Source organism: Tetrao urogallus (assembly GCF_951394365.1).
Source record: "Tetrao urogallus genome assembly, chromosome: 1".
NCBI lineage: Eukaryota > Metazoa > Chordata > Aves > Galliformes > Phasianidae > Tetrao > Tetrao urogallus.
This window is the reverse complement of record NC_136813.1, coordinates 16484748-16628926: the sequence shown is the minus strand read 5'-3', so window position 1 is coordinate 16628926 and position 144179 is coordinate 16484748. Positions and strand designations below refer to the sequence as shown.

General features: G+C 43.7%; 2 protein-coding genes across 2 annotated transcripts; one reads left to right on the top strand and one right to left on the bottom strand.

Moving 5' to 3' along the window:
• Nucleotides 1-34116: 34116 nt before the first annotated feature.
• Nucleotides 34117-62176, top strand: RDX (radixin; the record flags this gene model as incomplete). The annotated part of the gene is made up of 13 exons (XM_079534621.1): nt 34117-34128; nt 42224-42307; nt 48429-48524; nt 49782-50056; nt 52385-52468; nt 52946-53092; nt 54585-54681; nt 55296-55459; nt 56131-56261; nt 59197-59357; nt 60048-60140; nt 60791-61033; nt 62012-62176. 13 exons carry the CDS (start codon nt 34117-34119, stop codon nt 62174-62176), a joined length of 1752 nt encoding a protein of 583 aa, XP_079390747.1.
• A 17363-nt stretch (nt 62177-79539) lies between these two features.
• On the bottom strand, nt 79540-115397 carry ZC3H12C (zinc finger CCCH-type containing 12C; the record flags this gene model as incomplete). Its single annotated transcript, XM_079548918.1, has 6 exons — nt 79540-80936; nt 82106-82212; nt 82824-83058; nt 85610-85749; nt 96190-96956; nt 115287-115397. The coding sequence occupies 6 exons, from the start codon at nt 115395-115397 to the stop codon at nt 79540-79542; spliced, it is 2757 nt and encodes a 918-aa protein (XP_079405044.1).
• Between the last annotated feature and the right edge of the window lie 28782 nt (nt 115398-144179).

Genomic DNA, 144179 nt, shown 5'->3' with positions numbered 1-144179 from the left:
TTCGATGTGGGACGTACATCCATACAGTGCTTTCATGAAGAAGGCCATTTCCATTAATCAGCTTTACCCCCATGTTCAGCATGTGCCCCAGCTCTGTCATTGCCCTCAGATGACCATGGTCCTGAGCACGTCACCCCTTTGTAAATGTTCAATTGGCAGTGTCCAAAGTCAGAACCTTCACTGATTACAGCTGTTGCAGCAAAAGCTAGAAGTGAGGTGCTGTCTCTCCGTCCTTCTGGAAGCCTCTTTGAAGCAGAGGCTTTATGCTGGCCCTTGCCTGCGGCACAGTGCAGCCATGTAGCAGCTGTATTTGCATTGTCTCAAGTCTCCATGGGCCTGTCTAGCCTTGACCCAGACTCACTGACTTGGTATCCTGATGTGGCCTTGGATGTGCCTTGTCACGGTGGCCTTGCTGAGTGAACAACTAACTGCTGCTGACCCTGACCACTATCTTGCAAACCAGTTTTGACCCTGGCTTGCTGCTCTGCTCCCTGGCTCCTTGGTGAGGTGACTGCTTTCCCCTGCCTGGTTGCTCCACTTGGCTCCCAGACACATTCCCTTGCAGAGCTACCATCTCTTGCTGTTCCCTGACATCTCCCACCCCCAAACACAGAGACCTCCTATGTAGTTTCTTTGCATTTTCTATATAATGTATGCTTTTGTGGGAGGCAAGTTTGAGTAAAAGGCAGAGCAATTCGATCAGGATACCTGGATGAAAACCAGCAGATTGAAATAAAAGAGACAAAAATACTTAATGCTGTGTGTATATCAAGCATCCTTCTAAACACATTGATTGTGTGAAAGCTTTGCTGCTTGTCTCCATGACATGTTCATTGTAATGATAAACATTTTGCTATACAGGCTTCATCTTTCCTATATTTGTATAGGTTCTAGTATACTGGGAAACATATATTTTTTACAATTATGTTCTCCAAATCGTTATTTTTAAGCTTCTATTTGCAGCAGGCCAACAAACCACTAGATGGCAAACAATTTCTACTAGATAATGCCCAGGTGTTCATACTATCTTCTGTCCTCAGCTTTATAACTGAGGTTTTGGGGTGTAGTGCAATGGAAGTTCATAGGAATCTGTGGTGAAGATGGTGCAGTCCTGCTCCTGCTTGCCTCACCCTCCCTTTTGCTTCTTGGTATTCATGCAGCCAGATGTGGAGAGTGTTCTTAGAGGTTATCTATGCAAAAAATAAGCTAGCAAAAAACAAAAAGAAGATGAAAGGGCTGTTTCCAGCCAGCTTACAAAACAAGATTTATTCTGAGAGCAGCTGTCTCATCCTGGGTTGTTTTATGCAGCTTAGCAATGGTATCAAATTTCTCCTATCTGGCATAAAATTCCAGGGTTCAAGAGGACAACAACATTCTGCATGTATACAAATGATCATCGGATAACCTCCATGAGTTACTGAAGATGACATCTGTGACTCCTGTTTTTCATCTGCAAGAGACGTGGTATGAAGACACGTTTGTGACGTGGTTGTTTTTATTTTGAGAATTAAAGTGGTTTGTAAGCCTTTCTGTAAGGGCAGGTTATCTGAGTACCATCAAAGTCCGTGTGGGGCTGCCAAAAAGTTCTGCAGATAAAGAGTGATCTGGATTTGAGAACTTTGCCCCTTTGTTGGTGAGCATCTGATAACTGCAGTACAACGGGGCAGGAGAGTGTTTTGTTTTCAGTTGCTTTGTCTTTGCTTGTTTCACTACAGCACCTGACGTACAGTGGGGAACAGATAGAAATGTTTGGGGTTTGTCATTCAAAGAGGTGGAGCTCTGGGAATGAGGCAGAGCTCGCTATTACCCACTCAGGACAGCTGAGGAGGTGGGTCTGTCTCATGACAGAAATGTGAATTAACTGCGGCAGAATTCTGCTCAAGTGCCAGTAATTCTTTATTCTAAAGCCATAGTTCTATCAGACATACTGCAAAATCTGTGTGAGAATTTTCATCTGAGTAAAGGATATTCAGGGTAGTTGTCTGACACTTGGTGCTTCTCAATAGAAAAATGTATGAGTTTTAAACAGAAACGCTTTTCTCACTCTTTTGAATTTATGAAATTCTTTTACTTTGTGTTATCCTTTCATTTCATAGCATCCCCTCTTTTCTATGACAAGTTGAAGAGTGAGGCACAGCCAGCTCAATGTGAAATTTTCAAAACAAAGCAGAATTTGCCATCGCAGAATTATGGGCAGGTTTATGGCCAATACAGGATCTCAAAGCATGGTCAAAATACAGCTGTACAAGTTCAGGAAAGGGAAATCCACCACTTGCTGTTAGGTATGAAAGCACTGTGCCCAGCGCCTGCCTGAAATCCTTCATGGCAAGTTGTTGGAAGCTGGAAAAGAACATGGGGGAAGTCAATGCTTGCTCCACTCTCACATTCTTTCCCTGGTGCTGATTTTGACAGCTGCTGAAGACAAGATAGTGGGCTTGAGGGGCCTTTGGTCAGTCACTGAGTGGACATTTCTTTGGTCTGACTCCTTCCTAATTTTCTTACATATAGTAGCACTCTGAAGCTGAAGCTGCTGAGTTTGCAGTGGAGGACAGAATGTGAGGATCAAAATCCACCAGACCTCTCCTACTGAATTTCAGCCTTGGCAATATTTCCATTGCTACCAGTGCTGCATTCTAGACTGTAGTTAGACAGTAATTAGAGGCTTCAATTAGACAAGAAAGCAATTTTCTGACTGCACAAAATTTGAGTTGAAAATGAATTAAAGCCTGATACTCACTCTTGTTGACTGTTGGTGCCCACCTCTCTTCTCTGCATTGTGCTGTTATGAACTATCTGTAATACATTTTACTCTCTTCCCAGAAGTCTTTACAGCTGTTTTGTAAAAACACATGCAACTAAGAGTAAGGCAAATGTCTCCATTAAGCGAGGATATTGATTGCTGTCCTGTCATTTCCAGGTGCAGAGAGTGATATATGAGTATGCATGTTGGTCTTTATTATCTCTGAAGAATACATCCTCGAGGAGCCTGCTAGAAAGGAACGCGCTTACTTCAAAAGACAGCCTGTTAGTTTGTACTGAGAAGCACAAGAAAGCACTTGGTGTGAGGTTGTTAGGGAAAGGGAAGTACAAAGGTAGCATAGGAAGGCTTGCAGGAGGTCTGTGTGCCCGCCAGGGGGCACGGCAAGCTTGGGCTGCAGCTTGCTCGTAGTGCTGAGCAGAGCAGTAATGAAGGGAGGCAAAAGTTTCCATCTTGTTTTTGCATCCAGAAGAAGGAAATTGAGAGATTTCGAATGAATATATAGAATAAAAATGGGAGTGTGGAGTGTATGTAAAAGATTAAAAAAACAAAACCCACAAAGCAGGCATGGACTTACCAAAAGGCACTGCACATTTGGGACTGTGCAGAAGTCTGGTTTGGAATAAGCTTATCAGTTTTGTTTTGTCTCCAGTGGTGTAACTGAATTAGAAAAAATGAACCCTTTCTCTGCCAGCCTAGGAGCATGCAGATCACATCTGGAACCTGAACAGTGGTGTACTCAAAGCTGCCACATTATAATTTCTATAATATTTTAATCAAAGCCCTCTTTCCATCATTTCAAAATCGGATGGTAAGAGAGGAATTGAGAATCAGAAAAGAAGCAAGCAAAAAGTTCTTTTCCCAGGCTTGAAAAGAAAGAAAATAAGAGCACAGAAAGGAAATAAAGAGAACCCCAAATTATTACTAAAGTCTCATGAGTGTATTTTTTTTTTTTTTTAATTGCCAGTCTCATGACTTTCTGGGAACTGATTTATTGAAAGCCTTGGTTTGGCAAATCTGCGCTTGGCTAGTTTGGCCTTTGCCCAAGTCCCCTTTTTTTCTTTGGCAGCACTTAAAACAGTTGAGCTGTGGCCCATGCTCCTTGGTAATCCAAGATTGCCGTGTGCAATGCAGAGCCCTTCGGCAGAGGAAATGAGCACGGTGGCCCCCGCCCAGCTGGCTGCATGTGCTGTGAGGGGCTCATCCACAGCACTGCCCCCTCGGTGGGCTCAGCGCATCTGGCACTCTGCAACTGGTACAGAAACTCGTGTTTACTTTAAATCCCGCTGGTTCAGCTGGCAGTAACCCAACCGCTGGAAACTCAGTTGTTTAGAGAGAGCTCATCTGATCTTTCCAATTATTTTGCATTTGCATGAGCTGCTGTACGGCAGACAGACGCAGCGTGCAGCCGTCTCCTGCGGCAGCTCGAGTCCCGCTGGAGCAGCGCCGCAGCAGTGCCGGCCATTTGTGGTCGCTCAGCGAGCCCAGCAGGAAAGCAGCAATAACACAATGCTTCCAATGTGCTTCACGGGCTTTGCCAGTCCTCTCTCATTTCAAGGCATAGCATTGCAGGTGTATAGGGAGTATAGAAGGTTTGTTTCTCTTGCACTGCTTTTAGGGCTTTCAGCCGAGCTCTTGGAACACGTTGGGGTTAGCAGCCCATACCAGTACCACTGCTGTTACAAGCTGCTGAGGTAGCACTCTGCCCTGTTACCTTTTAACACACTTAGCTTTTGTATATACAGAATCAAGCACTACTAAGGCTTTGTTTTAAACTGGCACTGTGAAGTCAGCATTGTCCATGCCAGGACAGCAGCACAGAGCCTGGCTGACCAGCACAGTACTGAAGCCCTGGGCATCGCCAAGTGGAGGAGTGTCCAGCTTTGGTTTTTATGCCCTGTGTGATTAAGAGTGATACTTTTAGTAATCCTTTTAAGAGCAAATGTCTCTTAAAGGCTTGCTGTAAGTTCCTGGTCTCACTGGCTGTCTGCAGCTGATATTCCAGCACTGGTGCTTGTTGTGCTTATGAGTTAGGACAGAGTTATGTGTAGGCTGGTGTCCTACTAAGATGGAGGAAGCTTGAAGCATTCACCTATATAATGAGAAAGCAAATGCTTTTCCAGAAATTACTGGCTATTAAGCAGGGGGAGGCATCTCCTGAGCTGAGATTGTTGTAGCCATTGCAGACCTGATTGTCTATAGAACTTCTGCTGTTTGTTAGCTGGGACAGGCATTTAGGTAATCTGAATGTTTCCTTTTGCACCTCTTCCCGCCCCTCTGCTCTGTGCTGCTGAGGCCTCCCCTGCAGTATTGCGTGCAGATGGGGAGTCCTCAGTATAGGACAGACATGGGCCTGTTGGAGTGTGTCCCAAGGAGGGCCACAAAAATGAATTGGGCTATGCCAAGGTGAAGAAGTGAACACTGAGTGCCCTCCATCTCAGCGCAGCTGGCAGCACAACTGCTACTTTTACTTTCAGTATTTGGATTAAAAGCCCCTGTGTAGGTGTTGGGCAAATCTTCATTTTGCTTGGAAAATCATTGTAACAGTACACTCTGTTTCTGTATTTTACTGTATGTGCAATGTCCAGCTGGACACAGTCTTTCAGTGTTATCATAAAACTACTAATGAAAAGGGCACTTATGTAAAAAAAAGTTATCTTCTGCCCTGCCACAGTAGCAGGAATAGTGTGACTTGGCTGCTATTGAAAGATGAACTTACCCTAAAAGCTGGATTCTATTTTTCCATATATAGTAGTGGGAGTAGTGTCATCATAAGAAAAGAGAAAATATTAAAAACAGTCTTTGTAAATGCAAAGGACTGTAAAGAATTTGGGGTGGAATTGTGACAGAGCTTTCCATGAGGACTGGTCTCTCTAAAACCTTAACAGCTGCAGATTACATTTTAAGTTATAAAATGTAATCGCTAAGAAGAACTGTAAGCATGAATCTAATCCAACATTTGCATGGGCTGTTGCATTTGGGAACAAGGTTTTGAGCCCTATCAGTTGTACAGTAACACCTGAAATGGATCTCTGCATGTATGAAATTCCCAACAGCCTACGTTGTCTAGAACTGACCTCCTACAGAAATAGAGGACTTTCTCACGAGTTGTGTAACTTGTATTTCTTACACTCTCCTGAAGGGAACTAAGAACTGACCTTTCAGAAAGAAAGAGTTTGGAGCAATTATGTGCACTTCAGTAGTCTCTTTGAAACTTCGTTTTATAGAATTAAACCTTAGATATTCTTCCTCCTGTTTTTCCTCGAGGCAAGTATAGTTTGATCACTGACGTGCTCTCTCTGTGGGCTAAACCTAGTTTTATTTCGAAGGAAACGCTGAGCTCACTGGAGCATGTAACGTGCCATACTGCATTATGTTCATTTAGCCCAATTGTGCACATCTAACTTGCTGATTCCCCATGCTTCTGAGAAAAAAACAAAACAAAAAAACCCTGAACCCCTACATATTTTCAACAGAATTGGGGTGATGGAGAATTCATCCTAGCTTGTTTAAACCTTGTGTTTCGGCCTGTTTTTCAGTACTTTTTGAATTAATTGCATCAATATCCAGAAATAGTAATTGAGGACAGGAGGATTTTGCACTTTCTATGAGACCCTCACTGTGTGACCTCAGTAACATCCAGTCTTGCAGTCTATCTTGTTCTTTGATGAGAAGATAACACTTGGCTCCAAATAGACTAGTTTTCAACTTCATAGTCTCCCTCCTCTTGTACTACAAGACTAAGAAAACTCACAAACCATGTTTTCTATTCTATGCTTTACATCTGTGAGCTCTATGCTAGATCTTGACCCAGAATTTCAGAGCAGCCCTCAGAAAATGCATCATATAATAAGTAACAAAACTTACTTTCATTTTTTTTCTAATTTTTATTGTTTAATATAGAGATCAGACTTCAACAGCTCTGCATGTTCCATTCGAGAATGGACCAGTAATGTATTTATGTCAGTGAAAAATGGAGTCGCAAAGAAACAAAAAAGTTGATGAATTTTTGGCAGTCTTGAAACCTATTCTCTAATTCTCCCAGCCCCACAGCTTTTTTTGTGATCCAAACAGAACTGCATGGTAATGCCAGAGGGGAACGGCGGCAGGTGAGAACCCCACCATGATATGGAAGGCTTGCCACAGTGTTCTGCAGCACAGAATCCATGGACTGCTGTCTGGTCCCCAGGACCCGTCATTCTCTGTGAGGTGACACTCCGTGGTGACATGTCACAGTGGCTGTCCCTTGTGGCAGTGCTGGGAGCGGTGGCCCAGTCTGCTTGTGGGACCCGCAGGAAGTGGAGCCAGAGAGAGCGTTGTGTCTGTCTGGAGATATCCTGCTGCGATGGAGTGGCTGAGAGCCCTTCGAGGTGAGGTCCCTCCACCTCCCTGGACACCAGAGATGTCCATGTGTGCCTCCAGCGTCTGTTTAGGACGTGCCAGAAGCTCTGTTGTTGCTCTGATGAGTGCAGCTGCCCATGGTGGCTTCCCCAGTACCCCAGCAAGGGGAAAGCTCTCTCCCCTCTCCCCGTCAAGTACACATGTGCCAGCAGAGCTCACCCTGCGCTGTGGGGCTGGAGGCCGGCTGCTCAGCCCCAACTCCAAGCAACACCAGCAACAGCTGCTCTGCTCTTTCCTTCCAGGTCTCTTTGCTTGTGTGGGCTGCATGCCCAGATGTACGCAGCGCAGGGAGAGAGGCAGGGTGTCAAGCCCTGTCCCTGCCTGCACTGTGACTTTGCTGCTGCAGCACCTGCAAGACCAGGAGGTGAGCTGGGGACATCCAACCAGTCCTTGCCCTGGCCCAACGCCACGGTCCCGTGGGTGCCAGGCCCCGGCAGCACATCCCGTAGCGACGGGTGGCAGAGGGCAAAGCGAGCATGACTGATCCTTGTCCCCAGGGTGACCAAGCGCAGGCGTACCGTGAGCTGGAGAGCGCCCTGTGCCAAGACAGCAGCTGCCCGCCGTGTGGAGTGGTGAACCGGCTGCTGGGAGAGGTGTCCCAGGACCTGACAGCAGCCCGGCTGAGGGGTCACTCCCGAAGGCAAAGGGAGCAGCCTGCCCACGCTGGTATTGTGCTAGCGGACAGCGGTGGCTTAGCCCTTCCAAGGGCCTCAGGCAGTCTCCTGGACCGCGTGTCACCAGAGATTCTTTTTCAGGGTGTTACAGGCAACGTGAGGATGGCTGCCAGCAATGTCCTGGTGGCTCTGGCCCGGATGCACTTCAGCTTGGTGATGGCCGAGCTCCAGAGCTGCATGTCACAATATTGTGGCGGGGAGAGTGGGGATGAGGGTGTGGGGAAAACCTGCCTGCCCACAGAGAACGAGCCTATCTCCTTCTGGACATGGGGCTATGGGGAAGGGGAAAGGGGAAGGGGAAGGGGAAGGGGAAAGGGAAGGGGAAGGGGAAACGGAAGGGGAAGGGGGAGGGGAAGGGGAAGGGGAAGGGGAAGGGGAAGAGGAAAGTAAAGGGGAATGGGAAGGAGAAGGGGAAGGGGAAGGGGAAGGGGAAGGGGAAGAGGAAAGTAAAGGGGAATGGGAAGGAGAAGGGGAAGGGGAAGGGGTAGGGGAAGGGGAAAGGGAAGGGGAAGGGGAAGGGGTAGGGGAAGGGGAAGGGGAAGGGGAAGGGGAAGGGGAAGGGGAAGGGGAAGAGGAAAGTAAAGGGGAATGGGAAGGGGAAGAGGAAGGGGAAGGGGAAGGGGAAGGGGAAGGGGAAGGGGAAGAGAAAGCCCTCTCTGTAGGAAGGGCAGACCTTTAGTCTTTGGTGCCAGGCCTCTGCCATCCATCTCCAGGACAAACAGGCAGTCCTCGAGGTTGTGACTGCCATGATGGCTGTCCTCCTGCAAGAGGAGCTGCACCGAGAGCACATCTGGGAGCAGCTCCTCTGGCTCGTGCACCCACGTCAGGAGGTCCAAGACACCTGCAGGATGGCCAAGGTGAGATGTTGCACAGGGCTCAGTGTGGAACCTGTGCAAGTGCCATGAGGGATCAGGGGGATGCGGGAGGAGGCAGAGAGCAGTTGGAGAAAGAAGGAACGGGTGTTCAAGGGAGGTCTGAGGCTTTCTGAGTTCTTCAGTAAGGAAGGAAACGCATGGACAGAAGCCAGGAGGGAGCCAAGAGTCACTGGGCTCATCTCCTGGGGATGGGAGGCTTCACCAACACCACTGTGGGGCTCTGAGTGCCTGAGGAGGAGGAGCTCTGTGCTAACAACTGGGAGGACCACATCCAGTTGCATGTGGTGGGGGAGAAGAGGGCTGCTGGGTGAGAAATGCCTGCAAACAATGCCCAAGCACAGCTCAGTTGAGAGCATAGAGACTCTCTTGGTGCTGCTGGGAGGGGGCACAAACAAGAACACCTGTGCAGGAGCTTCTCCCAGCAGACAAACCACTGGGAAACAGTTTTCTGCTCCCAGGTGGCTAGATGTGGCTCTCCTGGTCTCTTGCAGAGCCTCACTATCTTCCTGGAGGCCTTAGAGGGAGTTGAGTCCGTCATCCCAAAGGACAAGTTTCTGGACATCACCACTGCTGTGTTCTACCAGGTAAGGGGAGCCTATCCTTGCACCTACAGCTGTTTCTCTCTTGGCTAAATCTCAGGAGGACTGTAAAACTCAGAGCCTCTGATGGCTGCCCAGCCTTAGCTCTTGCTTGCCCAAGGCTGCACCAGAGCCATGCGTGTGCCCCTAGGAATGCTGTGGGGCAGACTGGGTTTTGTGTGTGTGTCCTCTTCCCGAGAGTGCCAAGGGAGATGAGAGCTGGCAGCACAGTGTGTTTTCCATCCTTAGTTCTGATGTGATTTTCTTAAATGGACCTTGTTCCCACAGCTCTCTGATGACACCAAGCAGCACAGCGAGGCTGATAGCAGAGAGCTGACCCGCTGCGTGCTGCTGCAGGGTAAGGAGAGGAGCTTTGGCGATGCTTGCTGGAGCCCTGGCCAAAACCTCTCTCTCAAACCTCACAAGTGGACATGAGTTGCTCGCTAACATAGTGTGGGATTTCCTTCCTGCAGCCCGAATCTGCCCAGAGGAAACACTCCGGTTTCTGCAGTCACAGCTGGGCGATGAGTGGGAGGCTGGACGTGTGGCAGCCCTGGGTCTGCTCAGTGCTCTGGTTTGCTCTGATGGTCAGTACCACGGGTTGGTACTTCCAGGGATCCCTTTGCCATCTGGGTTGTGCCTCCACGCATGTTTCTGTGCATCTCTTGCAGAGCCTGTGATGACAGAGATGCTGCCCCAGGTTGCAGAGGCTGTGCAGCGTGTGTGCAATGACTGTAGGACCCAGGTGAGCTTTTGGGAAAGGAAAGTGCTTTTGGGGTGGTGATGCTCCTACTGACATGGGCAGGGCAGGGGTGACCAGGGAGGTTGCTGGGGCATTGACCACATGGTCACTATGGCTCCTGTGGGAAGAGCAGGCAGAGAGGAGAGGACGGGTCCCTGTGCTGTGCATGGACCTCTGCTCTTGCTGTCTCTGCTCATGCCCAAAGGGCTGCCCCGATGAGCAGGTGGCTTCCCTTTGCCTTCTGACCAGGAAAATCACACCCACAATTGACCCCTGCAGGTGAAGAGGGCTGTTCTGTATTTCATCAAGGATCTGCTCAGCTTGGGATCTGGTGGGGCACATCTTCAATGAGTTCAGCCGCGCAACTGGAAGAAGGGTAAGGACAGTAGGCAGCACCTTCTTTTGGAAGACCCCGTGCTGTCAGAGGCTGGCACAGAAGCTCCGGTGGGGCCACACCTGAGCCTCCTGAGAGGCTCCTGAGAACTGAGAGTAACCGGTGTTTCAACACCACTGTTGTGCAGGCAGCCAGAGACCTTTCTGCCCAGGAAGCCAAGGAAGAAGGAGCTCTCCAGGAGCTGTGCATGGGCATCCTGGAGTCACTGGATGTCTCTGTGAGAGGGATGTCCAAAGTAAGTCACATTTGGCCCTCGTGATGCTCCTTGCCTTCGCATCACATGTTCCTCATCCCATTCCAACACCCCAGGTCTCTCCTCTCCTCTGACATGCTCTGAAGCACACAAGACTCAGGGAAACTCACTGGGTCCTCTTCATCTTTGAGCAGAGGCAGGAATGCTGACATGCTCAACTGCCTCATTCCCTACAGCTCCTGTGGCCGCAGCTGTTGCAGTTTGTGGTGCCAGCCCAGTACACAGGCATGCTGATTCCAGTCTCCTATTGTGTCCAAGCCCTGGCTGAGAGAGAGGACCTGACAGGACGGCAGATAGCAGATCTGGATCCTCATTTTGTCAGCTCCATGTTTCAAGGTAGGAGCAGAAACTCTCCCATTGAACTCTGCTGACCTGTGTTAGCACCCAGAAGGGACAGAGGAGCTGATTGTGGCAGGGCATGGAGTGTCTTGGAGTCTTACTCAGCACTTCTTTCTCCTCGCAGGCCCACTGCGGACTCCCCAGACACTGCTGGCACGCCTGTTGGTGAGTAGATGCTCCAGAGGCCAGTGCCATGAGCCCCCCCCCCCCCCCAGGAGGAAGCAGCATGGCCATGGGCAAAGCTGTTGGCTGCTCCTTGCCTGCCAGGGCAGAGCCAAGCTGCTTCCCTCTGCTCTTGCTGCAGAAGTGACCCTGCTTCTCCTTGCTCTCGCCCAGGTGGTGGCAGGGAGCCCTGTTGCAGGCAGCGAACTCCAAGTCGCTGCCTTGCTGCTGATGCAAAACCTCCACAAGAGGTTCCACAGAGCTGTGGGGGCCATGTGGGCTGCTGAGATCCCCCTGCTGCTGCAGTGTCTCCAAGGTAAAAAGCACTGGTGGGGAGGGAGAGGCCAAGGTAGGGAAGGAGGGGGGAGTGAAAATGCAGCTCTATAGCATGGCAGAGGGGAAGCGTTTCCTGCAGCCCGGTGCTTGCTCTGCTGCTGTTCCCATTCCAGGGAGACAGCGCTGAGGCCCAGGGACCTTTCCCCCCAGGGATCTGCCCATTCCAGAACACGGATGGGCCCTTCATGTCCCTTCAGACAGCAGTCTGAGCAGTTAGTTCTGCGTTCCTGTGAGGACAGTGTTTGAGGACAGGGACACTGTGGAGAGAGTGTGGGTCCCAGCTTGGCAGCGTTGAGTGCCCTGGCCAAGCCAAGTTTGCAGCAGCTCTTTCTTTGTGATCTGATCCCAAGTAAAGGTCTTTTGCTTCCTATTGCTGTGCAGGGAAAGATGAGAGCTTCCCAGACCCTGCAGAGTGGGAGTGCCATCTGCTAAAGGTACAGCAGTGCTGGGAGGCGCGGTGCAGAGAAGTGCTTGCCTGCCTCAAGGAGCCCTGCTCCCATATGAGCCACTGCGGGACAGGAACAGCCTCTCAAATGCTGCAGCGGAGCAGCTGCATGCTTTGTGGTGCTGCCTGTTCCTCTCTGTCCCAAGCCCGGGGGGGGGCTTAGGAGAAGAGAGGCAGGCAGCTTTAATGGAGGGAATGCTGGGGCAGCCGGGAGAGAGACTGTTCTTGCAGACACTCTCCCCAGAAGTCTGCAGCAACTTGGGAGCGAGGGAAGAGGCAGAGGGCAAGGGAACATTGGCTTCTCCTGTTCTCCAACAGTTCCTGAGGGCGTCGCTGGACACCATCAATGATGAGGCCTGGATGGAGGCCCTGAGCTGCGAGCTGAGCTGGTGGCTGAGCAGTTCTCCCAGCAGCTCTGGAAAAAAGGTGGGTTCCCCCTGGCTCTACCCAGCAGTTCAGCTGCAGGTGCCCTACTGGGGCTGGAGCTGCAGCTGGTGCTCTGCCCACGCGGGCTGCTCATGCTGCTTCCCTGGTCCGTGCCCCCCAGAGGGCCTTTCCCTGCAGTCTGCCTGGAGGCTGCTAAAGCTCAGCCCTGCAGCTGCTCTCAGTGACTCCCAGGAAGTGGGTCCTTCCCACCTGGCCCTCTCCCAGCAGGTCAGGCTGCTGCCACATCTCAGCTTCTTCCTTCCCTTCCCTTCCCATCAGGCTTTCCTGTACAAGGCTCTGGGGACAGCACTGGGAGCTTGTAAGGGAGTCCTCCACGTCCAAGAGAAGCTGCTGCAGCACTTGGAAGAAGCAAATGCGGAGGAGCCATCGGAGGCCCAGGTGAGCTCTCCTCTCCTCCAGCTTCTGTGAGCATCCCTGCTCCATCCCTGGGGCAGAGGGCTTCTCCTGGCCCTGCTCCAGGCCTTTTGATCTCCTCACTGCTGCCATTTCCCTCAGGCAAGGACCGGCCCGGTCACTGTGGTTGGCCGCACCAGTAGGTTCGGGCCTGCGCCAACTGCTCCTTGTTCTTTTGTGCAGGGAATAATCTCTCTTCTCAGCCATGCTGCTGAGGGCAGCTTCCACCCAGTCCTGGACACACTCACCGTGTTTGCATCCAGGCTGTGCAAAGGCCGGAATGCGAGGATTTCCAGGCGCAAGAAGGTAAAGTGTTACGGGTTTCTATCTTGGCATTCTTCTGCCTTATTTTCACAGCAGCTCCTGCCTTGGGAGCACAGGTGCATTGCGGGGCACTGGGGGCCGTGGAGCAAGTGTCTCAAGGCATTTCTCCCCACACAGATGGAGCTGGACAGCACGAGAGCTCATGCCACACGCAGTGCTCTCATGCTCGCTCATGGCAGCTTGGCACTGCGTGCCTCCAAGGAACAGCTGCTTGTCCACCTGGAGGGAGACATTGTGGGCAACGTCCTGATGCTCTACAGCTGCAGCTGCCGGGTGAGAACTTGAAGCGTGCCAGGGTGTCTGACCACCTGATGCAGCCCCTCCAAATGGGGGGATGCTGAGATGGGCCTTCTCTTTTCAAAGGTCCCTTGGGGGACCATCTGTGCCCAGATGAAGATCCAAGCTTTCCCTTAGCATTGCCCACATGTGTCCCCCTTGCAGCCCTCGGCCCTTCCCGCAATTCAAAGAATGTTCTTCTCTCTTGGGCCTCAGGACTTGCAGAACAACCTTGCACTGGTGCAGAGCATCACCGACTTCAGCTCAGCCTTGCAAGCTGTGGATGACTCTGCCTGCTTTAACCTTTCCTTGAAGGGCAAGCTTCTGGAGATCCTGATGGTGAGTGCTAGAGACAGGGCTGTCTGCAGTAGAGTTCCGGGCTGTGCCACAGGGCTCGCTTCTCTGGAGGCATAAAGGTCTCCTTCAGCCACGTCTCCAGCTGGTGGGGACCTTGGGTGCTGGCAGGCAGCAGCTGGGCAGCAGGCGAGGTCCACCAGCCGTGGAGATGCTGCATCCTGCAGTGCCACCGTGGGAAATGTGGGAGTGATGGGGCTGGTGTGTGGCAGTTGTGTCTGTCTCTGGGCCAGACAGAACAGCTCTTGTGGGCCTCTTGCCCACTTTGACACTGTCTCTCTAGGACTTGCAGGACTTGCTGAAGAAGTACTACTCAGGCATCCCTGTCTCCCCAGTGCCCCTCAAGTTGGTTCTGGCCCTGGAGCAGTTGAGGTAAGGTCTGGGGTTGCAAGGCAGGATGGTGGTCCCCATTTTGGATAGCTGCCAAAGGCCTGGAGGGGGTGGGGGTGAGGAGCTGCATCTACAGGAGAGATAGCTGGGCTGTTGTGCCCAGAGAAGCTGAGATTCTGGGCAGGGAGAAAGGCCCTGGTGCTTCTGTTCCCTGGCAGGGAAGAGAAGCGAGACCTGGGGTCTCCTTCCCTTCAGAGCAGGAAGTAGTTCACTGCTTTCTCCTTTTTTCCTCCTGTCAGCAAGCTGAAGCCCTCTTTAGAAAGCAAGGATATGTGTGAAATATTGGTTCTGTGCTGCAAGAACATTGTGACACACCCTTCAGCGGAGATGATGCTGAAGATCAGAAAGTCACAGCAAGCAGCTCAGTACCTGCAGATAACCTATCATAGCTTCCTCGGCCACGTCTTGGTCAGAGCCCTATCTCAGCACACACAACCTATGCTCTGGCAGCAGCCATGATGCCACACCTCAATCACCTCTTCTGCTTTCAGCTTCAGCAAACATCATTGAAATCTTTGGGCCAGCTCATGGCAGTTCTGCTCAAGACAGAGCCCACCCGTGGCTTTTTCTAGAACATGTGAGTATGTGCGGGGTAAGGGAGAAAGCGTGGTAACTGTCAATAGCGGGGACAGAGATCTGGGGACTGAGAGGACAGTCAGAGGGGAAGAAATCTCCTGCTGACATGCAGCCCACTGCAAGCTCAAAAATGGGCAAGGAAATGGGCCCTGCACGGGGAAAGGCAGAAGCCCATGCCTGGGGCAAGCCACAGCCAAGGAAAAGCTCCTGGGTTAGGAGGCAGGAGTGTCTGCAGAGAGCGGGAGCACCAGTGGTGGTGCAGGGGGCCCTGAGGGAAAGTGTCAGGAAAGGAGGGATAGGGAGAGGGGAGGCAGGAAGGGAAAGAAAAGACGTCCTCAGTGAGACAGATGCTCTGCCACAGGTCCTGCAGAGATCTATGACATCAGACAACATGTGGGAGCACAAGAGGCCCTGCAGACCTGCTCCCAGCTGCTGCCTGTTTGTGAAGAGTTGCAAGTGAGTAAAGAGCCCCACCACATGCCCTCTGCTCCCTCCCCTGTGCCCCTGAGCTGGAAGGCGAGCTCAGCTCAGCTGTGCATGCTGTGTCACAGTGTGGGGAAGGCACAGGCAGGAGAAGCTGGAGCCACCTACAGCTTTATTCCTGCCTCTCACCCCTGCTGAGAGGAGATGTCTATGAGCACTTTGGCTCCTTGGTGGGATTGCTGGCACCTCTGACATGTGGCCCCATGCCCACATCCCACCAGTTGGCTGTCACCTGTCTCAGCTCCCTTCTCCAAATCCAAGGTGAGTAGAGCAGGTGTGCGCCAGCCCTCTGCCCTCCTCCGCAGCACTACCAGAGCCACACAAGCTGGGTCCTGTTTACAGGAGGGAGAGGTGCACAACCCTGCACTGATGACAGCAGAATGAGCTGTCACCCTGAGACTGCTTTTCTCAGCAAGTAGCAGAAGGCTCTGAGCTATGCCTGGCCTTCAGGTGCCCAGTGCAAGGAGCTGACTCCATGTGTGTTTGTGTGTGTGACTGTGGCTGCTGGGAGGTAGGCTTTGCGTGTAAGCAAACACCATGGGTGGAGAAGCTGAGAGAAGGCTCAACCGCCTTCTGTATAAACAGCGGGGTACAGACAGCAGGAGCATTGTGATTGCTGCTGAATGACTGGCAAGCTGCTGAATTAAGAATGCCCTCAAGACTGCTTTATGTTTTGAAGAGCTGCCGCAGAGCAGTGATGGGATCTCTCTTGCTTCTCATTTCTCTGCAGATCGTGTGCAGAAACTTCCCTCTTGAACGCACTGTTGATTTCATGATGGCGATCAAGGAGACCTTCAGGAGAGCCAAAGGAGTGCGTGTGCGTGCTGCTGGGAAGTGGATGACCACCTTTCTGCAGATGTGCAGAAAAGACATCTGTTGGGATGTAAGAGACTTTCTTCCACGTGTCTTGCACTTTTGCTAGCTGTTGCGCTATGCCTTGTGCTGCTTTCCTCTTGTGCTGAAGAAGCACAGCCTGAACGCAGAGCCAGGGCATGGACAGGGTGGCTGGCATGAAATTTAGGCTTAGGCCTTGGCAGCATGTCAAGGGAGCAGGCACCACTCATGCACTGAATGTCCATGGTTACTCCCTGCAGAGTGAAGGATGCAGCAAGTCATTCTTTCTCCCCTTCTTCTTTCAGGTGTCTCCAAACCTCTACATCCTGCACAGCTGCACATCATCTGTGCAGCAGAGCACATCCATGCCCTTCCTGTGCCAGGCAGTGCTCATCCTCACACACTGTCACACAGAGGTCATGATCGACAACTTCTCCCAGCTGCATGGGCCCACAGACAGGTACTGGCACTCCTGCTTTAGCTGAAGCTGCGGTCACAGCTGTAGCTTGCCTCTGCCAGAGAGATCCCGGGAGAAAGAAACATTTTTTTTCCCCCCCTCAAAGGCTGTTTGAGGTAAAAATTACTGAAATTGCAACTCTTGTTTTTCTAGGGAGACATGGAGGAGAATAAGAGAGTCTTCACTTCAACAACAGAGCTGGAGGCAAGGAGGGGAAAAGCAAGGCAAGGATCACTAGACTCCCTGAGGAGTCTATTCCTACAGTCCAGTCCTGAGAGCCATCCCATCATGTCTCAGTGATGCTAATGACATCATAGCCCTGTAGGTATATGCATGCCTGCAACTCCTCTTGCTTGTTCCCCTTGCTTCATGCATTAGTATGCAGACATTTGAGTTGAGCTCCCACTATGGCTGATTTACCAACTTGAATTCCCTTATCCTGTATGTTAGGTGCTGTCTAATGGCCTGTGTGACTTAGTATGTACAACTTAGAGTACTCAAACTACAAAAAATATTCTAATCCTAGTCATTGCTACAGTAAGCCTTTCAAAGGTGTGAGATGGAATAACACTTTTACATATCCATTGATAAATATATGTAAAGTTCTCTAGAAATCTATCCATCACCTTTTTTTTTTTTTTCATGTTGGCCTCTCTAATGTTTGCCCCTTGCAAGCATGAAGCAAGGCATTCAATAATATTTACCTAAGTACACTGTCATAAATTCTCTTTTGCTGGACTACCTGCTTTAAAGAACATAAAAGCCATCTGGAATCAAAGCTGTCTAATCAAGAATCAACCATGTTACTGGCTTAGGTGGAGTAATAGACACCATAGTGAAACTATGAGGGTTACTCTGAAAGTAATGCCTCCTATTTTGTCACATTGGCCTGAGATGTCAGAGGCAGATGTTGGCAGTATGGTAGTAGAGGTTGAACCTTACCAGAAATATTCTGTTACATTTTATTGCTGTGTGATAGGCGTTAGCAGTGGGACAGTCTGACAAATTGGCATCCGACATGGAAGTGCATGTGAAGTGCGTCATTGAGTTCCTCCATGCAGGAAAAGAAGGACACCCACTGACATTCATTGATGCTTGCTGAATGTTTATGGAGACCAAAAACAGTAGATGGGAGCATAGTGAAGCCATGGGTGGTGTGTTTCAGCAGTGGTGACAGCAGCAGCAGGTCACCTCTAATGGTGCAATTTTTATGAGCATGACATGCAGGCTGTTGTTCGTGAGTGGCAAAAATGCAGAGCTCATGATGGTGGCTATGTTGAAAAACAGTGTTTAAGGCAAGGAGGGGAAAAGCAAGGCAAGGAGGGGAGAGAAGTGAACAGAGAGAGGAAAGAAGAGAGAATGAGCTAAAAAAAATTGTATTATTTATTAAAAACTATCTAAATGCCAGAATCTTTTCTAAGATGTGAAGAGTGTTTTTTTTTTTAAATGAAGTGTTCATTTTAATAGCTGCTTTCTTTTCTCCATACCACTTACAGAATCACAGAGGGTGTATAATCGATCAATATTAAGATGTTATAATTACAAAATAAACAATAGAGTTTGGTAAATGAGATAACGATAACAAGAAGAGGATTGAAATCTTACCCACATCCTGGGCTCACTTACAAAACTCTAGCAGAGCAGACCTCCAGAAGAGATCCTTCCCTGCTTGTAGCCAGCTCTTCAATAGGTCTAGGAGGGTTGGAGACTGGCGCCACCCCTTCTGGCAGCACAGGTGAATTGCCTTCACCTGTGCTCCTCTGGCTGACTCATTGCTTGCCTCGGGTGATCAATCAGAGGTTCAGGCCGTAACTCAGCACTTCCCATACAGAAGGAACCTCTAAAACTCATCTAGTGCAATCCCCTCGCCTTAGCAGGAACACCTGGATTAGGTCATAGAGGAATGTGTCCAGGCAAATTTTGAGTGCCATCAGAGAAGGAGACCTCACAACCTCTCTGGGCAGCCTGCTCCAGTGTTCTGTTGCCCTCACCATGAAGAAGTTTTTTCTCATATTCGTGTGGAACTTCCTATGTTACTGCTTGTACCCATTGCCCTTGTCCTGTCACTGGATGTCACTGAGAAGACTCTGGCTCCATCCTCCTGACACACACCCTTTACATATTTATAAATGTTAATGAGGTCATCTCTCAATCTCCTCCAAGCTAAGGAGACCCAGGTCCCTCAGCCTTTCCTCATAAGGGAGATGCTCCAGTCCCTTCATCATCTTTGTGGCTCTGCGCTGGACTCTCAAGCTCTCTCAAGCAGTTCCCTGTCCTTCTTCAACAGAGGGGCCCAGAACTGGACTCAATACTCCAGATGCGGTCTCACCAGGGCAGAGTAGAAGAGGAGGAGAACCTCTTCCATCTACTAACCATGCCCCTTCTAGGATGCCCCAGGATGCCATTGGCCTTCTTGGCCACAAGGGCACAGTGCTGGCTCGTGGTCACCCTGCTGTTCACCAGGACTGCCAGGCCCCTTTCCCCTGTGCTGCCCTCCAACAGGTCAGTCTCCAATCTATACTGGTACCTGGGGTTGATACAAGTCTCTACACTTGCCCTTGTTATATTTCATTCAGTTTCTCCCCACCCAACTCTCCAGCCTGTTCAGGTCTCGCTGAGTGGCAGCACTCAGGCGTGTCAGCCACTCCTCCCAGTTTTGTGTCATCAGTAAGCTTGCTAACAGCGCGCTCTGCTCCCTCATCCAAGTCACTGATGAATATATTGAATAGCACTGGTCGGTGACTCCACCACCTCCCCGGGCAGCCCATTCCAGTGCCTGACCACTCTTTCAGAGAAGTAGCATTTCCTAACGTCCAGCCTGAATCTCCCCTGGCACAGCTTGAAGCCATTCCCTCTAGTCCTGTCACCAGTTACACGAGAGAAGAGGCCAACCCCCAGCCCTCCCTTCAGGTAGTTACAGAGAGCAGTGAGGTCTCCCCTGAGCCTCCTCTTCTCCAGACTGAACAATCCCAGCTCCTTCAGCCGCTCCTCATAAGCCCTGTGCTCCAGACCCCTCACCAGCTTTGTTGCCCTTCTTTGAACGCACTCCAGGGCCTCAGTGTCTCGGTAGTCTTTCTTGCCGGGCCCAAAACTGGACACAGTACTGGAAGCGCAGCCTCACCAGAGCTGAGTACAGGGGCACAATCACTGCCCTGCTCCTGCTGGCAACACTGTTTCTGATGCAAGCCAGGATGCCCTTCAGAAGACTACTTAGAAACAAGAAATCATGTGGTGTAACAAGACAGAACTTTGAAAGGAGGAAAGTAAAGGAAGGCCAACCAAACAGCAACTACTCTTTTCTTAAAGTAATAATTTAGAGCTGTCCCCTGGTTTCTTAGGGCAGGCGGCAGATCCTTACCTCCTTAAGTAATACTTTCTTTGCTAGTGCTTTCTGTCAAGTCCAGTGTATGACCAGCAGCAGTTTAAGCTGCTGTATGCTGAAATGTCACCACTTAATTTTAGTTAGTCACTTCCAACCACCGGCTGTCCTTTCTTACTGACTGGTTATTGCTATTCATTAATCACATATCATTGATGTGCTTTTCATAGGGAATCACGTATGAAGACACAAGTAATGCTTGCTGCCCAAGGAAGACATTTTACAGAAAGGACTGGTTTATTTATTTTCTTGTTTGTTCTTCCTCCAGAGCCTCAGGCTTGCATGTTTGAATCTCTTCTTATTTATTTCATGTCTTAGGTTAAAAGTTCTAATTCATTAGTTTCCTTTTTTTCTTTTTCTTTTTCTTTTTTTTTTTTTTTCTTTGTCCATGCCCTTCTTGTCTCTAAATGTTGCCTAATATTGCAGTCCTTTAGGCTCCTGTCCTGTTAAAGATGGAGAGTGAGAGTGGCTTGGTGGGCACTATCCTCAGTTAGCCCACCTCTGGTGATCAGGTCTGTGCACATTTTGGCTCAGGTTGTGTGATTTCTACGTATATCAGACAAACACCTTGTTGATCAGAGCCACACACTGTACTGCCTAAATTAATAGCTGTGTTTTTTTTACAGAACAGTTGAAGCTGGGAGGGACCTTGTGAGGCCATCTTGTACTATGCCCCACTCAGGCAGGGTGACCTAGAACCATTTTTCTGGAAGCAGTATTGTTACCACATCATGTGCAAGATGTGAGTCGTCTGTACTTCCTCTACCTTGTGTAAACTTCATTTGCCATTGTGCTGCCTCTTCAGGGCTGCTGAAATTTCTCCAGTCTTTTGCAGGGTGGCAATAGAAATGAGGCCTGCGTGAGGGCTCAGCTGGAACAATGAAGAACAAAATGCTCAACTATATTTAGGTGATAGGATATCATATAAAGAAAGAAAGGACACACCTTCAAATCAGTAAATGTGCAAGTTAGCAAACAGCCAGCTTTGTGCAAAGCTTTAGAGTTACAATGGTGACCAATCAGCAGTGCAATCAGCTTAACGTCCTGCTGATCCTTAGGTGGGAACAAGCAGAAACAAGCTTTGTTTAAAAGATTTAGATTCATGAAACAACTTATCTATTTTATACTTTTAACTTCAGCAGCGCCTGAACTACCAAATCTCATACAATCATAGAATCATAGAAATGTTTGAGTTGGAAGGGACTATTAAAGTACATGTAGTCCAACTCCCCTATGACAAACAGGGACATGTACAGCTCGATCAGGTTGATCAGAGCCCCATTCAGCTTGACCTTGGGCGTCTCCAGGAACGGGACAGCCACCACCTCTCTGGCCAAAATGTTCCAGCGCTTTTTTCTTATTTCCAGTTTAAATCTCCCCTCTTTGAGTTTGAAAGAATTTCTTCTTGTCCTATCACAACAGAACCTGCTAAGGTGTCTGTCCTCTTCTTTCTAATTGCCACCCTTTACATACTGAAAGGCCACCCTCAGGTCTCCCCAGAGCCTTCTCTTCTTCTGGCTAAACAGCCCCAGCTCTCCCAGCCTGTCCTTGTAGGAGAGGTGTTCCACCCCTTGGATCATTTTTGTGGCCCCTGTCGGGACACTTTTTAGCAGTTCCACATGAGTCTTGTACTGAGGACTCCACATCTGGACATGGTACAGCAGGTGAGGCCTCAGCAGCACAGAGCAGAGGGGCAGAATCACTCCCTCACCCTGCTGGCCACACTGCTTGGGATGCAGCTCAGGATACAGTTGGCTTCTGTATCTGTGCCTGTACTCTCTTTCACAGCCTTCACTCCTGAGCTTCATGAATGACTTATCATAGAAAGTCATTAACAGAATTCAGACCCTTAAGGAATCAAAATTAAGCTAATTACACATTTCAACTATATCATATTTCATTTCTTTAGTACTCACTATATTCTAACTCATTTGGTTCTTCAAGTGTCAGCATTCTTAAAGGACATCCAAAGATTATTATCTTTTAATAATTTTTCTAAAAGTAAATACTGCTAAATCTTTCAGCCTTCTTCACACGTAGTGAAATGAAAAGGAGCAGGTTTTAAAAATACTATTGCACTATTGCATATTTTTATAAATGTAAATGTAAATATAAATATAAATATTTATTTGTTTGTTTGTTATATTTTTATATATTTTATGCTGAAGTTCTTAGCAACATAGAATTGTCTTGTCTTTCTCCCTTTCCTTACTTATATTTCTCCTTGCTGAACTTTACTCAGGGCTGATTTGTTCTGATAACATTAAATTGCAACATAATACTTGTACAAGAACATTTGCCCTCATAATTCCAAATTACCTTCCAGACTCAAAATTGCATCTTTGTAGGTGTGCTGATGATAAAGAGTTGAGATATTCCAGCTTCTGCAAATGAAGTCTTAATATATTCCTCACTTGTGATAGGGAGTTGAAGAAAATAACTCCATAGGGTTATTCACTAAAGCAGTATTGCTATAGCTGCCTTTAATGACACATGCTTTTTCTTTGCATCAGCTCAGCCTTCTTGTTCTTCTGTTCCTTCAGAAGCCCAGAACATCTGCTGACTTGCTACTTCTACTCTGTGCTAGCAGACTAATTCTGAAATAAACCACTGATTCCAAAAGAGGCATAGCACTTAAAATAAGAAAGGAATTGTATTTTTTTCTACTTCTTTACCTGAAGTTCATGGTGTGACTTTTTTCTAACCAATTTTTTTTTGTTTGTTTGATTGTTTTTTTCAGCAGAACTTCATCATCAGGGGCAGCACACAATTTAGCTAAAAATAACATCGGCAAAAACAGCCTTCGATTTTCTTTCAACTAGAACACTTTCTTAGTAAGAGTGAGGTGGGGAGATTGTGTAGTTTCCCTTTGAACAGGTAATAGGGTTTTTCCTTTGGTTCCATGGGCACTTTTTCCATCTTATGTGACACTGGCAAATATTGAGAAATACTACCCTATAATTCAAGAACACAAAACTGAACAGTCCACTTCAGTTCTCACTTTTCTAAATATATGTAAACATTCACTGAAATGCTCATGTTAGAAAAGGAGCCTTAGCCACTCTGTTTGGAAAGGGTTGAGGGGAAAGGTAGACCTCCTTTTCAAAGTTTCAGCACATCTATTTTGGTAGAACAGGTTGATGACAGTCTTGAGACTGTGTTTGGAACTGAAAACTCTCAACTCTCACAGCCTTCGTTACTTCTGTTTCTTAATAAGGAAGGAAGTCGAGGATGTAAAATTAGAAGGGTACAGGACTTAAAAATATTTAATTCCTAGTAAAAACCTCTGTATTTTAATATCATATTGTTTATTCACAAAAATCGCATGGCTGCATCTCAGGAAAGCTTTAACATGTAATCTGGGTAGGGAGTGTGTTGAGGTGGAATCAAAAGCATTTGCTTTGGCTTTAACAGTTATATGTATTATACAAGCTTTCAAATGCTTGCATCCCATTCCCTGGTAATCATATTCTTTCTCCTTTTTTTTGCTCATAGAAGTAGTTCCATCAAAAACATTCTGTCTGAACCGCTGCTTTTAACTCTGCCTATTGCCTTACCTCACTCCTATTTTATTTCGTTACAAATTCTTAACATTATTTTGCTGAAATTAATATCTCCAGGGTTACCAATGGCTTTCATTTCCAATGCTATGGACCTGACCCAGACTTGACCATATTATAGCTATAATAAACACTGTCACTAAAAAAACAATGCTGTCACTGCAAAACAACTTGCATTTGTCATAGTAATTATAACTATGAATGAGATAAAAACATGAAGTGGCCAGCAGCAAGAACTGCAGCTAAGTGTCAGCTGTTAGATGACAACCTTATGTATCAGTGAAGGCATGTTTGGGTGACATGACACAAGAGCAGTGACATAAACAGATTCATCCCAGCTGGAGTACCACAAATCAGCCAGCTTGCTCCAACCTTAATTGCAAAGCAGTTTAATTTGTTAATGTGCCCTTTGTGCAGTTATCAGCAGTTACAAAACCATACAGTGATAACGGTAGTTAGAATAGTGGATTAAATATAATGAATGGGTGATCCATATTTTGTATGCAAAATTTAAGTTATTAGCAAATTGCTGCCTCAGAGATGCAAGTATTGATTCACTTAATATGAATTGTTCAGGACCATATTTGACACACTCAAATGAGCACACTCCTCTACAATGAATTTATTACATTCAATCTTGAGCAGAAAAAAAATATATATATATATATAATTTGGCCCTGAGATAGACTGACACCACTGCAGTATCTTCGCTGTTATATCAGAGACTACATACCTATGAGAAAAACAAAGATGTGCTACCAGTTATCATACATGAGGTGTTAGTAAAGCTTTCAGGCGATTTACTCACCCAGGCCCTAGACAGTACAGCATGTCTGCTTGCAGTAGCAACAATCATTAAGAGAAGCAGCACTTAAGTCTCTCACTGGCAGGAACTCACTGGACTGCTGCACAGACCTTTTGCCAACAACTCTGCAGATTTTCAACAGTAAAGGTGGCTGCTGGCCAGCAGAGTCTCACTGTGAATGTTAAAGGTTAAGCCTCTTCAGCTAGGCTGTTAAAACAAAAGGCAGAACTGCCTGACACCAAATTAGCTGCCAACACAGCAGTTCATTAGCAGATTATCCTGAATACTGTTTTACAGACATTTTGACTAGGCTCTGGAGTCCTGGCTTGTCCTTTCTGTTTTCTGTGCTCCTGAAGAGGAGGAAGAATCTCTCTTCCCTGCACTTTCTGCACACTGGGGCTGTCCTCCCTCATCATAACACTTGTTAAAGGGAATATCCAGCAGCAGAGCTCTGGATATAATTGCATCCTGGAGCTGAGGCAATCAGCAATAAATGTTTGCAGAGGTGCTGCAAACTGCAAGATCAGGGCACTGCAGGACTCCTAAATGTGCTTCACACAACTACAACAATGGGCAAAGGACAAATTCTTCCCATAACCATACCACAATTTGCCTTTTGAACTTCATCAAAGCTGAGACTACATCAATATACAATAAAAGGAATTTGGAATATTCAGCATCGTTACTGGAATCCTTACACATTTATTGAAATTTGGTGCTTTCTGGAATTAGATACATTTAACTTTAAATGACAGACAAACTTAACATCTCACCATTTACTGTAATATATCCAAATATTTTAAATATCTCTGAATTGGATTCATCTAATGACCACAAAATTCCTTCAGTTCCATTTCTTTCTAGCAGAAACTTTAAGGGGCAATAGTTGTTGAAAAATGAAACATTATCAATGTACATGAAAATAAAATATCCCGTTGTATTCAAATACTAACGAAGTATTAAACAATTTGGTTTTAGGCCATACAATTAGTAATAGTTGAGTTACCCTGCAATATTTTTTTATGATGTGAAGTCTGCTTCTGCAAACATATTAATAGATAAGTATGTGCGTACTGAGTCATAGGCACACATTTTCCCAGAAAGAGTGGCTGGGTTCCAGACTTGCAGACAAATCCATGTATAACTTCTCACGTTAGTGGCGAGATATGGGCAGAACCACACTTCTATGCAGCTGATGGCACAAATCTTGATTGAATTACAGGTAAAAGTGCACGGTGTAACATTTAACATGCAAAAAAAAAAAAAAAAAAAAATCCTCAGCTACCTTTTTTTTTTTTTTTTAGTTTTCCTTTCCAAAATTTGCTGTCCAGTAAACATCCCTTGGATTGCACATTTTGCATTAACAGAAGTGACATCTAACTCACAGTTGGGTCTTTACTGACCAACGCTTTCTGTTTTTGCAGATACACTAAAAATAAGATGCACTGACTTGGAAACCTTTCCTGTCAGAATCGATTGTAGCATTGATTCCTCAGATAGGGCACTGAAAGCTCAGAATATGTTTTTTAATGAAGAGCTGTATGTTGGCATTACTGCTGGAAGATAAACTTTTATATCTTGCAGTTACAGCACTCTTATCAGTAACTTTATAACCCACTTCTTAAAGATCTGTGTAATTTAAGTTGATATGGATATCTGAAAGCTCTCTTTATTGATCGTAGCTCCTTCTGTAGTTTCAGTTTCATGACTAAAGAGTACAAACACTAACTGCACTTTTGTTTTTACTGCCCTGCTTTATCAGGCAAACTGCAACTTTACACCTTGTTAAGGAAGCAAAGTGAGAAGAAAACCACATTATACTGTTAACAAGGTAGATAAGACTATTATTTACGGTGACATTTTTTTAGGAATATTATTCTTCGTGCAACGGGACCAGAGATAAAGCATATCCTAAAATGATAATGCACGCATTGAAAAGAGCTTTTTCACACTCGCTATCACCATGAAGCCATGACCTCAGAGCAATAATCCCATACCTGAGCCAGCTGACAAGGGACTGTTCTGGAGGAAAAGCCAGTCCCAAACTCAGTCAGCTAAAATAAACACGTTATCTGCTCTGCGCTGAATCACAGTTTCTGGTTCAAACCAAAGCTCCTGTCTTTAGGTACTAATTGGGATTGGGTCTGGTTTTCCACCGAAGAGCTTATTCCTTTCCACCGGCTCTCATGGGCCAGCCGAGAGGGAAGTGTGTGCTGTGGTACCTGTGGAGGATACGAGGCACTTCGAAGTTCAACGTGCAGCAAAGCACTCCGTTTTCAACCTGTCCGCTCATGAGAACAAGCACAAACAGCAGACAGAAGGGGCTACCCCAAGGAAATTTCAGCCCATGGGAGAAAATCGAACGCGTTTAATAAACCGAGACACTCGGGTCCTGCGGCGATGACTGCGGAACAGCCAAGACGCGTGAAACCATCCGAGAGCGACGTGTTAGTCGCGATGATCTCCCCCAGCACACGAGGGCAGGGCGGCACGCAGGGGCTCGGCGCTCCCCCTCCGCAGGGCCCCGCGCTCCCCGCCCGCCCATTCGTGCCACAGCACGCGGCTGCCCCGCTCCCGCCCGGGCACGCCTGTGCCATTCCCCTCAGGGCCGGCCGACGGCCGAACCCGCGCGCGAGCCGCCTCCCCTCATCGCTTCACTTAAGCGGGCCGACGCTTTTCGAGTTTTACTCCCGGACGCCTTCCGACCCCCCTCGCCAAGCGCATCCCCTCCACCGAGCCCCGAGGCGGCGGGACACTCCGCCCTCGGAGCCGAAGCACGGCGCGCGGCTCCCTCCGCGCCTCCGAAACCCCGCGCCTCTCCGCCGGGGCTCCGGGCAGCGGCTTCGTGCCGCCCAGCGCGCACGCGCGTTCCCCTCCACGCACGCGCGCCGCGTCCCGAGCTGCAAAATCTGATAGGGGGGAAAATCTGAACGGCGCCGCCGCCGCCATATTGCGGAGCTGTCAGCGGCCGCCGCGCTCGGCGCCTCGTCCCCGGCGGCGCCGCGAGCAGCGCGGGGCGGCCCCGCAGCGCCTCCTGCCCCGCTGCCAGGGGGGAGCCGCGCGGCGGGGCGGGGAAACGCCCGCCTCAGTCCTCTCGGTCGCCTTTCCGCGCCTCATCCCCTCCCCGACGCCGCGGGGGGAGCGCAGCCCCAGGTGAGCTCGGTGGCGCGGGGGCGGCGGGCCGGGTCGGGCAGCGGGCGGCTTGGCGGGCCGGGCGCTGCGGGCGGCGAGCGCTCCGTCCCGCCGTCCCCTCTGAGCGAGCCGTGGGCGTCCTGCGGGAGCTCCCGCTGCATTATTCATGGGTCCGCGGCCATGTGGCGGCTGCGTGCGGGAGCGATAAGGGCTCGCTTCGTGAAGGAGCGCCGCGAGCATCTGTTGCTGTCTATTGTTCCCGACAAACGGACACTCGGAGAGTCCTTGAGTGCCGGCCGGCGGCGTGGGCTCTGCGGCCCTCGACGAGCCTTTGTGCCCTGCGTGTGCCTGGCTCCGTGCACTGCGCGGGCTGTGCCGCCTGCGCTTCGCCTTTCGCGTAAAGGCGCGCAGCCCGCGGCTCTGTGCCTCCGGCCGTACCGGTTCTCTAAGTCTGCGCGTGGGAAACTACTCCGCCGACCTCTGTTGTGCCGGCAGAAAGAACCGAACCGGCCGCGGGCTGCGGCGGGGCCGTCTTTTCCCATCGGCCAAGTATTTCGCGTTCCCCTTCAGGGCACGGCCTTCCGCAAGCGTTTTCTTTCTGAGCTGTGAGAGTTGGGAGAACTCGGCTTCGTTCCGTGCGTGTGACGCTGAGTCAGGCTCCGGTGGTGTCCCCGCGCCCGGCCCCGTGCCGCGCGTCTTGGCTCGGCGCTGCCCACGCGCGGGTGCCGCAGCTGTCGGTGCGTGGGCTCCGCTCTGCGGCACCGCGCCGGGCGGGGCGTGGAGCCGCGCGCGGGGAATCGGCCCCGCTTCTGGCGCGGGTGCGGAGGAGCGAAAGCCGTCGGTCGGGTTGTAACTTTCTTCTGTATCGAGCTATCGATTTAGCAGAAGAGGGGTCGCGAGGAAAAATGAACGGCGGTGTGCCCAGATGAGCGGCCTCCCGCAGAGCGGCGGTCACAAGGCGGTGGCACGTTTCCAGCTTTGTGCCGAAGTGACACAGCTCTTCCCTCAGATTGGGAGGCTGGAGGGCTGAAGTACCCTACGCGACATCGAAAACCACGTGGAAAGGGACGCGGTGTGACACCTCAGGAGCTGTCCAGGGAGTTTTTCCTTGGGTACTGACTGAAAGAAACAATATGAAAAGCGTCTGGAGAGAGAACAGAAAGTGCTCTTGTCATTTGCTGCTGGTATCACAGCGGGGAGTGTTGCCGGCCTTGCTGATGTTCGGAGCTGCCAGATAAAGTTAGTTCACTGCCGGTGTGGTGAAGCTATAGAATGCAAAGTTGCTCACAGCGTATGTGGTGAGAATGTGGATTCGTCCACGCAGTGTGTGATCAGGGGTAAGGAATGAAAGAGGTGAACTTCTGGTGGAGGCAGTTTCTGCTAAATAGAGCAAATGAAGTCATTTCAGTCATTGTCAGGGTAGGTATGTGGCTTTATTCTTCAGGGATCTTCAATTGCTGCTCAGCTTTTAAGAAGGAGTACTTGTGTTGGCAGGGGTTAAAAGGGAAGTTGTTCAAGGCATTGCAGCTTTGTATTGGATGTGTTAAAAACATCAAAGCTTTCCTATCACTTTGTATTGCCTTAAAAGTGTGTGGGTGTAGAGGAAAGGGAGGATTTTCAAGTTTGTAAATGTAACCAAACTTTATACTGAGTTGTGAAGAAAGACCTGATTATCCAAAGATACTGCGCATTAAAGCAGCACCCGGTGCGTCTCACGAGCTTTTCCCAGAGTTGGAGGGACCTCAGAAAACTCTTTGCTTTCTGTGCACAGACCTTTTCTGAAGGGCTGCATCTCTGGGTAACTCTAGCAGCAGCTAATTCTTGGCTCTGCTGTGAATTAAATAACTTTCTCTTTCGGTTTTAGGTGCTTATTAATTACTCTGTGAAATGGAACCTTCAAGTCACGTAGTTCAGGGAGAAACAGAATTATAACACTGACTCAAACAGGGAGCACTTTTGATTTAAGGACTCTAGCTAGAGCGTATGGAAGCTGATGTGAGGGCTTTGCTGTGCTTTATGGAACTAGTCCTAAGAGACTTGCACCACATTATTTGAGAAACACAACCCCTGGTTCTGGAATGGGATGTACCCAGGGTTTCAGTTATGCCACAATTCTTTGCTAACGCTATTTTTAGACAAGTCTCTCACCTTAAAACAATAGAGTACTTGTGTCAATCACATGTCTTAATTTCCATTTTTACTTCTTTATCAGACCTACATGGGAAGACTGCATGTTGTTGTTGTAGAACTCATCCAGATCTTGGTTGGATGCCTTAAGCAAAATTCTGAAGTTAAGATGACAGTTTATATTTATTAAGCTTAGTATGCAAGTTGTTTAGCACATCTGTCTCTAACTGGTAAGACATCAAGTGTTGCATAAACATCATTTGTCTGTTCTGTGTTCCTTTCTATTTAACTACCATGCTGGCTGCTGCCCAGTTCTCATTAGTACTTCTGAAGTTCTTGGGATCTCCAGTCCAGAAGAAAGCAGCTCCATCTTCAAAATGGCTTTGGCTGTAAATATATTTGAAGCGTAACAATTGTCCCTGTTATATAGTAACTATTTTCAGAGAATCAGCAAGTCAGGTATGGCAGGTGTGGAGGGAAACGTTCTTTTAAGGAGGTGGAGGTATAATTCTCTAAGTGTTGCTATGTAAAATTCTGTAGTATCTGGCACTGGTCCCATCTCTTCTTTTTTAAAATTATTATGACGTTTTATTTACAGAATTTAGCTTTTTATTTTATCCCTCTTCCTGTAACATTGCTTGTCCTGGTTCCCTTGTGGTATGCCTGCATCTCAGACAATTGTGTAGGTATTTCCTTACCTGAGTGACAGATACACGTAGAGGTATAGCCTGTGTGAACGCACAGCTTTATTGGACCTTGCCAAGTGTGTCCTTAGGATCTGTTGAGCTTAGTGGAAGGGATGGTTGCCCCACAGGTGTGCGCAGGCTATGCTAGGACAAAGGTTTTGGCAGAAAGCTGAGGCCGAGTGGGTGAGTACAGTGGCCTGTAGGCTTTCTGTTGCTGCCTGTAAAACTGTTGGAGATCACAACAATTGCAATGCTACAAGACTGCAAAGAAAAAGTGTATTTATGTTAAACAAGTTCCTGTAAATGGCTGAGCTGGCGTTACGTGGCTGAAACTCTGTGGTCCTGCCATCTGTGTGCCGGCAGGCAGGTGCTGAGAGCTCACAGCCTGGGGAGACCCTGTGAAGAGAATTCTTCTGGAGGAAGGCCGTGTGCTGTCAGACAGGGCTCTGCTGATGCTGGGGCTCCGTTTTCCATCATCTCGGGCCTCCCGTCCCCTCCTCACCTGACCCCGGCCCCACGGCTGTGTGCATGAATGTTTCTTTTGAAAACAGCTGCTGCATAAATTATCTGTCAGAATTTTGGCATCGTGCGCTTTCTGCACCATCGCTTTCTGGATAAAGCTTTCTTTGTCATCTTTCAACAATTGCTTTATTTGTTGGCTTCTGTGGCATAACTGGGAACATGGATGATAATGATTTCAAACAAAAAAAATCGAACTGCTATGTTGTTAAATGAATTGAAATCTCAATTGTTCATTTTAAGAGAATTTCTGTTTGGTTTGTGATGCGTGGCATCTGACCTCGTGGTGACTCAGTGCAGACATGGATCACAGCAGCACGTGCCATGAGGGCGTCGAGGCCCGGGGAGCTGCAGCAGGAGCTCTGCACCCACAGCCCCATGGGGCTGGTATGGAATGGGGGTTAAGATAAAACTGAGCAAATGTAATTAACTGCGTCAGCAAAAAGCTTAGTGAGAGCCAAAATAACGCTGTCTGCTAAATATAAATTGGATACACGTAAATGGCAGAAGTGAGCTCCTACTGCAGTCGTCATAGTGGAGGTGACGGTATTTTGCCTGGTGGTGATATTTGGTTTCTTTCAGTCAGATATTTTTGTTATATTTGTTTTGTTTTAATGCTAATTGATGCTGATAACTGGGGAAGATAGGGTGTTTTTTCTATTTGCTGCTTGATTTTGATTTATTTATTTATTTATTTATTTATTTGCTCCATTTTGAGATCTGGAAAGAACTTGATTTTTCTGTAGTGATAATAATTAGTTGCAATGCTTTTATATGAATATATTGTTGTGAAATTGTATAATACTGAGCATTGAAAGCATGTAGACACAGGCTGTTCCTGCACCATGTGCACTTTTATTTCCATATTATAAATTTCCAATTAGCATCAGTGTTGGATTCATGTGACTTTTTTTCTTATAATACAACACATGGTTTGTATGATCTGCAGTAAGACCAGGCTTCAGCACAACTGGGGGAACTTATGATATTTTTCTGTTAAATAAATGGAGTTACAGCTTTAATCTAAGATACTACAGCAAATGCTTCAATGAAAATTGAGATACTGCTTGCTCTGTATAGATCTTTTCTGTTCTCTATGCTCCACAGTCACCTGTTGGGCCCATAGGATCTGTGGGGCTGGCAGAGACACTGTGTTCGGTTATGGACAAGAGGATTCTGAACTTTCAACTGGTAGCTTTGTTTTATTGCATGCAAACAGTATGTGTTAATTGTGTAAATTCAGTTAAATTATATATCTACTAGCTGTGGCTTGATGACTTAAAATTATCCTAGAATGAAATGTTGTAGTGACATTTCTGATTTAAACGATTGCCCTAAGGTTTTAGAGTCTGCTTTCAAATAGTAATTTAGGATTGGTTTATAGCAGTTGAATAAAATGTTTAGGTAAAACCAAAAGCAGAAAATGAATATCTTGGAAGCATTTGCAAAGGTATGATGGTGTGGCACAATCCTTTTGGAAAGTGGTAGGCACATTTCTTCTAGAAAGGCTTCAGAAAGCGATCAGCTGGTCGCAGCCCAGCCTTGTGCCATGTGCTCTCATTTGTTTTCTGGAGCCTGAACTTGAGTAATAACAGTAATCCTACCACACCTCTTCTTTTCAATGCAAATACGGGCACATAAAAGCAGCTGTGCCGCTTACTATTTGTTTGAGAACTGTTGAGTTGGTGCACTTCTAAAATGGTGGATGACTCGGCTTTGGAACGGTTAGTTTTCTGAGCTTAACTCCAGGGCTGAGCCTTTGCTGGCAAGAAGGTGAGCGTGGGGGTTGTTGCAGCTTGGAATCCTTCCTGCTGATAGCAGAAGTTACAGCTAAGCTGTTCTACTTCTTATTTTTTGGGGGCTGCTAGAGAAGGCAGGGAGGAGGGAGGGCAACCTCTTCTGTGAATTGAGTGTGTGCTGTTGCATTCTATCAAAGGGCAGCGCTGTACAGACCCAGGGAACTTTGTAGAAACATCATTTCTTATCTTACATCATTCCCACGCTCCTCCTCCCCACAAAGCTCTTTCAGTAAAAAATAAGAACAGAGGGAAGATGTAATTCTGTAGAAGTTTGCTCAAGTTTTTCAAAATTGTATCAAACTGTGCATTCAAATAGTAAAATAACATTACTGATATTGTTCAGTACTTCAGAATCTCCTTCTTTACAAACTATAAAGTAGGAAAAGAAAACCAGGGAATGCCAGTGCCCTTTAGCTTGCTCTGCAAAGCTTTGTTCTTATTTTCTGTATTTTTATAAGAAGCAAAGGAGACATAACTTATTTAAATATGTGTAACAATGTATTTGCTTTTTTTCCTTTGTGACTGTGAAATCCATTTTACAGAAGTTTACTTCTGATTAATAGATCGCTTTGGTTTTGTCTCTGAATTTCTTTAAGCGCTTCTGAGAATGTTACCTTTTTGGTGTAATAATGGAAATGTAATACTGGCATCTCAGATTATGCTGAATAGTGCATCATCTTCCTTTGCCTTAGCATGAATGATATTGCAGTTTTATTATTTTTGAAGGCAGTGCTACCTTTTTGGTCCTCTTTGCAGAGCAGCTGCAGGGCTGGTTCATAGAAGTCAGTACTTTAAAGCTGAGCAGAAAGATGACCACTACTTAGTCTTTCTAGGTTGGGATGAAAAGAATCATGGCAGAATGAGATCTCCCAGCCACATTACAAGCATTGTAGGTTTTTTTGCAAGACATAAAGACCATTCTGATCTTGTAGAACACAGCAGTAGATAATTTCATAACCATTTAGACATTACTTGTAGCCTTCCTCCTTACAAAATGAAGAAAATCTGCTTTGCTTAATTTTTATTTTTAATTTGTACTGTAATGGTCTACTTGTGTTTGTCTTCATTTGGGAAAAACGAGTGTGTCGTTTCTTCCGAGAGAAGTGGATGCTTTTATACACAAGAAACTGTTGTGATGCTTAAAGATTGTGTTAACTTTCTTTGTTTGCATGAAGTTTCAAATCTGTCTGGCATTGACAGTTTAAATTGCAGCTTTGGAATTTCTTGAACAAATTTTTCTTCTCATAATGCTCAAGGTTTTCAGTACTGAAAGATGTCTAATATCACTTTAATTTTATAGAACTTGTAGCACTTGGGGAGCTATCTTAATTCTTTCTTTAGTGGAGTATTATTTTGTAAGCACTGGAGAGGAGGCTACTTTCTAGAAACCTGTACATTCTGGAAGTGGGTAACTTAGCTGCTTGTTATTGTTACCTACTGAAAAGGACATTTTGTATGTGCAGAACACCTGTTTATCTGTGTTGGCATTTGTACTATTTGCTGATGTATGCAAGCTCTGTTATGATTAATTTTAAAACAGCCCTTTTTACATTTGTTTTTGACAGAAGGGAACAAAGAATTTACGGAAGACTGAAGTGGACAAGAGAAAGCCAGCAAAATGCCGAAACCAGTAAGTTGCTTTTCTCTTAGTCATCTAAAATTTAACAGAACTTTCAGTTTTTTGGAGTGGCAATTCTCTGTGTAGAAGGAGCTGAGTGTCCTGGTGAGCAGCAGGCTGACCGTGAGCCAGCAGTGTGGCCTTGTGGCCAAGAAGGCCAATGGTTTCCTGGGGCACATTAAAAAGAGCGTGGCCAGCAGGTTGAGGGAGGTCATCCTCCCCCTCCGCTCTGCCCTGGTGAGGCCACATCTCAAATACTCTGTTCAGTTTTGGACTCCTTGGTTCGTGACAGACAAAGAAGTTCTGGAGAGAGTTCAGTAGAGGACCATAAAGATGATAAAGAGCCTGAGGCATCTCCCTTACGAGGAAAGGTCGAGAGACCTGGGGCTGTTCAGTCTGGGGAAGAGAAGACGGGGTTTTATCAGTGCTTAAATATCTGATGGGTGGGGGTCAGGTGGGTAGGGCAGGGCTCTTTCTGGCAGTGACCAGTGGCAGATGAAGGAGTAATGGAATACTGGAATAGAGGAAGCTGCGTATGAACGTGAGGAAGAACTTGTTTACTTTGAGGATGGCACTGGACCAAGCTGCCCAGAGAGGTTGTGGAGTTTCCTTCTTTGGAGATACTCAAAACCTACCTGGACTCTTTCAGGTGCAACCTACTATAGGTAACCTACTTTATCAGGGGGTTGGTCTGAAGGATCTGCGGAGGTCCCTTCTACCATCTATGATGCAGTGATCTTAGAACAGCACTGGTTGTTTTGCCCATGTCCAGAATATGTTTCATAAGATGTTATAATACACAAGTGGAGTTCAGCTGGATAGTTCGGTATGAACATGTGAAACGTAGGGGAAGCTTGGTGCTTTGAGGAGTTGTGTGTCAGTTGTGCAGTTCAAGAGGAGAGTAGTGCTCACAGACTGCAGTGGACTTGAAGCCTGGTTGGCTGGCAGGGGGGAGTGATCTTTTAGGTACTGTTGACTTTGAGGTGAGATGGCGTATGCTGGGTGGTGGAGGCGCACTTTGTTCTTGACTCAAGGTCTGTTAGAATAAGTGGAAGGTTTTGCTGTAGGGTCTGTGACAAAAGACAAAACGTATGAAGTGTCAGTAATAGCAATGGGTCCATTAGGTGGTGTTTTTACTGTGGTGGGAGGTGAAATCTAGAAGGTAAACAGAGAAGGGAGAGCACGTCATTTCAGCTAAAATATGGTTCATCCACTTTGTGTCCAGAAAAAAAAAAACCTTTCATTTTTGTCTTGATACTGATTTTAGAATCCTTCAAGGATATACTCAGAAAATTGTTCTTGTGTTGTTGTTGTAATATTGTATGTTCAGTTCTTTGTCTACCATGTGTTAAATGTCTTTTGGTTCTCTTTTTTCCCTTGTGTTTAGTGAGCAAAACATTCAGAAAGGGAACTGAATTGTCAAGGATTTTCTCCTCTTCTTAATTGGGTTCTGTAAGAGTCTTCAGACTTCCTTTGTTTACTGATGTTTCATGAGGTAGTAGATGAGGAATGGGGTATATCTACCACTGAGTGCAGTTGTGTGTAAGTGTACATGTATCTTTTTGTAGAAGTTTTTTGCTCTTAATTTGAAATGCCAATAGTCAGTATTACGCGCCAGTATGTGGAAATGGTGCGGCATAATGAATAATGTGAGCATGTCTGTTCAAAGGCTAGAAATTGTGTCTAGAGCTTAATCTACTTGTTAATCCATGGGCAAACTGTCAGTGTCATTTTCTCCTTTCCGCCCCCCCAGTGATTTAGACCAATATCTTAACTCTTTATGAAAGGAGAATGAGTTATTTGTGTACTAACCCCTTCTTGCAGAAAGCCGCAACGTATTATTTTCTGACCTTTTCCAATCCTGGCTATGTTAATTGAGTTGTACTTTGAATAGAGCTTCCCAACTGGTAGAGTATTTTTAGAATAAGGGAAAAAAGTGATTGTGGGATCCTGAAACCCCCAACTCCATGCAGTAACAGCCCAGGGAATTCACAGGTGTGATTGATAGAGAACAGCTCTGCCTGAGTGAGGTTATCTTTTCTTAAGCTGTGGGATCAGAACCACAAAACTTAGCCTCTACCTCAAGGACTTGAGAGGAAATTGTAGGAAATGTGATTTTGGGAAGGTTTGAAGCAAAGGCGTATCCTTAGAATTGACATTATGGAGTTGTCAGAAGGGCTCACAATTCATCCTACAAATAGAAATTTGCTACCAGAGCTTTGAAAGAAAGCAGGAGTTGTGCCTCCTGCTAAAGGTGTGAGTATGCATACATATATTCTTCTATGATGGGCTTTATGTAAGACTTTTCAGATGTTGGCCTTTTCCTACTGATGTTGTAGGCGAGATATCACCAGGTGAAAAGAGCCGTGAAGAAGTGAAATGAAATTGGTAACTTTTCTGGAAAAATGTCATACAGATTTTTTCCTCTAAACCCTATCTTGCAGAAATTGTACCTCGTAATCAGTTAACATAGTAGTAGCACACATGGCACAGATGAGATAACTTTACCTGTAGAAGTCAAACCTCAGGTTTTGCTCTGGTAGCTTCTTAAATGATAGGCCACTGTGAAGCTTCCCCTGAAAGTTGACCTGTTGAGATTTTTTTCCCTCAGATCCTGCAGTGTTGATCCCAATGATAGTTGTTGAGAAATCCAGTGTGCTTGTAAGTGAATCTGTGCATAAAACTGAGCAAGTTCTGCGTTTTAGAATGAATTTTATTTTGATGTTACATGTAACAAATAATGAAGTTGAAGATCAGTGTAAATCACTGAACTCTTGATTACAGGAAGATCAATGGAAATAAATGCAGGTTTTTTCTTGCTTTTATGTGGAAAGTTTATGTAATATTCAAAACAGAATTAAACAAATGAAGACCAGTGAAGTGTTTCACCATGGAAAAATTTTGCTTTGAGACTCAGCTATTTTTCCTGGAAGTTTAGCCTCTGTCTGCAGTAAGGTTCATGGCACTGGGAATGATCTTCTTATATGTGGTAGTAAAGGTCATTGTTCTTATGTGAGTGGGATTTTCTCCCAGAGGCTACTAGGTTAAGTGGCTGGAGTGCAAAGTAGTGTTTTGAAAAGGGTATAAGGAACTTTAATGCATTGTTTTGAGATATTAAGGTAATATGTGTATGAAAAACATCCACTATTAAAACATTTTCTTGTTCTTGCTTCTGTAGAAAAGTCTGTTGATGTACTTGATGTGTGTTCGGAACAAAGCAGCTCTGCAGTTTTCAAGGAGCTTGCTCAGCATCTCTACTTTTAAAATAAGTACTTTGGAGACATGAATATTCTCAGTTCTGCCTGTCAGTGCACAATTAAATTGCATTTAGCTTTAGTGATCCTTCTGGAAAAAAAAAATATGCTGATTTGTCTTTAATTAGGTCTTTGTTACTGTAATCAAAATTGGGGCTGCTCTGCTTGATTTTGCAATGTGCTCACTTCTCTGCCCAGGGATGTACAGAGCATCTGTTGAATCTTACTTGCAATGTTTCATTCCAAAAAGAACAGATAGGAAATGTTTCTCAGCTGTATGCCATTCTCTCAGCTCTTCACCAAAAATAGGAATGTGGGGTCTAAAATTAGACACCATTAGTTACGTAAGTGTTAATCATTTCATAGGCTAAGAAGATTAGGTTTAATTGACTGAAATTTTAGTTGCATTTATAAGGTGTAAGAGGAGTTAAAAGTATCGGCTCTTGTTGTTGGTTTTTTTTTTTCCTGATAGTTTTCAACAGTTTTGTGCAAGGCACAAAGGAGCAAGATACCAGGTTGTCACAGGGCTACATGTCAGAAGATTAAAAGCAGCTCTTTGGGGCTGTGGCATTTTATGCTATTGCGTATCTAGGAGCAGTAGCTATCACACTGTGAAGTAATATGGATGTTTAAAATTGGAATCAGTATTTGCAGGATTAAGTTAATTCCTGCAAAATGGTTGAATTGAATGGTTTACATGGTAACAACATTCTGATAAAAAGTGGATTTGTTTTGCAGGGCAATCTTTAGATATTCAGAGCATTAGCTATGGTTTGGACATATGATTTATTTTGTGCAGCAGAAATAGACAATTGATGTCATTTTTGAGGACCTTTTTGATTTTTCTAACTTTGGGTTTTCTCAATTTTTGTGTTGCGTTATTCTGTAGCCTTTAGGCCTTTTGATCCTTACCGTTTAACTTCTCTCATTCTTTAATTTTTCTCATTCATCTTTTCATCATTTTTTTCACACGATTTTAAACAGTTTTCCTATTCTCTGTTACAGAATCACAGAATGGCCAGGGTTGGAAGGGACCTCAAGGATCATGAATCTCCAATCCCCTGCCACATGCAGGGCCGCCGACCTCCCCATTTAATACTAGACCAGGCTGCCCAGGGCCCCATCCAACCTGGCCTTGAACACCTCCAGGGACGGGGCATCCACAGCCTCTCTGGGCAGCCTATTAGTGCCAGCTCAGCTTTAGGCTTCTTAATGATAGCTGAAGCACTGCAACTCATCACAGCAAACAGTGGCTAAAGGACAGCAATGGCTTTTTTCCTTTCCCTGACCATTTGTTTCCTTTACTACCTGTGGACAAGGAGCCAAGCTAGTTACTGTAGAAGCTGTGAGATAAGTCTTGGTAGTCTAAACATCGATTTAATGCTCTTAGGTGGAACTTTCCAATAGAAATGTCCAGTGCATTTTATGGTATGATAATCTTAACTGTTTTTTATGCATTCCTATCGCATCTTTGTTTATAGAAGCAGCCAACCAAAGAAAGCACCATGCTATGAGCTCTTCCTCTTAGAAATTTTTAAAAATGCTTTCAAGTGACTCATTAACCTCCTCTTTTATCTTCTCCATTATGGCCTTTTGAATACAGACAGTGCTTGTCCAGATGCTCGGTTAATGTAAATTCACCTATAAATATGTAGAGGTAGTATATTCAGGATGATATTCCTCCAGAAAGAGGTAAACTCTAGTCACATTCTTATCTTGCCTGTGGGTTGCGGCATAGATTTAGGTATTTATCTTCAAATACTATTCTCTACAGCTCAGGAGTGCACTTCTTGCCCTGACCTCTCTGGATGGAGGTTGGCATACTCATATACCTGAACTGGGAGCAGAAAAGATGTCTTAAATCCTTTGTGTTAAAACTCTTCCTAGCTGCACGGATTGAGCATTGGCAGCATCGGAACTCTCTGTGCCCCGTGTAGTGCAGTCAGTGTTTTTTTGTGTCCACGTGCTGCATTGCCAGGTCTCAGTGCTGCAGGTCATTGCCCAGCTGTGTGTCAGCTGTGCTACAGCCTGGTTTACAAACAGGGAGCAGTCTCTCACCATGCAGACTTTGTGAATCCTCAGGCAAGGTCAAGGGCTACCCACTTGTGAAACCTCCATTGAAGTTTTTAAGTATTGCCCACCCATGACCACATGGATATTTCTAGGTCAGTAGTAAGTGGAATAAACTGTTAAATTGTGACACCAAATATATGTTCAGACACCACAAATTTTTAAACATTAAAAAAAGCTTCCTTGGGCAAACTTCTGTGGACTGCAGAAACCAGCAGGCAAGTTTCTAGGTTAGGCATAGAGTGACATCCTTACAAAGCATCTGCTCCCAGTGCCTTGTGGCATCTTCAGCTGCTTGAGGGAACGAGTGTAATCTTGGTGAGGGCCAGATGGAGAAGCTGGCATAAACTAATTCTTGTTTCTTTAGCAGTGGTAGTGTTAGAACTTCTGCAAGAGGCTCATCCTGTCTCCGTGCTTGTGTGGTAAAGTTGGCTCAGCAGTTATGTTCAGAGCAGTGTTTGTCTTCATAAATTGTGGTTCAGGTAATGTCCCCTGCCACCCCCTGTGGCAGTTTCCCTGAACGGCAGTCCATTGCCCAAGTCACTGGGCTGTCTCTCTCTATGTTCTCTCAGTCTTTCCTTATTGTCTTTCTTAACGCACCTTGTCTGCAAAATAAAGCTAACGGTGCAGCTGAGAGCAGAGGTTTGGTTTTGCTGAGAACGAGTAGTGTGATTGGAATTTGGGGGGGGATCAGCCTTCTGGATTTGTTGTCACCTTTTGCCAACAGTAACCTGGTTTTCCAGGATGGAAACAACTTTGTTTCAAAGCTTTTGCTATAAAAATGCAGAAGGTCAGTAGTTGCATGGCAAAATCTAAGTTAGCCCAAACATCTATAGGTGAAAAATATATTTAAAAAAAAAAAAAAAAAAAAAAAAAGTCAAGGGCAATATTACATTAGTGGGCTTTTTGTTAAAAATATCCCATGTCGTAAGAGGTAGTTTTAATATTACTGTCATCTAATTTGATACTTCTTAGTAGAACTTAAGTTCTCCAAGAGTATTAATATGACATCTGATACTTTACTGTTTATTTATTTCAGCTTTTGTGAGGGATGCAGACTTTCAGGCAGGAGCTCTTCCATTTCTAAAAGAACTTTTTTAAAATAAGGGTATTTATGTCAGAAGTCCCTATTGCAACTTCACAAAGTCTGCTGCAGTTAGTTTAACATTCTGAGTTTTCTTAAATCTTCTGTGGCACTTCTTGTTTTGGCAGTGCTGTTGTTACATAAGAGGTGCTTTGGCATTTAATAAAGTTATATTTTAGCCCCTTAACTTACTGCTAGCTGTGCTAAAGCAGGCTTCCTTTCTAAAGCTGAATAAAAATGCTTTTTTAAAAAGCTGCCTCTTTTTGAAAAGAGGATCAAAACATACAAAAAACACCTTCTTCTCTCCTCCTCTCACACACCTCCCTCTATTTTTTTCCAATAAAAATTTACTATCTTTTCTCCAAAGCCTTCAACTCTTGTTCTTTATCAGTATTTGCACACAAAAAGTTTGTAACCCCCGCTATCTTCCTTGTTTGTAGGTCTATAACCTAGAGGTCTTCTGACTCCTGCTGCTCATCTTGTGCTTTCAGCTCATGTCCAGAGCTGTTTATCTTGATGCTAGGGAAAGGGGTGAACAACCTCAAATTGTTATGTAGGGACAAATTATTGTCTGGTTTTCTTTTTCCCATCATAGATCTGTTTTTCTGTGTTCTGTCTGACTGAGACTTTTCCAAACTTGCTTCTCAGATTATTCCACCTGGTGGCAAAATTAGGGAGATAAGGAATAGAAATGGTTTACACAAAGATCAAGTAGTGTTGGAACCTGCAATACAAGTCCTAGTTTATTCCAGTTCCATATTTTATGGAAGATAGAAATGAGGATATATCTACGTGCCTTAAATAAGTCTTACATTTTTTTCCCTGCATCTGTGGCGATGTAAATTTGACCTTTAATGCTTTATACTTTTGTCAGAACATAAATACAATCTGATTGCCTAGCAGTAGGATGGAGGACTCTTCTAGCTGTGAGAAGACAGTACTGTGTATTGGTACTTATTTCTGTTTCATGAAAATTCTCCCTCCTGTGTGTACCATCTGAAGAGGTATTGGTAAGGTATGTAGGCTTCTGGATACCACCTGGAGCTTTTGACTACTTGCTTTGGAACAGACAGAAACAATATCTGTTGGGAGTCGTGTGGAAAATGGTTTTCTATTATAGGAGAGGGACAAAGCTCACGGAGTGCCAGTGGGCTTTCAGTCCTATAGTAGATTAAATGGGATCAATATAAAGAAAGTTGGCTTGTGTGATTCTTCTTTCCAATCACGAGAAAGTGTTTATTGGTCCATCTTGAGCTCTAGTCATATATCTGTATAATAACACTGTGTCTCTGAATCTGAGAAATAGCAGGACAGGATGCTGGTTGGCTTTTTGTCCTGTCAAGTATACATTGAAGTGATGATCTGTGACATGAACTTTTTCTGTAGCAGGTATCTGAGAATTCTACCAAAAGATAGTGCCCTATAGCTTAATGCCTGAGAGTTTAGTACTTATGTCAGCCTTCTCATTAAAATTGTACATGAACTTTGTTCCGTGGTTTGATATTCAGGCCTGGCATGGAATATTATGCAGAGTATGCTTCTATGTACAACAAAAGATTTTTGTCAACTCTTAGCTTTGTACAAGACCATTTAAATTGTTGAATTCACTTTTTGTAGGCTATTTCTTGCAAACTAATCAAAGTATATGGAAGTATTGCATTGCTACAGTGTGATTTAAAATTTTCACTGTTCCCTGTAGATCAACGTCAGAGTAACCACAATGGATGCAGAGCTGGAATTTGCCATCCAACCCAATACAACAGGCAAGCAGCTCTTTGATCAGGTAACTTATTTGTATTTATATGTGTGTATATATATGCCTGTGTATGTATACAGCCACGTCATATTGAGGTTATTAAAGCAGAGTTTGATAAAGCAGCACTGTTCTCCTGTATACAGTTGTGTATTTTAATGTAACTGATCTGTTTTAATGTAACTGATCTATGCTGTTGATTAAATTGAACTTCAGCATTAATCCAAATGGAATGTGCTAAATTCAAAGACAATTCTGCATAAGTGGGTGAACAATGAGAAGTCAGTTGAGTATTATGTATAGAACTGCTTCACAGAATGAATCGCAGAATGGCCAGGATTGGAAGAGACCTCAAGGATCATGAAGCTTCAACCCCCTGCCATGTGCAGGACCACCAACCTCCCCATTTAATGCTAGACCAGGCTGCTCAGGGCCCCATCCAACCTGGCCTTGAACACCTCCAGGGTCAGGGCATCCACAACCTCTCTGGGCAGCCTGTTCCAGCACCTCACCAATCTCCTCGTAAAGAATTTCCCCCTGATATCCAACCTAAATCTTCCCTTGTTATAGAATAACAGAAAGTGATTCTTTGTGAGTGCTTTAAAGTAACGTTATTATACAGTGATGATGACAAAAATGAGATGCCTGGTGCATCTCCCCTATGAAGAGAGGCTAAGTGAACTGGTTCTATTTAGCCTTGAGGAAAGATGACTGAGAGGGGACCTGATCCAGGTCTATAAATATCTGAGGTGTGGAGGACAGAGTGGTGAGGCCAGACTCTTTTCAGCAGTGAGTGGAGACAGGACAAGGGGAAACAGACACAAGCTGCAGCATAGGAAATTCTGCATGATTGTGCGCAAGAACTTCTTTACAGTGAGGTGACGGAGCACTGGAACAGGCTGCCCAGGGAGGTGGTGGAGTCTCCTTCTCTGGAGATGTTCAAGACCTGCCTGGATGCCTACCTGTGCGACCTGCTGTAGGGAACCTGCTTTGGCAGGGGGGTTGGACTCGATGATCTCTGGAGGTCCCTTCAACCCCTAGGATTCTGTGATTCTGTGAAAAATACTAATTGCTGTAGGATTGTTAGAATTTCTTCTAGGAGGAATTCTTATAACTTTCTTATAACTAAAATTGTTTAGAAGAGTGTAACACAAAAACTAAGGGAAGCTAGCATTTTTTCTTCAAGAATCTGTAGATGCTGTATTGACTATTGAATGTTTGAAAAGCAGTGCTATCCTGTAATCCAGTTTCCTTTCTTTTAAAACTTGAATTTCAGAGTGAAAACCTATGAATTACAGCTTTTAGTGTGCTCCTGGTTTCAGGCCCGTCAGAACTACACCTTTTCACTTGTCTGTATCTTGGAACCAGTTAAATGAGCTACACGAATGCTTTCTTTAAAAACATTGTTCTTACATTCATTCTTTCTGATATTAGCCATCAGAACCTTGAAATATGTATTTTTTGCTACCGGTTGTGGAGTGCTTTAGAAAATCTTAAAAGGTTGTCAATATGACATTTCTTTTTTCCTTGAGGAAATAAAAAGTACAGTATATAATCCAGGCTCAAGTTGTGTGCATTCATTTAAAAAATGAAGAAGTATTCCAAATTATTCTTCAAAAACAGTGCAACTGTATTGAAAAAATATATATTTTGTTTTAGTAGGACTGTCACTTCTGTCCCTGCAGTGTAGACGCTTTGATTGCATTTTGGAGAAAGTGACAGTTAGGGGTTTTCACCTCACCAATTAAATGTCTCAGGATGTAAATTGAGGGGATGAGAATTTCTTTGTTTCTAACACTAAGCCTTTTACTGTATAATCAAGTAAATTTGTCACTTCTGTAAGAAGCAGATGTGACACACTTAACCCCCTTCTCCTTTAACTGCTGTCAGTAGCAGTGCATCTTCAACCTCAACAGAGTAATACACTTCTTGACTCTCTGAAAGCCTTGAAGGGAGGGGAACAAATGCATGGCCAGCTGTTTTGCTTTTTGTTTAGCCAATACTACTATCAAATAAAAAGTATGATATCTGTGACACAAAAGCCCAAGGCTATTGCTTCTCAATTGCCAACCTTTGCTGTATCTTCTGCCATGCAGTGTTGGGTGCGGTAACATTCTGCTGTGTAATATCTTGTGCCCAGGTAATCAGTTTCTTCCAAATTGGGCTTTTGCAAGCAGGGAGCAAAGATACAGCTGCATATTCTTCTTCCTTTCTGACACATTGCATGTTCTCTACAACTTTGTTCCTTACCTCTCTGTGTGTCTTATGACATCTCGGTACTCTTATGATTGACTTGTGGAAATTTAAGTTGAAAAGCTTTAAGTTAGCTGAAATAGTTTTGTGATGAGAGAAATAGAATCATAGAATCACCAAGGTTGGAAAAGACCTAAAAGATCATCCAGTCCAACCGTTCACCTATCACCAATAGCTCCCACTAAACCATGTCCCTCAACACAACATCCAGCCTTTCCTTGAACACCCCCAGGCTCGGTGACTCCACCACCTCCCTGGGCAGTCCATTCCAGTGCCTGACCACCCTTTCTGAAAAGTAATACTTCCTAATGTCCAGCCTGAATCTCCCCTGCCGTAGCTTGAAGCCATTCCCTCTGGTCCTATCACTAATGACACGAGAGAAGAGGCCGACCCCCACCCTTCAGGAAGTTATAGAGAGCAATGAGGTCTCCCCTGAGCCTCCTCTTCTCCAGGCTGAACATTCCCAGCTCCTTCAGCCTCTCCTCATATGGCCTGTGTTCCAGACCCCTCACCAGCTTTGTTGCCCTCCTTTGAACACGTTCCAGGGCCTCAATATCTTTCTTGCAGTGAGGGGCCCAATACTTTCAGTCTGATCTTAAATTTATACATAGATTACACAGAGTAGTGTCATGAGCTGAACTGCATTGCCAAATCAGCATTAAATTTTCATGCTTTAATCGTGCTGTTTATAGAAAAATAATGGAGTAGCACTGCTATCGAGAGATTTGGTGTGCCGGGTTCATGCAGAGATGATGAACATGGCAATACACTTGTTAGCTAGTGCTTGCAGAAAATAACTTGTCCATGATTTTTGCTGTTGTCTATTGCTCTTTTTGTTTTAGTGAACAACTTGTCCTTCCTTCAGTCAATGGTTCTTTCAAATATGTAGATACTGTTTTCTGGAGTTGTTTCCCATTCTGTTTGCGTGTTTATCTTTGTCTGCTAGCAGAAAAGAAGTTGGTGTTCTGATGGCTTTTTCTTTTCTGTTTTGAAACACACTGAAGTTCTTGTTTATTGCACAAGCCTGTTTTATAATGACTCCCACTCTTTCAGAATGCTACTACATCCATAGTCCTTTCATTAGTCCTTTAGTCCATCGTGTCAGCGGTCAGTATGAGCAAGAGAAGGTCCATTTTCTGTTTCTCAACCAATTGTTCATCTATGACTCCTTCCTAGAAGAGAGGGAGTGCTATGGTAGGCGTGTTTCCACAGTCTGAGGGTTTGGTTTTTGTTCTTTTTCAATATGGAATTGGCACAGGCATCAGAACTGGTTTACTGTGGTTTCAGGTCAGGAAGAGTTGGGAGTATTGTCTCCTTCATCTCGGATTAAACCCCAGCTCTCCTTTTCAGGTATTTCAGAAGCCTCCCTTACAATCTTTCAAAAGTTGACTAACTGAATTTCCTGCTAGTTTATCCTCTTATGTATGTTTTGATTTGCCAAGGCACAGATCTGTCTCCAATGTTTTTATTACCTGTTAATTGCCAAGCCATAGGCTGTAATGGCAGATAAATCTGTTTTATGGATGTGATGAAAATTTGCCTGAGGCTGTCTAATAAATCTGTTGAGGCAGAACTGTAAATCAAATTCTGAAGTTTCCCATTGCGTACTTATTTTTCGTATCATTCTACTGCAGTGTGTAAGTGCCTGTGTTATCCTGGTATAAAGCTTCAGAAATGTTTTTTGGGGGCTGAGATGGTAGTTATAGACCATCTCAGTTATAGTATTTTTTTTTTTCCCTATTTGTTGCACGATGGAAAACAAACTCATATGTGAGCTGTGTTCAGTACTGACTTATGTGTAACCTTGTATTGTAGTGGAGAAACTGTATAGCTTTGAATAAGGTGCAGTGCCCTTCTCTATTGAAGGGCGGTACGCAGCAGGTGAGAGTGATGTGTTCTGATGAGAGCATATGTACTTGGCTCTTCATGCCTCTTGGGCAGTTAAGCTTCTGAGATTCTTGGTGACTTCTGCTGCAGCTCGCAGTGCTGATCGGCTACCAAGGCTTCACTCATATGGCTACAAAGCAAAGAGCATTTTCAGAGTTGTCTGCTACAGCCGTGATAGTTTGACAAGTATTGGACAGGCAGTCTGTGCCAAAGGAAGCAGCAGGTCTGTGATTTTCTGTGTTGGGACACCAGACATAATTCAAGACAGTAGCATTAAACTTGTCCTCATTTTCTCTGATGTTCCAAAGTAGGAAGATAAATTATAGGAATGTAGGGACTTTGGAGAAAATAACTGTACACTAAAAGAGTCATGTTGGATCCGTGAATACTGTCAATTCTGTGCTTTGGTGGAGCTTGAAGGTGGAAGGGTAGAGGAGGTGAATAAAAAGCTGCACTTATATTGATGTAAACAACAATACATACATGCAAGGGGTCAGAAAAAATTTTACACGGCAGTCTTGTGACACTTTTTGATTTTCCAAATTTCAGTTTAACAACCTGACAGTACTTTCTTTAAGGTGGAGAAGGATCTATGTGTAAAATTCTTTTTACTTCACATGATCTGAGTGCATGTTTTATGGAAATAAAACAGCCTTCGGTAAACCAGCTTGCCAGCTTGGTCCTACTTGAGCACGTAACATAATTACTGCCATACTGCTGCTTCTGGAGCCAGAGTTCACTTTATTTAATAATCATTGCTGGACCTTTCTGATTAATTGCTTATTGAATCCAGGCATACTCCTGCCATGCAAAGGACTTGTAAGATAGTTCTGTGTTTTCATTCTATTTCATAGAGTAGGAGTGCTTCTTTTTTGTTGGCTTTGAAACTCCTATGTAATGATTTCATCTGATTCTCTTAATTCGTATGTTATGAGAAACATTGATTGGTCATTTCCTATTCTCCTTGCCATGCACATTGTAAGAACCTGTATATTTTCCTCTTTCTTAGTTCTCCACGTCAGTGTTCCGATCTAGTTTATGCTGTGATATTTCATGTCCCTGATCCTTCATTTGAATGTTTCTGAAGGATTTCCGGTACTGCTGCATCCTTTTATAGGACAATGTATCCGGTTTGTATATAGTACTAGAGATCTGTGAATGCCATAGATTTGTATACAACAGCATTGTAGCTTTTTACCTCTACAGCAACTGCTTTGTTAACAAAATTTAAGTGTCCTCATTTGTGCACATTATTTTGTTTTTATTAAATTTCATCTTTTATTCAAGTTCATCTTTTTTTACTGTCTATTCAGAGATCATCTTGGGAGGTTTTCTACAGATTTTGTTACATCAGTTTCATTCTTTTTATTTTTTTTTTATCACATCTGCAGTCTGGTGGGACTTCTTGATGGTTGCACTGCAAGTAATCATTGTCTGTTGTGGGGACTGCTTATCTCTTATTTTTTCTATCTAGTTCATCTATAAAGGTGCTTTTCCTTTATTCAAGGACAGTTTTTGTTCTTTAATAGCCTTTGCCTAAATCAGAAGCTGTGTAGGCAATCCCTGTTTGGTTTATCAGCCAGATCTCTCTTACCTCTTTTATCATTACCTGTTAGAAGATCTCAGAAATATCTAATGGAGGTGATTCATACTCTTCACATCATACTTGTCCAGAGTTATTATTCAGTGATAGTTTGGATGAGGTAGACTTGCTTGTTGGTTGGTCTGCAGGTAGCTTCCCAGTCCTGATTTCAAAGATCAGGATCCTGTTTACAGCTTTGTATTCCTCAGGGGCTGAGTCTGATCCATGCAGGAAGTTGCACACTGGAGCTTTTCCTTTGGCTACACGGTGTTCATTTTGAATGTATTTTGCTCCTCTTGCCTATGTAAAAAAAAAAAATTAAAAAAAAAAAATAAATCTTGTTACATTTAAATTTGAGGTGGCTTCTACAAGGTAACCATAAAATTCCTGTTCACTAATTATTGATAACTGTGGATCATTTTTCTTTAGGTTGTAAAAACTGTTGGTCTTCGTGAAGTTTGGTTTTTTGGACTGCAGTACGTGGACAGCAAAGGCTACTCAACGTGGCTGAAGCTAAATAAAAAGGTAATAATTTCCTGGCACTTAAGCAAATATACAAATTTTGTATTTTTTAAATATACTTTTATAAGATTTGTTGCTTTGATGTTATAGGTGAGATTTATCAAATTAATCAAGTAGTAGCTTCTTGTTTGCTTTAAATTACGAAATACAGTGTTTAGAAGACTGTCTCACCCTGCTGTCCTTGCTGCTTTGAATGATGCCCAGGGTACAGATGACTTCCATATTTGTCCCTATACTCCCGTTCACTCTCTGTTTACCCACGAGCTTCATGAATTACTTGTTGTAGAAAGTCATTAAATCTTTGCAGCTCTCCTCTGGGCCAGCTCCAACAGCTGTGTCCTCCTTGTGTTGGAGGCCCAAAACACTACTCCATGTGGGATCTCACAAGAGCAGAGGGGCAGAATCACCTCCCTCAATCTGCTGGTCACACTTCTCTTGATGCAACCCAGGACACAGTTGGCCTTCTGGGCTGCAAGCTCATGTTTTTGGCTGAAGTTGAGTCTTTCAGCAATTGAAATCCTTTTTCTCAGGGCTGCTCTCAAGCCATTCTGTGCCCAACCTGTATCTGTGCTTGGGATTGCCCTGACCCATGTGCAGGGCCTTGCACTTGGCCTTGTTGAACTTCATGAGACATTCATGAGCATGGTTGCAGCGTAACTCGTTACCATTTTTGATACTTTCTACTAGTCAAGCAAACTGTGGGGTAAAGTTGTAAAAGGACTACTTGTGCACATGAAATTAAGTATGAAGTGAGGTGCACGTGGAATTGGGATGTATGAAATTTATTCTGAATTTACCTTTTAACAATCGCTTGTTTTACTTATTACTTGCTGTTAAAATGATCTTTTCTTGTCATTATCAGTGCGGAAAGCTGAGCTCCAATAAAACAGAAAAGTAACAGAAGATCTGTTTGTGTATAAATTATAGGCCAGACAGTTTAGACTAGACTTATAAGCTGATCACATCTGATCTCTTCAAGGAAATCATGATAAGGCTTGTCCATACGTTCTACAAAAAGGTGATGAATGGAACCATGATTTTTGCACAGAAACAAAGCACATATATTTAGCTCAATAGTACAAAGACTTCTTTTGAAAGAATAATTCAGCTTTACTCTTAAGTTAATATGCTGTAATACTTGCTACGGAATCCTTATTAAACATTTTGTTTCTTCCTGCAATTCATTGGTGTCAAGTTCATTGTATTTATTATAATATTTAGTGCTCTTCCTATGTTTTCTTTCTTTCTTTTCTTCCTTAGGTAACACAGCAAGATGTAAGGAAAGAAAATCCTTTGCAGTTTAAATTCAGGGCCAAGTTTTTTCCAGAGGATGTATCTGAAGAGTTAATCCAGGAAATAACACAAAGACTTTTCTTCCTGCAAGTCAAAGAAGCTATCTTAAATGATGAGATATATTGTCCACCAGAAACAGCCGTTCTTCTCGCTTCTTATGCTGTCCAGTCCAAGTATGGAGATTACAATAAGGAGATACATAAACTAGGCTACCTAGCCAATGACAGGCTTCTCCCTCAGCGGTGAGACAGACCATAAATACATCCTTTTGCATTGTTTGCTCTGTATAAACTTGATTGCAGCACACTCATAGTGAAAATACAAAGTTAAAAATGCAATTAATGGTAGCTTTTTTGAAAGAGTGCATGTTCTGCTGGTAGAACTTACAAGGAAGCAATATCCCAGTTTTGACTAAATATCAAAGCATCACAACTATGGGTTTCTGGAGGCCTATTTCTTGTCCCATCCTCAACCAGCTGCACAGATTTAACCAGTGAAGTTTTCAGATTGTGTGGAATATGTACTGATCTATCATTGCTGGAGGCTTGCCTCTGCTGAATTAAAATCATGTTAAGTTATTCAGGTTTATCCTTTTTCTTCACTTCATGGTGTTTTTATGCAAGAAGTTTTGGTAAATGATAGTAAATTCCTGAGAAATAGTTATAAAATACGTTTTCTGCTGTGTGTTTAACTTACAAATGCTGACCTGGACAGAAAATTTAGAAAATGAGTTCTTGTCATAATTGTCGTGTGAATGTTTTTCTGTCAGTTACTCATGTAAGTGCCTAGGAAAGGTAAGCACCAGGATTATAGTTCTGGGTTGCTTTTCTTTCCTCCTCGCAGCTGAAACAGTCCCTGCATTGGCAGTAAGGCAAGCATTGAACACAAATTTGCAAAGCTAGATAGTTTTGTTAGTGTAAATGAATTTGTGACTGTGTATTGTCAACAAATGTATGCTCACTAAATATGTAACTCTGGTGCATCTTCAAAGAGATGAGAGCTGTGGAATAATTTCAGTTTTCTTTGAGATTCACATAGTCTTTTTTTTTTTAATTCAAAAACAAAAAGTAGAGATTAGCTAAGAGTGAGAATCTCCTAGCTAGTAAAAAAGCATTTCAAGAGGTGATAAATGTTTAAATAAACATTTCTGTAAATGTTTCAGTCTTTTTAAAAACTTTGGGTAAGTGTTGGCTGCTTGCTTCCTTCTTATTACAGTGGATTCCTAAGGAAATACTCTTCTGGAGCAATGTAGAAGGCAAGGAGGCTAAGAATCAGCACAACTAATTACTGAATATAATAGTTTACAAATCTTTGTCTCTGCTAAGTTGATGACAGCCTTTGGAACACTGGAGTGCTTGTGTACAACACAGATTCAAATACTTAAGATGCTCCTCTTCAGTAGACATATGTTCAGATGATTTCCCAGAACATTTTCAATGAGTTGTGTCAGTTTGTGCTGGGTGGGCACATAGCTTTTGTGTTCATTCTAGCACAGTTACTCCTGATTTGCCTCCAGTCACCAGAGATCTGCTAGAAGACTTTCAAGTACTTAATAAATGTACTTCAAAACAATGTAATGTCAGAAATACTTGTTTCAGGAAGCAGGCTAGCTTTTCAACTTGTGGAAAAGCGTGAGAGGATTTGCAGTTCTCCTTCACTATAGAGTTACTTTCACTGGTCAGAATATTGTGGATTTCTTGGCTCAGAGTTACGAGCTGGGCAGCAGCAAGATGGCTAGTAAGTCTGTGTGAAACTGCTGGCTGCATTTCATCAGTAGCATGTGGAGGGAGAACCAGATGATGAGATGGCTGTGTACCTAGATGTGGGGCAGAGTAGCAAAATGAGCAAGTGTGAGACAGACATCCTCTACAGAGATAAACACTGCGTTAGTATCTTCTGCATCATGCTGTCTGTTTCTTATGTAGTTCCTAGAAACATAGGGAAAAGTGGTAAACTTACTGTCCTGATTAAATAAAAATGAAGAACAAAAAAACTGTTCTGACTTCTTTTAGTAAGATTATCTTGCAGTCCTCTTTTAGTTAATTGCCCTTTAAAGTAATTTCTCCAGGAATGCTTGAAAAGTTAGGTGCATAGAGTAAAAGCATAATTACATCCATAATTGCAGCCTGCTGTAGGTAAAGCTCAAATCAGCTTTCTTCACTATTCTGATTTTCCGTGACAACAGAATGAAAGCTTGAATTGAATGCATCTGTAAATACGTGAAGGTCAATTTGTGGCATTGTGTGTGAAGTCTTAGGAAGTCTGTGTGTTTTGGGGAGTTCCAGATGTTACATTTTATGGCATTAGTGAAAGTTGCTACATGCCACGGTGTGACTTGTATTATAATAAGGCTGTGTAGAACACCATGAAGAAAGTGAATCCATGCTATTTTCTAAATGTTTTTCTTTTTGAAATTCAGAACTTGTGCTTTTGGGTGAAAAGATAAGCAGTCTATAGGAAGTAATGTTTAAATTTCTTTAAGAGTATGTTGTGCCACAAGGTTTGAAAAAAACAAAGTTTAAGAGATGAAATGATAATCAGTGTAATTTAATAACAATTTCTATTCACAGTGTGTTAGAACAGCACAAACTGACAAAAGAACAGTGGGAAGAGAGAATACAGAACTGGCATGAAGAGCACAGGGGAATGTTAAGGTAATCACATAGAAAATGTTCCAAGGCCTGTAAGGGTATTTCTTATTATCAAGATATGTTTTGGGTGGTGTTGTTTTGCTTGGAAACTTCTGCTCTGGCTGGCACAAGCAGTTACCAAAAACTTCCATGGAAGTTTGAATGAGAGTTGAATTTCCAGTTGGATTATTGGCTACCTACGTGATTTCTGGTAGGACTGTCAACTGCCTTTGTTTGTAATTGCATGCTTCTAAAATACATTTATTTCTTTTCTCCTCAGGCTGAAAAGATGAAGTGCAGAGATCAAGCTGTATTTGAGTGTAGGGTGTAAAGTGCTGCAAATATTTAAATCAATGTGCATGTGAATTTCCAGGAGGTGTTTGATTCCTAACTAAATTTCTGACTAATAAGTTGCTCTGTAGCTCCCCTATTCTTACATTTTTATTTCTGACTTGTCTGTACGATGCATTTACACTTTTTTTTTTCTGTTCTTTTTATCAGGGAAGATTCTATGATGGAATACCTTAAGATAGCACAAGATTTGGAAATGTATGGAGTCAACTACTTTGAAATTAAGAATAAAAAAGGAACTGAGTTGTGGTTAGGAGTTGATGCATTGGGTCTGAATATTTATGAACACGATGATAAGTAAGTGGCAAATACTCATTTTTACAGTTCTGTCCTAGGAGAATCCTACCTGAGATTATACAAAAGCATATGTTTCAATAACACCTAGCAGAATGGGGTATCAAAGATCTTCTAATCTGTGTGAAAGGCAAAACATTCCAGGAGTTAATTTTATAAAAGGAACAGCAATTAGAAGAAGTGAATGGAGTTCTGTATAAACTTAAATTGATGTTGCGAAGTATGGATGTTTGTAGCAAGGCCATTTTGATACAGTGGTGTTTTTTTTCCCCCTGTACTTTTCACTCTGTTAAGACTCTTTTAAGTCAGGGTGAAAAGGACGTCGAGAAGCTGGACATTGATTGAGAAGTTTGCAAGAATTGCAATTAAGAATAGAGCTCTTAGAGCAGGAAAAACTTTGGTATCTAAAAAGGAAACGTTCTAGACATCTAGGAAAGCAGATGGATCTTCTGTTCTGATAGAGATCAGATTCTGCCTTACTTAGATATGGGTAGAGCTGAAATATACTGAACTTAGTCTTAATACTGAGGAGCAGACTCATTTTTTTGTTTCTTTTCAGGCACTTCTGTTAGTCGTATCTAGTCTTAGCAGTACTTCCACAGTGATTTAAAGTAAAACGTGTCCAACACCAGATCAGAGCTGTCATCTGAACTGAAATTACGTGCTTGGATGTATATCTCCTTAGCAAAATTCTGTGAGCCTTAATTGCCATTAGATGGCAACATAACTCCTGAAAGATGATGAAAATGTTCAGGAAATGGTCAAATGAGGTTGAACAATCAACCATTTTTTTTTGGTACTTTAATTCAGATGGATAACAATCAAATACTTAAACCTTTTTTAAAATACTTTAATTAACATAATATAAACTCAGAAAACTTTCTGTGCTGATGGAGTCAAATATATTTTATAACTTAAGAACTGTTTCTTTTCAGAATTAAAAGTTTGCAGTTGGTGCAAAGCATTGTAATGGCTTCTCAACTTAATTCTACTTAAAATGCAAGTGGATGAAATCCAGTGTGAACTTTGGAAATGTGATGGGATGTATCTTACAGCTGAGTTAAACTGAAGTACACCGTTACTGGAGGCTGATGTAATTTCAGTCTTTGCAACGTCCAGCTTTTCTAAAGTTATATCCCCATTGAAATAGTTGTCCATTTCTCTGACAAGAAAATTATCAGTGGCTGATAAAGAATCATGGTATTTGGCGTGTATTCAGCTTGTATTTAATGGTAGCAGAATATGTCAAAACTAAACTTTCTCAAGTTCTTCTGTTGCAGTGCTGTTAGAATGTGAAACTGACTCTTACAAACTCATCAAATGAGTATGTGAAATTGTCAACTAAAATATGCTTAAACTGTTGTCTTGGTAGGTTTTGTAAATGTAATTTAATTGTGGCAGTGAAAACAGGATGAAAATAAGGCTAATGTGTCAGTGGACATTAATGAAATGCCTGTCTTTTTCTTCTTTTAATGAGAACTTTTTCTCTTTGAAGGCTGACACCCAAGATTGGTTTTCCTTGGAGTGAAATAAGAAACATCTCTTTCAATGACAAGAAGTTTGTTATAAAGCCAATTGACAAAAAGGCCCCTGTAAGTTGTCTGTGGAATAGTATGCCTTTTTATGTGAAGGGTTTCAAGCCTGAAGGAGCCTGCTTTGGTACTATGGCATAAGAATATAATTTTATGCCTTTTTGTATCGGTAGAATATTCAGTAATCAAAAAGAAATTCAAGTTTTGAAATGTGGTACATTTATTTTCACTCTCTTCCTTCTTGTTGACACTTAGCTGGCGTATAGAAAGAAATCTTATGTTTTGTGATGAATTGAAAAGCTGCTCTGTAGCATGCTGAATTCCCTGCACTCCCACCTCTTCTTTTTTATTTTGGTTTTTTGCTTGGATTACAGTAGTACCTTCCATCAGACTGTGTGGGACAAAACATGAAGTTTTTTGCATTGAAACACAGAAAATAGTGCTGCTACTTAAAAATTAAAAAGGGTAATTTTGAGTGAAATAGCTAACCTTTACATAGAGGAGCACAGGTAGGCTTTTGAATTTACTTTATAGGCTCCTTATGGTAACTGGACTTTGGAGGAAGAGTATAAAAACATCAGTGAACTTAAATGTAACAAATGCACAAATACAGTAATACTTTGACTCTCATCACAGCTGAGTTTTTCAACTGATGGATGTGTGTATTTTTCTAGGATTTTGTTTTTTATGCACCTCGTCTGAGGATTAACAAGCGCATTTTGGCACTGTGTATGGGAAATCATGAATTGTACATGAGGAGGCGGAAACCTGATACAATTGAAGTGCAACAGATGAAGGCCCAGGCTAGAGAGGAGAAACATCAGAAACAATTGGAAAGGTAATTAACAAACTTCCATGAAACAGAAGGAAAATTCTTCTCTCCTTTTCAGAATACTGAGTCATAGAATATCAAACATCCTAGCATTCTGGAGAAGACATTTGCTTTTCTTTCTGTAACGTGTGGGCAGGTTTGCGTACTGGCATGGTTCACCTGTTCTAATAGAAAGCCGTATCCCTCTGGAGCTTTCAGCATAGTAATAGTAGCTCTATTGTTGTTTCTCATTAAGTTTTTTGTGAAGCATTTAAAGTTTCTGTTGCTTGATTCTTAGGGACTTTTATACTCATGTGAACTGTGAAAGCAAGCTTAGCAAAGAATGTAACAACTTACCTTTGGTGTATTCAAAAAATATAGTGACTATTTCTAGCCCAGATGGAGCATGCAACTTGTGTAAAATGCAACTATAATCTTGGCTTTACTTGGTTGTACCATAACCAAGGCTGCTAATTGGTTCTGTTCATAATTCTTTATGTACTATATTTTGAAATGAAGAGACTTAGTTATTATGTTTGAATATGAATTCAAAGCGTTGAAAATTAAGTGTTTCTTTATTATTTGAGTAAACTGAGAACAAATGCTTCCGGAATCCTCAGGGTAGAATTTAATTCATGTACTTAATATTAAAAAAAAAAAAAAAAAAAAAAAAAAAAAAAGCTTTTTATTATTTTCAGGGCACAACTTGAAAATGAGAAGAAGAAGAGAGAGATTGCAGAAAAGGAAAAGGAAAGAATAGAGCGTGAAAAGGAAGAATTAATGGAACGCTTAAGACAAATTGAAGAACAAACAATGAAAGCTCAGAAAGGTGAGCTCCCACTGCTCCTGGATTTGTTCTGTCTGATAACACTGTTCAGTTCACTTGGTGGGGCGGTTCCATGGTTTGTGTTTGTTTTTTTTTTTTGTGGTGTTCTGTTTGCTTTTTTTGAATTTATTTTAATAGCGAGACAAGATAGTGGTGTTTATGCTTTAATTTCAGAAGAGCTGTTCTTTTCAAAGTTGAAAGTTGAGGTAGGTGGGTATTTTCATAATATAAAACCGATTCCTAATATAGCAAGAGTCTTAATCTTCATTTATAAAAAGAAAATTAAGCAGCATACAGTTGAACTCAGATTTATGACATGCTTGAAGTGCTGAAAATCTGAGGCTGGGGGAGGTAGCAGGTCTGCAGTTATTCAGAGTAATTTCTACAGGATCTTGTTGAATTTAGCTTTTCATTTGGAAGTTCCTTATCCCTTTATTTTCCCACTCCCTTGCTGGTGCTGGAGAACTTTAAAAATTCAAGTCTGAATGGATTTTAGTGAATAAACCATGTGTGGTCAGTAAACAGTTTTTATATTGAGCTATTCTGTGCAGTCACTATCTTTACTGCTTTCCCTCTCCTCCTATAGAATCATAGAATGACCTGGGTTGAAAAGGACCCCAATGATCATCTAGTTTCAACCCCCTCTGTTATGTGCAGGTCCACCAGACCAGGCTGCCCAGAGCCACATCCAGCCTGGCCTTGAATGCCTCCAGGGATGGGGCATCCACAGCCTCCTTGGGCAACCTGTTCCACTGTGTCACTACCCTCTGAGTGAAAAACTTCCTCCTAATATCTGACCTAAATCTCTCCTGTTTCAGCTTAAAACCATTCCCCCTTGTCCTGTCACTATCTCTCTTTTTTTTTTTTTTTTTTTCTTCAGATTTGCTTTGTATTCAGATAAGTTTCATTCTTCTGTTCACAACTGTTGGCTTCAAGCACGATAAAGACAATCACTGTCTGTAGCTATGCAAATATGCCTACACTTTCTCTAGCTCTGCCTCCATAGCACCCAGTACTTTGGTGCAAAACAGGCTGGATGCATCCAGACAGACAACACAAAATCTGTGCACTGGAATTGTTGAAGGGAGATGTTAAATTTAGAATTTGGAATGCATCTAGTAGGGCAAAAAAGTCAGAGATGCATTTTCATTTCACAGCAGTGAGTTGCTATAAGTTTCACAAGTCTTTGAAAGGTATGTAGTTTGACTAAACACAGACATTTTTCACCAGGCACTGAAAAGGCACTTCTGTTGGTGTGAAGGGTACATATACTGGATGTGTATTCCGTCCCTTGCTTAAACCCCTCATGCCAAAGCTTCTCTGATAAAAGATTTAAAGCTTCTTTTTTTTTTGGTTGGCTTTGTGTTAGATTTTTTTTTTTTTATCTGGTGAAATAAGTTTCATGTTTGCTTTATTTAAAAAGTTTGGGTCTAAATTTCAAACAAACTAGCAAAAAAGTGATCTTGGGCAAAACATTCAGCAGGGAAAATGTCAACTGAAATATTTTTTGTGAAAGTAGATGTTAAGGAACCTGAAAAATGAGCAGTGTTTGCAAAGCCACTCTGACCTGGTGACCGTGTTCCAGTTGCTGCTTTTGCAAGAGCAGGACGTAAATGTCAAAACCATGAAATTTTGGAGAACTTAAACAGGAATCACATTGTAGCTTAGAGTTCTTGAGAGCTGTGTTTTCAAAGAAAACTCAGTAAGCACCTCTTGGTCTCTGTGTTCTGAGAATGTCATTCAGAATGGAATACAGTATCATTTGGAATTATTTCATTAAGTTAAACGGTGCGCTCAATCTTGATTGTAATAAAGAAAAAATAAGACTCTTGCTATGTTGAAGTTGTTAAGCACTTTATTTGGAAATACTTTCAGTAATAAGTTGCTATGACAGAAATCATTTGTTCTTTCTTTTAATTTAACAACATACTCTGAAGAAGATTGTTCTAAAGGAAAGAATGTAAACATGAAACTATCAAACATAAGTAAAAGGGGAAGGGGGAATAATTTCTCAATTCTGGTAACATTTATAGGCAGTACAGTCTATCTGATGTAGTACATCATACGTGTTACTAGCTTGTTTAGCGTTCTTTTTAGATAAGGACTCATGCTTATATAAATGGTGCCTTTGTTCTGTAGTTAATGTGGTAGCTTAGTGTTCTCCATCTTCACTGGGAGGATTTGTCTGTTCAAATAGCATTTTTAAACATTGGTGCATTTTGTTTAGTTTTATAGGTACTGCATTGTACAACTCACCATACCTGTAATGCAGTGCCCCTGATTTGGGCTTCAAATTTTGATTATTAAAAAAAAAATTCCCTGTTCAATTCTTCCCTTGAAATTACAGTACCTGTGGATTGTTTCCTCTTAACTCCCTTATGTCAGAGTTCTGCCCTTTAGCTTGCAGTATTTTCCTAACCAGGCAGCTAGACAACTGTTATCCATCCTTTCCTTGATTTCAGTTTTTCCTTGTTGCACTTTTTGGAAGTCTGTTCTCTGACCTCTCAAATGGATCTCAGTCATTTTGCTGGAAGTGCATGTATAGAATGTCAACTGCATTTAAGATAATCCTGTAAAGCATTTCAGTGGAGTAGAAGTCTTTGGTTTTTTTTTGTGGTAACAGGGTGATTTAATATAGGTAAAAACTCATCTGTAGTGATTGGTGTGTTCATATCTGTTTGTTTTTATCAGAAAGCTGATAACTTTCTGCAACTCTGAGCTATGAGGTGAAGTACATCCAAAGTGTGTGTTAAAGAGGGTAAAAAAGTGTATTTTTTCTAGACATGGAGTGTATCTTCAGGGGATGTGCTGGCAGTTCTTAGCTTAAGTCAGGCTCACTTGAGGCAGTCCTGTAAAGCTTTGTGGTAGCTGTTATCTGTGTTACATATGACTAAAAATGAAATAAAGATATGTTGCCTGCAAACTGTCCCTTTGGCAGAGCTAGAGGAACAGACCAGAAGAGCTCTAGAACTGGATCAGGAGCGAAAACGTGCGAAAGAAGAAGCAGAGCGCCTGGAAAAGGAGCGCCGAGCTGCTGAAGAAGCTAAAGCTGCTCTAGCCAAGCAGGCAGCTGATCAAATGAAGAACCAGGAGCAGCTAGTAAGAACCTTTAATCTTGCATTGAAGCAAATGGAAAAACATAATTGAAATTTGCATTGGAATTTTAGTTCACTTTACAAAATAAATGTAACAAATATGTGAAGTACCCTGTGCTTTGTTACAGACTGTTGTGGGACTTCAAAAAACAAAACAAAAAAAGCTCAAATGTCTTAGGTTTTACTCTGCTTAGAGCATTATCTTCTCGCATTCTGTGCTGGATGACTTCTTATTGAAGAATTATTGTGGTAAATGAGAAGGGAATGAAAATTTTATAGGAAAATATTTCTCAACTGTAGAAAAACTTTTGGTAGTCTTTAAACTCAGCACACTATGCTTGAGGCAAGATTTATCTTAACAGTACTGAGATTATCATCTAAAGTCATCAGCTTTTTGTTGAAACTGTTAGAGCTGTATTAAAGTGAAACAGTGCCAAATGGTAATTTGTAACTGCAGGTCTTTATTTCCCAGCAAGTTTGGAAGTGAAGAAGATAGATTATTCCCCATCCCAGACAGTCTCCTATCAGACAAAAATACTGATTCTCTTTGTCTGTCATACATGTTTAAAATTTCTATTTTTAATAAGAGGAGCAGTGATGAATGGTAAATGACTTTCTTCAAAGGCTCTGCTCTCTTCCACTGCAGAGCTGAAGTGGTACTGAACTAAAACTTCTGTCCTATTTTTTGTTTTAGGCAGCAGAACTTGCTGAATTCACTGCCAAGATTGCACTTCTGGAGGAGGCCAAGAAAAAAAAAGAGGAGGAAGCCTCAGAATGGCAGCACAAAGTAATGAGCTCATGCTGTGGGAAGTCAGACCTTAAGAGAAACTAAGGGAGATAACTGCAGAAATACCAGTGAAATTCCATGGGATTGGGTCTCATTCCCTTCAGGCCATAAAGAGGCTTTTTTTTTTTTTTTTTTTTTTTTTAAGAGTTTTGTTCTCCTTTTTTTTTTTTTTTATTTGAAGCCACTTTGTACTTATATTTAATTCACAGATAAACAGGAAAGGGGGGATTCTTATCACAAATATATGATCAGAGATTTAAAATGGCTTTCTTATGTGGGGTGATAGATTGAAGCTTTGTGCTGGAAAAGAAACACATTAAAAGGGAGGTGTAAATAAAGTAATAATAAAAAATCGTGAGTGGTGGTAAAAAGATGGATCAGAATTAGGACAAAGGCACATAAAATGTCACTAGGTTATAAAGCAAAATTCTCAGCTCTTCTGTGGCCACACTTGGGGCACTGTGCTTAGTTCTGGGCTCCTCAGTAGAGGAGAAACTTGGACGTACTTGAAACAGTCCAGAAAAGGGCCACCAAGCTGATGAAAGAACTGGGGCATCTCTCCTGGGAGGAGAGATTTCTCAATTATTTCTTGTGAATTTTTAACTAGTTTAAATCAACTTTAAAAATACTGTCTTGTTTACTGTGTTTAGGCTTTTGCAGCCCAGGAGGACTTAGAAAAGACCAAAGAAGAACTGAAATCTGTGATGTCTGCTCCTCCTCCGCCTCCTCCCCCACCAGTTATTCCTCCAACAGAGAACGAACACGATGAACATGATGAAAACAATGCTGAAGCCAGTGCAGAACTGTCTTCTGATGGTGTCATGAATCACAGGAGTGAGGAGGAACGGGTAACAGAAACACAGAAAAATGAACGTGTTAAGAAACAGCTCCAGGTAATGAAGGCATATGGTTGTATCAACATAATTCAGGCTTTGGGTTTTTGTTCTTTATTTTCAAAAGGTCTCATTGAAGTTTGGTGTGCCAAGGAAGCACCCTTCTTATCAGTTACTGGGTTTTATTACTAATTTAACAACCACTATCATTCATAGTGCTGCAGAGCAGAATAAATGGAAAGACCAGATGCAGGATTATGCTTTGTAGCTTAGAAGTGTTAGTGTGTTGTCACACTGGACAGTGAAGGTTAAAAGTAATTATATAATAGCTGGGATACTGAACATTGAAACTTAATGCTTTCCTTTTGTGCTCTGAAATCTATTGATTAGTATGAACAGATGCTTGCTTATAGTATTTGGGTTTATTTGCTGCTGCTCACGGACATCATGAAAGTAGAGACTGGAATATTCCCCTTGAGGATGAATCTTATTTCCCTGAAAGAGCATTTCCTTTTAGATCAGTCTTATCTCTCAAAATATAATAATCTAATGTTAGTGGTGACAGTTTGCCATGTTATGAAATATCTGTTTGGGATGGAAAGGAAAGAAGTGGAAAGTTGCTTCTTTTTCTGGCAGCAATATTTTAATAGCATGATTCCATAATGCATCTTTTCTACTTGCCCAGTCACTGACAGAATCAGGGAGATGAGCGTGCTGTCTTCAGTCAAGGAGAAATAGAAATAATGTAATTTTCCTGTTTTATCTTCTGGTCCCTCTTGGATGTTAGGTTATAAGGTCGTTTTTTTTGTTTGTCCGATGCTCACATACCTGTAAGGAAGGAATCTTGTGCTGTCGTCTTCTTTGTCCTACAGTCTTTTTGATAGACCTTAGAGTTTTAGTTACTGAAGAGTACAGACAGTATTTCATTGGTTGACATTCTGGAATCCCTGTCCAAGCTGCAGGATAGGTATTATCAGAAATTCCAGAATCATGAAAAGATTAGTTAAAGCACTTAAATTCAAATATTTTATTCAACAGGCTTTAAGTTCTGAGTTGGCCCAAGCCAGAGATGAAACCAAGAAAACACAAAATGATGTCCTTCATGCTGAGAATGTTAAAGCAGGCCGTGATAAGTACAAGACTCTTCGACAGATCCGACAAGGCAATACAAAGCAGCGTATTGATGAGTTTGAAGCAATGTGAGAGCTGTTATTTTGCATATATGTTCCTCGTAAAGCTGAACCACCAACAGAGAAAAAAGCAGGCCTTTGCAGATTTGATGGATTGCACCCCACTTTGCCAAAGCACTTAATACCAGTTTGACTACAGTGGTTAAAGACAAATTTAGGGGAAGCTATTCAACAGTAAGGCAGTCTGCCATCCCTAGCTTTGCAGGGGGAGGGTGTGGAGAATAATAGCGATTTTTTTTTTTCCCCATCATGTCTTCAGTTTTGTTGTTTTGTAGTTTTTTCTTTGAAAACTGATGTGAAGTGTACGACGATTGACAAGTGTACATACTGCTTAAACATGAAAGAATAAAGGAGCTGAACCAAAACTGGATAGGTACTATTTCAGGATGATGAAGTTTGACATTAAGTTTTTCAATATAGGTACACCACGAACAGTTTGATATCACTGACTTTCAGTTACTTTTTTTGCCTCCCAAATGAAATTCTTAGGTGTTTCATGTCCTGTCATCATTGATGGTTTTCTTTGCCTACCTGTTCACAAAGGTCTGGATGGCAGGTGGTAGTTCCAGATGTTTGTCTGAATGGAACACTACCTGTAGGCCGCACATGGCTGCCGATAGGCTGGAATTTGTATTGCTTTTCCCTAGGTGATTATTTTAGATACCCAAAGTGTTTAAATGCAACAAAATGCAACAACAACAACAAAAAAGCTTTGTATGCTATTTGCTTGTAATTATTTTATTTGCAGTAGGGAGACCCTGGACCTTTCTGGCAAGGGAGCATATGAAAACATCAGTCCCAGGGAGGGGACAGTATCCTACCTCACTACTACATACATGATGACTGGTCCTTCAAACACCATGAAAAAGCTCTGTTACTATGTAGTAATATCATAAATTCTAGGAGTCCTTGCTCCTAGGATTTTCTTTGACATTAAGATGGAATTATAGTGCTAAATGCTGTCTAACTGCCTTTTGTTGAGCTTAAATTGTAAAAGCATCTTGTATTTTTTTTAAAGGTGTAACCTGTCACTGGTATCCTATCTTCTGGGAGGGGTGTAGAAAGTGCGTATGAGTTAATTCGGTGTTGGACTTCAAAATACGAAATGAAAGTTCCCAGAATTGGAGTTAAAAGTATTTATAGCTTCAGTTTTGAGTGAAGCTAGTACTGTTACTGTCATATCTGATGTCAGATCATTAAGTCCTTTCCTTCTTGAAAAGGAGAATTGCTCCTTTTTTCCTTTTTTCTTTATCTGAGAAATCCTAGGAAACGAACTTCAGAAATACCTTCATTGTTAATGTGCAGTTGTTCCTTCTGTTAGAGTACCTTAGTAAATATCTACAATGGAAGAACCCTGCTTTCTCTGAGGATGGTTCAGCTCTTTTCTGTTTGATATTATGCACTCATAAATTTACACTTATCTATTAAAATTTGCCATTTTATTAAACGTTTTTTTTTTCATGCACAATAGGTTTAATTTTCTTATGAACAGTCCAACTAAGTTTTTTTTATTTTGCAGAGTTAAAGGTTGGCTACGTGGGGTGACATCACGAAATTAGAATGAAAATACGTTAATATATTTTTGGTTTGTGGGGCTAAACATATCTCATTAACCTTGAGGACTGATGTGCAAATGCTGTGCACGTGCTTCGGAATGCTGCTTGGTGGAAGCTGGCGTTTCTACTTGCAGTGCCCTGTAAGTGTAGTTGCTGTTTCACAGGCTTCATCCACTGAAACATGAGCCATTTCCTGAAGAATTTGGATAGTTTGCCATAGCAGGTGAAATACTGTGCTTCCACTGAGTCTTTGTTTTTCCCTGGGCAGTGTGCACTAACATTGATACATCAGTTTCAGCGTTGGGGAAAAGTAACAGGAAAGTTTGCTGTTCATAAACCTACAGTATATAGAGTAGGGCTGAATGGATTAGATCCATTTATAAAGCTGTGTGATTTTTTTTTTTTTTTTTCTAAAAACAACCAGGAACAACCATTTGTAATACAGATTTTCACAGTGAACAAAGTGGTAACAGCTGCTGTCAGCAGTGGCTGGGAGCGCTTACTGGTGCAGGAATACTAAGAGTACATTGAATGATTACTTGGTGACATAATTTTCCACGTGCTTTTTCCTTTAGCATCCTGTTTTGTGTTGTACAATTAAGCTACAATTACATCTACTATTTTGGATAACATTCATTGGTTAACAATAAAGAGATACAGTAAATTTCTCTGAGGTCTGTTGTTATTTAATGCACTTTTTTTTTCCCCAAACAGCTCTGCTGAATGTATTAAGCTTTTTCCAGAGCAGTGTAGAAGTGTTGGTAATCAGTCTTTTGTTTCACAGGTCAGTCCAATTGAAATGTAAAAATAAAATTTCTTAAATTGTATCCTTAGGGAATGACATTCCACTTACAAAGTCAACACATACAATTGGGAGGATGCACTGGTGGCTGTTGAGTCAGAGCAAGATTTGAATTATCGGAGCAAATGGGTTCTGTTGAAGAGTAATTTGGCCACATAAGAGCCAGATGAGTAATGTGAGAACTTTCAATCACTGCCTACACGTTGTTTAGCCCCAGGGTAAATTAAGTTTAATTATAAGTCAGTGTCTTGTCTTAAACATGAAGAAACTTTTTTTATGACTCTACACATCATAGTAGGCAATGCTGTCAAATATACACAGGGCCTGCATTCTTGTAATGGCAGATTTGTGCTTTCTCATCCCTCTGCTGCCCTCAGAGAAGGGCAGAAACAGTTCTGTATGAAGTGTGCAATTTACTCTGCTAAGCAGATCTCACCTAAATTAGACCTCCTTTCAGGTGATGTTTTATTCCATCTTGCATTTGCCCTTGCACTTAAATGCAAGCACATAACCCTTTTTAGTACTCTATGTAGTAGAATTGTTGTGATAAATTAAAGCACTTGATACATTTAATTGTGCTTGGTATTAGTTGTATACTTCCTCCTTGGAGCCCCCTTTTGCTGACTCCTTAGATTCAAGTTTCTCATCTGTTAGCTTCTGTGTGGGAATGTAACTGAAGGATGTTGTGCTTGGAAGGGGAGGTGTGTGCTCTGAGAGCGTGTCTTAAAGGTGTGTGCTTGAGGTGGAGAGGAAACAACATAGAACAGTGCTACTATTTACAAGCCACACTAATACAATCTTGCTTTTGAAAGTGAGCTTCCATACAAGCATGATTTTCTGTCTTTATGTGTGGAAAACACAGAAAACCTTCAGTTCTCCTTAGACACTGAATTTGTTTCAAGAACTGGAGGGTTTAATGGAGATGAGGGAGACCCGTGGAATCAGCTGGTTGATGACATTCGTAAGTGCTTTCTGGGTAGGAGAACCAACAGAAGAAACTAAATATCTTCCTTTTGAAAGAATCTGATACGGCGTTCACTTTATTTGTAGAAATTGTCCAATAGTGTGATGTATTTGGATAAAATGTTTCAGGAAAATGTGGTTAGTGTTAATAGATCAATATACAGACAGACTTTTTTAACGTTGAGCATATTTGCTAGCCGTGTTAGAGGTGCAGAGGATCTGCCTCCCACCTGCTGTGCTGTGCCAGCCTGGGTGAGGAGGTGGTTCTGGCTGCCCGCCCTGCTGGGTGCCTGCTGGGCAGTGTGTGCTCTGCCCAAGGGGCGCTGCAGCAGCTCCCTGCCCAACTCTTGGTTGGGTTTGGGAGCCAGTCAGCAGCAAGGAGCATCTCAGGGCTGGAGGGGGCAGTGTCATAGTGAAGGGTGGATGTGACCGAGAAAAGGATGGCTATTAAAACAGAGATAGCATGTGATGAATTAGGATTGTTAACCTGAAGGCTTGTTCATTTGTGTCAGGGACTCCTCAATGTATTCTTGCAGCATCTGTAAATTCACTGTGAGAGTTATTTAGCGAATTCAGCAACTGATTTGTTAGGGTTTGCATTTTCCATCTGATAGAGCTGAGCTCAGATCTGTAAGTGTAGGCCAGCTGACTGAGGTTTTTCATTTGCGGAGTCTGTCACTTTGTTCAGTTTACTGTCTGTAGGCTCTACGTTCTTTTGAAGTGAGATTAGAGAAACTTGGAGCTTTGGTTTTTTTTCCTTCCCTGGGAGTGCCGACATTATCAAATATAGAAGCTTCATTTAACATGAGTAGACTCACAAAAACAAAGTCCCCCAAAACAGTAACATCTGCTTCCTTCAAAGCTCCAAAGCACCACGTTTCTTGTCAGTAAGAGATCGCTGTGCTCGCAGCAGTGCCTGCAGTATTCCAGACGTTCAGGAGGAAGTAGCTTATGGCTACATGGCTCATAGCAAAGGGAGAGTTAGCGAAGGAATGGAATGTCTGGAACCTCTGGGATTCCATTAGGTGCTTCTGTTGGCTTTGGTAAGCAACGTGTCAGTTTCTGTTCACAGCAGTAGGCGTCAGGCAGCAGAAGAAACAAGGGGAGGTGGAAATGCACATCAAAAGAGATGGCCTGAGTGATGCAAAGGTTCCTAGCGCGTGTGTGCGTTTAAAGTTCTGTGTGCTCTGTGGAGAAGTGGATCAGGTGGAAAGGCATCAAGTTCAGAGGTGGGACAACTACATGGCTCTTGTTTGTTTAAAGCTATCCTGTTTACACCGGAGGGCTTGCTATTGTCTGAATAATTTCTGAAGGCCTGTAGGAAGCCTGCTGCCCAGCACTGAGAGATCTCAGGAGTTCTTTAAAACCTTGTGTACCCAGCCTGACTGCTGTATAGCTGGTTAAATTTCAGCAGAAGATGTGCTCTGCAGTCTGATAGTTTTGCCTTAGAGCACTTCTGATTTCACAGGATGTGCTGTGTGCGTGCACTGTTCTTGCTGCCCCACTGCTTGTCCCAGCAGCGTGAATCCCACGTGTCCCCATATGAAGCAGTGATCTCACGGCAGGCTCTGAGACTGCATATGACATCCCACAGAGTTCTGCTTATCAGGTCTGCAGCTCCTTGTGGCCTCAGCTTTCGTACTTCTTAATTACCCCCATTTCTTCACTAAATTTGATACGAGATTTAATATCTTATTATATAACATCAATAGTTTTCTGCTAAACTGAGCTTCCAGTAGAAGGCTGATTTCTGTCAAATGTTTCCTTAAAGTATGTTATCTTGATGAGTTGAAATAGTCTAGGTTTACTTTTATCTAAGCAACACTTCTAATTAATTAATCTCTATGAATATGGTAATTGCAGTCGTATTGCCAGAACAAGGTTCATTTGCATCAGGGCTGAAGCTGAAAGCTTTTCTGCCAAGTGCGCTTCGATCTTCGACGCAGTAAGTAACATGGTCAGGTGGTGGTTGGAATTGATGATCTTTAAGGTCTTTTCCAACCTGAGCAATTCTGTGATTCTAAGTCCAGAATGTGCAAGTAAAAATGTCCAGGGATCACGGACTGGTCTGTCCTGTCTTCGTTACTGGGAATAAATCAATTTGTGTTTGAATGGATTCTGTGTTCTATGGATTTGGGATGGGAAAGTAAGGTTCGCACATCAGAAAAGTTCTGAAGCAGAAATGATTATACTGTTAATCTGCACTTCTACTTTGCTTCCCGTAATTGATAGTTCAGTTTAATTCATGTTTTAACTTCCTGGATCTCTTCTCTTGTGAGCAGTGCTCCCAAGTGCCAGGTAAACTTCCCTGCATCATTTGAAAACACAACTCTTTCTTCTTTTGCCTTTGGGATCTTTTCTACAAAGCATGGTAACTCGTAGTTCTTAAATTCAGAACTACTTCTGCTGCTTCTTGGAATAATCTCTGGGTTAACTTTGGCTACATGTTCTTGTACCAGGCATGCATGGTGAATTGATATGTGCCACCTTATACAAGAAATAAACGTGTTGACTATATACTATTTCCTAGTAGCATTCTGGAGAGCAAAAAATGTCAGAAAAACAAGCGTAGTAATGCTTTCAGAAAATCAGAGAAGATACGAGTCACTGTTTCTACCCATGAGGCTCAACTGTGAGCCTAAACAGGTTGCCCAAGGAGGCTGTGGATGCCCCATCCCTGGAGGCATTCAAGGCCAGGCTGGATGTGGCTCTGGGCAGCCTGGTCTGGTGGTTGGCGACTGCACATAGCAGAGGGTTGAAACTCGATGATCATTGGGGTCCCTTTCAACCCAGACCATTCTATGATTCTGTGAGCACCTGGGAGAGGAAACTTAGATGTATTGTGTAGCTCATCTGTGTGGCTGGGCTATGCAAGGGAAAGGACTGGAATAGAATCATGGAGTATCCTGAGTTGGAAGGGACCTATAGAGATCATTGTGTCCAATCCCTTGGCTGCACATAGCAGCACTCAAAAATCAGACTGTATGTCTGAAAGTGCTGTACAAACACTCCCTGAGCTCCAGCAGTTCAGGACCTTGCCCCTGCCCATGTGGGCTGCCTGTCCCATGCCCATCACCTCTGGGGCAGACCTTTTCCCTGATATACAGCCTGGGTAAATGGGCATGAGTGCTCAAACAGCAGGGCAGCCAGGCATGGTTGTGTGATGCTGTAGTTGTAGTGTTCAACAGAGCAGTTGTTGTGGATGTAACGAACCTACAAGGAGGAAGCATGAACTCACAAAACTTTTCCTGCAGATTCTTGTTTGAAAGAGTCACGGCCGTGTTTTTGCCTGCCTTCAAACCTCTGCTGCAGGTCACTGATGGAAGCTGGCACATAAGCACTGATGCCTTTGAGGAGTCACCCAATGGCTTTTCAGCCCATGCATTTAGAATGTAATGGCAGGTGTGCAGGGGTTAAAAAATCTCTTTCCTGACCATTCACTTTAATAGTGGACTATCAAAAGGCAATTCTTCTTTCTAAGAGTGACTTCTGTATGATGCAGCTGATGTCATATACATTTCTTCCGGTTTCTGAACTGATTCCTGCTTCCCACCTTGTCTTACTCTCAGAGAAAAGAACACCACACGTTTCTTTCTACAGTAGTGTTTCCTGTCAGTAATTCTGCTGTCTCCTGGGTCATGGACTGAAGGGTGAAACGGCTGTGTTCTTCCCCACAAAGCTGTGCTGTGCCTGGGATGCTGCCCCTCGCTTTGCTATCAACTAATGGATGGAACTATTTTTGGTAGGAACAGTACTGTAGGGAATAGTACATGCACTAACTGAGCTTGGTAATTTATGTATTTGTATGTGTTTATATGTACATATAAAAAGATGAAACTGAAGATTTCTAATAGGGTACATCTCTATCTCTACAAGGCGTCGGGCCTTCTCATGGCTGCACTATGATGAAGTCTGCAAGTTCTGTATTTTTTGTATGAATTTTGATCTTGAGTAGGTTTTAACATGAAGCTTTTCAAAGCTAACAGCATTTAAAAACACGGCTTAAAGCATTACAGTGTGCAGAGGGAGTAGGGTTCAGTTTTGCCCTTGATATAAAACTGAGGTTTACCTCCCTGTTTGTTTTCATCCTCCTGCAAAGCCATTCACCACAGAGCTCACACAGCAAGCAGCACCTGTGAGGCGTGCAGAGGGCTGGCTGAAATAGTTGTGGCTGTGATTGAACGTTCTGCAGAGGTATGCTCTGCACTGGGTGTTTATGCACAGCACACCCTGTTTCAGCCACCCGTGGAAGCAGTTCTAACACGGACCCACCAGCTGTGATGTGCTGTCTGTGTTAGTGAGCCAATGCTGCGGAACCGCCCCCGGGGGGGTGCTGGGGTAATGGGAATGGGAACGTCTGGTACTAAGGCTCTACTGGTACGTATACAAAATTGGCTCTGACATGTGGCTGTTGAACGAAGTTGGACCTGGTTTCCGTGCTGAAATTTGGTGAAGTCAGGTTCTCCGTGTTCCTGCAGGGACTTGGCTACAGGAACAACGCCTTTCCTCGGTCTTTCTTTGCTGACGCTCCCTTTTTCTGCTCACATCTTCGAAACAAAATCCATTCAGACACGGAATGTGGGAATGTGCTAATTCACAGCAGTTACAGGGAGTGAACAGGGCTCTGTTGATGTTGCTACGTAATTCTATTTCTTGCTTTTGCTTCTATCTTTGCTAAATCTGCTTGATTTCTCTGTGTCTTTCTGTACAGGTTACAAAAGTACGATCTCTTGCAGCCCTTAGGATAGGAACGAGGTAGAGATCAACAGAAGACCTGGGGTCAGCCAAGGCCTGCTGTTGCGCCTCTAAATCTGGACAGTTTTCAGCACTTTACCTTAGGTGCTGCCTGGTCCACAAAGACTTTTTGGGACGGACCGGGAAGCACTGTTCCAACATCTCGTTAATGTTTGGTTCTCTCATGCTCTCTAGAAATCTTTCCTTTGTTGTCTTTTCCTGGGAGAAAATGAGCTCTTAGAAGTACTGAAGTTGTTTTCCCCCATAAAACAGGAGCCAATACCGATGTATTAATCTTTGACATGTGATGGAACGTGTTAGATGGGCGGTGATGTGACCCTGCCGAGCGCTGGGGAACTTGAAGGCTTTGACCACTGCGTCTGACCATATCCAGCCTGGGTAGAGCGAAATGAGGGTAGATACTTTCCAAGTTTTATTGGTTTTCTACGCCATTTCTAATAGCCTTGATGATGCAGGAATACTGTCAGGTATTTTTTAATGTAAAACTACCGATTTGCTATGTCTGTACATACGTTTCCAGTGTAAGAACCTGTTGCTATCTGCCTTTTGTATGCTATTAGAACGTGCATACTGTGTATACGTAACTGCAATGAATTGTGCACCCTGCACAAAAGCCTGAATAAATGGGTTTTAATGTTGATGTGAAGAATCACTATTCATTCGATGATCGGTCTTACTAATGGTCAGACGGCACCGATTTCATTTCTCAGAGAACTTTTGTTTGTGGTGCCCACCTGTAACCGAGTTGCTGTCCATGAACACTGTGATCAGGTATCGCTGAGAATAAATCATTCCTGAAGGAGAAGATGGGAACTGGTAAATAAGGGACTTGAGTGGATGGACACCTGAATTATTGGGAATACCAAACCCTGAAAACTTCTGTGTTGGTCACATTGCTGTCACACACGCTGGCTACTCAGGCTGAGATTTGTGTGGACAGATCATCACAGCACTTACACGTGAGCCCGTAGATGCCATATGCATCTGAAATCCTTGGCCAAACCTGCTGAAAGAGGGAGATGCTGTGGTGGTCCCCGAGGCTGCTGCCGAGCCTCGGTGCTGCCACGGTGCCTGGGCTGTGCCTGCTGTAGTGCTGCAGGGAGCCCTGCTGTCTGTGCGTTTTGCCACTCACCAGACTTGGAGTGCCTCTGCAGTGACTGCGCCTGGAAGCAGCCTTCTCGGAGAGCTTGTTTACTTTGTTTCTAACCATGAGAGGTAATGAGGAACTTTCATGTGCAAAATGCTCTTGAGGGCTTTATCTGCTGCTGCGTTTCCTTTTCTGATCTCTGCTGCCCACCATGTCTTATTGGTTTTGTTGTCAGTGTTCAGGTTCACTAGTGAATGTGCTACCATGCTGCAGAGAAGGAATTGCACAAGGCAGTGTGTTTTAGCAGCTTGAATTTGGGGGGGAAGGGGAAAGTGATTTTGTCATCATATATCTTTGGGGGCACGCTTACAGGGTAGAAACAGTGCCTCTGGTGAACACCACGGGAGTTTGACCATAGGGGTGAGCGGGGAAGATTTCACCTTGGAAAGGGCTTTGTTACTGCTGGGATAGCAGGCAGGAGGTTGCCATCAATACAGGTCTGCTGATATGTCTGTGCAATGGAGCTGTGTGTTGCCTGCTGGGTGTTGTACAATGAAGGGAGAGGAGGTGGGGGGTGCAGACCCACAGGCAGCCATCATGGGGAGCTCGGCCTGCTCCCCGGGGCAGGAAGCTCAGAGCAGCGCTTCCCTTCCTCGTGTTCTCCCAGCAGCGTCCAGGTTTCAGAGCTCAGCTCCTCACTGCTTGGATCAGGCAGGGCAATAACATAACTTTACGTACACACACGTGTTTCTTGGCTTCTCCATGTGTATGACTACATGTCTGCTGCTGCTTTGCTTTCCCTCATTCACATGCACTGGCAGGTACCAGGTGCTGTTATCCCACAGACTGGTTCTCAGTGGCAGAAGATGGGATGGGCGAGTTATGTTTCAATAAGATGGCAGTGAAGGCTTCTATTAGGGTAATGATCCTGCTTCCCTGCATGTTGTGCCATGCTTTCGCTTTCCATTTTTATCATGCTGATGTTTTCCTTTCCCTGAAGCAATTCCAAAAAGGCTCCAAGCACAGCACTGGACTGTGTCCTGTGTCTCCCAGCTTTGGGTGCTGACTAACTTCAGGTTGGGCGTGAGGGGAAATTTCTTCTCAGGAAGAGTGGTGAGGCAGTGGCACAGGCTGCCCAGGGAGGTGGAGGTGAGTCACCATCCCTGGGGGGTTCAAGAAATGTAAAGATGTGACACTGAGGAACGTGGTGAGTGGGCATGGTGGGGATGGGTTGGGGTTGGACTGGATGTTCTTAGTGGTCTTTTCCAACCTGAATGATTCTGAGATTCTGTTCTATCTAACTAACCCACCTCGCAGTGGGAGGACTCTGGTGGAGGGCTGAGAAGAGGCCTGGCCCCAGCAGGCGACTCTGCAAAATGGGGCAAGCCCAGGGCAAAGGGGAAAAAAGATTGCTTCTGAAATGAGCAAAATAGAGCCTAAATCCAGGTGTGCATTTAAGAAATATGAATTGAATCCCACGGCCTTTGTGTGGCACAGGAAGGCTGGGTGCCCCCCCCAGCCCTGGCCCCAGCCCAGCCCAGCTCTCCCTCCTGGGCATATCAGGTCACCAGAAGGCAGCAGCAGCCCCGGGTCAGCCCTGCAATCGGGGGATCTCTGTAATGTGAGCCTGGTCCACGTAAAAACCTGCTGCTCACGCTGATCACCATCTCCTTGTCTCCTGCTCCCGTTGCCCACGCTTCACTGGTTCATGTAAATTAATAGCGGCGTTTAATTTCCTTTGTACCCACCTGCTGCTCTTGGCACGCTCATCTGTGAGGGGAGGGGAAGAAGGGCCGATGGCGGCGCCGCCTGGCTCTGGCAGCCCTCAGCCCCTGGGGCAGCAACTCCACCTGGGGGTGGCTATGGGCCCGGGGCTGCCATAGGGATGGGGGTGATCCATCACTTGGTGCAGTCGTAGCCATTTCTGCCCCGTGGTGCTTCCCTGTCTTGGCATGGCCTTACAGGAGCACCTGTGTGTTACTACAAGAGCTACTGGGATGCTGCAGGCCGTCTGCTTCTGGGCCTTCAGCTCCAGCATGGCAGCCTTCAACTCCAGCATAACACCTCTGTGGCCACTGAGGGTTGCTGGGATCCCTGACAGGCTCTTTTTAAAGAGTCACAAGATATGTTTTTAGCCTGATAACGTGTTCTCTGTGGTAGGCTTCCCAAGCTTACCTTGAAGGATGCAAACAGGCAAATCCCTGTGGGAGTGAGCCCCTGCCATCCTGCCTGACCCATCTGCTGGGCCCTGACATTCCAGCTTCACTCCAGCATCTCCCATTGCCCAGAGGAGGCAAACCGACACAGCGTGCTCAGCCACAGTGCAGCCAATGTGCAGAGTGCTTGCACCAAGTGAATCGTCAGTGGGCACAGCTGCTTAAGGGCTGTAGGTTGCTTTTCAGGCCAACCACCCACCCTATTTGCACCACTCTCAGCCTCGCTCCTGGCTGCAGGGCTGACAGGGCACCCAAACCCAGCAGGTCAACCCCAGCCAGCAGTGCAATTCTGCACAACTTTCCGCAGCATCGTGTGTGCTCAACAGTCTGCTTCCACAGCTTCTGTTGTACCTTTGCATTCATCAAATAACTTTGCAAAATTCTGAGATAAACTGCTGGAATGATGCACTTAAAGATAAATAGGCGTGTAGCAATACTTGAAGGCAGAACAGCTCTGCTGGTGCGCAGTCTTCATCCAGATTCTGCTACCAATGACAGCCACGGCTGTGTGTCCAGAGCCCCAGCCCTCTCACCAAGAGAAAGGACTGGAAAGAGCCCATTAAATATGCTTTACTGCCTTAAAAATGAATTTACGCTCTGTAATCACTGCATGTGTTTGAACCTCTCAGTTGTGGCACTGCTGGGTGAACTGACTCAACGGGAGCCGTTGTGCTGTGCAGGTCAGGACACAAAGCTGCTCTATGCTCTGCTGCCATCGATGCTGCTCTCTAAATTTGTACGTATGAAACAAAACAGCCCACCAGTGAGGAAAACGAATCTTTATTTATTTTTTTCTCTAAACGCAGAATCCAGATACATGTTTTTGGAATGGTTTAGATGGTGGCTTTAGGATGGGAGTAGTCACATCACAGAAATGACACGGAACAACCAGTGAAGGAACGAAGAGCATTTGACAATTGCTTTACCAATTAGTCCCGACACTACTCTTAACTAATGGCTTTGCCAGAACAGCCTTTAGAATTGTAGAAAACTTCACCTACTCAATACAAGCACAGGGATAATGAGGGAAAAGGAACTACTGAATGCAATTATTGCTGCCGTAGCTGTGTTTCTATTTCCTTGCACAATGTTCCATAATGTGCTGGCACAACATTTCTTAAATACCAGAATGATTAAGAGTGTCGTTCACATAAATAAGAAACAACCAACCAGCCAACCTAACCTTTTAAATCAGACTTCACTGAAGAATAACAAAATAATTCATCCTACAAAAACAGAGGTTTGCCTTTAGAAGGTGTAGACTGTTATACCAGTGAAACAGTGAGGATGAATGTGCTGAGATGCCAAGGAATAGATTTGGTTTCTGCATGCTTCCAGCTCCTCATGTGGCTATTAGATCTGAGAGGGGAAGAGAACTATTGCTGTCATTTCCCCTTTAGAGGTGCAAGGACAGACAGAGTAACAATCAGTTCAAGCGTAAGTTACACCAAGCCTTTAAGACCTGGAAATGAGAGGTGGAGAATGATTTACAGCATGCTCCCAACTATGAACAACTCAACGTATCAACAATGCCTTTATCGACAGCTCCCATGTATCTCACTGCCTTGTACCAAAGCAAACCCCATCACACACAGACACCAGTATGATCCACGCATGTAGAGACACTGCACGTGGGATCAGGCTGCGAAACACCAGCTCCTGATGAAGCCTTAAGACACCTGTGACTATGGGCAGTGTGCTGTGGGACGTCCGCACACAGAATCTGAACGTCCCTCCCGTTCCCCACCACGAGGCCAGCTGGAACAACCACCTCACACTGATGATTTTCACACTGGTTACACGGTGAGTCTAAACAGTGTGCACATATATACTGAAGTTCAAAGAAAATTCTTAAATCCTACCCCCTTGATAATTCACAGAGTGTATAAAAGGCATGACTTGACGCTTATAAAACCTCAGCCCTTTTATAAAAACAAACAAACAATAAAAAACAACAAAACAAGGCCACAGGATTTCGTTTTAAGCTTTAATCTGTTGTTATCTTCATTTCAGCAGCTTAAGCTCCTACACTAAATCACAGATCCACTCCTCCGTGGCCTTTAAAGCAAGAAATAAATTAGCAAGAGTCACACTGTAAATCAAAATAAATAATTTCTACATTACTTTTTATTAAAAAAACGGTCTTTTTAATTGCACAGTATTTTAAATTTTCAGTAGCAATGCAAAGTCAGTTGGGTATTTTCTAAATGCTCCAGACAGCAGGAAAGCATCGTACCACGCTGCAGCCAGCAGCACCAGCCCGGCCCCGTCGCACACCCCTCGCCCTGCCGTGGTGCCCGGGCCATGTGAGGTGCTCTGTGTGCACACACAGGTTTGGTACTTTATGGCAGCTCCCATTCGCTGCCACTTTCCCAGCAGAAGATGGGACGATTCAACAAGAGTCCAAAGGCCACGGGTGTCACCAGGCTGGCTCTCCTTTCTGGGGCGTTGCATGCACGCAGCACGCTTCCGGCTCTCCCCACAGCAGTTTGCAGCAGAGGACCGAGTTATAGTTCAGACATAGCAGAGAAAACACGGCTCCTGCAGGGACGTGGTCTTACGTCCAGCCAATTAGCAGCAGTTGGCAAGCAAGGGCAAGGTATTGAAAAAAGAAACATTTAAAGGTGTTTGTAGAAAGACATCGTAGCGATTAATACCATCACATCCCGGGCAGCCCGAGCTCAAAGTCAGGTGCCCACAGGATGCATTTAAGAACTCTAAATACTGACAACAGCCCTTGTATAGAGAACAGCGGAGCGGACGCCTGACGTCGACGTGCACCCAAACACGGTGCATCTGCACACTGTTACAAGACAGCTCTCATGGCTCAGGTCCTGCTTGCACACACAGCTTCTGAGAAGCACCCCAACAGCTCTCGATGCCGAGGGAAGGGAAGTGGTGGGATGGGGCTAACCTGAAGGCTCTCCTCTGTAACTGCAGCGCTTGCAGTGAAGACAATATTGACAAGATACCCCTTACCATTTAAGCCCAGCTGTTTGCATCAGTGCAATTCCGTAGCCAGCAGTACCACCTGCCCAGTACCACTCCTCCCCACACACTGCTGGTACTGCTCCCTGTACAGATCGGTCTGCCCCTCTTCCTCCAATACTCACAACTACAACAAAGGAAGAACCAAGCCCTACCGTTTGTCCCCCACTCATTTTGTTCACGCAACGTAAGAGCGTCTAAAGGGAACCAGCACCTCATTGCACAACATCAACAATCACCACGTAACTCCTGTTCTTACACTTTCAAAGTGTTTTTAGTGCTTCGGCACCAAGCACAGAACGTACAATGGGAATTTTCTACCAACCAACACACTCGCAGGGGTTCAGTGCTGCATTAACATCTGTGGAGGCATCCGAGATCCAGGCACCACAGCGTGTCTCCTGTTGGCTTCAGCAGTACGATGTGAAGCCTGGAGGCCAGAGGGCCCCGGGCACACAGCACAGGGTGTTCTGATGTTCATGGGACAGGGGAGATGAAACGCTTCTACTACAAACACACGATCCTGTTCGCGTTCAAGGAATTCAGCTTTTGGCAGAAGCGAATCCCTACATAATAAATAAACGTAGAAACTCATTAAAAACACAGGTATAATAGCTGCATTGTTAAAACAGCTGCATCTACACTATGGTGTAGTACTGACGTGTAATTCCATTCAAAGAATCTTAGGTGTACAGCCCAGATGACACCCACCGACCTCTCCAAACCTCAGCATCAGCACTACGTCAGCCCCTACGCTCCAGCAACGCCTGCAGACAGCCACCAACCAAAGCGAGGGGAAGGCTACAGCCGGACAGACAGCTCCTGCGCCGTCCCACGGACAGGCAAACGCAGGTCCCACACCAAATCAGCAGTAAGAGCCGCCTGGAGCACTACTTCCTGAAATAGTTTGCTGAACACGGTTCAGATTATTGGATATGTCTATAAGCACAATGCTCTTCAGAAGCATTTACTGTATACCCAAATCCTACTCACTGCAACACACGGTGTCGCACGAGTAGTGAAAATGTCTTCGTATTCAAAGGTGCTTGGACATCATTTTCAGGCAGCATTTTACCTTTATTTTAGTGAGTTCACACTATGAAGATTTTAGGAGGAAGAAGATGCCAATAGTTTCTTTAGTTTCTTTTCTTTCTTTTTTTTTTTTAAATATGTGAAATCGAGACAGACACCTCAACAAATAACTATTTTTACTCGCCTAAATCTATTCTACATCTGAAATCTCTAATTTTTCAATAAGAGATAAAATGTTGCCCAAAAGCCTGTAGCCATACGTTTGTGTTTCTACTAAATCTACAAATCAAAATAGTTCTCAGTTAAAAAGATACAATTTGTATCAACAGTAAAAGGTACTTTCTGGTTCTTCAGGGCCTTTACATTCCAGCAAGTGTACCAAAATGATCAGCAGTAATTGTGTAAACCAGTGGTTTGTTAACACTGAAAAAATGTTACAATGGATGGAAACCTAAAACTGTAGGCAACTGACTATGTCATGTAAGTACAACCGACATCAATTGCAAAATCTATTTCTATTTTATATATATAGATGTATATATATATAAAAGCTTAGATGTGCTAGTAAAACCCATGACTTAAAACCAGAAATATCCCTTACTAGTACTAGAGCAGACTCACTCGGTCTGCTGCTAAGACTACGCTACCTGTGGCAAGCATTGGCCCCGTGATGCAGCAGGCCAGGAACCGACGCCAGGAACACACACAGCCCCTTCTTCCCCAGCCCTCCCTCCCATCTGCAACACAAAGACAAAAAGTTTCACTTGTTCTTTTGAGCTACAATATCGTCACCATAGTGCAGTTAATAAATGTTGCATATCCTCAACACACAAACCCTTCCAGGCCAGCCTTGATAAATAACAAGTAAAATCAAACAGTGTCTTAAATACAAAACTTGCACTGAGATAATTAAATTCATTTAAAAACGGGTAAATATTTTATGAAAAGCGTATTTTATCCGGTACACTTGTGCAGCAATACAAAGAAAGACACATGAAACATCTAAACAGAACCCTAGCAAGTCAGGCCCCTTTCTACTGACCAGGAACAGCACGTGGGGATGGAAGCAAGACGGCCTGTTTCTTGGAGGTACCGAGTGTTGGCAGTCACTCAAAGGGGGGGCTTGCTGGGCTCAAAGGGGGCTGCAAATTCTCAGCACCTTTGAAAACCAAGCAATAAGGCTTTCACCTTAGCCATAAATTAGTAAAAAAAAAAAAAAAAAAAAAAAAAAGAAAAAAGAAAAAGTATTTTTCCTCTGATTGCATTTGATCTTACCAATCAACTGCATCAACAGAACATGTAACTATTTAAACAAAACAAAGGAAGCAGTGAAAAGTGCCATGCTATAAATTACTAATATAAGGTTACCCATCTCACCGTTTGTGGTAACTCAATTATCTGTTTAAAAAATAAAGTCAGTGCTGTAGTAAATCTTTGTTTCCTATAAATAGATTATAGCACACACACAAAAAAGCCCACAAACAAACAAACACGGTGTTGTAAAAAGTTCAAAAACTTGGCTTGAAAATTGTCTGCTGGAAGTTGCAAAACCCTCTCTCTGCAGGTTGTTTTAACACCGTGCAGGACGAACATCCAGCAAGTTAAAAAACAAATCCCAAAATCGCAACAACATGTAACAAGGATAGAAAGTGCTGCATATAAACCCCTGATGCACCAAAGATTATAACCAGAGACCACAGATTTTTGTATATATATCTCTCTATATATTAATTTAAACTGGAGCTTTCTCCAGACATGAAAATAGCCTTTAAAAAATTTTCAAACTAGAACACAAAACGTATCAGGTACTCTGATGCATGGGGCTCTACATACAGACTCCGTATTACAGTATTTCACATAAATGGATTACTATATAACCTCCTTGCTGAGAAGGAGATCCCAAATGCTATTGTAGCAAACCTCCCTCAGCGTTAGAGCTGAGCTGAAAACTACTGGACACCACAAAGATGCATCATCTCAATAACCTAGCTGAGATTTCTCCACTAAGATGGCTGCGGCGAGCTGCTGAGCGTCTGTCACGTGAGGGTTCTTTTTCATGACAATCCTCACAAGGTCGGGGGGGAAGATGTTGCACAGGTTGATGTACACCTTCTCCCTGGTGTCTTGGTGCCTCGGGGGGTCTTGAGGGATTCCACAGTACGGTACACGCCACGTCTGGTCCTGCTGCTCCGGTAAGCTTTGGAAGGCAAACTGCTCGTAACACGGCTGCGAGGGGTTACTGGGCAGAGAGTAGGTCTGACGGTAGCCGTAGGCATCCATCCCATAGCCCTGCCTGTCCCAGCTTCCCAGCCCATCTTGGCCAGCAAAAGGCTTTCTGTGTCTCAACGGAGAATTATCGTACAAACGTGAGTCTGAAATGCTATCTATCCTCGTGGACACAAGGGCTCTCCCCATGTGCACGGTCTTTGAGTGCGACGAACTCTGAGATGCAGAGTAGTCATTTGGACAACTAGAACGAGCACCGATGGTTGGATGCTGGAAATGCACAGCCATATACGGAACTGGAGGTTTGTGGTGATGCTTTGGTTCTTCGTGACTGTAACTTTGCACTCGTGTTAGAGGCTCGTGGTAGCTCTGTAGGAATGGCTGAGAGTTAAGGCGGCCATGCGGGTGCATATGTTGGCACTTCAAGTTCTCCTCCAGCTGCGGGTCAGGAGAGCTCATGTACGAGCGGTCGCTGTAACCCACATAGGAATCACTGCTGCCACAGCTGACGCTCCCTTCACTACTGCAGTCAGAAGCTACAGAGCTAATCCTGTAATCTGTGTCCAAGGAGAAGCGCCTTTCAGGACTGCGTGGACCAGATATACTCAGACTTGAATATGCATTCAGCATAGAGTAATACCCTACATCCACCGGAGACTCGCATTTTGGATACTGGTCGTAAGGCATTGGTGTTCCGTGATTTTTGGTTGCCATCATCACTGTAGGATACTGTCCCTGTGGTCTTTGATCCTGAGGTGGAAAATGAACTCCAGATGGAAGGCCATTGGTTAAAGGTGCAGTACTTTGGGGTTTTGCAGCAGAGGAGCTTGGTATACTAACTAACGAAGGTACAGACCTGGTTTCTAATTTGTTTTTGGTGGGAAGCTTTTCCTCCAAGTCTTGATAGACTTGAGTCCTTATACTAGGATCCGACTGCCTCTTCGGAGTGGCACGCTTAAGCTCAGAAGTGCTGTCATTCTTAGTGCTACAGGGAACACTATTGCTTTTCACCAGTCCTCCTTCACTTGTAGTTTTGGCAGCTGTACTTCTAGACATGGCACGAAGTTCGTCAGCTACAGATCGCTGAGGCTGATTTCCCCTTTCTGGGTGATAGTATTTGCATTTGTGTCCATAGGTACATTTCTTCCCTGTCAAGACAAATATAATGAGATTTAAAAAAAAACATCAGCAAGAAGAAAACAAGAAACAAAAGATCTTAATCATGAAAGATTGGAAATCCTTCTCATTTAAAGTTTTACTCACAACTTGAAAGACTGATCAGAGGGCACCTTTCCTATGAAGACGTGTTGAGAGAGTTGGAGCTATTCAGCCTGGAGAAGACTCCAGTGAACCTTACAGCAGGCATCCAGTACCTAAAGGGGCCTACAAGAAGTTTGGGGAAGGACTTTCTACAAGGACATGCAGTGACAGGACAAGGGATAACAGCTTTAAATTGAAAGAGGGTAAATTTTGTTTAGATGTTAGGGAGACATGCTTCACTGTGCGAGCAGTGAGGCACTGGAGCAGGTTGCCCAGAGAAGCTGTCTATGCTCTATTCCCAGTGTTCAAGGCCAGGCTGGACAGGGCTTTCAGTAATGCATAGTGGGAGGTGTTCCCACCTATAGCAGGGGGCTGGAACCAAATGATCTTTAAGGTCCCTTCCAACCCAAACCATTCTCTGGTTCTATGATTCTATGAAGATCTTGCAAATGGTTTTGTGTGATGCAGAGTGAGAGTTAAGATCTCCTTTCATGTACTGTGGGTAAAAGAGGCAGTGGTAGTGCTCTGCAGCAACTGATTCAGAACACAGACCAACACTACCAGACACACTTTGAGCTGAACACATCATCAGTGAGTATGCACGCACTTGGTGTACTGTGCTAAGAAGATATACAAGTGGGAAACTTAATGTGAATGTTATGGAGCCATAAAAGCAGTAGACATTCAGCTCAGCTAAGATGGCCAGCAGCTAATCTTGAGGAAGCTCAATCCATTATCTGGCCAAAAGTCCATTACAAAGTAGCTTTCCAGAGCCTGAAGAATCCAGGTGTTGTTTTAGATCTCTCTCTACCAAAGACTGATGAAGTTGCTCCTTTAGTTCAACTGGTAGATAGAAATGTTCTTTAACCATCACATTAAAAAAATCCCTTCAGCCTGCAATAACTCCAGTGCTCATCATTTTAAACATTCTCAGGCTAAGACGATAATGTAAAAACCTCCATCTAAAAGTTTTAATTCTGGCAGCATTAGAATAAAGCAGGGGCTGAGTCACCAGTTCCAGCAGTACAGAAAGCTGATGAGCAGAAAATCAAATTACCATATGGACACGGCTGCTTCTTGTGTTCTGGCACAATAGGCTTCTTCCTAAGAAAATTATCCAGACTTGGGCCATGGCGGCCAAGAGGATCATCAGGAGGCATAAATCTATAAAGCAACAAAAAAAAGTATTACAGAAGCAAATGCCTTTTCACATTCCTCCTGCAATAAACAAGAACCTCCTGGCGCTATAGCCTGCCATGCTAACATCTTTATGTTTGGGTACCCTGAGAGCTGTTTTCTTGAAAACAGCTGCAGCTTTTGATGTCACTGTACCACAGCCGCACAAGATTGACTTTCTGCTGCAGCACTGCCTATGCCACAACAAAAAGCCACCAGTAGTAAGTGGGTCCATCCCAACCTGGGCTGCTCTATGATTTCATGGTTTTGGAGCCACAGGTTCTCAAAACTGCTGGCTCAGTACACCAGGAGAATTTCAGTGTGACACTGTAGCACACGTAAAATACAGAATACACATTGGTATACACTAGAAGAGGCAAACAATTTTACGGTGAAAAGATATAAAAATATTACTACGAAAAAGCAAAGAAGCAGAGTTCAAGTACTTTCACTCACAACACCAAAAACGTGACTAACTATTCCTTTTGTTTTCTTACATGTACTTAATGATTTTGGTGGAAGATAACAAATTCATACAAATCTTCAAAATGCCCTTTCCTCAGTTATGTAGTGGCACATATAAGGATAAAATGACTTACTTGTCATTAACAAACGAATACATTAGCAAGCGTTCATCTATGAACTTCTTCCACTCAGGCTTTTCATTTGCTAGATCCCTGTAGTTATCATTAGAAACAATGATGCCATCTGACTCAAAGGCCAGCTTCACTATAAATCGGTCATCGTAGCACACCACCCTTCTCCCTTGCACTCGGCGGGACGGTGTGAATACAAGAATCTTCTCTTTCTCCAATTTACGCAAGATTTCTTGATCTACAAAGAAAAAGAATCAAAAGTTGAAGAAGAAATAAAATGAAAATGTATTTGTTCGATCTCCAAGGACATGAGATTTTAGGAAGCGTTTATAACCATGTCTTAAAAGGTTATATTCCAGCAGAAGGTGTCTGATGTGTGATACTCAAAGCTAGAGTCAGCAGCCAACTGACAATACTCAAAAGAATACAAACACAACAAAACCCACAACAAATCGAAACACGGAGTGACTACTAACAGTACCACAAGGATCAGAAAACCTGCATTCTTTACAAACCTCAGGCTCTACCTAAATTTAGAACACCTCCTAAGAAGGCTTAAGATGTCATTTTGTTACCAAAATACATTCTGAGGAGCTCTGAAAGATGAGCTCAGGCTACCAAACAGGGTAACCTGGACTAAGACTCTGGCCATAGCACCACAGTGCTAAGCACTGGGGCATCCCCACCTTGGGTCACTTCTACTGGCTATCGCTCTGCTCACAGCAGACAAGCTACGGAAGAAAAATGCTATGAAAGAAAAATAAACAGAAAGCTAGGCAACTCCTGAAACTGCAGAAGACACACACGGTATATGAGTCATGGCTCTTAATGATTCAGATCTCAAATCACTATTGTGCAGTGAAAGAAACCTGACAGAGAAAATGTTCCATACAGAAAAAAAAAAAGTCTCCAACAGGAAGAAATACAGCATTAATATTACAAATAAGCAATATATTTCAGGCCAACATTATCTGCTCACTAGAAAAGCCACAAGATTAAAATGATGTCCAGCCTTTCTGCAGTCATTTTTCCCCCCATGCAGCAAATGATATGTAAGAGTCTGAAGGATGGCCATTTCTTTCCCCATTAAGAAAGAACAAAATATCTGTCATGTCTAGATAAATGGCAGGTAGTAATAAGAAAAATGCAGCTGTTGTTTGGTCCAAGAAGTTCCTCACAAATATGGACAGCGCAGAGCCATTCCCACATCAGTCATTTCAGACCTTGACAAAATTGCAGGTGGTCACATGTTTCAGTATCTCTGGAAATGGAGTGTCAGCACAATGTGCTTCTGCAGGCTGGCTACAAGCAGGCACCCTGCATCCTGCTAAGAAAGCTGAAGAACTGCTTCACAGCACAGACAAAGAAGAATACATGATTCTATGATTCTTCTTCGATTTGCCTCCCATTTACCAGCTCCCTGACAACGCACAGCAAATTCATCTTCCATTGGTAGAAAAATAGTCGACCCTAAGAATTTCTGCTTTCTCAAAACTCCTTTTTGGGATTCTAGTCCTAGCCACAGCTCTAGCAAGTGCTACATTTCAACTCTCAGTAGTCAAGTCCTTATTACTCAGCCAATGCTCTTCTCATACCTCAAACACTAACATAGTGAAATGACTTGACCAAGACCAGCTCCAGCCTTGAGACACGTTAATCCATCTTCTTTCTCAGGTTATGGTTTTCTTTATTTCCTTTGCAATAGGCTATATCAAATGTTTACCTACGTATACATTCTCTTTCAAGGGAAAGACCCCACACCACCTCTGATGAGGGCTAACAATACCTTTCCAAATCCATTTTTTGCCTTAACATGATATGTTCCAGTAGCCAGCAAGCAAATGAAATGAAGCACTGGAAAGATCTTTCTAGAAATTCAGAAATGCATGTGGAAATCAAAACATGCTTCCATATTCTTTTAGCAGCCATCACTACTATTCTCATAAGCTTCCCTTCCTTTAAAGGCAGCTTTAAAGGCATGTTTAAAAAGCTAAATAATAATAATAAAAAAATTCTGATTCTCCTCTGTTTCAACTTCTCAGCAGCAGGAAGACAACCCTCCAGCCTTCATAGGGAATCAAGAAGCTGGATAAAGAAACAACCGCATCTACATCGAACTGTTTGGAGAGTAAACACATTCAAAGTGAAAAAAATAAATAAATCAGCAGCCTTCTCACTCGTTAACAGTAATGTTCCAAATGGAACTGTTCCACACTGCCGGGATCATTCCCTTTGCTCCCAGCGCAGGGCAGTGACTCACTGCAGGTGACTGCAGACAGGGCAGGCTGGCAGACTCTGCTCACCACAAGAAAGATCATTCGTGAATCACAGCTTTCAAACCTCTTTGCTGCCAAGGCTACACAGGCGTAACAGATTTAAAAATGGCAATTACGTCCCTGAAGACATCAGGAGCAGCATTAAAGAAAAATTTAGAAGGCGAGCAGAGAAAGAAGATGTGGAGAGGGCACTACTTTGTCCTTTTCTTTTCTTTTCTTTTCTTTTCTTTTCTTTTCTTTTCTTTTCTTTTCTTTTCTTTTCTTTTCTTTTCTTTTCTTTTCTTTTCTTTTCTTTTCTTTTCTTTTCTTTTCTTTTCTTTTCTTTTCTTTTCTTTTCTTTTCTTTTCTTTTCTTTTCTTTTCTTTTCTTTTCTTTTCTTTCCTGAAGACTGTAATGAAGTTGGTGCACCAAAGATACCTTCTATTGCAGTCTTACATTTCTAACAATTTGCCCAGTAGCCACTCACATTGAACAAAGCACCCCACAAGCCAGTGAAGGCAGAGCAGAGCTTACCTGTGATAAGGGCATCAGGTCTCGACTGTTCTTTCCTCCACGCTGGCACGAACACGGTGACATCCTTGTGGCCTCTTTCCAAAAACCAATCTACTGCCAATTTGATTCCTCGACAAGAAAAGACTTCTTTGTTCCCATGGCTGAAACACACATTAAATTTCCTTATTATATGACTTTGCTTTTCTCTGAGTGCACACGGAACACAGTGAAGCACACATCTCCCACCCAATGTCATGTTATCCACGTGCTCCAGAGTTTCTAAAGGCAAGCAGGAGTCAGTCTGAGCTTTGACCAAACACTGCCATCAATTGTATGGCACGGGAGAGGGACTGTGAATCTGCAGAGTACTGTCAGCATCTCTTTGCAGACTGGAGAATAAGGAAAAACATAAGCAGAGTGTTAAAAATCCTCACACCCCAACCAAAAAGCTGGTATATAACAGCTGTAATGGAGATTTGATATGGGACAGCTGAAATGCTGACATGAAAAAGTGCAAATTTCTTAGGAAATGCTGGCAACAAATAGTGAGCCCTGAGGGCATGGTGGCAGAGCCCAGCAGGAGCTTCCCTCAAGCTCAGACAGAGGAGAAGGATTCCAACACCAAGCACTCTACTGACAGCTCAGGCAAACTGGAAACACTCTCTTAAAGCAACAAGAGAAAACTAAGAATTTGCTTAGTACTGCACTTAGGAAGGTGAAATTAGTTGTGTATTAAAAAACCATGGAGAGGCGCAAGTTCAGCAGAATATGATCAGACACAAGCAAAACAAAAGAAGTGCACCCATTGTGCAATAGCTGTCTGAGGTAAAGTGAGAATGCAATTATTTCATTTTCTGAAGGTAGGTGACGCCTCGTCTGACTTCCACATCCAATTTCAGGCACCACAGAACATGAAATACACAGGAAAACTGGAAAAAATCCAAAGGAAAGCAAAACGAGACCGATGGGGAAACGCTGGAAAAAGCACATTCAGTTAATCTAGGATAAACAAGCCTATGGAGGAACAAAACTGTCTTCAGCACATCGCATGTAATTAAAACAGAGCATGTCTATCAGCCATTGGGCCCCCATGGTCCTGGGGAGGCTGCAGAGGTGGCCTTTGGGAGGACGGGCTGAGGCTGTCCCATGCTGCACACAGCTGGTTCCAGCCTTTTTTGCCTGTAATTCTACTTGGTAAGCAATTTCCCTGTCCTTATTTTGAGTTTTCTTGCTCTCGTTCCTCCTGTTTTTCCCCAGTCCCGCTGTGGGGTGGTGGTGAGCAAACAGCTGGGTGGGTGCTTGGCTCCCGGCCCCGGTCAGCCCACAGCAGTCCCACTGAGCAGTGATGGCAAAGTCAGCACAAAATGCATGAGAAACAGTTAAGCAATATGCTAGAAAAGGCTTTCTAACTGACTGATGGGACAATCTGCCTAGAAATGATTTGGAATCTCCTCAGTGGACATTTGTAAGTACAAGTCAGATGGCTCTGGTCCAGGTTTTGTCCCCATGCACAAGAGGAGATCAGCAATTTCCACGAGGTCCCTCCCAAGCCCACAGCTCTGCACAGCAGAAGGGATACACAGGATGACAGCAAGCTGCTAATAGCAAAAGGGACACACAGGGTGACAGCAAGCCACTAACTTTTGCCTCACTGGCTTGCCATGTCCTGTATGAACATCTCCTCATCTGGCTTTTGAAAGGTAAGAGAATTCAACCACTAAGGAGTGATTTGTGAAAGATATGAACAGAGCTAGTCACCTAAAAGATCTTCCAGTAGTAAAGTTTATAGGGAAATACAAACCCTAGAAAAATATTTTAAAACTTGTGCTTCTCTTTGTTTGGCAGAACCATTCTGAAGTACCTGCTGCTTCCACCTCTCTAACATGCTGCACTGCCACATGTTCCTTGATAGTCTGAGGGAGCCTGAATAATGCTGCAATGGATGAGACAGCCCTGTAGTAGTGAGAAAAAAATAGAAGCTGTTCAGATTTGAAATGCCTGCAGAGGGTGTGGCGTGCACCTCTAGGGGCACACAAGGCCAGGCGGGATGGGGCCCTGGGCAACCTGATCTGGTGGGTGGCAGCCCTGCCCACAGCTGGGGGTTGGAAGTGGGTGAGCTTTAAGGACCATCTACCCAAGCCATGCTGTGATTCCACTGCTCTTATGAGTCTACGAGTTGAAAGACAAGGACTTGTGGCTGACACATCTCACAGAGCATCCTCAGCAGAGGCTGTGTTGGATGTCACAGACTCTGCACAAAATACCAAAAAAAAAAAAAAAAAAAAAAAAAAAAAAAGAGAAAAACAAAACCAAAAGACCACTACCAGAATGTGGGTTTAACCAAGAAATTGCATTATTTCCATTATTTCCTTTTCCAGCAGTTCCAGAGACAGGACCTGGAAACGTGAGCTCTGTACTAAGACACTGCAGTTGCTGCAGACTGTCAGTCCGTGGGTTTTAGCTGGCACAGGGACAGTTACTTCTGCTGGGTGATGTGAGGTTTCCCCTCTGCACGCCTCAGCCTCGCAGATGTAAGGCCTCCCCTGCAGAGCTGATACAAGAAGTTACTGCTCACGCTATCAGCAGGCCATGTACAACTGTACACACACTGCAATCCATTTTAAAACAGTTGGGAAGGGTTTGTTCCAGCTTCTAAATTCCAGTGAAATCATTGTACTGTTATTACTCTAAACAATCTCTCTGGTTTCCAATGGATAAGACCACACTTCACTCCTTACAGAGAACAAGTGTTTTGTAAGAGTTCGTTTTAGTAACAGTATGAACAGTACATTTTTTCCCATAAATGTGAGAAATTGTTTCTGGAATGAGATGCTGGCCTGAAAGAGATGAGAATTCTTTCCGGTTGCTTTCCATCCAGTTGGAATTCAAGCCACACTGCTCAAGGCACAGCAAGGGAAAGGCAGCTCAGCCTAACACAAAACATGAAAATCTTGCCACTCAGAACATCAATCTGGAATGTACTTAAACTCTCATGAAGTATGTTACAATGCATACAAACTTTCAGGCACTGCTGAGTGAGATTTAAAGTTCACATAAATCTTCACACTATTTCTGCCACTTTTCTGATCCGTGCCCATGCTAACATTGGAACTGATACAAAGTCCAATTTAAATTATTAGTGAGAAACTCTGAAAAGCACCTGGTTAAAATTTGTGCTTTTGGTTTTGTGGTGATGCAAATTTGATGCTCTCCTTCTCTGATCTTTGTGCTTCATCAGCTTTATGATACATCATATGATGAAAGGACTGAAATCACCCTTCTTCCCCTGCCTTCCTTCCTTCTGGTAAAGAACAGGAGAAATATTTGTACTTCTTTTTTTTTTTTCAATCTCTTCTCAAATATTACAAGAATATGGAGGCTCAGGGCAGGCAGGATGACAGTGGTAGCGAAATCATTGTGTTCTGCATTGGTTCTGCCTGCTGACTGATTGCATGTAAACCACTGCTTCAACTTAAAGGAACACAGAAATATTTCTTAAGCACCTATTACTATTTCATACCCTTCATGAGTGATTTTTTTTGTTATATTTGGTCTCTTGATAGATGTAGCTTCACTTTTAAAAGGATAAAAAGTAGCAGTACAACCCTGAATGCTTCCTGAACAAAAACAGTCAAGCATTTTCTAGGCTAGCAGTCAGTAGAACAGTGGTAAGATATCTGATGAAATCATTTTTATCTTCCCCGTTTCCTTATTTGTCCCCACATTCAATTTTCAAGTGGCTAAATCTTTGAAAAGAGTGAAGTATGCTCCTAAAACATTGATTGCTAACAACAGTTGCAAGACTTCTGGTGTGTTCTCATACAATATTCAAACCAAAATTTGGCTCTCAGATTGAAAGCTGCAGGATATGCACACACTAATGACATCAGAGCTGAAGGCAACGCTGATGAGTGTTGCAGTTCATCCACAGGCTTTTATCTAAGTGAAACCTGGACATGAGATACTTTGCAGGAAAAAGCATATTGACTAAAAACAGGAACAACAAAATGTAGATCAGTCCAGCAAACTCAGAGGACTACCAAACTATTTTCTTCCATCAGGTAACAACAGGAAAGCAGTCCACAACAGGGAGATGAGCATTTCCACCCTGGCTCAGTGCCTTGTTAGGCTGGCAGACTGGTTTTGTATCTAATCTCAACCCTTTTCTAAAAAAAACCTCTTTGAATTTCCATCAGATTCCTGCCCACAATAATCTGTCCCAAAGCACTTCTCACCCGAATCTTCTATCCTTTCTGCATTTGCTCCTTATTTGTACAATGTGGTGCAGGTGTGATGTGGATAGAACAGTTTCCAAATGTGTTTTTCTTTCCATTAGACCATGACAAATGACCCCCATGCTTTGAGGTCTTTGAAGGAGCTCTGGAGGCTGTAACACCACACAAAATGCCACTACAGGGGTATGAAGTGCTGCCACCAGCCCAACACACAGGTGTCTGACCAAAACAGAGTCACACACACTGCAGCCAGACTTCAAAATGGGCAAAGAGAAGTTGCACTCAGAGCTGCCAGTAACAAGCTGCCAGCCACATGATCATTACTTGTTGGAAAAATATTTTTATCTATTGCTTGGAGCGGTTTCTCAAAATAATCTCAGAAACAAGGCAGACTATGGAGAAAAAACACTGCTTTAGGCTACCGGTGAGATGGATGCCTGAATCCATCCACATTCTTGTGCCTACTGAGCTCAGTCTGAGAAGAGGCTAAGCTGTTAGTGCAATTATATTAATAAGTCTGCAGTTTAATTGCTAGATGGAAACTACATCTGGCATAAACTCAAATCGTCCTTTGGTTGACAGTGCGCAGAGTCATTTCCAGCTGCGGAAAAACTAAGTAGACTGGTATCAGCAAAACTTTTACCATGGTCAAATGACCTGCATCATGACTAATACACATGGACAAGGCTCAGATTCCTGAACGGAGATGCCTAATGCTTGATAGCTGCCTTTGGGTATCTCACAGATCCTTTCGAACAACACCAGCGCTGTCACAGTTGCCAGACACGGATGTGCATTTCTGCCCCTGCTGAGCACCCAAACCATCCAGTTGGATAGATGGCTGGGAGCGAAAGCTGTAAGAAAACTGCAAAATGCCTTTGATAGAATCATAGAATCATTTGATTTGCAAGGGACCCTTAAATGTCACCTAACCCAACCCCCCTTCCATGAGCAGGGACATCTACAGCTCCATCAGGTGCTCAGAGCCCCAGCCAGCCTAACCAGGAGTGTCACCAGGGACAGGGCATCCACCACCTCTCTGGGAAACCTGTTCCTTTCTTATGTGAAAGTCCCCTAAGTCAGTATCTTCCTCTCCCAAAGAAAAGTGCAATAGTTTTGTCAGGTTGCATTGTCCTTTAGCAAGGATATGCCTCCAATACAGGTCAAAGTTTTCCAAAAGGGCAAGCAGAAGTTCAGAGCCTATATAATCTTGGAATTCAAAGGGTGAATTTTTAAGACAAATCTCGTTATTCAGAACAAAATTCTGCATTTCCACTAGCAAACCCAGACAGCATATGATCAAGATTTCAGTTATTTTTCAGATGTAATTCTGAAATTGTTTGAAAAAAATCTAATACAGCAAGTACAATCTCCAATTAATTGCCATTCAACGTTGTTTTCATGTTGCTGTCATTGTGAGCACAGCAAAGTTCAGACTTTCTTGTCTCTGTTTTCATCACAAAATTTTATGTAGGTTTACTGAAAGTGTTGAACTTCTTCCCATTGGCAAAGAAAGTGAAGGTACCCACAACAGCCAAGCAAAGCTAACAAATACGGGACAGAAGCACATGAACACCACAGAGAAAAATTTCCAGTTGTTTTTCTAGCTAACAACTCTGTTCCTCATTCCTTACTTTTCTTAGCAAAAGCTTGACTTCGATTCCAGCAAAGAAAAGTACCACAGCAGCAACTAGTTTCAGGCAATTTTCAAAGTCCCAGACTTATTCTTGAAAAAGACAAGCATGGAAAAAGGACTGTGCTGCAGCATATTTCTCTCTTCAGAAGGAACCTTCTGAATCTCAGCAGTAAAGAAGTAAAGAAGTGGCAAAATAGAATCTCAAAGCCTTGTCTCTGTTGTCTCATGGAAGAACAGGACCTTCTCCCCTTCATTCTTGACTGCTGAGGCTCAGAAGAGGCAGCCTGGGATGCACAAAGAGCAGGTCTGGGAACACACTGAAGAACAGAGAGCAGACACAGGGGTGAAGAGCTGGTGATCGGTATTTGCTCCATGGGCAAAGATCACCCTTTGTCTTCACTTACATAAATGGAAAGTGTAGGTTTGCTTAAAGTTCAAATGGCGATACAGAACTACTATGGATGGAAATGTGTTACTTGTCTAGTAGCTCATACTAAATAAGGCACCAAGTGCATTTTTATGTCAACGGACAAATACTTTTCTCATCCTTGTGGACTAATACTTTAAACCACCATTTTTCATTACAACATCATCAACTACATGCAAAAAGAACACTTCTGCAGTAGGATTAGATATACCCAGTTTTCTACAATGACAGTGTATGTCACTGCTCAGGTACAGTATAAAAGAACCCAGGTTCCTACCACTCAGTCCAATCTCACCCCAGTTGTGCTAAATGTGTATCAAGAGTTCTACAGCTGCTGTAGGGGATTATCTCATCTACTGTTCAGTTCCAATTTTAGATTTAGATACATGTGCACACTAATCAGTCTCATCCCTTTAAGAGAAAATTAGCAGTTCTTTTTTCAAATAATAATTACAGCAAATGATATCAATTATTATGGTAAGGCAGCATCAAGAACTTATCTTACAACAACATGAGGTAAGAATATAGCTCAGAATACCCAGTCCAGCAAGAGCATACAAGAAAGCTCTCAGAAATCTCTCTTGAAAGATTAGCTATGGTCTTGCTTTTCCTGCTAGCAGCTCCAAATAGGGCTAGTTGGCAACACCCTGGAAAGGCAAAGAGGAAAGAAAAAGAAAAGATCGTGCCAAGTCATAGAACTAAGGTTCTTGTAACAGTATCCCAGACATTAAGGTATGAACATTTGAATAAGATTGTCTGAACTATGGGTGAATTCCTGTGTCTTCCTCACTGCTTCAAACATTGTTCTTTTGCATATGGAAGCTCAACTTATTTACTATTGCCTATTTTCTTGAAAGGAAGAAACTATCATGCAGGTAAACAACTGGTTGCACAGCTGACGTCAACAACAGGGATGCGCCTTTTATAAACAGAGGATTGAACCTCCTTTGTAACAAAGGACTGATCTCTAGCTAAAGATATAATCCACTTGACAAAGCACAGCAAACATATCTTGGTCATCTGGCAGAACAAAAACAGAGCAAAACTGTTTTTTATCATCTGGCTGGCCAACAATGGAACGCACAAACAGCCCAGGAAGTTACTAAAGTGCACTGATGACAACTTCTTGACTCTGGTGACTGAGGATCCAACATGACAACCTTGCTGTACCTAAAAATTACAAACAAGGAAGAACTGATCAGGAATGTGAAGGTCACGGGCAGCCTTGGCTGCAGTGATCTGAGTGATGGAGTTCAGGATTCTGAAAAGGAAGAGCAATGGAAAAAGCAGGATCACAACCTTGGACTTGAGGACAGCAGACTTTACATTGTATAGAAGAATCCCATGGGATATGGCCCTGGAGGAAAGAGACAGGGTACCTGGTCACAAAGGATATGTAAAAGCTGAAGGTACTCAATGCTTTCTTTGCCTCAGTTTTTATAGGTAAAATTTGCCTTCAGGAATCCCAAGACCAAAGGAACAGTCTGGAGCAAAGAAGACTTTTCCTCAGCAGAGGTTAAGGAGCACTTCAACTGAACATTCCTAAGCTACTCAGCCCCGACAAGATGCACTCAGGAGTGCTGAAGGAGCTTGCTGATTACAAGGCCATTCTTGGAAACCTCTGGAAGGTCATAGTGAATGTGGATGTTCCCGAGGTCTGGAAGAGAGCTTCTATCATCAAGGAGATCACTTCTATCATCAAGGACAGAAACAAGGACAGTTCAGGCAATCTCATGCTGGTCAGCCTCACCTCAATCCCTGTAAAGGTGATGGAGCAAATCGTCCTGAAAGCCTTTTCCAAACATATTTAGTACAAGAAGGTGATTGAGATAGTCAAATGGAGCTATGAAGAGCAAATAATGCTTGACCAATCTCACAGCTTTCTATGATGAGATGTTTGTCTCAGTGGATTAGGAGAGATGTGGATGCTGTTTATTTTGAGGTTTAAATAATAAACCTTTTGATACTGCCTCTGATAGCAGCCTCACCGACAAACTAATGGAATATGGGTGGCATAAGTTGACAGAGGCAGACTGAAACCTGGCTCAACGCTGCACCCAAAGGGTTGTGATTAGTGACATAAAGTCCACTTGGAGGCCAGTCACTAGCGGTGTACCCCAGGGGACTACTGATACTGGGGCCAGCATTGCTCAGTGTCTTCACTACTGCCCTGGATGATGGGACAGAATGCACTCTGAAACAAGTCCACAGAAGGCACAAAACTGGATGGAATGGCTGATATGCCACAATGATATACTGCCATTCAAAAGGACATTGGAAGGGTAGAGAAATGGGCCAACGGGAGCCTCAGCAAGTTTCAGTGTTTGAAACTCAACTGGACATGGCCTTGAATTGACACTGCTCTGTACAGGGTGACTGGACTACGAGACTCCTTCCTAACACAGTGATTCTATGATTTACAGCTGGTGACAGAAAAATAAAGACCTGTCAATTGGATTCCTGGATATAGATTAAAACAGTTACTTATCATTTTCTATACATTAAGGCCCTGTACTGTGCATATCATAAATTCACACTTGGCCCACTTTATGTAGGTGGTCAGGGAAGTAATTGAGAATAGAAAGTCATAACCTAATTACTTACACTAATAGTTGAATAAACGTTAAGGAAAAGCGGCTGAGCAGAAGCTACTTGGCCTCTCCTCAAATGCTGCATGCAATTCTGGAAACCACAATATAAGAAGGATATAAAACTATCAGAGTGCATCCAAAGGAAGGCTATGAAGATGGTGAAGGGTCCAGAGGGCAAGACAAGGAACGGCTGAGGTGCCTTGGTTAGTTCAGCCTAGAGGAAAGTGAGGGGAGGCCTTGTTGCAGCCTACAGCATTTTCATGAGGAGAGCAGAGGGACAGTGTGGATCACAGCTCTCCAGTGACAGTGACAAGATCCAAGGGGGGAAGGTTAAGCTGCGTGTTAGAAAAAGGCTCTTCACCAGAAAGTTGATGGACTTCAGTGAGCATTTGGACAACATTATCAGAAACGTGGTTTCAATGCTATGATTTTATGAATTTTGGGTGGTCCTGTGTGGATTCAGGAGTTGGACTTGACCCTTGTCAGTCCCTTCCAACTAGGGATATTCTATTATTCTGTGATTCTACTTCTGGAACCTGTTCGATGCAGTTAGTAGGAAATGTTGCACCAAAGTTCAGCCATCAGTTTGCACAAGAGTTTTGTATTTCTGTAAAATGCAATTCAAATCTATTTTAGCATCAAATAGTGTTCATCTGGATGTAACTCCCTCACAACTCAAGCTGAATGATACGTCAGGTAACAGAAACTCATTGGAACACCCAATTTAGAAAGAAGCATTACCTGTAGTTTATGGGCTAGCCACTTTTACTTAAATATATAAAAGCTACTGCACTGCTCTAAAGAGCTGTACTTAAATTTCATTTGAAAAAAACCTCATCCAAAGGTAATCCAGTTGAACAGAAAATAATGTTAATAAAAAAGTCTTCAGCCCCGAACAGTCTTGCATGAACTTTTATTACTATCCTGATAGTTCATTAGGAGACCAAAACACCCTTCTAACCTGTGGTGCTAGTACTTGGACAATCCTTACAAGTTAACCAATTTGTTACTCATCAGTTAGTCAACTGATCTTTTATACAGACAAAAAAACCCATCTCTGAGCACTCCTGCATTATCTCCTCTTTCATCACTGAGGAAGCATGAACCTACTGCCTCTCCCCAGACAAGTTTATTGCTATGCACCTATATTACTGGGGTCAGAATGGCTGAATGCTCTAGATAGCTGTGTCACTTGTAGGTATGTCAGTGAAAAGTCTAAAGGCACAATCACAGCTATTAGCGGCACTAAAACTTAGCTCCGAATCTGATAATCAACAGTCAAATTTTACAGATAAACCACTTACAGAACAACATGTCAAGGAAAAGTATCCCTCAAGCTACTTTCTTCTATGTCACTGTTTCATAATCCTCTGTAATCTTACATTTGCTTTGCCTTTCTGTATGTAACTGGATATAACAATTTCTCATAGCAGTGGTGCCTAATACAGGTTTGCTAAGTATACCAAAAGTTAATTAAGTATTAGACTGGCAATGGGAAGGAGAGATTTGATAGCTGGTTACACAGGGAGATTGACATGAATTCTTACAGACCACTAACCTGATTACAACATTGGCATGCTGTTTAGTTGAGGATGATGCTTGCGAGAGAACCTTCATACAGTTTTAGGCAATTAAATAGTACATCAGTGCTTGAACCAGAGTAATTCTGTTTCCATTGAAATACAAAAGCAAAAAGTGTCACGGTCACATACCTCATTGCAACATTGCTGCCATCAATAACTACTGGCCTCAGGTTGTCACCATCCTCTGTCACATCCTCCTGCAGTGGAGATTCTGACCTCTGAGACTCTATGGAAGACGTTTCACGCATTACACTAGTGTTAGCATTAGTTACAGACTGATCAGTCTCAGTTTTATTCCCAAGTTTGACAAGTTCTCCCAAAATATCATTTATTAAAGCATCAGTACCAAGTTTATTTAGTACAAGTTGAACCTGCTCTTCAGAGTAACCCAACTTAAGTGCAAACTCCAGTTTGGTTTGATATTCTTTCACCACATCAGGGGGCTTTTCGACTTCCTTCGGTACTGTCTGAGCCTCTTCTATCCGAAAGTCTTGCAAAATTTCATTTCTTTTTAGTATATGAGGCTCTAAACAAGGAGATCGGCACAGCTGTCGGTGAGTCTTAGGCAATAAATGTGATTCTGATGCAGAATTATTCAGTCTCTCTGAATCATTATCGGAATTTGTGCCTTCTTCAGAGTCACAGCTGGAGCTTCCCGAAGTCTCCTCAGATGCCTCCTTGTCTACATCCTCTTTCCTAGAATTAACCTTATCCATCGTCGGCTTCTCCGCCATTGACCAAGGTACAGTTGCATTTATTTGTGTGCCAGTGCTCGCCACATAAAGATGGCCTAAGTCATGCCCTAGATGATCCTTCAAGCCCATGAAGCTGCTGCATGTACTTGACTCCACTTTGCTGTTTTTCTTGTATTCCTGAATATAAAGCGCTCCGTATTCCTAAAGAGAGAACAAAAATGTTGCAACTGGTTACACATCTTATTTCTTTTGTATTTTACTGTTGCCTTCTCAGAATTGCACTTAATCTCTCACAGCAAAGACACAAAACTTGGTGCTTTTTTTTGAGCATGGACATTTTTTTCCAGGAAAAAACTTTCCAAAAGGAGCATACATAGCTAACCTGAGTATGACTGATCATTTGTTTTCTTCGTGTATGAAATGCTTTTACGGAGCCATTTCCAGAAATGGGTTTTTAATGAACAGGAAACTGAACAAAGTTCAGTTTGCTGTAAACTCAGAACTCTAACCAAGACCTAAAGGTAACCTGGTATTTTCTCTAACTTTAGACAATATTGCAACATTAAAACAAAAATGCAGCTATAAAATACATCTACCAAAAACCTTTCAAACTAAGCAGCTTAGACTCTCTGTTCAATAGAAATTAGCATAATACAAGATTAGCTGGCTTATTAGGCAAATAAAGGTGCAAAAATAAATAATTATAACAGAAAACATAATTCAGTAAAAACTTACTGGCCCTAAAAGACACTATCAGTTAAATTGAATACGCTCAACTTATTTCTGCATTTCCTTATAAAGTGATATTTAAGTGAAGAAAGACTAACTGCTCTCAACAGTGCTGTGTTACTAACACACACAAGATGCAGAGGCACAGATTGCTCTAGTGGTCAATAAAGACAAGGAAAGTCTTTTCATCCATTGCAACAGGCTTTTTGTTAAGCCAGTAAGTCAGCAAAAATAAATGCTAATTTCAACTCTTGGACTTGATTTGTGGAAGCCATTTGCTAGACCACATTAAACTTATAGGAAGAAGTCATGTAAAAAGAATGGAAGAAAAAAAATTGCAGTTTTTCTTGAGCAATTTTGCATAATGGCAGTTATACATAAATCCATTTCATCAAAGCATTATTTCCATAATGTACATTTCCAAAGGACAGCTTTCTGTCTTTCTCCCTTGTTTTGTTATTTTAGGTGGGAATTTTTTGCTAAATGCTTCAATCAGAAAAGTAGAAGATTATTTCTCACACATGAAAATGGACCACACAGGGCAATCGTACTGCAGGGGTACGATAAAAAAGGAAACTTTCCATGAAAGGAAGACTATAAAACAAAGAGCTCTTCCACACTTCCACCTTGCAGAGTAGAATATAAAAGTAATATACAGATGCAAAGGTTTTCACTGAACTTGTCAAATACAGATCAGGCACAGTCAGTTTACCCAAGTACTTTTAGCTCAAAAAAGACACAAAAGAAAACACAGAAGTGTTTTCTGTCTAACCCCATAATTTAGTTAAGAGTGACTTCTAGGAAAGAAAATATTCTACTTCAAGTTTTATTCAGTCTTGACCTCATAAGAATGGAGTAAGGCCATAACCCAACCTCAAACAGCGTGTCAAGGAATATTACATTCTCTTAACTGAAGGGAGTTCACACAACACCACATACTAAACACAAGAAGAATTTCGGAAACGAACCTTTTCACACAGTGATTTATTAACTAATGTAATGCACTTGATAGCACAGTGCTAGTAACAAATCACAACAACGTCCCAATAAAAGGATACAGTTAAAAAACCAACACTAAAGCCTTCACAGGACTGAAAAAAAAAAAAAAAAACAACAAATAAAAACCAACAAAAAAACTAGCCCTCAAACAAGAAAAATCTCTTGGAAGCAAGGCTGCTTAGCAACAAGCCTTAGTTGCTAGGATGCACTCCTTTAACATACCATCATGAATACTAGCACGGCAGAAGAATAATTTGGTATGAACAAAAGCCCATGAAAAAGAGTGGGACTTAAGTGCGTCTGGTTTCCCCTCCGAGAACAATGCAGCTGCCAAAGCAATCTGGAAGGCCCGACATCATTGTTCCCAAGCCTGCAATCTGCTGGGACTCGAGGAAGTCCTGTTAATGGGCAACACTCCTAAGCTGGCCTGAAAAGTTGAGCTGGCTCATGTACTGCTGGCGCTGAGCGCGCCCAGATAATGGGGCGCTGCCTAAATCCATGTACTGTGAAATGGTATTTCAGCACTGAGCTAAAAGCAGGGGGATTTTTTTTTTTTTTTGAAGTGGGAAGGATGAGGTTGGATATTAACATCATAGAATAAACACATCTCGAAGCGTCCAAGTGACAAGGACGTTTTGTTTGTCAAGCGTTAGTTGAAATAATACTTAAGTCATCTTCCAGTTGCTTCTTCGCTGAAGTTTAAGTGCCTCAAAGCAACTGCGATCACAAAACCCTTCAGTGTGATTAAAAACCTCATTGGCATATGAATGTATTCAAAGATCAGCCTTTATATGAAATATACTTCAGACGATTTGCACATCATCTGCATACAAAAGCGGCCAGGAGTTGAGCTTTGTGCCTTGTTGGAATGTCTATCATCACTCTCACATGTACCTCTTCTAAGTCTCTTCTCTTTCTCTCAAGGGCAGTTAAATGATTCACCTACTGTAAGCCCCAAATTAAAGATACCAGAAACATTTTGCATAAGCAGTACGCTACTCCTGGCATTTGGCCTAGGCCCTGCTCACAAACTTTTCAGAGAAACGCTTGCAATATCTGAACTTTCACACCATATCCATGGTTGGCAGCATCTCTTGAAATTCTATATGTGGGAGCTCGCAAGGCAATGCCCTACATGAGACCCATGGATTAGAACCACGAAGATCAGATGTTCTGTTAAACGCTGGAGTTGATTATTTTATCTTGATGTGGTTAGCAAAGAGGCAGTCTATTTGAGCCAACTTATAGTCCACATAAATGCCAGTGTATCTTCAGACAGGACAAAGAAGCTCACAAGAAAACAGAAAAGGTCACGTTTATTCAAGGAGGAACATCAGATAAGAAAAACTCCTTGCATTCTTTATTGACAAGAAACTCTCATTATGCATGTAGGTTTTAAAGCAGGCTTACTGGTACAATGCAAGACAGATGAGAAAAATACCCACTATGATTTCTGTCTCAACTGAGAGCCAAACAAGCAAATAAAGCCAGTGAAAAAAGTCTTGTCAAGGAAAGTCTGCAACTTTTGGTTGTGCTCACAGTGGAGTAACAGAATTTGTTTTATTTAAAGGAAAAAAAAAAAAAAAGAGTAACTTCCAATTTGAACATACTTACAGCAACAGAACTTTTAAGAACAAACTACAGCCTGATTGAAACTGCAGTATCTCACAGTGGGTTTGCTGATAAAGGCCTGAAATGCTGTATTACTGAGTCAAAGACATTTATCAGCACTGGGGATGAGCACTGCGCTACCATATTCTTTTTTCCATTTCTTAAGTTGCCACTACTTCTTGTAACCGCTAACAACAATCAACTCATTAATTCAATTCACACAAAATATTTCTGTTTCTCACAGGAATGAGGGAAAAGAACTCATCTAATCTTTTAATGCCTATTCTGAATATTTTCCACTTATGACTGAACATAAGAAAAGTATTTTAATGCAAATTTTGTTCATGGAGAAAAATAACAAGGAGGAAAAAAGTCTTGTGGCAAGGTAATAGAAATTGTGTATTCCCAAAAGACCTTCCACAAAGTTTCCGAAGATACATTCTACACTGAAACAGTTCCTCTTGTTTTCACACAGGAAGTCTTTTTCTAAGTCTTCTAAAAAGAGAATGGGAAATATTGAAATGGCAGTTTGTTGAAACGCTGTAATTACTTGTCACAAAAAGAAGTGCGGCGCTGATCAGGAAAGAAAAAAAATGAATGTATCTGTTACCCAAACCGTAACGCTACGGCAACAATGCAAATAAAATAATGAATATGTAATAAATACCTACTGCTGTAGTTTCTATGTATTTAATTACCATTGTATTTCAGCCAGTGCTGTTGTCTGCATCATTCTGCCCAACAAAGGAAGGATGTCCCATTGAACAGATTGGTTAATGCTCTGGGGCAACAGATGTCTACTGGAACTGCAGGAGACCAGCAACTGGTGGCCTGCCCATCTTCTGAAAACTTTCAATAGACTCATGCATATGTTCACACAATAGGGCATGTGGTAGAAATGCAAACCTCTTTTTAACCCCTTTATATACGCTCTTTCCCTCTCAACAGATATATGAAGGTCTTTGTTTTTAGGCTTTTTTTTTTTTTCTTTTTTTCTCCAGGATCCTTGGAACATAGCTCATGGAGTTACAGAGTTCTTCAGCTTAACATCTGAACTCAAAACATAAAACAAAACAGATTAGAAGCTTTATAAATTAACTGGACTAGATCTGACACTCTTATGAATCTCTTTCAAAGTACAAAAGCTTTCAGTAGAACATGTTCCCACCTGAGAATATCTCAATGGTCTGTATAGCACGACAGCACCTTCACGTGCCCCTCAAAAGAGCTCTTCCTATTTTCACACACAGAAAAATTTATTCATTGTATGGTATAACAAGGAAAATTGGTTTGCTTTTTAAAAAAGCTTTACTACCACTCAAAAATTGCAATAAACAGCAGCTTACTTGAAAAAAAAAAAAAAAAAAAAAAAAAAAAAGAAAGAAAAAAAGAATCATAACTCAAAGTCAAAACCTTCTTTTACTTCCAAAGGGGCTACAATAAAATTTGTTCTACTGATGGCTACTGCCTGCCATTTCCAAATTCTTGGAAACATACAATTTCTAATGCTTTTAGAAGTTCCTTCACAGACTGTACTGAGCTAGAAGACCACTCTTGAATACACTTTAAGATAAGTCTTCAGATACGTTTTCTCCTCTCTTTTTTTCCAGATGCCCAAAGCGTGCCAAACTCTGCTGACGCACACGCTCACGTTGTCAGAAGGCACACTGACCTGCTGGAACATCCGAAAGGAGAAATGTCCCATCTCTGCAGAGAGAAGCCCCTATACTTACGTTCGCTGGAAAGCACACAGGCATTGGTTTCTTGTAGCTGTTCCAGAAGCAACTCCTTAACACGATTTCAGCTGCAGACTCGATGCGAGCGAGCAGAACAATGAATGGACGAACAGATGGACCCGCAATGTCTTTGCTTAACCTATTACCGAGAGGAAGGGGAGCCAATCACAACCCGCGGTGCTCACAATTAGTTGGCTAGGCAGATGCAAGGCAACCTCCCCGCCCTGCATCAGGTTTGGGGTTTCTAAGATAAGCAAGTTGATGTCATTCACAGGGGCTGCCCCGGGCAGCATGTGTATTAACGAGGGGTGTGCAGCAACAATGGGCCATACAAAGGAGGCTAGCAGGCAGCTGCTGTATGAGAGCCAGAGTCATTAGGGAGCAGGCTGCCAACAAGAAACACCTGGCTTGGGCAGACTTTGGCTTCTCCTCATTGTTTCTAATTCATGAAACAAAGAAAAGAATTATTTTTAAGTGGTAAAAGTTGTGAGTTCTATCATAATAATGATAATATAAAAAAACGCTCCTAAGAAATATAAAGGCTATTCAGGAAACTTCCTTTGTATATTGAAGAGAAGCAAATCCATCACTAGCTATTTGCGTTCCCCTTTTCTCGTTAGCAAAATTAATCATATTGGTACAATGTGTGAGGAGCTATGAAAGGAGCTCACACCAAGCAATGAAAAGTATTCAGAAACTGCCTTCTGAATTTCCTGACACTTTTGTACATCGGTCAATAAGTGTAATATATGTGCACTAATGCAGAGCTATAGCAGGATTTCAGTGGGTGTATTTCAGTTTTGCTGGAAGGCAAAATTGATTAAAGCAACCCCAAATAATATTCATACATGGAACAAAGAGTATTTTTACGCAGCGGCACTGAAACATTAGGACACTTGATAGAAAGGCACTGAGAAGCACCCTTTGTCTGGGAGCCACTCATATTTGTTTGTAACAAAGCTTCTTTCCCTGTTATTTCATAGCCCTGCTCAGGATGTCAAGATTTTCCTGTTGCTTTGCAGTGATGCAATGCTTGCCGGGAAATCAGGAGCTTGACCACAGCCAGCACGTTGTATGTTCTGTTTTATTTTCATGGAGGTAAGCCCCAATGAAACCTAAACCCAAACTCAGCCTTGCCTACCCGTCCCAATCCAACAGGCCCCACAGCACACAGACTGTGCCATATAATAGCAGCAAGGCTCGAGGCTCAATTAAAAATACTGAAATCCCATGCCATCATGCTACTGCACTGATGGCTGCATCACACACTCAGCTAGCACACTGCCCAGCAGAAGCCCACGCTCTGCTTTCCCTGGGTTGCACTGCCCATGGCCAGAGAGCTGCTGCCTCACAGCCCTTCAGTTGGTTGCAGGAGCTCCTCACTGATTTCTGCCACTGTAGCACAAAGGCCAAGAGAAAGCTACCCATGAGCCCAGTGGGAAGCCTGATCTCCAGCACTGGATTAAGCCTCTTTGCGAACAGCAAATAAAAGCTGTGATCTGAAAAAGCTAATCAGACCCTGCTGCGGTATTTAGACTACCTCAGTTGCTGGTATTGGATAACGTTAAGCATATTAAAACTCCTACAGGCAAAATAAGAAGCCAGCCCGGCTCACCTATGCCCAAGAGCTGCACACAGCATCACTTGGCATCAGACATCAGTTCAGGATCTTCCTAACTGGAGCCAGGCACTTTTTGTGCTACCCTCAGCCAAAATAAGCATTTTTGGTACGTAAGATACCAGTTATGTCCATGTGTAACATGCTGAGAACTTCACAGTTCAGGCAAATTTGTGATCCAGTGTGAGAACCTGCCTTAAAAATAAGGGTATAAGCTTTGCTAGTTTACTTGCAAATAAGCCTTCTTTGCCTTAATGTGTTCTTCAGTAACAAGTAGAGTAATAAACAACAATGCACAAAACCAAACACTCCCACACCACCAAACAACTTCCCACACTCCAACCTCATGTCTTCACAGAATCAGTTCTGACTGTCAGCTGCTGATAAATCTTCACTCTTGCACTACGACTGAATTTAATTACTTGTGTTATATTCATTTATATCAAATATTCCAGCAGGCTGCAGTTGCATGAATTAAGAAAACATTTTCTAATTCGACTCCTTGCATGATGTCAGCTACTTAAAGCAGCCACCTGTACCTGAAGAATTTTCTCCGCTCATCCCTAAAAGTTATGCTGCCCAAGGCTTACAAGACATCACATCACCCTATTAAATCATGTCTGCAACGACAGCAAAGCTTTCCAACTGTGAATGAGGTGGTCAACAAAGAAACCTTAGTCAGAAACGATGTGGATCTCCCATCTCATCTGTGATAGGCTACAACAGCATCACTCGGAATACATGGTGCAAATGAACAAAGTAAGCTCTGCTTGGCTAAAACCTGCAAATCCAATAACTTGACTAGTTGTGCAACCTTTAGAACACAGTCAGTAAATTAAATCCAGTCACCAAAATAAAGCATTTGGCAGCTCTTTCAGGAAGCTCCAAACACCTATTTTTTGAGATTCCTAAAGATCAGACATTACAAACAGTGCTCATCAGGTCCCTAATACCATCTGATTGAAGAGTAAGGAAACACAAAGCTGCAAGCTGGCTGGCTGGACATGGCAGGACAATCAGGGACTGGGCTGAACTGCATGGCTGAGGGGTCCCATGGGCCAGAGGAGAGAGCTGCAGCACCTGGGAAATTCAGGTGGCGTAGGCTGAATTTACTGGGGAAATGCTACTATAAACAAAAATCAGAAAGAAAAAAAGATAGCTGCTACTTGCAGCCAACTCTTCTCATTTCAAACATGAAAACAAAGCCGCTTTTTAAGAAGAAATGATTTTATGCGAGCATACAAAATGGTCATTCTGTAACTCAAGTGGTATTGTTGCAGCAATCAGAAAGACAGCTTGTCCTATTACAGCATTTCATTATCTTTTATTGCAGAACTTTATGCTAAGCATCCAGTTATAAACGATGCATTTGCAAGAATAGATTGTACAAGTTAAATCAATCACATACCACTGCATGTATGAAATAGAGACAAAGGTTGTATACTGAGACAAAGCCCACTGCTGTGTCACAGCAAAATATCCTACGTTTACTATTGTCCTGGGGAGCTGCAAGGGAAGTGCTTATATTTCAGATCAGGAAGTGGAAGTAAAACAAAAATTCCTCTTTATCAGTTAGCAACTGGAGTGGTACCAACTATCTCAAGTATAACACTTGGAAAGAAGGCTGCTTAGTTTTGAGGAATGGCAAATGGTGCTCATGGCTGTACCCACATGGTCACTAAACCAAACAAAAACCCACCACCACTCCATGCAGAGGAATGAATTAAATGACCAGCAAAAACTCCCTGGAATTCAGAAAAACAACTGGTGTTATGATAAAGATGAGTAATGCTTTGCCTAGGGAAAATGACTAGCCTTTAAAAAAATAATTACAAGCATCAAACACATTTTAAAATGTAGTACAATTTCTCTATAGAATAACATATAAAACCATCTCCAAAAACAGTGAAACAAGTGGCAAGGAGTTATTTCACTTCCAGAAAGAAGGCTCAGCTGCCTGTAGTTACACTTAACATTTAACAAAGCAGAGAGGCATTCCTCTCCAGGCCATAACCTTCAAAGGGGTCCAGGTGGCCTGCAGGTTCTGATATAAGCCTGCCCAACGATCAGTATGGACTGAGCACAAAACTAGAGCAATGCTTCTCCATGGAACCACAGCACCATGAAATCGCTGAGGTTTGAAGGGACCGCTGGGTGTCTCTGACCCAAGTCCTGCTCCAGCAGGGACACCCAGAGCAGGGTGCCCAGGGCCATGTCCAGGTGGCTTTGGAAGACCTCCAAGAAGACCCCAGAGTCTCCGTGCAGCCTGCGCCAGTGCTCCATCACCTGCATAGCACAGCAGTGCTCCTGGTGGTCAGAGGGAATCTCCTGTGCTCCAGTTTGCACTTACTGCCTCTTATCCTGGCACTGGGCACCACTGAGCAGAGCCAGGCTCTGTTCTCACTGCACTGCCTTCAGGGATTTATAGACATTGATTGGATCCTCTTGAGCCTCCCCTTCTCAGCTGAGCAGTCCCAGCTCTCAGCCTCACAGGAGAGATGCTCTGGTCCCTGAACGATCTTGGTGCCCCTTTGTTGGACTCTCTTCAACATGTCCAATTCGCACAGGAGTAAAAGACTGTGAGGCCTATGCAATACTGTGAATCTTAAATTGCATGATGCCCTGATACAGATTCTGACAGAAAGAAAAAAAAAAAGTCTTTTTTTTCCTTTTAAAAATGCAAATATGGAAAAACACAACAGCCATCACTAGTGCTGAGTGCAAGTCTAATAGTTCTGTTCATTTTCTTTAGAACTGCACTGTAATGCAATATCTTATATTTTTGTCCACCTTTTCTGGTGGTGCAAGTGCCTAAAATATCTTAAGTTATTAAGAAAACCCAGATTAAAAAACCTTAAAAAAAGAAAAAAAGAGAAAAACCACCCACTAATAGTTACCAAATCCCAGATTGAAGAGTCTATCTTGTTTTTACCCGGCTTGCTAAAGAAAACCAAGAAAAGCCACTTTCACTCTAGGCCTTCCAGCTCTATCAGAAAGCCCTCCAGGTGGCTGCAGGACAGAAGATGCCCAAAGCCCCTGCGTGCCCCAAGATGGCAGCCGAGCCACTGACAGCAGGGCAACACAGCACATCTCTGCCACAAACCAGAGGACAATTAGTTTAAGATCACTGCCAAAGAGTACACCGTTAAAGTTCTAACTTTTTTTATTATTATTACTTATGAATTGGAGGAGAGACACCAAGCTACAAATCACTCTAGAGCCAAAAAGAAGTTTCCGGTGATACATGTTGGATTTGATCTCTTCCCACTTCCAAAATGAGTCACGCTGTCTGGGTGTTTTCTGAACATGAAAATCTGAACTGCCTAATTAACTTTCCTTGTGACAATATTGGGCGTCCAGACAATGCCTACAACTGTACAAAGTGTACGCCGTCATGCTTAGCAAAGTACTTCTATTCAAATTTGTTCTGTCAGAAGAAAATCCTTTAACAAAACTAACATGGTTAAGTGAAAAGAAGTATTCTCTTCATTTAAATACAAATTTAAGAGACTTCACTAGTCAACCTCCCATCTTTTATCTGTGCCACGCTATTATTAAGAGTTTGAAAGGAGTGTCAGAGGAAAATAGGCTTCTCAAACCATCTAGCAACACGGACAGGTTGTGTTCCAGGTCATGCTGCTGGCAACAGAGCTCCTTAATCTCCAGGGTTCCTGGATGGAGTTCAAGGTGTTGGTTGGATTTTGTGTAGCCCTAAATGGCTTCACAGGGTTATGTTTGAGAGACAATTCCTGTGCCTGTAGCATGCTGCTGCAGTTGTCATTTTGGACTGGAGCCTTCCCCGAGGGAGCTGCCAGCAGCAGATTTTCTGCATGACTTTCAACCTCATAATTTATTGGGATAAAAGATAGAGAAGTATGTTAAGGTCCAAATCTTCACCCAGATTTTAAAGTTAAGAAGGAAGAAAGACAGAGCTGGCAAATATGGTTTGCTGAGACACACTTAGTGTATAATTCTTTCTTACTTTCTGGAGAGGCTTTTAATAGAACTGACAAGCAGCAACAATAGGCAGACTCTATAGTAAGTAGGTTACTGTAGCAGCAAATGCAAGTTCAAAAATAAATTAAGAGAAAATAGCTGCACAGCAGCTATCAGACTACCTGTCACTTGGGTATGGGGTTTTCTTGAGGTTTGCTGTATTCCTGAAATCAGGAGAGCCCACCAGGAAGTTGGTAACTAAGCTACACACACCGTCTCTTTGAAATCCTAGTATTTTATATATTAACAAAACAGCTTGCCCACTTTCATTTAATTATCTAATATATCAAAAAGAGACAAACCATCTGTTAGTGATTTTACATAATCTTTGTAGGTCTTTGGAGTCTCAGGTTCACTTCATTCTAAGCTCAGAACATTGCAACTTTTAAATTAGAAATGAATACTGCAGACGAAATTTTCTCTACATTTAGTACACAGGTTGTGGTTTTATTTTTAAAGTTGGAAAGCAGACCAGATCTTTGTCCTGTGAATGAATACCTGGTACAGATTTCTTCATTAAAAATAATATACTGCAAGCCTTTTTGGCCCTGAGAGCTCTCATTCTGTGAGTTGCAACTACTGGCTGTTACTCCTCTAGTGCAAGCTTTTGATGTGATTATTTCTGTCTTCTTCACACCCTCTTGCTATATAGCTGAAGAGAGCAATAAGATCTTCCTCAACTGTCCCTTACCACGGCTGAACACATTTAAGTGTCCCAGCCTCTCTGCAGGCGAGTACCTCAGCCCTCACCCACCCTGGCAGCTGCTCTCAGCACTCCCTCCGGTAAGGCCATATCTTCTGCTGTCCTTCAGAGACCAGAACTGGACGTGGTGCTCCAAAGGCAAGCCCCAAAGTTAAAAAGATGCAAACAATCACTACATGATCTACTGACTGCATGCTTGCTAATGCAGCACACTTGGCCTTATTACCTCTTCTTGCAACGTCATCTTGCACTTAGCAGACAATGAGGCTTTCCTTTCCACAAAAGCATTGCGCATCAGCAGATGGACTAACCTCTACTTGCAATGCCCACTGGAGGCATCTGCTTTCAGCCCCTGCTACATTTTCTTCCCAGTGCTCCCAAAGGCACACTGATGAATCCAAGATGCAGATGAACAATTCAAACTGCTTTCTGTATATAGAGAACAGAAAGATCAGCATTGAAATGACAACACTTGTTCTCACAGTAGAGGGTTTCCTTGTCTAGGGTTCCATATATCATGTGTAAAAAGCTGCTGTCTAAAACTTAGCAAGTATTCTCATCAGCAGAGAAATAGCCAAAGTCACTTCTGTGTTCAGTTCCATCTTGATGGAATTCAAAGAACAATGGATTTTGGTGTTACACGCAGTTACATGTGAGCTACACTACTAGCTGGTCTCATGAAAGTTGCCCATTTTATGAAACAAATCAAATGGAGGACCACCACCAAACAAAACCTCATGGGGAAACCATGCATGGAACTAAGAGTTAAACTTCAATAAAGTTCAAGCACAGTTATTCTGAGTCTTGGAAAAATGCTGGCTGTGTCATTCCACAATGCAAGGACATACCAAACTTCTGGAAGGAACTGCAGTTTCTCTCATAACTCATCAGGCAAGGGGATGTCACCAAGTGCTGCTCATAACACAAGGGATGGTACATTCAGGGAAGAAAGCAGAGAGTTCAGAGGAAGCAATGTCTGAACTTTGAATGAAATCTGGTGATGAGGTCAAACTCCAGCCAGTGGGTACTACTAAATGTATTCACGAGACACACGACCTTTTTGCTGGAACCTGCTGAAGGCTTTGCCAATGTATGCGGGATATCAGATATTATCCTCCATGCAACAGCTATCACAAAAAGCTACCAACGGCCAGATGATTGAGTGTCTGGAGGAAACTAGAGTTAAAGCAGAAAACTCTGATTTCCATCCTTCAGCTGTAACTATGGGCTATAGCTCAGCAACAACTTCAGGAAGCCCAGACTGTAATCCAACTGCGACAGCTCTGAAACAGCAGAGTCCAACTCACAGCTCAGTTGGCAGCCAGCAAGGACAGCAGCAACAACCCCAGAGCAGCTGCTGAGCCTTGTTAGCCAGGTGCACTGCCCTGGGCATTTGCAATCACAGCCCTTCCCTGGCCAGGAGAAACCACTTCCAGAGGTGCGTTCAGCAAGATGAACAATAGGCACTGGTATTGATGGGAGAGATTATCTGAGGTTTTCCAAGGAGTTGAAAGTTTTAAGCTGGGAAGGCCTTAGGGGATGCTGCTACAATCTGTGAGGCTCTCAGAGCCTCCCTTTGATAGAATGGAGAGCTCCACACAAGAAAGCACTGATGGCACTCCATAGCGGAAGTGTCTCTCATCGAGGATGAGGATTTAATGCTTTGTGCAGGAAAGATGAGGTAACTGAGAGGCTCAAACTACAGCTTTACAGATGGTGGATTTGAGAGAACTATCCAAATCTGGGCACCAATTATAATGCAACTGCATAGCACAGTGACAAAAGATTGCAGATAGCAGCTATGACAGTAGCACCAGTTTGCAGAACAAAAGTAAATGGGGACAGTAGTTTCAGTAGTAACAGAATTGGAGCCTGCCCCCTCCAACCAGTCTCAGCCCAAGTGCCACATTTCATGAGCTCTCAGATAAAAGCTCTAAGTCACAGCAGAACAGAAATTTTCAACTCATCGCAAAATTTCAAAGTTTTATGGCAATCTTCTTCAAAAACTGACTCACTGATTTCTCAACACATCACTTTTTATAGCTCAGATGGGAGGATGGCTCACACAACTGGTCTTTTAGGAACTGTCATGATGGTTTTTGTCAATTACTGAAGCACTCAAGGGTTTCAGACTCTTTCCAGCCTCAGAGCCCTCGCTGCCCGCAGCGTGCAAACTGCTTGCCAGGTACTCACAGTAGCAGCAGAGGCATGCTTACTGCTCAGCTTCACTCACTTCCCCAGTCTTGGGCACTACTCTGTAACTTCCAACCTCCTCCTAAGACATTCCTTTCATACCAAAAGAAATTACTGTATTTCTTCCACTGGGAGGATTACTAATGACCTTTAAACTTTCCTTCACTCCCAACCACTTAGTGTTGTGCTGTCTCTTCCTCACTTCTCTCAAAATACCAACTTCCATTTAAGCAAAACCTCTCCTTCCAAACACGGCTTTTGTTTTCTCTCTACCCACCCTCAAGAAAACCACATTTTATAAGAATGTGTGTTAAACAGTTTGTACAATCTTGCAGAAGTTTTACACGTATTTATCCTAAAAGAACTCAGACCCCATTTCTGTTTTAGCCCCAGAATACTTTGGGCTCAAACAAAGGTATTGGGAGCGGCATTTCCTGAGTCTCATCACATAACCTTTCTACATTTAAAGGTCAAGAGACCCCTGTAGCATTTTTTTGTTCATCTGTGTGCACATACACACATAGGTACACATAAACAGACATCTCCCCTGGCAGGGAGGAGGCTGATGTATGTGAAACCCAGAGCACTACACTGGTGTCATAAATCAAGAGAAAACAGCCTTACAACAGCCAGGCAGAGTGTGAGGAGAGCCTGGCAAAACACAGTCAGCAGCCGCAGAAGGAGAGATGTTTTTCTTCTCCCTCAAGCTTCAGAATGGTCATCTACACCTTTCCAGATGGGACTGTAGCAGTCCAGGGCTGAAAACCCAACTACTCTTTCAGAACACTTGAATTCTGCAGCATTCCAGCATTCAAGAATGAAAGGAGCTAGGGTTTATCGAAACGTTTAAGTAATTCCTGAACTTGGGGGCAAAGCATCCTTGCGGAGTGGAAGTGTCAGGTGCAGAGTCGAGCACTTCAGTAAGCAAAATGCAATCTGAATTTTTGGTTGGATGAGCTCAGCCTTATACAAGAAATGTGATCTAGCCTGAAATAATCAATATGGAAACAGGTAAAGAGAGCAATGCCTTGTTCATCTAAGCACAAAGCCCCAAGGTTAGGAAAACCTTCAGCAACTTCTGCTCATCAATAAATACCACGGCATGGAACATGCTTTTTGACAGTCTCAAGCTGCTCCGCAGCAATATGTGAAAATGCAGAGCTTTACACAGAAAAACATCCATCCATACCTCCCCTCTCAAACTCCTATTCCACATGACATATAGAGGAAAAACAGCGAGGGGGGGAAAAATTAAAGCAGAAGGAAGGGGGAAAAGAGAAGTAAAATTCGAGAGAGAAATGTCTCATAATTCTACCAGGAAGGCAATTATGAGCAGATTACAATTGATTTTCTATCTGTGTGCTAACTGGAAATGACCAGGAGGTATGAAAAATGACTCCACTTCTTGTTTCACCATCCTATCTCTGCCATTGTCATACACTGCTTTTAACATGCAATTTAGTAACTGAAATGAAATAAGTGAGAATTCTGAGCATAAAATTGGGCTGGTTCAATTAATGGGTTACTCACTCCAAACATATGGCAGTGGTCGTACGCTCACTGTAAATATTTAGTGTGCTGGAAGACAGGAGGCATTTTAAACATAGCTATACAGCACATAACAAGCGATATAATGCATAACTACACAATAATCCAGTCCAAGGACAGAAACACTTCATTCTTTTCACAGAAACCACTCACTAAGGTTCAGTGTGCAACATCTGCTGCTTCTGGTACCTCCAGTGTAGTTTCCAGTACCACACAAACAAGAAGTGTAACCACCTCATGGCTAATAAGGCCACTGGCCAGCTGCCTTGGCAACAAACACGACGGAAATGAGTGAATGAGGAAATATCTTGAATAACTTTAAGAAAAAAACCCCGATCACAAAAACCCCTTTGCACTACTTCCTAGCTGCATGTGGGACACTGCTTCACAGAACAGCAAAAGCAGCAGAATAATATTTACAGAACAGGAAAAAGGTTCAGTTTTACATCATAACCTCACTTGTTTTCCAGCCATCACTTTAATTACTGTAAACCCCCCCCACCCCCCCCAACTCCTTCCCTCTGACTATTGTTGTTCTTTTTCAATTATTTCAGCTTTTAAGAATAAATTAAAGTACAGACTAAGAGGAGATCCGGGGCTGGAAGCTGAGGCTGGGAAAAAAAAATCAGATTAGGATCTGCTGTAATTAAAAAAGAAAGTGTAACCAGTGAAAAATCTCCACAGATGGGAAGCATGGGAGGGTAGATTTTTTTTTTTTTTCATTATTATTATTTCTTCATACTTGTTCAAGCCAGAAGCTAGGGATCTGATGCAGAAAATACTGAAGAAGACTCAATGATGACAGTAATGTAAGAAGCTGCCCTAAGCAGCACATACCCCTGCTCCTAAGCACGGAGCTGCTGGTGCACAGCCATTTCTGAGCACAAGAAATGACCTGGGTCAAGCGAGTTCCTCATTTCGGCTCAAGGTGACTTTTACTTGTCTTGCTCCAGTTCACTTCAAGAATATTTTCAGCTGCATGTAGGATATGCAAGATGACAGTAGACAAAACTTTGCAATGCTTTTGACCTACCTATTTAAAATTGAACAGCAGACAGTTTCATCAACTATTGAACTAAGTCTTCAATCTTTGCAAGTCTCATCCACTGCTAGCCTAGTTTCTTTCCAAGAAAAACAGCTCTGGAATACCAATAACATGTTTAAAAACTGGTATAACCCAGCAAAGCGAGCAGTGAAATCACTCAGCTCAACATTCAGCCTAACGTGCACAATCTACACAGATGAGTCAGGTCTGGATAATCCTTCATGCTCCGTCTGGTTGAGTGTATAGGTTTGTTTTGAAATTGCATACCTTAAATAAACTCCACTTCTCTTCGCATTTACATCCTAAGACTACATTTCTTCAAAGCTTATTGAGTTGGACGATGCCTAAAAGTAGCTTCTATGGATCTCTGCCTATCAGGACCTCATAAGAATTATCTAAAGGATTAGGAATGGGAATGTTTATTCTAAGACTGCCAAGTGACTGCTGCCCTATAGATGTTTTGTGAGGTGAGAGCAGAGCAGCTCCATTGGGCAGAAACCAGAGACATAGCAAGGTCTGTGGAGAGTTGGGATATCTGTGATTAGTTCAGCCATCTTCATTAGAAGAAAGTAATAGTTTTGGGTTTCTCAACACTGTTCTGGTAAATAAAAAAAGATAGAGAGGCAAGAGAGAGGAAATACAAAACCATGTACCTATGGAAGTAATGTAAGCATACTGAAACAGCAGCAAACTTTGTATTGAGAGAACAAACTGTCTTTAACATGACAGCATGCAAGAACTTCACTTTGTTTGCTACACTACACTTTGCTGGGTAGAAGCTCACCTCAGAGCATCACCACGCAAACCAAGACTATTCATCAAAATCTAAGGCTGTCCTGGATAGAGCGCACTCATTGGATTGCTCTATGCTGGGTGGCACAGAAACAGTGGCAGAGGGAGCGCCGTCCCACTTTGTGAACCCACACATACATGTATGGTTTATTCTCCCTCCCGCTGAGAAGACCGTGCCATGCACCCAGCGCCTTCTGAAGCACATTAACTACTAACTGCGTAACTCCAGAATCCCCCAGTTAGGAATGACACCTCCGCTCCTCGCAGACCAAGAGGACGGGACACGGCAACGGCACAACACACAGCAACACACCTCCCGTTAAAGCAACGCGCTGCTGAGCGGGCTGGGTTCGCCCGCCGCCTTTTGGCACCACCGCCCCACGCGTGCCGCCGGGCCCGCCCCAGCTGCCCAGCCACCAGCGCCAGCGTTCCTAGCGCCGCTTTGCTCCCCGGAGAGCAGCGCCGGGCGGTCAGCGCAACGCACGGCGCCGTCCGCGCCCGCTCCCAGCCCCACCTGTCCGCAGACCCGGACTCGGGCGGCGCTCTGAGGGCTCCCCGCCCGCCGCCCGCCTCGCGCTCGCACCCGCGGAGCAGAACCGCGCCGTCCCCGCAAACGACCGCGACACAACAGCAGCGGCTCCCGGCAGGACGGGCGCGGTACCTGAGCCAACTTTCCGATTCCCTCCCAAGTTCCTCGGCGGGGCGGAGTGGCGCCGGGCGGTCCGCGGGGCTGCCGGGCCGCCTCCTTGCACCGCCGAAGAGAAGGGATAAGTTTCCGCGGCGCGCGGACCCGGAGGGCGGCGCGGGCGGCCCCCGGGCGGAAGGCAGGGCCGGCTCGTACCTCCGCGCGAAGCACCGAGCGGCGCCGGCGTCTCGTCCTACCGCCGCACCGCGGCCTCCAGCGCCGGGGCGAGCTCCGCCGGGCGACCTCGGGGAGGCGCGGGGGGCGGGCAGGGCCGGCCCGGCCCCGCCGCGGGCCGTGTTTACCCGCGCGCCGGCCCGGCCCCGGCGATGGGCGTCACCGAGGCGGGCCGCCGCCGCCGTTCCCCCCCCTTCTCCCGAGGTCCTACCCCGACACCCACCTGCAGGCCGCCGGCGGAGGAGGGCGGCCCGCCCCCGCGTTACGGCCGGAGGAACGGCGGCAAGGTCGCCGTCACCTCGCCCGCCGCCCAAGGGCGCGGCTGCCTCCCGCTTCATGCCCGCGGCGCGGCGGCCCTGGGCTCGGCTCGCCCGGATCCTCCTCGTCCCCTCCTCCTCCGCTAGGAGGGCCGGGCCGCACCTGCCGCCGGGACGCCCCGAAGCGGCGACGGGCTCCGCGCGGTGCCCGCCCGGCCCGCCGCGCTGCGGCCTTCCCCGCCGCCCGCCCTCCGCCGCGGCGCGGGGACGCGGTGACGCTCGTGGAGAGCCGCGGCGTCCCCGGCTCCGCTGTGTGCTGGCGGGGCCGCGCCGTGCCGAAACGGGCCGGCTGCGGCCTGGGTGTGGGTCCTCCCAGCCCACCCTGCCGCCCTCAGAGGAAATCTCTGTGTGCTTACAAACGTTTGCTGTTGAAGTCTCCTCGTACCTTACTGTTCTTGTCTTTACAGATGGAGAAACGGAGACCGGAGAGCTCCTTGCCACAGATCACAACCCGACTCAGCCTCAGACTTAGTAGAAACCTTAATTTCCGTCCCATGCTCTAATTATGGGAGGTTTCCTCCCACCTCGCTGTTACTTTTGTGGAGATGAAGTAATCTCCCTCGCGCCATCCTACGGAGCCGCCCGTGTGCGTGCGGCCGTGGCTGAGTGCCAGGAGGTGGTTGGAGACATGAATGAAATCCGGGGCCGCGCTTGTGGTTTGCCGGCTGAGCGTAGCCGGGGTGTGACACAAAGCTGCTCTCGGGCTCCTCGTGTGTACGGCTCTGCTGGTCTCTGATGCTCTGCTACTGCAGTTCATAAAGATTTTTTCAGGTTCCCAGCAGAAAATGGGCTAAACTTCTGAATTTTGCATGTGATAAATCCTTTACAGAAATACAAGCCTGTACAGCTATTCTGCAAGTATTCTGATAAAATATAAAATATGATAAATTTACTTGCACAGAAGATTCTGGAGGAACAGACTGTGTCACTTTCCTGTATATGTTTCAGTAAACCCTCATGACATGACCTGTAAGTTTGTCTGGTCATCTCACTCGATTTGCCTGACCCGTCTGTCAGTTTTCTGTGATGGACTGATGGCACTGGTGGATGAAAGTGGTCCATGGACACAGAGGGGTTGTGGTCCAAGTCTCTGTGCCTAGTTGGAGGCCAGTCATGAGTGGTGTCCTCCAAGGGTCCATTTTGGGACTGGTACACTTCAGTGGTTTTATCAACAACGTCAGTGGTGGGATTGGGTGTACCCTCAACAAGTTTGATGGCACCATGCTGAGTGCTACAATTGACAGAATAGGAGGAAGTGATGCTATCCAGAGGGACCTGGACATTCTTGAAAAGTGGGCCTATGAGAACTGGATGATGTTGAGCAAGTAAATGCAAGGTATTACATATGGGTCAAGGCTATCCCTGATACAAGTACAGACTGGGAGAACTCATTGAGACCAGCCCTGCAGAGAAGGACTTAGGGGTGATGGACAGCAAGCTGGGCATGAATCAGCAGTGTGTGCTTGCAGCCCAGAACAGCAACAATCACAGAATCACAGAATGACCAGGGTTGAAAGGAACTTCGAGGATCATGAATCTCTAACCCCTCTGCCGCATGCAGGGCTACCAACCTCCCCATTTAATACTAGACCAGGCTGCCCAGGGCCCCATCCAGTCTGGCCTTGAACACGAGGGATGCCTCTCTGCATAGCCTCACCACTCTCATAGTAAAGAACTCCACTCTACCATCCTCTACTCTGCCCTCATGAGGGCCCACCTGGAGGACTGTGCCCAGGCCTGGGGCCCCCAGTAAAGGAAGAATGTGGAGCTGTTGGAGGTGGTCCAGGGGAGGGCCATGAAGATGAACACAGCCTGGAGCACCTCTGCTATGAAGAAAGTTTGACGGAGTTGAGCTTGTTTGGCTTGGAGAAGGTTCTAGGGAGACCTCATTGTGGCCTTCCAAGTACTTGAAGGGATCCTATAACCAGTGAGGAGACCAACTTTATACAGTCTAATAGTGATAGGACAAGGGGGAATGCCTTTAAACTAAAACAGGGGAAATGATATTAAGAAGAAATTCTTCACTCAGGAAACTGTGAAGTGCTAGGATAGGCTGCCCAGAGAAGTTGTAAGCTCCATCCCTGGGGTGTTCAAGGCCAGGTTGGATGTGGCCCTTGGCAGCCTAATCTTGTGAGTGGCCTCCAGTCCATGGTAGAGAGGCTGGAACCAAATGATCTTTGATGTCACTTCCGACACAAGCCATTCTATGATTCAATACAGGATCTGTTCAGTTTCTGAGTATGTTTCATGCTGAGTTTGCATAAGCATGATTTCACAGTGTTCAGTGCACAGTGATAGCTTTCTCTGCTTTGTTACTGTGCAGAAAGGTTTTAAGACCACTACTAACAAAATTGAAAGTGTTTGTACCCTTAGTCCCAGACATGTTGATGCTACTTCAGAAGTATCATAGTGTTGTCCAAATGTAACAAAGTATATTAATTTGGAAGAGGAAACCAGTGAAAGGAGGAGTAAAGAGTTAAGACACTTGCATTGCTACTTTGCTGCTGATTATGGGAGCCCTTGCCGGTGACTGAGGAGTGTATGAGTCAGTTGAAAGCACTGCGGTGCTGCAGAAAATAGTTTGCAATTACAAGAATAAGAGAGAGAGTGGAATTGATTTCTGCAGTACTTTCAGTCACAAGAGAGTTTCACATTAACTTTTTTTCCTATAAACTATAGCTCCCAGTGAGGTCCCAGTGAGATCCCAGTCTAAGGGATCTTTTGGACCCCATCTCCTGATTCGAGTTATGTAACCCATAGTACCTTTGTAATTGATTAAAATTTATTATAAGCATGGGTTGTTTGCTCAAATATGAGCTTAAATGAAATGAGCTGCTTGATGTCACTGCATTGCTCATTGGCAAAGCCCCATTTCCTCTCCATTGACTTTAGTAGCAAATTGCTTCCAAATTAAAATAGAAGCGTGGGAGTTAGAATCAAAGACTTTTCAGTCTTGTGATCACAAACCCTTAATGCAGCAGTGGTACCTTCAAGACAGAGTCGCAGGAGCTGCTGGTCTTCTCTCAATAGGACAGTCAGGTCAGGACATCTTCTACACCCAGAACTCCCCACACCTCTCTTTGCCGCGCCATTTTGTTCACCATTGCATGTTCACAGCTTTCCCACATCTCTGTTCTTCAGATTTTGCAGAAATTCAGGATTTTAGTGGCTTGTCTGGGACTTTCATGTGTTACACAACCCTTTCCTGGTAAAGAAATGGAGAAAAAAAATTGTAATTTATAACTGACAGTACAGTGTAATAATACAGAATCAGATAAGTTTGCAAGCAGTACTTTTTCTCTTACAACCATCCGTCCTCCCGTACATATGAACTTTGATTTCCCTTCAATCTTCTTTATTAAGCTGGTAAATCAGACTTGCTTTTGCAATTTGCATTTCAACTGCCTCTTCTGGTGGTTTTTTGTTGTTGTTGTTGTTGTTTTAAGTTAAAGAAATGCACATTTCAAACTTTCTTTACCTTCTCAGTTATGCTGGATGTTTAGTCTGCTCTTTCTGCCCTCCTCTTACTATCTACAAATGGTTTTCACAACTTGTGTTATTTTCTTCGTGCTGTTTCTGCATGGAGAATGCCTTTTCTTTTCCTGTAGTTGTCCAGCAAGCTGCCCTGCTTGGCAGCCCAGGGCACTGAAGCATCTTGGACTGGGAAAGCTGTGTATTATGCATTCCTCTGCAGAACCTGCTTTCTCAGGTAGCCCCTGCTCAGTGCTCCCTTGCTGGCTCATTCACATCAGGCATGCTGGAAAAGATAATGGATTTCAGCAGAATGACTGAGTGCTTTTTGCCTTTACCTTCTAACTGGTGGTTTTCTCTAAGACCCTATTATTAAGTTTGCTGCCTACTGGCAACCTTTTTCAATCTTCTGAGTACCTTTTGCAAGTACACCCTCACCCCGTTACAGTCCCTGTTTTCAAACTGACGTCCTTAACACGTGGAGATGTTTCATCAGCTCTCACTTTAACCTCCCACTGACATTATTTTCTCTTTTCAGCCATCACATTTTGTCCAGTTACTTTTCCAGCTCAGAACCTTGTGCTGCTTCTGCTGTGATTTGCGTAGAAAAGCCTACATACTTTGTGACAAAGCTGCTACGACAATGTACATTTTGTTAATTTATGTTACCACAGCAACTGAGTCATGCGAAAATGTAATGTCACGTTGTTTGATGCTGTATCTCAGTGTGCTCAGGGAAACAGGCTCTGTGTAGAGCTGCTGTGAAACCAGGACTGAACTGGTTGGGTATCATTTCTGTAGTGTGGGTGTGGGGGGTTGTGGCAGAATGGATGCACCCTGTAGGATCCTCCAGCAGTCCAAACCTGGTTCTGCTCTGTTCTGGGAGGAAACACAGACATGCTGGAGGAGGATGCCTAGGTCTTGACAAACACAAATCTGGTCCAGGAAACAAGGCACAACCTTGGGGGACAAAAGCAGGCTGTCGAACTTGGACAGGTGTTAAAAGTCAGACAAACTCAGGGATAGGAGCAACAGGTGAAAAAGTAACTGTCAGAAAGAAGTGTAGAGTTGACTGTAAGCCGCTGAATTTGAATCAACAACACGTGTTTGTGGGGAAATAGTAAAAATCCCAGGCAGATATGCATGAAGGAAGAGATCCATGCTCAGTGAAGTGTTGTAGGAGATCAGTAACAGAGCTGGGTTTGTGCACCAGAGCCCAGAAGATTGTGAATCAACAGGAGATAGTGCAGGTGGCAGTAACAGTGAGCAGAGGGCTGGGGAGACCAAAGGGGCTGGAGATGCTGGGTAGAGAGAGCAAGGGAAACATGCTAAGAGTCTTCATGTGCTTAAAAAGCCATTGAGAGAGGAAGGGAATGATCTATTCTTGGTAGATAAAGTAAGCTGTAATGGACTTAAATTTCATCATGGAAGAAAATCTTTTTTAATGGTAACATTAGTGAGGCATAGCGTTATGTTGCTGAGAGTACAGTTTTGTCTCCATTACTGGATGTCTTTAAGTATGTACTGGACAAGTAGTAAGTACTATTGATCTGACATTGGAATTGGAGGATGGATGAGATGACCAATCAAGATCCATCCCAGGCCTATCTTTCTGTGATTACATGTACTCTGAGGCTCCTCATTAATCGCCAGTCTTTTACCCAGTCCCATTTTACATTCTGTCTTCTTTCTAATACCCCTTCAAGTCATTCCCGTGTCCTGTGCAAAAGATATTTTGTCCCATTTTCTCAGAATATAGTCAAAGATTCAAGTCTTTCTTTTCCTGGCAGCCTGCAACAGACCCAGGTTGGTGATTGCAGTGAGTTGCTGAGGTAACTATGATAATTTACTATGAGTCAAACATACAATAAGTTATTTAGATGGCTGTTTCAGTCTATTCAAGCCCTACACAGTATTAACATAAATTTAGGCTCCTTAGACATATAAGATAAACTTACTCCACTTGTAAAATGTTTTTGTAACCCAAAACCCATCTCATGCACACTATCTTAATTTCCTCTGTTTTCACTACCTGGAACACATTGAGACTTTATTTTCTAAGCAAGAGTTTTGTTGTTTTTTTTTTTACAGTGATGTATGTTTAAAAATGTAGTTTACTACCCACATATGCATTTCAATTTAACATAAATACCTTATACAGTGAGTACTGTGCATTTGTTTACTTGTTAGATCTGATCAACAGACAGCATGCCTGATAGATTTTCTGTTTCTCTTGCTATTATATGGTCTAATTAGATATTGCTTCTTTCTACAAATTGTTGCTTTTACAGGCTTAGATCAGCATGCCACTGAGAGTGGACTCGCACACATTTTGGGCACCCTGGAATTGCAGTAATTGCTTGTGCTTAATACATTGCTTGTAGAGCTTTCAAAGACAGTGTACATTAGGAGTTAAAACTTTGCAAGATAACTTTGCAATTTGGATCGTCATTTTATCCTTTAAAGAATGAGGATTTTCTTCCTGTACTCAATGCCCACTGAAGATTAGAAGTGTGCTTTTTCATACATGGCGTGTATTGCCTATTTCGTTTACCTGCACAGGGCGATATGCTTGCACTTGTACTGATCACTGTATTCAAACTTTATTGAAAAAGAAGCAGGAAATAAAGTGGCAAAATGTCATGATAATATTGGTGGCTTTTTTCTTTTTCAGGTTCATGTAAAGCAAAATGCAGTGATTAAGAACTATTCATCTCATGTGAGGCAAAGGGCATTGGAGTTATAAGGTGTTCAGCAATGGCTGCGAGAAATAGATGTTTAGAGGAAAAAAAAACAGCACAGAAAACAGGAAGCATCAATATGCTACTGTTCAAGAATGAGATGCTCCAGATTTTGGATGCTGCAAACAGTTCTTGCCTCCCTGTCTCAAAAGGGACACAGAAGAATGAAAAGGAATGATCAGGTGTGTGGAGCAGCTCCTCCATGACGTGTGACTGAGCAGGCACTCAGCCTGGAAAGAACAAGAGAGAATCATTAAGGTTAGAAAAGAACATTGAGATCATCTAGTCCAACCATCACCATGCCTGCTAAACCACATCCCTCAGATCCACACTTGCCCTGGGTCCAAGATAGATGTGTGAGTAATGGAGGGCTTGAAAATCACGAGTAATGTGTAACTGTTTTATGTCTTTGATTATGCAGGATATAGGGAGCATGAGATGAAGTTGTCAGATATCAGGTTTAAGAGCAACAAAAGGAGTGACACCCTGAATCTACCAATGCTTTCAAAAGGCAAATGTATTCATGGAATAAGAATCCCTCTAGCAAGTTCCTAAGGCAGCCCCAAGCTGTTAGCTCCCTGCTGGCATCTATGGGCTTGTTTGATTTGAGTGCTTGGCAGAGGACTCCTTCAGCTGGCTGCTGCCAGAGGAAAGTGCAGGGCATGACCAAGACCTCCATCCCAGTGTGGCTGTTTGTACTACATTGTTTGTTTGCTGAGAGAGCTCTGAACGCCTTTAACTTCTCCTGGGCTGTGTTCCTGCAGCCTCACAGCACTGTGGGAGGCAGCAAGGCTGGGAAGTAATCAAAGGGATAAGCAGGAGGCAGAAAGCTGTCTTTGAAGAGTCAGCATTTCAGGGGGTTAAAAAAAAGATTGCCACATACATCTGTGGACACAGACAAGCGCAGGCTCCATTTTCACCTTCCTCTCAATCATGAAAGCCAATCAAAGTCCTAAGGCACTCTGAGGCCACAGAATGGTATTGCTGGGATGAGGCAGCCAGGGGAGAGCTCTTTGGCTGTGTTTGTGCGAATGGAGCAAAGCAGCCTCTGTCTTGCATCCCAGAGCCAGGGTCTCTGAGGTGGGCTGGGGTGGGCCACGCACTGCTCACAGGCATTCCAGAGCTCCACAGGAAGCAGGATTACTCACTGTCAGCAAATCCAGCAGCATGACTGGAAACTAGCCTGGGAATCTTCTTCCCAGCAGAGAACAGAAAAGCAGAAACCTGACGTTTGCAAAAGGCTGGCTGACAGGAATATTAAAGAGACTTTTGCTCAGCTGGATGTGTGTGTGTTGGCTTCTGGGACCCAGAAGAACGGGAGGTTGTGGTGGCTAATAGGGACTTGTAGGAAAGCTGAGACACTGCACAACCGGAGGAAAGCATTGCTGGGGGTTCTTCTGCCAAAGGTCTTAAGGCTGCAGAAGGTGGTGACAAAACTCAGAATTAGCCTAAGAGCTTTATCCCTCCTTTAGGAAGCTCTTTATTACATCATATATTCATAGAATCACGGAATCATTTGATTGGAAGAGCCCCTTAAAAGCCATGCAGTCCAACTCCCCAGGCATGAACAGGGACAACTACAGCTGGAACACGTTGGTCAGAGCTCGGTCCAGCCTGACCTTGAATGTCTCCACATACAGGGCATCTACCACCTCTCTGAGCATCCTGTTCGGATGCCTCACATCCTTATTGTAAAGAACTTCTTCCATACATCCAGTCTAAATCTGCCCTTTTTTAGTTTGAAACCATTTCTCCTATTGCAACGGACCCTGCTACAGTGTCTGTCCCTTTCCTTACAGCCCACCTTTAAATACTGGAAGGCCACTTTCAGGTCTCCCTGGAGCCTTCACCAACTCTCTCAGCCTGTCCTCATGGGGGACATTCCATCCTTTGGATCATTGTTCTGGCCCTCCTCTGTACACACTCCAACAGGTCCATGTCTCTCCTGTACTTAGCACTCCACATCTGGATGCAGTACTCCAGATGAGGTCTCACCAGAGCTGAGCAGAGGAGCAGGAAATGTTTTCTTCCATTTATTTAATTTTGGGTGTTTAAATTGTGAAGAAATAAAAATTAAAATAAAAAAAAAAATAGCTGCAGTAGTATTTCAAGTTAAGTTAAAATCCATTCAGTACCAAAAATTAAAATGAAAAAGTGCTTGGGTGATAATTTTCAGATACTCAGAAGCTGACCTTGAATTCCAGTGAACACCAACCTGCTGGTTTCTGAAGGCTGTCCAGAACTGGACTCTCACATCAAGGAGAGTGGTGTCCCAACACTGAGAAACAGTGCTACACCTGGGCTTCATGGGCAGGAACGCTAAGTGCCCAGACTAGATACTGCTGTCTTGCTCCAGCAGCTGGTCCTCTGGCTCATTTAATTGTGGCATTAGAATTTTGGGACATATTGCAACTGTGGCTTTGCTTTGGGAGTAAACATTATCTCAGGGAAGTAGGGAAAAGACTAGGAATGCTTTCAGAAGTGTGTGTAATAAATCTGAATGTTGATATAGTTAAAAAATTATTTCTTTCCTTCTGCATTCAATTTGCATCCTCTTAGACATGTTCTGACGTTTCACCTGGCAGTGTTTTTATTGCAAGCCTTACAGCTCATTGCTGGGGCTGGTTGGTGCTTTTGCAAGGTGAAGTGATACCATTTTGCTTTCTTCATTTTGCTAAATTCTGATTGTCTGACGCAAAACAAGAGTCAGTGTTGCACTTTCTGTACTGAGTGATTCTTTCATGTGTATTTCTGCATCACAATGGCTCAGCACTGAATACAACTGAGCAGCTACCACAAATGAACTAAATGGCTTTCAGTTACAGTGAGAAGTAATTTTTCAGGAACTATTCAATTCAACCAAAACCAGCTAAGTGTATGACATTGCCTTTTTCTTAGTGTTTTTGCCTACTGTTAATGCATGCTGTAATAGCATCTCTCCTAATAGTTGCTGTTTTTTATACCTCAACTCCTGTATGATAAGAATATCTCTTTCCTTCCTTCCTTCCTTCCTTCCTTCCTTCCTTCCTTCCTTCCTTCCTTCCTTCCTTCCTTCCTTCCTTCCTTCCTTCCTTCCTTCCTTCCTTCCTTCCTTCCTTCCTTCCTTCCTTCCTTCCTTCCTTCCTTCCTTCCTTCCTTCCTTCCTTCCTTCCTTCCTTCCTTCCTTCCTTCCTTCCTTCCTTCCTTCCTTCCTTCCTTCTGTCCGTCCGTCCGTCCGTCCGTCCGTCCTTGTACTGAGGTGGGGGTCAGCCTCTTCAAGTAACATTATAGGATTAGAAGGAATGGCCTCAAGTTGCACCAGAGATAGTTCACATTTGAAAGTAGGAAAACATTTCTTTTCAGAAAGAGTGGTGAGGCAGTGGCACAGGCTGCCCAGGGAGGCGGTGCAGCCACCATCCCTGGAGACATTAAAAAAACATGGAGATGTGGCACTGAGGGATGTGATTAGTGGGCATGGTGAGGATGGGTTGATGACTGGACTTAGATCGTGGATGTCCAACCTTTTGGCTTGCCTTGGCCACACTGGGTGAAGAGGAATTGTCTTGGACCACATATAAAATAGATAATATACTTAATGTATGTAAGTAACAAAACTTATTTTATTATTATTATTTTATTAATGAAAACATTAAAAAAAGAGAGCAACAAGAAAATAAAACTAGTGGAATATTTGACCTTTTTTTTGTGAAACGAATGTATCAGTGTCTGGTTTGATGGAAGTGGTTGCAATTCTTAGTGATCCTGGTTTCAGCCCAGGCAGTGCCAATCACACACCCATGTTCAGTTGCTGTGTGTCCCCAGGGCCAGGCTGGGCTGCTCTGTGGGGAAGAGCTGCCGCCATGATGGTGTGGAGCCGGCGGTGGGCTGCACTGCTGGCTGTCCTGGGCCGCTTGCAGCCTTTGAGCCACTGGTTGGGCATTCCTGGATGAAATGAACCTTAGTGATCTTTTCCAACCTTAATGATTCTCTGATTTGATGATCTTTTTACTGCACAGCAAGATCATCTCCATCCAAATTAGTTTTACGGGTGTTTGCCCTCCCTCTTCTGGAGAACACCTGGTCAGTGAGATACCGTACGCTCTACAGGCAGAATTCTCCTTACTCATTGCTCTGTACTGTTAAAGTCACTTCTCTGAGTAACTGTCAAATATTTAGCACAGAATTAATTCTCTAAGCGTAGAGGACTTAATGGTATGTATCTACAAACGCTGCCAGCTTCTGCTAGAAGAAGTGAAGATCTGGAGCTAGCGTCAGTTGTCTACGGGTGTTTAGAGCCGTCAGAGGTGGACAGATTGCCCCTAATGTCTAACCTTTATTTAAAGCTGTTTATCTCACCCACGGGACCAGGATGGAGAACAATTTATTCCTTCCTGTTTGTCAGACTCTTTACCACTGATTGATATTTGCTATCATTCTGCCTCTGTTCTACAGGCAGAACAAATTATTTCCTTAACATTCTGTATTCTCACATCACCCTTTTTGTTCCTCTTTGGACTCCTTCCACTTAGTTCATGTAGTTCTCATAACAAGGAACTTGAAACTAAGCACGTGGTGGAAGAGAGACTGTATGGCATTAAATGTACATTGTGGGAACCCCAACTTTTAGGATGGAAAGTGAGGAACTTAATCACAGGAAAAGCCCTCTTCCATTACATCACAACAGGAACAAAACTTTACACCATATGCCATGCAACTGTGTGGTTTTGACTTCAGCCTACACCTGCTTCAAGTCTGATGCTGGGCATCAGTGAGCCACAGTGCTGCTGGGAGAGCACTAACATCTGCAAGCATCACACCAGCAGGAGTGTGCTGGTTGTTTCATGGTGATACTCACAATGTTTAAAAAAAAATGCTCAGAAAAATAAGATGCCAAAAGTGCTCTTAAGAAAGTTACCTTGATTGCTAGTTTAAGGAGGTATTGCCTTCGTTCTCGATGTTGTGGAGTAAATCTTCAAATTCATAAGTGTGGAAGGAACATTGAGGGAATTTTTTACATGTATCTAAAAGGCAAATTGATCTAAAAATACACTCCATTGTAGCTCAGTGATCAGAAATATTACCCTTTTCAGTTCTATTTTTATAAACAGCTTAAATGATTTATAATGGTTTCTTTAAAAAATCCTTATTACTATTGTACATCTTAACATAGGGGATAATTGTTTTTGAATCTTCCAATTGTTCATGTGTCAATCTGTAAGAAACTCAGAACAGTTCTGTGAGGAAAAAAATGAGCTAACTTCAAGTGCAGAGAGCTGTCTGAGGCTGAGGGTAACACAAGGGAATGCAAATGACTGAACTGATACTAGGAATGGGAGAGAATGCATGAGCGTCTGTGAACAGTGTCTGTGGTAAATCCACACCACTTTGATCTTTGATGTTACGACCAGTATGATACTGTATTAACCATATATTGTGCTATAATATACTTTTATATATACACTTATATATATTAACCATAGTTCGCTTTTAACCTGGGACTCTGGATTCTTCTGCTTCTTTTAAGTATTCAATTATTATTTATTGTTTCTATTAATGTTATGTTTATAAACCTATTAGTGCTAGATCAAGGACTTGCTGTACTAGGTATCAGCAGACGCAGGCTGCCAAGAGAATCTCTCTCCTCTTCATGGCTCCTGATTTAGAACACATGAAGATACATGGATACTACAGTCAGGGCCATGTGGTTTCAATAACCATTGGTTTTGGAGATACTAAATGAGATATTTCAAGATTTATGTGTAGACAACCCCTTTTTTCTCATTTAAAAGTGACTTTTCTCCCGAAATTGATAGGATGAGAGGGAATGGCCTTAAATTGAACCTGGGAAGTTCAGGCTGGTTGTTAGAAACAATTTCTTCTCAGGAAGAGTGTTTAGGCACTGGCACAGGCTGCACAGGGAGGTGGTAGATGCCCCATCCCTGGAAATGTTCAAGGTCAGGCTGGAAAGGACTCTGAGCCACTGGTTTGAGCTGTAGCTGTCCCTATTCATGGCTCAGGAGTCGGACTACACGGCCTTCACAAGTTCCTTCCAACTCAAAAGATTCCATAACTCTATTATTCTATGCCAGTGGTGCTTTTCAAAATGTGTTTTTAGCCATGCTGTAGGTGATTCGTGATGAATGATAATCTTTCTAGATGCAATGAGGAGCAATGCACTGAGCAAACTGAAACTGTGACTCACCGCTTAGCGTTCGAGAGACATGATTTGGAGAAGGCTCTGACTCTGGTTCCATTTTTCTGCTGTGATATGCCAGGTTAACTTTAGTTACCACTGTTGTTTTTTACCTAGTGTTTGTTCTATTTGTAGTTGATCTGAATTCAGTGAGTGGCACCAAGCAGGGCTCTGTGTTTTTAGAAGATTTGTTTCTGTGTAGACACACTGTTGTGTGAATTCTCACTGTCTATTAAAAAGCCACAGGGTGAAAAGATTAACATGTTCAAGAGGCTTAATGATTTCTGATTTGATTTTTTCATGCATCCCACTGAAAATTAGCAAGCTTGATTGCTGTGTAAGTGTCAATATGCAATATGCAGAAATACTTATGCAAAATACATTATGAAAGGGTGGCACCTTAGGCAGAGGTTAAAAGACAGCTCAGAAGTGCTTTCCCAACCCTAATATACTTGCCCCATGTTTGACCCTAAAAGCTGTGATTAATTGTGCAATTTTTTTGGAGCCCTGTAAATGTTTTGAATTTCAGTGCTTATATCACAGAATCACAGAATCACAGAATCACCCGGGTTGGAAGGGACCTCAAGGATCATGTAGTTCCAACCCCCCTGCCTAGCAGGGCCACCAAACATACACATTTAGATCAGGTTGCCCAGGACCCCGTCCAACCTGGCCTTGAACACGTCCAAGGACGGGGCATCCACAACCTCCCTGGGCAGCCCGTTCCAGGGCCTAACCACTCTCCTCGTAAAGAACTTCCCCCTAACATCCAACCTAAATCTTCCCTCCTTCAACTTGGATCCATTTCCCCTAGTCCTGCTATTGTCAGCCCTTATGAAGAGTTTACTCCCCTCCTGGGTGTAGGTTCCCTTCAGGTATTGATAGGCTGCAATGAGGTCGCCCCGCAGCCTTCTCTTCTCCAGGCTGAACAAGCCCAACTCCCTCAGCCTGTCCTCATAGGGGAGGTGCTCTAGCCCCCTGATCATCTTAGTCGCCCTCCTCTGGACCCTTTCCAAAATCTCCATGTCTTTCTTGTACTGAGGGCTCCACACCTGGACACAGTACTCCAGATGGGGCCTCACAAGAGCCGAGTAGAGAGGGACAATCACTTCCCTGTCCCTGCTGACCACCCCTCTCCTGATGGAGCCCAGGATCCCACTTGCCTTTCGAGCTGCCAGAGCGCACTGCTGGCTCATGTTGAGTCTCTCGTCCATCAGGACCCCCAGGTCCTTCTCTGCCGAGCTGCTCTCAAGGACCACTCCTCCCAGCTTGTACGGGTGCCTGGGGTTCTTCCGGCCCAAATGCAAAACCTTGCACTTTGCCGTGTTGAACCTCATTAGGTTCACCCGAGCCCAGCTTTCCAGCCTGTCGAGGTCCCTCTGAATGGCATCCCTTCCTTCCACCGTATCAACCGCACCACTCAGCTTGGTGTCGTCAGCAAACTTGCTGAGGGTGCACTCAATTCCCTCATCGATGTCATTGATAAAGATGTTAAAGAGCACCGGTCCCAAGACAGACCCTTGGGGGACACCACTTGTTACCGGCCTCCACCTGGACATAGAGCCATTGACCATCACCCTCTGTCTGCGGCCTTTCAACCAATTGCTTATCCATCGGGTCGTCCACCCATCAAATCCACTTCCCTCCAATTTGGAGATGAGGATGTGGTGGGGGACCATGTCAAAGGCCTTGCTCAGGTCCAGGAAAATGACATCGGTCGCCTTCCCTTCGTCCACCAATGCCGTCACTCCATCATAGAAGGCCACAAGATTAGTTAGGCATGACCTTCCTTTGGTGAAGCCGTGCTGGCTGTCTCGGATCACATGCTCATTCTTTATGTGATCGAGCATGTTGTCCAGGAGGATCTGTTCCATGATTTTCCCAGGCACGGAGGTGAGACTCACCGGCCTGTAGTTCCCCGGGTCCTCCCTGCTCCCCTTCTTGTATATGGGAGTGACGTGACCCTTCCTCCAGTCGTCCGGGACCTCACCTGACAGCCACGACTTCTCAAATATGATGGAGAGCGGCTCGGCAACCACCTCAGCCAGCTCCTTCAGGACCCTGGGATGCACGCCATCCGGCCCCATAGACTTATATTCATTCAGTCTAAGGAGGCACTGTCGGACTTGCTCTGCCCTTACAGTGGGGAGGGATTTACCTCCTTGGTCCCCACATAGAGGTTTGGGGATGCAGGGCTCAGGGACGTGAAAAAGACTAGAATCCTGGCCACCAGTGAAGACCGAGGTGAAGAATTCATTCAGCACCTCAGCTTTTTCTTCATCTGTTGAAGCCAGTTCTCCTTTTAAATTTACCAAAGTAGGTACACCCGTTTTGGCCTGTCTCTTCTGGCCAATGTACCTGTAGAAGGTTTTCTTATTGTTTTTCACATCCCTTGCCAAGTTCAGTTCTGCCTGCGCCTTGGCTTCCCTGATCCCACGTCTGCAAGTCCGGACAGCATCCCTGTACTCTTCCCAGGTGACACAGCCTTGTTTCCAGAGCTTGTACACCCCTTTCTTCGCCCTCAGTTCTCTCAGCAGGTCCTTGCTGAGCCATGCCGGTTTCCTACCTCGCCTGCCCACTTTCTTATTCAGAGGAATGGAGACCTCTTGTGCTTCCAGGAGGGCATCCTTGAAGAGCAGCCAGCTCTCCTCAACATCTTTGTCTTTGAGGGCGGCGCGCCAGGGGATCTTGGCCAGCAATCCATTGAGTAGCTTGAAGTCTGCTCTTCTAAAGTTCAGCGTCCTGATCCTGCTCTTTGCCAGGCCCACATCGCTTGAGATCACAAACTCAACCAAGGCGTGGTCGCTGGAGCCCAGGCAGCCTCCAACTTTGACACCTTTGATGATCTCCTCAGCGTTTGTGAGCAGCAGGTCCAGCAACGCTTCACCTCTGGTCGGTCTGTCCAATACCTGAACCAGAAAGCTATCGTCAATGGATTCCAAGAGCTTTCTGGAGCTCTTGCAGCTCGCCGTGTGGTTTTCCCAGCAGATGTCCGGATGGTTGAAGTCCCCCACCAGGACAAGAGCCCGTGAGCCAGACATCTCACGCATCTGGAGCAAGAAAGCCTCGTCAACAGCCTCCCCCTGATCAGGTGGCCTGTAGTATACCCCTAACACCAGCTGACCTGTATTAGTCCCATCTCTAATCCTAACCCACAGGCTCTCAACCTGTTCCTGACTGTTTCTCGTAGGGAGCTCCTCACAGTTTATCCAATCTCTGACATAGAGAGCAACTCCCCCACCCCTCCTACCTCGCCTATCTCTCCTAAAGAGTCTATAGCCATCGATCGCAGTATCCCAATTGTGGGAGTCATCCCACCATGTTTCTGTGATAGCAACAAGGTCATAACTTTCCGAGTGCATCACAGTTTCCAGTTCCTCCTGCTTGTTACTCAGGCTGCGTGCATTGGTATAAAGGCACTTCAGCCGGGCTATCCGTCTCACCACCTTTATAAGGGATCTAGGATCCCCTAGAACAGCAGCATCCCCAGCATCCCCCTGCCCTACTCCTTCCCTGTGCACTCTGCCGTCATTGCTCATGGAGTTTGGTACAAGCCCTCGAATGACCCGTTCACCCCCAGTAGCCCCTATTTTGTCCCCTTCCCCCTTCGTTCCTAGTTTAAAGACCTGTCAATGAGTCCCGCTAATTCTTCAGCTAATATCCTCTTACCCCTCAGGGACAGGCTGCATGCATCAGCAGCCATCATGCCAGGTGCAGTGTAAATTGCCCCATGGTCAAAAAAGCCGAAATTCTTGTGTCTGCACCAGCTTTTTAGCCATCTATTTAAGAGTTGGGTGTTTTGGATCCTCCCTGTACCTTTCCCTGACACCACGGGCATAGAAGAAAAGACCACCTGCACCCCAGCACCTTCAAGCATTCGCCCCATTCCCCTGAAGTCTTTCTTGATAGACCTCAGGCTTTCCTTATCAACTTCCTCGCCGCCAGCTTGAATTATTAAAAGTGGGTAATAATCTGAAGGCCGAATCAACTCGGGAATTTTCTTTGAAATGTCTCTGACCCGAGCCCCAGGAAGGCAGCACACCTCTCTGCGGGTAGGGTCAGGCCGGCATATAGGGCCTTCTGTTCCTTGCAGAAGGGAGTCACCTATGACAATCACCCTTCTGTCCTTACGGGTAGAAGCAGTCTTGAGGCTTGTGGGCGACCGCTTCGCCTGAGGCAACCTCACGGGTGAACCTGTCTCCGCCCTCTCACTCGTCCCCCCCTCAAATTCCAGGGCCTCAAACCTGTTACGCAGAGGCACCTGGGGAGTCGGGGATGGACGGGTTGGGGGATGCCCCCTCCGCCGAGCAGGTACCCGTTTCCACTCCTCCTCCCTTCTCAAATTGCTGTTAGGGGGAAGAGAGGACAGGGGGCTCACTGAAACGCTGTCAGCTGGCTGGTTCCCCTTTACCAGGTGTTTGTAAGGTGGCAGGGGCTGACGTGCTCCGTGAGGAGCCTCGTCTGTGTGCCGAGAACCTGAGGTTGAGAGGGACTGACACCACCAGTCAATCTCCCTCTCACACTCTTTTATAGTCCTCAGCCTCTCCACTTCCTCCTTCAAGCTAATCACAAGGCTGAGCAAGTCATTCAATTGCTCACACCTTATACAAGTGCTGCCTCCTTCATGTGGCATTGCAAATGCCAGGCTGTGGCACTCCTCACAGCCAGTGACCTGCACACTAGCATCTCGTGATGGTATCTCTGTCTGAGTCGCCACACACCTCATACTGTTATTCTCCCCTCTATGCACGCACCAGACCTCAGTCTGGCTCTGGACCGTCTTCTTGGCTGCTGTCTTTCTGCTGCGTGCGCTCGGGACCTCTGCACGGGTCTTCACAGTTTTTGTGCTTGAAGCCTTCTGCCGGGGTGCACCCATGGCAACCAGCAGGCTCACTAACTCAACAAGAAAGTCCTAAAGGGGTGCAAGTGATCGGCCCTGCCCTGCTGCCCCCTACCCTCACACTGTTGCCAGGTTCGCTAAGTGCCCTGGCACTTACCACCAATAGCTGTAACAAGATTCCTTGCAGGAGAGTGCAGACAAGGGTAGCTTGCAAAAGCACCACGTTAAGACAGCCTGGGAGACAGCTATACTACCTCCTCTGCTGTGCCTCAGGTGGGCAGCGACAGTCGCTGCCCTCCCTAGGGCTTTTTGTAGCAGCGATCAAGGGCTGCTTCCGGTTTGCGCCCGTTTAAATCTCCCGCCGATGCGTTGGCAACGCCCACTCTGCGTCAGCTGCTCTCGCGAGAGCAGCCCGACTGAGAGCGGCGTCCGCACGATTGCCGCGGGAATCCTCGATGAGGAAAGCGATTAAAATCCCCTTGTACCTCGCTAAAAGTCGCTTTTTGTACCCACGCTAAAAGTTATATACTGCATTAACTACAATATAGTGTGACCACTACCCTGGCACTCATGGAAATAATGTTGGTAATGTTTTATTCTAGTCCAAAATGAATGTAGTGCAGATCTGAAAGGATGTATGTAGTCCAGGACAGAAAGTAATCCTCTGTCATCAGTCACATGTGGGTTTTCACTCCACAAGGACATATGGTGATGTTTCATCTGTCATAGATGAAAGGTAAGAACGATTTGCGTTTAGACATAAATGCAGAGAGCACGAGGGAGGCCTGTATGCTTCACTTCAACTGTTCAAGTGGAAATGAATGCTTGTTAAGGCTGCTATTCTGGGAAGGGTTCTGGGTCCACATCCTAGCTGTACCTGAAGTCCCAGGAGCTTACCATAGGAGCTGGGCAGACCATACTCTGTGGTCTGCCTAGCCAGCGCACCCTCAGCTTCAAGGGATGGTGGAGTGCAGGAAATTGCCTTGCGGGAAGGAATGCCACAAATTGTTGTTCCTGTTCTACCAGAAACAGCCATACTGGGTCCTCAAGAGACATAGGCTGGTCATGGAACATCAGAACCATTACTAAACGAGCAGAAGTTGGGGAAAACAGCCAGGGCCGTGCATCTGCCATGGTGCCTGAACACTTGTTTTCCTGTTCTTGATGAAATTACAAGTAGTTAGGGACAAGCTTCTACTGAAAAAATCCTCTAGATTCAGCTCTTGAAGATGAAGCCAGGCCTAGTTTGATGCTGTCTGTGGGTTGAAGAGAGTTTGCCAGAGTTTACTGGGCATTGTAATAATTTTACATTAATTAATTAATACATTAATTAAACATAATTGAAGAAGTAGTTGTCAGGTTGGATACCGGGAAAAAACTTTGGAACAGTAATTGGGCAGTGGCACAGGCTGCCCAGTGAGGTGGTGGAGTCACCATCCCTGGACGGGTTAAAAAATGTGGAGGTGTGGCACTGAGGGACGTGGTTAGTGGGCATGGTGGGAATGGGTTGATGGTTGGACAGATGTTCCTTTGTGGAACTTTTCCAACCTTAATGATCCTATGATTCGGGAAGCCATACTATGAATACCCTTAGCCTGTGGCAGTAAGCGCAGTATCCTCTATCTTAGAGTGCAGTTTCTATTGCTGGATGGATGGGTTTCAATGGATTTGTCTTACTGGAGACACATCTATCATGATGATGTTTGCAGAGAGGATGAAAACAGAGTCACTGTCCTGGGAGAGTTGGGAGGGGCAATGAGCTCCACGCCATAGGTCCATGGAATGCTGCAGGCTTCTTCTTCTTGGGGGTGGAAGGAGATGCTTGACAGCGCCATCACACAGTTTTATTTCAGCTCATGCCCATGGGTGCACTATGTCTCTGCTAAGTGCTCCATTTTCAGAGTTCTAATATTCAGAGATTCTGCATAAGATTGGAGTTCATGTTCTGGTGCTTCCTATCCATGGGTAATTTCACTCCACTGGCATTTTGGTCAGCAAATAACCAACCTGTGCTGGCTTACTGAGCAAATGAATGGTTCTCTGCTGAGGAAAAGCCCATTCTTCAGACTGCTTCTCAGAGCTATAACCTGTTAGAGTGGTGTGTTCCTGGGAATCACAGAATCACAGAATGGCAGGATTGGAAGGGACCTCAAGGATCATGAATCTCCAACCCCCATGCCACATGCAGGGCCACCAACCTCCCTATTCTAGACTCGATCAGGTTGCCCAGGGCCCCATCCAACCTGGCCTTGAACACCTCCAGGGATGGACGGGGCATCCACAACCTCTCTGGGCAGCCTGTTGCAGCACCTCACCACTCTCTCTGGAAAGAACTTCCCCCTGATATCCAACCTCAATCTTCCCTCCCTCAACTCAAAACCATTTCCCCTTGTCCTGCTGTTATCTACCCTTTCAAAGAGTTGATTCTCCTCCTCTTTGTAGGCTCCCTTTAGGTACTGAAAGGCTGCAGTGAGGTCACCCTGCAGCCTTCTTTTCTCCAGGCTGAACAAGCCCAGCTCCCTCAGCCTGTCTTCATAGGGAAAGTGCTCCAGCCCCCTGATCATCTTTGTGGCTCTCCTCTGGACCCTCTCCAACAGCTCTCTTTCTTGTACTGGGGGCTCCAGACCTGGACACAGTACTGCAGATGGGACCTCAAGAGGGCAGAGTAGAGGGGGACAATCACCTCCCTGTCCCTGCTGGCCACCCCTCTTCTGATGGAGCCCAGGATACCATTTGCCTTCTGAGCTGCAAGAGCACACTGCTGGCTCATGTTAAGCTTTTCATCCATCTGGACCCCCAGGTCCTTCTCTGCAGGGCTGCTCTCAAGGACCGCTCCTTCCAGTCTGTATGGATGCCTGGGATTCCTCTGGCCTAAGTGCAAAACTCTGCACTTTGCCATGTTGAACCTCATCAGGTTCACCCGGGCCCACCTTTCAAGTGTGTTGAGGTCCCTCTGAATGGCATCTGTTCCTTCCACTGTGTCAACCACACCACTCAGCTTGGTGTCATCAGCAAACTTGCTGAGGGTGCACTCGATTGCATCATCGACGTCATTGATAAAGATGTTGAAGAGCTCCGGTCCCCTGGGGGACGCTGCTCGTTACCGGCCTCCACCTGGACATGGAGCCATTGATGACCACCCTCTGCCTTGCGGCCTTTCAACCAGTTTCTTATCCATCGAGTGGTCCACCCATCAAATCCACATCCCTCCAATTTGGAGGTAAGGATGTGGGAGACCATGTCAAAGGCCTTGCTCAAGTCCAGCTAAATGACATCAGTCACCTTTCCCTTGCCCACCGATGCCATCACTCCATCATAGAAGGACACAAGATTGGTCAAGCATGACCTTCCCCCGGTGAAGTCATCCTGGCTGTCTTGGATCACATGCTCATTCCTCATTCCTCATGGGACAATCTCATATCTTGTTAGAGGGAACTGAGGGAGTTCTGGGATGAAATCACAGAGCTTCCATCATTGTCTTCTCTAGATCTTACTTAAAAAAGAATTGTTTACTTTCATATCTACTGTTTTTCAACAGGTAGTTGTGAGACTTTCACTTAAGAGATGATTGCTATTTTGTCACAACCATGCTGGCTATGATTTAAATCCAAAAACGAGAACCTTGCAATTTGGTCTTGATTTATTGGTCTTATTAACAGTTTATAAGCATCTTGCCAAATCATGCGTACCAGGACCAGCCCTAGGCGTATTGCTGCATGAAAAACACCTCTTTGTGTGCTTTCCTGAAAGCGATGCTGAAGGATGTGGTTGCAGGAGGACAATACTCAATAGGTAGTTTGCAGAAGGTTGTTTTGTCCTGTTATCTGAACAGATCAAGCTTAATGAAGCTTGCTGTTCTTGCCACATAGAATTACTCAGGTTGGAGAAGACCTTCAAGATCACATCCAAGCTCAACCTAGCCATACTATCCCAACTCTAACAACCCACCACTAAATCATGTCCCTGAGCACCATGATCATGTCCCTGAGCACCACATTTTCTTCAATACATTTTCAAGATCATGCACTAGCATTACTGCATGTATATTTGCATCATGCTTAATCAGTATGATTAATCTGCTATTTTTACACAGCCAGCGAGCTTCTATATTAAGACAACACCAGGTCTTTGCCATGGATGCTGTAACACTTCTCCCTGTATCAATTCTAGTTTAATGGATTAGATCCAATTTGTTAGAGATGATGTCATGTTCTGGGATTGACTGTCTTCCCATCTGAGAGTAGTTTAATGTTTCTTTCATTAATGCTACTATTTAAATGGTTTAAAACTAGATTACTTAATTACCACTAGCAGTTTCCATGCTCATGGTGCCCTTTATGAGGTGTGAAACCTGCTGGATTGGGCAAGCTCTAGTGATTCAGAGTTTCCCCGCTGTTCTGCTGCATGTTCCTGACATAAGTGTGTTGCTCAGCACACTTGTGGACACCTGCACTATTTACTAGAGCTCCAAGGAGTTTGAGAGGAAATGGTCTTCTTCAGAATCAATACTAATTCTGGTACATTTTTGTTTTTACTTTTCCAGTTACCCTAAAATCACTTATAGTATTGTGAGCATTACTAGTACTTTTTTTTTTTTTTTTTCCATATAAAAATAAATTAAAAAAATGTATTACGTGAACACAGATGTGAGAAAGTCATCACCCTACTTAAGGTTAAACACATGAGGTTCTAGCTTCTTCGTTAGGATACAAAGCTCTTACTGTGGAATTTGCCTGTCTTGAGGCAGACTCTGCTTTAGGATCAAACTTAATCTGATATCCTCATTTCTCTCCTTCAAAGGTTTCAAAGAAGCCCTTGAGGGAACCCCCACAGAGTGCCCAGTGGTCTCTGGGGCTACACTTCAAAGTTTGGTACATATTCCTTCATGAGGTGGCCCATGAAAATGACATTTTGTATAAACATTTCAGTATCACTTCAGAGGCAGGATGCATATGTTTATAGAGAGTGAAATATGTAATTACTTGTGCTTCTCAGACAATAGTTACGAATTTAACAAAATGGTGTACTGGTGGTCAAGGTCTCCTCTATTTTGCTATGATCCTTGGATCTGGCTTTCTGTCACATGGGATGACAGAAGGCTGATAAAAACTCAATTACTTCTGTGCTCCTGGCAACTCATTGTATGTGAAATTATGTTTTACACTGAGTATTTGCAAAATCTTGACTTTGGAGGTGCCTGGTTTGACTGCAAAAAAAAACAAACAGAAAACCAACCACCACCAACAACAACAACAAAAAACAACCCAAAACAAAACAAAACCTAAACCAACAATTTTGGGGTACAGCTTTTTTCCCTTTCAGCAAATCTGGGCTGGGGATTTCATGCCATGTTTACCTGTCACTGCTCAGCCTGGGCCCAATGGCCCTCTTGCTTCATTGCTCTACTGTGGGGGATGCATAAGAGCCTTTTGGGAAGTTTTATTTTAATTCTGTCATGGCAAGCTGCAATGACTCCAGCTGGTGCTGGAGTAAGGATATCTTACATGTATTCATGTATTATTAAGAGCTCCAGCTAATGCATGGGGATATTCATTACATATATATAACATATATATTTATATAATCATATAAATGATCTATTTATCATATAAAAATGCTTTCTGCATATTAATCTGTGCAATCCTTATTTTATTTAGTGAATGGCCATCAAGTCAAATGAGTGATGTTTTTAAATGTTGCTGTCCTTTTTTTACCGGACCCCCCAACATTCATGCAGCATCAGAGAGGGTGGCATTAGTTACCCACACTGTGCAATGTTCTGAACCTGTTGTTTGTGCTATTTCTTGCTTTTACTTTTCAAGAATTCAGTACAGTACTTAACAACAGATATTTAAAAGGATTAATTTGTCCTGCCAGATTTTTCCCCCTTTGACGAACATAGCTTCATCAGGAATTATTTCAATGGAAGGTTATCTTTCCCCTCTGCTGGGTGGTTCTATACCAGGATTTATGAAAATCGTGTCTGTTTCTATGTCTGGAGAAAGCTTTCTATGATAGTATCAACACAGCACCTAACAGTGCTGTTCTCTTTTAAACACCAACTTATTTTTATCTTCTGGCCCTCTATTTCCACTCTTTGACCATGCCGTAGGATCATGTAGAACCATGGAATGTTTTGGGTCGGAAGAGACCTTAAAGCCCACCCAGTTTCAACCCCCTGCCATGGGCAGGGCTGCCCCCCTACCACCTGAAGCTTCCCAGAGCCCCATCCAACCCCAGCTTGGAACACCTCAGGCTTGGGGCATCCACAGCTCTCTGTGTGCCAGAACCTCACTGCCAGAACCTCACCGCTCTCTGAGTAAAAAATTTTGTTCTAATGTCTAATTTGAATCTCCCCTCTTTCAGTTTAAAGTCATTCCCCCTATCATATCAATGTATTCCTTGGCAGAAAGTCACTCCGCAGCTTTCTTGTAGGCCCCTTTATATACTGAAAGTCTGCTATAACATCTCCACGCTTTGTTCCATAACAGCACAAATTAGAAATATAGCAGGCTCAGAGGAGAAGGGCTGAAGACGAGGGACTCCACAACCAGTCCTGTATCTCTGTGCAAGACCAAGGAGGCATTAAGGAGCATCAAGGTGTCTGTGATAACTGACTCACCACAGGAATGCCTGCTACAAGTACTCATTTTCCTTTTAAAATTGGCCCAGGCTTAGGATATTTTTTTCCACATAGTAATTAAGATGTGGTGAAAAAAAATATTTTTCTTCATGTCTTTGGTGATAGCTGCTGTCAGCCTGCTTCAGGCTTTTTGGCATATCTGCATCAGGATTACATCTGCTTTGGGCTGCTGTCCTGCATGAACTTGCTCTGAGTATGCTTTATTCTGCATCCTGCCAGCTGGGCCTAAAAGAGTTTTCAGGTAAATTCCACATAAATTTAATAGAATGACCTGTATAGAAGACCAGTGACTGGAATCAATGCTGTCAGATGTCTATTTTCCACTTATTTTATCAGTGAATAAAACCAGTGCTCACCACTCATCTTCTGCAAAACAGTTCCCCTAAATATGGAATTGTAGAATCTGTAGAATCGTAGAATTAAGACCTCTAAGATCATCAGTCCAGCCATCCACTCGCCACCAAAAATCTCTCTAAAACATATCCCTAAGAGTTACATTTACCATTTCCCTGGGCAGCCTGTTTCAATGCCTCACCACTGTTTCTGAGAACAAATTCTTCTTAATATCCAACCTGAAAATTTGGACTATCATTTATTAGGTCTTATATGTTGTCTGGACAAGGAGATTTTGAAAAAAAATGAAAGATTTGTAAGCCCTAAAAGCTGAATAATAATCTATTTTGTTTTCTCCCATGAAATTCTTTTTTTGATGTTGTTATCTAAGTTCCTCTCCTGCCTCTGCTTTCATTTAACACCTCTGAATGCTCCCATGGTCTTTACTTGTGGTGGAACGCAGCTCCAATTTGTAGAAACAGTTGACTAGAGAGGAGAAATTCAATATGAACATTTTGTACTATAAAATATGGGTATAACATAAATAACATAGCTAAGACATTAAATAATGCTATTTTCAATCCCTCTTCTAAGCCAGAACTATTGAAGATGAAGAATAAGAGGCTCAGGGAAGACATTATTGCTCTCTACAACTGTCTGAAAGGAGGTACTGGCAAGGTGGGGGTCGGACTCTTCTCCCAAGTAACAGTGATAGGATGAGAGGGAATGGCCTCAAATTGCACCAGGAGAACTTCAGAGCTTGAATATTAGGAAACATTTATTCTCCAAAACAGTGGTGAGGCAGTGGCACAGGCTGCCCAGAGAGGTGGTGCAGTCACTGTCCCTGGAGGTGTTCAAGAGACATGGAGATGCGGCACTGTGGGACACGGTTAGTGGGCATGGTGGGGATGGGTTGACTGTTGGACTGGAAATTCTTAGTGGTCTTTTCCAACCTGCATGATTCTATGATTGTATTGACATCTGTTGTGTAATCAAAGGCCTTCCCCCATGCACCTGCACCCTGCTTTAGTAAACTGTGCAGCTGAACACATTGTGTTTGTTGTCCTCCCCAGTTGCCTGAAATACCAGCAGCTTCTCCTCAGTAGTGATGCTGTGGGGCATGATTCCTCATCTCTGTGCATTGACTCAGTGCTCTGCCAGCCTAATCTTCCCTTTTCTTTCTTCAAGGCCCTTGAAGGCAAAAAACAATTTTCTCATCTTGGCTCTGTTTTTTTTTTAAGGATGTAAAAAATATTCTATTTCTTTATACAGATATACTTTCACCTCTCATGTTCTTTTCCATGGTTATTTTATTATTATTATTTGCAATGTTGTTGTTAGCCGAAAAGCCATTGCAAGAGTTTCTTTTTTTCCCTTAGTGGATTTTTCTACATAATTAGCGAGAAATGACAATTGCAGTGTTCACTGTGTACTTGTGCTGTGGATAAATCACATTTGAGCACAGTGAATAATGTAGTGTCATTTCCCACCAAACATAATGAACGGTATTGTGTCACTTACAGAAGGCCAATCTGTAAAGCACTGGCTTCTTCAGAGCTGATGCAAAATGGCAATTTATTGCTTGACGTCCGCTGTTCATTTACAAAGCCAAGACAACATAAATTGAGGATAAGAAGTCCTCAGCCCATTCACTCAGCCATCCAGTGAACCCACTTAGGTTTATGGTGAAGTAAAGCAGAGACACCCCGCTGTCCTATTTGCTGGCACCACCACCCACAGGTAAAGACAAGGACTCAAAATAAAGGACAGTCATTAATCGCTGTACAAATTCCTGCCCCCTCATCCCCCTCCACACCCCCCAAGCAGTGTCCCTTGAACAAAGTCACAGTTCATTGCTGTTACACCATGCAATGTTTCCTCATTCTGTTGGTATGCAGGGCTTGTGTTGCTGCAAGGGCATGTGTTTTGTGACAGAAATAAAATAGGATGGGATGGTAAAAAAACAAAAACAAAAACCTGATGATACACAGATATACAGATGTTGCTATGTGCAACATCTTCACTGTAAAACCTGAGCTCTTTGAGTTGGATTCTGACTCGGTAGCCACACAAATCTCTGATCACATCCCTTCAAAAACAAGGAAATTACTCTAATGGACCTGCTTGCAATACAAATAAGGTTGCCATACAGATTAGTTAACCCAACTTCAACCTCTGTTGAAGTCAATGACATTGCTGAATATTTACGTGTGCATGGAACAGGAAATTCAGCAGGTTATTTCAGCAGCTTCCCTTTGTTTTGAAGTCTGCACACTCTCTGGTTGGTCACTGGAGATGCTCCTTGCTATATATTTAGTAATCAGTACAACAGAGCTTGCTTTCTGCTCATGGCTTTCACTGTAAATTGGCTGTAATATTTTATACCTTTCAACCAAAGAAATCTTTCAGGCTTTTGTTGGGTGAACTGCTTAAAAATTAAACCAAAGAGCATAGGAAATAAAGTACAATCTGTTTTAATAAAGTCCACATTCGAATGGATGTTTTTTTCTATCGGTGTCAAAGAAGACATGCTGTACTCTTGACTTCTAGGTGGGAACCAAAGGTGACACTGGACACACTGCCCTCTTTTCTTGTGCCAGCTTCTTATGCAGCAGTAAAGAATAACAGGGCACTGTCCATCTGCAGTAGATTTAAAAAAGATGCCATGAACAAGCCCATAGAAAACTGTATTACTTTTCCCAGCTTAATTTCAGTGGGTCTAAACTCCTGTTTGCAGACTGATGTGCACAGATGAATTATCTGACTGAAAGTAATAAATGCTCCTGAAGGAATCCGATTTTTGTAGCTGGTTCATAATTCACAGCATATTTAAAGCATTCAAATTTTACAGCAGAGAGAAAATACGGAAGAGAAGATGGGAAATAGAAGAATAGATGCCAAGGTAACCTCAAGATCATTGAAGTCACAGGAAAGAGAAGTTAATTTCCATAGCCTTTGAGTTGGGACCACAGGAGAGAGTTATGGGAGCCACATAACTCACCCAAAGGTGAGCTTTTATTTACAGTTAGTTCGTTACATGCAGTGGGATTATATCGTGAATGACTTTACAAATTCAGCAGCCTCTCATACAACTCCTTTCATGTGTTCTTGAGATACTGTCCCTTCCCTCCTTTTATTTCAGGGTTCCTCCTCTGCACCCCAGTTTTGCAGCATGGTAAGAAACAGATGGCTTTCAGCTGGGAGTGGGATGGGCAGTGAAATGGATCTTATTGACACTGTGGGAAAGGAGAGCAGCCCAGGGGAGGGCAGAAGGTGCCATGGAAGGTTTGCCTTGAAGCTTTTTGTGTGAGGGCTGCAGACGCTGCCAAATTTTCCTGGTATTCTCTGCGACCGTTGAGAGAATGGAAAAGAGATTTTTTGCAGCCTAGTGCCAAAGATCCTGTTGCCTCAGAGACACCTTTGGGATGGAGAGCAGCTTGGTGGCCAGGTACTGGAGAGCTGCCTGTCTTGACGGGTGCCTCCAAGCAGTGTCATCATAGCTGCCTGATCTCCAGCAGGCCATGGTTCCCCGTAGATCCTGTGGTGTGTCTGCTAGCCCTGAATCTGCTAGCTCTGTGCAGAAATCTTAATTGTGTGCTTTTACTAAATGAACTCTGTCATGACAACAGAGTACCTTCTTACATTGGAATTAAAGAAGGAAGATCAATAGATTTACAGGCCAGAATTTTTAATCTTAGGCTAAACTATGCTCAGGGTGACTGGCAGTGCTGGTGAAGAGCATCACTTCACATAGAATAATTATTTAATATGGTTAATCATGTTAAGATATTGCAGTTGTTTCCCTGGAACTAATATGTAACCATAGAGGATGATAAATTGACAGACATCCATTAATTTGTTTGTGCCAGTGTTAAAAAAGTAGAAGTTATTAAAGCACTGTTTTGATCAACATGACTTCACTGATTATATATCTCATCTACCTAACTGGGTTGATTTCCCCCTATATTATTAACTCTGAAACTTGGCTTCTTCTTTCAAAGAGTTATTTCTAAATCCAGCATTTCCATTACGCAGTTAATTCCATCTGTTTTTTGCACATTAACCAGCTACAGCCAAAATTCATGTTTGCAACATGGTACATATTATTTGAAGAGCTTTTTCTTCCTGTATTGAACGATGTCACCTTGGACATTTCCTCCTCTACTTCCATCATCCCCCCCTCTCCCCCCCCCCTGATCCTATATGGAATCTGTGTCTGTGGGACACAGAAATCATGGTAGGTAGATTTCATTTCACCCAGTGAAAGTCCTCAAAAAGTGAAGTCTAGGTTAACCTTAGCAAATAGTGTCCATCCGCAGCCAGAGAGAGGTGGAGAAAGGCATTTCAAAGTGTGATTCACTTTCTCCATTGACTGAGAATTTAATTATTAACTTAGCTGGATGTCTAACTTTCAGACAGCTGTTACATGACATGAAAGCTGTAGAAGTCCTAATCTGTAGGAGCATTTGCAACAGCTCTGGAAATTACCTTTTGCTCTTTCCTTAGAAAATTGCTGCATCTGCTGTGATATTAGGTGAAGGTCTATTGTAAGTAAAATTGAGAGCTTAGCACTAAGCCTGACATTTAAAGTTCTTAATGAATAGAGAGACCTGGAGAGACCATTCAAAATTATGGCACTTTTTGTCTGCACTGAGTAGCTACTGCTGGCCTGGTTACTAATTTCTGCATAGGTTAGCAAGGTTCTCAAATCTATTATCTTACCCATTTCTTCTGGAGCAAAACCCAAGAATGACAAGTACCACTTCACATATCATCAGTCACTGCCATTCTTCATGCAGTTGCTGTAATTGTGGTTAGTGCTACTAAGGGACAGGCTAGTTTGGACTTTGGAATTTCTGGAGACAGCTTAGTAGTGAAAATATATTGCCAAATGCAGAAAGCTTAGCATTTTTTTTCCCATATGATATTAACTTTTCTCTATGTGTAATTTTAACATCTATTTTCCAGTTGAATGAATCACAGAATAGATTATACTTCACTCATAACCTCTGATGTTAGATATTTTAGAGATTTTAGAATTAGGTTTGAATCTTGAAAGGAGCTTGTAGCTTGCATAC